The 139,393-nt window shown below is 41.5% G+C and overlaps 3 protein-coding genes, 1 long non-coding RNA gene and 1 pseudogene across 7 annotated transcripts; 3 read left to right on the top strand and 2 right to left on the bottom strand.

The window, feature by feature from the left end:
• The first annotated feature begins 40,990 nt into the window (after positions 1-40,990).
• On the top strand, positions 40,991-50,255 carry STAR (steroidogenic acute regulatory protein). Its single transcript, XM_020985263.2, has 7 exons — positions 40,991-41,150; positions 43,516-43,629; positions 44,178-44,305; positions 47,413-47,571; positions 48,256-48,440; positions 49,467-49,560; positions 50,055-50,255. Exons 1-7 carry the CDS (start codon positions 41,087-41,089, stop codon positions 50,166-50,168), a joined length of 858 nt encoding a protein of 285 aa, XP_020840922.1. The 5' UTR covers positions 40,991-41,086; the 3' UTR covers positions 50,169-50,255.
• Positions 50,256-53,920: 3,665 nt separating this feature from the next.
• ASH2L (ASH2 like, histone lysine methyltransferase complex subunit) lies at positions 53,921-76,135 on the bottom strand. 2 transcript variants are annotated; one of them, XM_078149572.1, is made up of 17 exons: positions 75,932-76,135; positions 74,590-74,656; positions 74,337-74,482; positions 71,810-71,898; positions 71,371-71,465; positions 68,392-68,487; positions 67,129-67,224; positions 66,670-66,745; positions 65,755-65,772; positions 63,936-64,029; positions 62,547-62,764; positions 61,576-61,743; positions 61,062-61,255; positions 59,216-59,308; positions 56,972-57,070; positions 54,794-54,853; positions 53,921-54,702 (listed from the first exon to the last, which is right to left on the bottom strand). In XM_078149572.1, exons 1-17 carry the CDS (start codon positions 76,132-76,134, stop codon positions 54,565-54,567), a joined length of 1,950 nt encoding a protein of 649 aa, XP_078005698.1. In that variant the 5' UTR covers position 76,135; the 3' UTR covers positions 53,921-54,564. The 2 variants fall into 2 exon arrangements, with proteins under 2 accessions (XP_078005698.1, XP_078005699.1); XM_078149573.1 differs by lacking the exon at positions 65,755-65,772 and having other exon boundaries at positions 75,932-76,134.
• An 8-nt stretch (positions 76,136-76,143) lies between these two features.
• Positions 76,144-94,427, top strand: LOC110207590 (uncharacterized). Of its 3 annotated transcripts, XR_002324229.2 has the most exons (5): positions 76,144-76,308; positions 79,591-79,669; positions 80,476-80,519; positions 87,967-88,097; positions 94,348-94,427. It is a non-coding gene; the product is annotated as an uncharacterized LOC110207590 (long non-coding RNA). The 3 variants fall into 3 exon arrangements; XR_002324228.2 differs by lacking the exon at positions 80,476-80,519 and having other exon boundaries at positions 76,147-76,308; positions 79,594-79,669; XR_002324225.2 differs by lacking the exon at positions 80,476-80,519 and having other exon boundaries at positions 76,147-76,308.
• Positions 90,849-121,436, bottom strand: EIF4EBP1 (eukaryotic translation initiation factor 4E binding protein 1). Its single transcript, XM_020985267.2, has 3 exons — positions 121,241-121,436; positions 95,013-95,192; positions 90,849-91,310 (listed from the first exon to the last, which is right to left on the bottom strand). The coding sequence occupies exons 1-3, from the start codon at positions 121,383-121,385 to the stop codon at positions 91,279-91,281; spliced, it is 357 nt and encodes a 118-aa protein (XP_020840926.1). The 5' UTR covers positions 121,386-121,436; the 3' UTR covers positions 90,849-91,278.
• On the top strand, positions 102,664-103,385 carry LOC110207588 (large ribosomal subunit protein uL16-like; annotated as a pseudogene).
• Positions 121,437-139,393: the final 17,957 nt, after the last annotated feature.

Genomic DNA, 139,393 nt, shown 5'->3' with positions numbered 1-139,393 from the left:
TTTTGTATTTTACCTTCTTTGGTTACATAAGCTTGTATGTCTGGGTCAAAAGATATCCAGCACAACTGTTTGAATCTGAATTTTAGTATATAACATTTTTCTATTCTCTTCTCCCCTCTCTTTCCCCACCTCCTACCCTCAAAAATACAGTAAGCAGTTTGCTGTAGTGAATGGGGAACCGGTCTAGAAGTCCAAGGAGAACTAGGTTCAACTATCATTTCTGATGCAAACACACTAGCTATATGACCCTAACAAAGTCAGTGCTCCATAAAATTTGAATATTATGTAAGTTACAGAGAAGGAACTGATGTCTGCATTGGTAGAGGAAATTAACAGGAGCTTCCTACCCTGATGAAAACACTCTCTGTGTGTGTGTGTGTGTGTGTTTATGTAATCAGGTTTTTACATGTCAACCTATGACTCATGGAGTCACGGGTATGGTCAAGAACAACAGCTGATAACCTGTGTGGATACTGCTTGTCAAGTTTCTATTTATTTAGCAGTCTATTCCACAACAGATTCTGAGTATTTGTGTAAGGGATTGTGGATACAATGCAATATCATACACTCCTTGTCCTTAAGGAGTTTTCAGTGGGAAATGGGGGGAGGCAGGGAGATATAGTGTGTACACAGGTATGATAGATAGGGACAAAGACCCAGGCAAAGTAAACTAAGATCTAAAGAGGTGCAAACTCTGATGATGTTCAGCAAGTCTCTTAAAACTTTCAAAATGAGATGTTTGTACTGGAACAAGTGTCAGCCCACAACACTCCAGAGTGCTGCTGAACCAGGCTAAAATCTAATTGGGAAATATTTAACAAAAATGTAGTAAAACATTATGTAAGGATCTTTATGTATGGAATTTGACACTGCTGAACTAGATGATTTCTAAGATCCCTTTCAGCAGCTCTATATTCCATGTTCGTATGACTTAACTGGAGGTGAGGGAAGGGAGGGTGATGTTGGAGAAGACACTATATATATGTATAATCAGGTAACATCATAATACAGTTGAACGAGTACTGAATTTGGAGTCAATTTGGAAGTTGGGACGTCGACAGCCATCTTGTCCCTACCATATACAAAAGGAATCCCCACCGTAAATATGCCTGACAAATGGTCCAGCCTGTGCTTGAAGATATGCCAGGAGGGAGAATCCACCACCATTTGAAGCATTTTGTTTCACTTTTAGATAGATGTTACTGTTCATATGAACAAATAGAGCTATGCCATTACCTGTGTGACCTTGGGCAAGCCTCAGCCTTTCTGCCTCAGTTTCCTCATCTGTTAAGTGAAGAGTTTGGACTAATTGGCCTTTGATCCCTTCCATATCTATGAAGACTTGAACCAGTTTCTTCAACAAGGAAAAAGATTTTGAGAATCCTAAATGGTGAAAATAGATTTTAGGAGTAGAAAAACAAATATATAAAAACGGCAGATACAGAACAAGCCCAAGGAATAACTAGTCTAGTTTTGTGGGAACATGGAGTATATAAGGTAAGTTAGGATGTCACATCCATGTTAATGTTCCCTTAAATACCCAAACTTCTCAGCTCTCATTACCTATTCCTTCATTCTACCTTAACTATCTATAGGAATGGTCAGGCTTCTGATCATCATACCTGTGTTCCACTTTCATAATCTGTCTCTTCCTATGCCTTATCTTCTTCTAAACCTATTCTTTGTCTTCCCCACTACCTCTAATTCCTGCACCACTTACTATTCTCCCAGGCTGTGGTGCCTGTTCTGTTTAACTTCCTAATCTCAACCTGCTGGTAAACCATTTCAACTTTATCATTCTCTTGTTTTCAGATTCCTTGTCTCCTTGTCCTATTGACACTCATACTTTACCAAACCTCAACCGTGCATTACTCCTACCTCCTCTGCACCTATTCCCTACGTGAACATAGCTAAGAAATTCGTGCAACTGAGTGATCCGGGATCCACAGCAAATTTATGTTATCTAATCATAACTTGGTCCTCACAGTAGCAAGACAGTCCTTATACTTCTAACTTATTCTCCGTTGTACTTCCCAAAGTATCTGTGCAATTATTAGTCACCAGGTAGTGTGCTAAACTCTAGGATCTTTTCTCCTCAAGCCTACCGTACCACCAGCCCTTGATGATGAGGTGTCCCTCCTCAACAAAGGCCAACCCCACTACATGTATCCTTGATCCCATAGTCTTGCCCCTACTATTGGCTTCTCTCCATCTATTGGTTCCTACACTGCTGCCTACAAATATGTCCAAGTCTCCCTATCTTTAAAAACCAATCCCTCACTAGATCCTATCGCTATTGCTAGCTATTGTCCTATATCTTTACCTCCTTTTTCCATTAAGTTTCTTGAGAAAGCCATCTGTCCCTACTTCACTGCCACCACTTCCTCTCCTCTTACTATACCCTTTACTATCTGCCTTCTAACCTCATTACCCAACTAAAACTGCTCTTTCCAAAAATACCAATAATCTCTTCATTGCCCAATCTAATAAGTTTCTTAATACTCATCTTTCTTGATCTCGGCAGCATTAGACACTAATAAACACCCTTTCCTCCTGACTACTCTCTCTTGGTTTTGTGAGTATTTGATCCTAGAGGCAACAGAGAGTCACTAGAATTTATTGATCAGAGGAGTGACATAGATGAGGAAAATCACTTTTACAGCTTCATGGTGGATGTCCTGGATTGGAGAAAGGAGCAAATGGAAGCTATTGCAATAGTCTAGGCCAGTAGTTCTCAAATTGTTGTCTAGGGACCCTTAAGGGTCCCCAAAACACTTTCAAGGGGTCCATGAGGTCAAAGTTTTTCATAATAATTTTAAGACAGTTTCAAATATATTAAATATCAATCACATAAAAGTTTTTGGAGTGTCCTTAATAATTTTTAAGAGTGTAAAGGGGTCCAGAGACCAAAAAGTTTGAGAAACAATGCTCTAGTCAAAAGGTGAAGAGGGCTTGAAGGGGCAGCTAGGTGGCACACTAGATGGAGTATCAGCCCTGGAATTAGGAGGACCTGAGTTCAAACGTGGCCTCAGACACTTACTAGCTGTGTGACCCTAAGCAAGTCGGTTAGCCCTGATTGTCTCCAAAAAAAGAAAAGAGAAAAGAGGACTTGAACTTAGGTAAGTAGAAAGATGGAGACCTCTTGCCAACAACTGGAGAGATTGACAAATGACAACATTTGAACCTACTGCCCTTCGCACACATCACTCCATCTCTCAACTCTACTTTTGCATTAATAAATTACACAATTGGTATGTGTTCCCTCTTAGAATACCTTGTTGCCTTCAAAACTCAGGGACATATCCTAAGTGGAGATTAAGAAGGATTTGCCGAATCAGTAGGAAGAGGATCAGGAGGGCAGCTCTACAATGGGGGGCTAATGAGCAATGTCACAGGCTAATGAAAACATGAAAGGTTACTGGATTTGGCAGTCAAGGCCATTTGTGAGTGAGGGACTTTCATAGAGTGGTGAGGAGAGAAGCCTAATTGCAGAGAGAAAAGGAGACAAGATACTGGGTGATAGGTTGAGAGGGTGATAGGATCAAAGGAAAGGTCTTTTTTTTTTTTCTTACAACAGGAGACTGGAGTATGTTTGTAGGCCACTAGGAAGGAGACAGTAGAAAGGGAGAAATTGAAGAACTATGAGAGTGGGGATTATTTTTTTGTTTGTTTGATTTTTACTTATAACTTATTGTTTAGTCTTTTTCAGTCATGTCCAATTCTTTGTAACTCCATTTGGGGTTTCCTTGGCAAGGATACTGAAGCAGTTTGCCATTTCCTTCCCCAGCTTATTTTACAGATGAAGAAACTGAGACAATTAAGTGACTTGCCCAGGGTCACACAGCTAGTAAGTGTCTGAGGCTGAATTTGAACTTAGGTCTTCCTGACTCAGGGCCCAGCAGTCTATCCACTGAGCCACCTAGCTGCCTATTCATAATTTAACAAACATTAAATAAAATTAGCATTTCCATAGATATTGTAGAATAGAAGATTGTGGATGAAATTGTGAATCCATTGCATGATGCTTTCTACTTTTCTGTAGTAACCTCAATCTCAACATGTAACTTTTTTTTTTCTTGGTAATTGCAAATACTGTTTAATTGTGAGCATATGCTTCTTATCTGTATATTCATTTAGAAAGCATAGATCAACGTTTTGTTGCTGGAATAATTCCTAGAGCCTTCTATTCAATTGTACCTGTAATAGCATGATATTATTTTAAACTACTACATTTGCAGAAGATAAATATTTTACACAATACACTATTTCTCTCAGGAATTAACCAACATATGTAAACATTCCAAAGGTAGAACTGAAAAGTCCCTTAGTTGCCCTTTTGATTTATTGCTTATTTGCTTAGCCTGATGGGAATAATCAACATGTAACTTTCACAGCTGTCTAGTTTTTCTGAGATTCTTTCTGACCTTTCTACTATTCTTATCTAGGTGGGGGGATGGGGGGGAGGCGCAGTTATGGGAGAGAGAGGGAGGAACCCACACCCCTAGCCCCTGCTCTTCCCCCCAGGAATTATCAATAGAGCAAGGTTCTGGAGGAGACAGGACCTTGAAACAAAGATGTTGTCCTTTTAGTAAGAGATTTATATATAGTACTTGTGTTTGAAGAGGGGGGAGGGAAGGAAATTTGATCCTCATGACAACCCTGCAAAATAGGTGCTGTTATTATCCTCATTTTACAGTTGAAGAAACCGAGGCATATAGAGGTTTAGGTGACTTAGCCAGCATCACACAGCTAGTAATCATTTGAGGCCAGATTTGAACTCAGATTTTCTTTGCATTCTTTCCACTGCACCATCTAGCTTCAACAAAATAGGTGAAATATGCTTCATATCTAGGATTACTTTCAAACTGTTTTCTGTTTTCTTTGGAAGAGTGTTTTCTGGCTTTTGGTACTGGTCAAGGCTATGAATACATAGGGTTAGGGTTAGTTCAGAGTGGAAAGAAATTACGCATGTAGTAGGTTATTTTATGTAGAGCTCAGATCTTGCAGGACTGAATATCAGTCCTGATTAATTACAATAGCTAATAGATATTTATAGCACTAAACCCCTTTACAAAGTGCTCCTCTCCCCAAGCCTTTAAGTTGTAAAAAAAAAAATTACTATTCTCCTTTCATGGATTTGTTTAGCCAGACAACGAATATTGGTTCAGGAGTACCAGGAATTGAGCTAAAGAGATAGAAATGAAGCAGTCCCTGCTTTCAAGGCCTTTACATTCTATCAGTGGCCCTGAAAGCAAATATAGAGTATATGAAATAATTGGGGGGGGAGGGAGAAGTTGGGGGAAGAGACTAGTGTAGGGATTAGGTAAATCCTTCAGGGATGAGAAGGGTTTTAACTTTGACTTTAGGATGCAGTATTAATTAGTTGTAAAATGAGAAGTTCTGGAGTTCTGACTTAAAGTCCTCCTATCACAGCATTAGCTGCCTTTACATCTTTGTTGTTGTTCAGTGGGGCCTTTGTGACCCCATTTGGGGTTTTCTTGGTAAGGACACTGGAGTGGTTTGCCATTTCCTTCTGTGGTTCATTTGACAGATGAGGAAACTGAGGCAAACTGGGTGAAGTGACTTACTTGCCCCAGGGTCACACGCCTTAGGAAGTGTCTGAGGCCAGGTTTGAATCCACAAAGATGAGTTTTCCAGACTGCTTCTCCTACCTTCCTGGCCTTTACATATCACCAGTTTAATTTAGTGTAGATAAGACAATTTGCAAAGCAATGTTTCACCTCAGAGTATCTATTGGACCTACCCACAGAGTCAGGATTTATACCACTCACCAGCAACCCCAAAAATGCTCTGTTCAAATATCAAAGCATCATGAATATAGTGTTCTTAATTGTTATAATAATAAATAATAGATTTGTAATAATATATGACACATAGTAATACAATAAATTTATAATAATAAATAACGAATAACTTAGAGGTCCTGTGTCATAATGAATAGAGAAAAAGGAAGACATGTTTTCAAGTCTTGCTTCTGACAAACTCTGTCTGTGTGACTCTGGACAACTGATTTAACCTCTTAGTGCTCTAGTCCAGGGCTTCTTAAACAGATGGGGAAACTGAGACTGAGAGAGGTTAGGTAATAACTTACCCTGAATAGTGGTATTCTAACCCATTTTTCTGCCTCCAAGTCTATAGCTCTATGCTCTACAATTGATGTCTTTTTATTTCACCTTCATTTCAAAATAGTTACCTCCTCCAGCCCTAGTAAACCGTCCCTTAAAACTAGAAAGCCAGCAAGAAAAGGCTGTTTGTGCCAGCAAAATAAACCAAAACACCAACCATATCTGACAATATATGAAATATTTCACACTCATTGTTCCTGACTAGTGCAAAGAAAGAAGAGGGGGCATTTTTTTCAATGCTTCAAGGCCAAGCTTAGTCATAATTATACAGCATTAAATAAAATGTTTTCTTTTTTGTTATTGCAGTAGTCATTGTGTGTATTATTTTCTTGGTTCTGGTTACTTTATGTCTGCATCAGTCTATACAAGCAGTCACAAGCATTTATTAAATAGGTACTATGTATTAAGTACTGAGGAAGCAGCTAGGTGGCTCAGTAGCCTTGAGTCAGGAAGATCTGAGTTCAAATACAACCCTTAGACACTAGCTATGTGGCCCTGAGCAAGTCATTTAACCTCTGTTTGCCTTGGAGGCAGCTAAGTGGTGCAGTGGATGGAGCCCTGGGCCTGGAGTCTGGAAGACATGAATTCAAATTTGGCCTCAGACACTTAGTAGCTGTATGACCATGGGCAAGCAATTTAACCTCTGTTTGACTTAATTCACTGAAGGAAATGGCAAACCACTCCAGTATCTTTGCCAAGAAAACTCCATGGACAGTATTGGTGTGCTATGGTCCACAGGACTCACAAAGACTCAGACATGACTGAACAACAGCCAAATACTGTGCAAAGGAAAACCAAAATCATTCCCTGCCCAAATGAATTTACAGATTAATGGGATTAATAATGCATATTAACATATGCATAAATTGGTATATTCAGATACATACAAAGTAGAGGGCAAGGGCCTTCAGAAAGAAGGCACTAGCACCCGAGGAGACATCAGGAAAGGCCTCAAGTGTTAAAGGAAACACAGAAGCATATTAAAAACTTCATTTTTAGTACAATTCAAAATATTAAGACAGAATATTTCCTTCAGGCCCAAACCTTCCTATACTCTCTACTCTTTTGGAAACTGGTTAGAAGGTCTAGAACAAAAGAAGGCCTTCCTTTGGAAAAAATGGATTGGAGGTGGTAACCAAATTTAACTCTAGGTCTACCTCCAGTAGAGTGAGCTGGGGTGACTGAGGTAACAAGAATGGGGCAGAAGCCAGGGACCTAGACCACGTGGCCAAGGGAGAATGGGGTCTAGATGGTATCAAGGGAAGGTAACAGACTATAAAGGATTGGGTAGATCTGAAGTAATAGAAATGGGAGATTGGGCATAGCCACAAAGGCCAGTTGAGTGGATTATAGCCTCAGGCAAACCAGAGGCAACCAACCTTGTGGGAAAGTCCAGGGCTTTTCCTTTTTAGGGTCCAGATCCCAAAGACCTGGTCTTTTCCTTTTAGGGGTTCAGATCCCATCCCCATCAGGGGCATTGCAGAAAGATTGATTGTTTTTGTTTTTGTTTTTTTAGCAAATAGTGTGTTTCAATCTATGTTCAAACTCCATAGTTCTTTCTTTGGATGTGGATAGCATTTTCCATCATCAAAGCCTTTGGAGATGTCTTAGATCCTTGTATTGCTGAGAAGGGTTAAGTCTATCCATATTAGTACCTAACTGATTATGTTATTCCCTTCTTGAGCCAAATCTGATGAGAGTAATGTTCAAACAATGCTCATCTCCCTCCCTTCTTTCCCTCTGCTGTAGTGTTTTTGTGTCTTTTCCTGTAATGTAATTTACCCTTGTCCACCTTCTCCCTTCCATTTCTCTCAGTACATTTTCTTAGTTAGATCAGATTGATCCACTTATTTGGATCCATTTAACCCACTTGATTAGATTTTTTTTGTCATTACATCAAAGTCAACTTATACCCATCCGCTTTATGTATAGGCTTGGTGTAATAACAATACAGTTCTCAAGGGTTACAAGTGTCATCTTCCCTTGTAGGTATGTAAACAGTTTGCCCTTATAAATAACATGTTGTTTCTTTCTTTCCCATTTACCTTTTTATGTCTCTCTTGAGTCTTGTATTTGAAGATCAAATTTTCTGTTGAGCTCTTTTTTATCAGGAAGGTTTGGAAGTCCCCGATTTCACTGAATATCCATCTCCTCCTCTGAAAGATCATGCTCATTTTCACTGGGTAGTTGATCCGTGGTTGTAATCCAAGCTCCTTTGCCTTACAGAATATCATATTCCATTGGTTGGTTTTTTTTAACTACATTAATTAAACCCATGTTTTATCATGTTATGACATGTTCCTTATTCAAGATTCCTATAAATGTTACCTTAAATTTTGGAGCAGAGAGATACTTAAGGACATGGGGGAAACAGGAATGAGAGAGGAGAGACTCTGTCAGTTTGGACATCTATGTCCAAACTGGAAATGCTTGGATTAAAAATAATGTTAAAAAATTTTTTAAAATAGATTCTGGCAGACTTGTACCCAAAATACAGAGTATAATTTTCTTTTCTTTTCTTTTTTGCCGAAGTCCAAGTGCTGAGGATGGGATCTAGACCTACATGGCCAAATCTCTGGCTATCATCTGAGGCTATAATTCCATCAACTGACCTTTCATTGTGGCTGTGCCCATTCTCCCAATTCTCTGTTACCCTTAACCTAGCCTACCCCTCCATTGTCTTACCTCCCTATGGCCCCCTGCCATTTCCCACTCTTAATCCTAGCTAGGTTCCATTCTCCCTTGGCTATGTGGTCCAGGTCCCAGGCTTTCTGTTCACCCCAGTTTACTGGCCACTCCCATTCAGATCTTCCTTAGACCCCTTCTCCAGTCACCCCAAACTACTTGGCCTCTCCTAGATCCCTCCCACAATCTTTCTTTATATAAGGTCCGTCTTGTCTCTATTAAGGGGCTCAGATTTTTACAATCTAGCCAATAGCTCACAGGTGCTCAGATTCCTTAAGAGTCTGGCTAATATGGCAGATCTTTAATAAACCTTGTCTTTGGCTGAAAGAAGGCTTGGGTCGAATTCTTTTGGGCGGGACCTGCATGTCCTGATCTAAACACTGTACTGGTTTCTGAAATATGGCTTCCCATTCTTCCTTTAATTCTTCATAATCATAATTTTTATGGAACAGTAATATTCTACTGCATTTGGAGCTATGAATCACCAATTCTGGAAAGCAGTTTGGAGTTATGCAAATAAAATGACTACAATATCCATATCCTTTGAGGCTGAGATTACCCTACTAGGCTTATACCCCACAAAAGTCACTGATAAAAAGAAAGTCCCCATATAGACCAAAATACTTCACTTCTTGTGGTAGCAAAGAATTGGAAACAAAGTAGGTGCTTAATGATTGGAGAATGGCTAAACAAATTGTGGTACATGAATATAATGGAATAATACTGTGCTGTAAGGAATGACAAATATGAAAAATTTGGGGAAGTGTGACAATTAAAAAATTTGAGAGACATAGTTTCTGGGTAATTTAATCATTTTATCAAAATGGCCAGCAGATTATTAACAAAAGAATGGTCGTTTGGCTGTTTCCCTTAGACCAAAGACCCTTAATGGTGTTGGGGGGGGGTCACAGTTTATATGCCTTTGGAAGAGGAGGTGGTCCTGAGGGGTGGCAATCAACTTGGATTGGTTAACGCAAAGACAAGTGTGGCCTACATTAAATTGAAGGTCTTGGGCTATGTGACTTAGGTCACTCAAATCTTGGTCAAAGAGACATCAATTTTCATATCATCTGTCTTGATAATAAGGAGAATCAACAATCCCCCAGACCTCTCTGTGTAAACACAATAAACAGGAATATACCCATTAACGCATACTTTTAGAACTTCAGATCTTAACCTTGGTAAATCTCTAAGAGAGAGTTCCCTTACTACTTGGTTTCTGGATAAGGAAGTAAAAAAGCGGGGGAAATGTTGGTCCTAATACAAGAATTAGTTATTAAATATAAGAGAGAAATAGTCATTCTCACAGAAGCATGAAAAAATTTAGATGAACTGATGCGGAATGAAGTAAGCAGGGCCAAGAAAACAATATGCAAATACTACAATAATGTAAATGGAAAGAACAACCACAAACCAAAAGTAAATGTTGCAAAATTATAAAGAATAAGTGTGGCTCCAAAGAAGAGGTGTGAGAAGACATCCCAACTCCACTCCTTTCCAAAGATGGGAGGTCCACAGATATTGTATGCTGAAAATATTTTCTGACTTTTTCAATGTATTGATCAGCTTTGCTGATTTTTTTCCCTCTTCTTTTTCTTTAAAAATATTATTTGTTATATAGAATGGCTCCCTGGGAGGAGTGAAGAAGAGGGATATTGACAGCAATTGTATTGATATAAATAAAACAAGAGATATCAATAGTAATTCATTTTCAAAATGTTCCATTATTCATGTACCACCGTTTTAAAACTTTTTATTCATTTAAACTTAAATACAAAATAAGAAAAGAAAAAAAATTTCCATGTGCACAGCAGAACATAAGAGAAGATTCAATATAAAACAATAAATTTCCATTTCAGGAAAACCTATGTAATAAATCCTCCACATTGTTTTCAAAGCAACTCAGCTTCTCTATGCTTCTTTCTAGGTTCTTTTGTTCTCTGCTGTGTACTTTTTTTTCCTCTTTCCCTCCCTCCTCCACACTCTTCCCACCCCAGCCCTAGAGAAGGCTACAATTAAACATGAATATACATATGTATACACACATATCTATAAACTTATACATATATCTACATATACATATATGTAAGACCATCCTATACATGTTTCTGTCCTCTCTTTCTCTGAAGGTTACTAGCATCTTCCTTCATAGGTCCAAGTCTCTCCATGTTTTTCTAAATCAATCAATTCATCATTTCTTATATCACAGCAGTATTCCATTACGATCATACCCTATCTGAAAGATTGTCTATCAAAATTTTTTCCCCCAATTTTCTGTTTTCCTTCTAATCTTGGCTACATTGACTTTATTTATACAAGAAATGTTTAATTTAAAATAATCAAAATTATCCAATTTAAACTTAAAATTTTAAACTTTAAACTTAAAAACAATACTCTCCTTCCTTATAACATAGTTTAAGGTCTGGTACTGCTGGATCTCCTTCTTTTATATTTTTTTCTCCTTAGTTTCTTTGAAATTCTTGACCTCTTGTTCTTCCAAATGAATTTTGTTATTACTTTTTCTAACTCAGTAAAACTATTTTTTAAATAACTTAATTGGGGTGTCACTGAACAAATAGATTAGTTTGGTAAAATTGTCATTTTCTTTTTTATTACATTGGCTTTACCTGCCATGGACAATGAATATTTCTCCAATTATTTAAATCCGACTTTATTTGTAAAAAAGTTTTATGATTATGTTCATGTAGTTCCTGTATCTGTTTTGGCAGGTATGCTGTCAAGTATTTTGTACTGTCTAGTTATTTTAAATGGTTTAAAACAATATTGAATAATATTGGTGACACATAGTGTAGTTTCCCAATTTTTCTTTTGATTAAATCTACTTTAGCTTTAACTTTGAGATCATTACTACTTCTGCTTTTTTTACATAATAAATTCTATTCCAGCCTTTTATTTTATCTCTGTATGTATGTCTCATTTTTATTGTTTCCTGAAAGCAACATATTGTTGAATTCAGATTTTTAATCCATTCTGCTATCCATTTCTGTTTTATGGGTAAATTCATCCAATTCACATTCTAAGTTATAATTGCTTGTTGTGTATTTCTCTCCAACCTATTTTTGCTCACTTTGCTTCTCACTTTATTTGCCTTTTCCCATCCTTATTTGTCTATTGACTTAGATCCTCTACCTAGCCCTCCAATTCCTTAATTTACCCACCCCTCGAAGAGGTCCTTCCTTAAATTCTCCCCCCACCTTATCTTTCTAAGAGTTTCTCCCTTATTTTCTCCCTACTCCTGATTCTTAGGACCCACCCTTCTAAAAGTCCCTCCCCTCTCCTATCCCCTCACCCTCTTATTTCTCCCTAAGTTTAGAAGACTTTTATATCCTCCTAGATGTGTATGTTGTTCCCTCTTTAACCAATTTCTTATGAGAGTAAAGTCCCAGCATTGCCAGCTCTCCCTTTTCCATTTGCTTCTTCTGTACTCTTCCTTTCATGCCTCATGTGTATGAGATAATTACTCCTTTTCCTCTCGTGCTACAAAGTCTTGTTTTTTTAGAATCACCCCATCATGCACGACTCAGCCCAAACCTTTCTTTCAAACTATCCAAAAAATGATGAGTCATAAGAGTACTGATAACATCTTCACATATAAGAAGTAAACAGTTTGACCTTGTTGAGTCTCTTATAATTGATCTTTAATGTTTACCTTATATTTCTCCTGGATCTTGTATGTTGAATTTTCCATTAAGTTCTGCTCTTTTTGTCACAAATACCTGGAAGTCTTCCAATTCATTAAACATCCATTTTTTTTTCATTCAGGATTATACTTAACTTTGCTGAGTAAATTACCCTTGGTTGTAATCACAGCTCTTTTGCTCTATGAAATATAGTGTTGATGGGGATGGGATCTGAACCCCTAAAAGGAAAAGATCATATCTCTAGACACCAAAAAGGAAAAGCCCTGGACTTTCCCACACGACCAAATCTTTAGTGTTCCCCTGAGGCTATAATCCTATCAACTGGCCTTTCATTATCACCTTGGCCCAATCTCCCAATTCTCCCTTACTCTTAACCTAGCCATCTATTGTCTTACCTCCCTATTGGCCCCCCCCCACTTCCCACCCTTAGTTCTATCTAGGCTCCATTCCCCCTTGGCCATGTGGTCCAGGTCCTGGTGTTCTGTTACCTCCCAATCACCCCAAACTACTTGGCCACTCCAAGATCCCTCCCACAGTCTTTCTGTATATAAGGACCATCAGGCCTCCATTAAGACGCTCAGATTTTTAAGATCTGGCCTGCTTGCCTTACTGATACAAATGCTTAGATTTTTCCTTATAAGAGTCTGGCCAATATGGCAGATTCTTTAAATCTCACCCACCCCCTATCGACAATCTAATAAATCTTGTCTTTGGCTGAAAGAAGGCTTGGGTCAAATTCATTTGGACAGGATCTGCATGTTGTGATTTTGGGGTCCCTAAACCTCTAAACCTCAACAAGTGTCTCAAGGCCTATGGTTCTAAAACGTAATAGCTGCTAGATCTTGTGTAATCCTCATTGTAGCTCCACAATATTTAAACTTTTTTTTTCTTGTTGCTTGCAGTATTTTCTCCTTAACCTGGGAGCTTTTAAACTTGGCTATGATATTCCTGCAAGTTTTCCTTCTGGGATTTCTTTCAGGTGATTGGTGGATTTTTTCTATTTCTGCTTTACCTTTTTGTTCTAGACTTCAGGGCAATTTTCCTTAATAATGTCTTAAGATTCTTTTTTTGGTCATAACTTTCAGATACTCTGACTTCTTATGTTGTCTCTCCTCGATCTGTTCTCCAGATCAGTTACTTTTCTGATAAGATGTTTCACCTTCTCTCCTATTTTTTTATTCTTTTGATTTTATTTCATTATTTCTTGGTGTCTTATAACATCATTAGCTTCCCGTTGCCCAATTCTAGCTTTCAAGGAATTATTTTCTTCCTCAAGTTTTTGATTCTCTGTTTCCAGTTGGTTGACTTTTTTTTGGGGGGGGGCCTAGACAAGGGGGTTAAGTGACTTGCCCAGGATCACACAGCTAGTGTGTCTGAGGTCAGATTTGAACTCAGGTCCTCCTGGCTCCAGGGCCAGTGTTGGTCAGTTGACTTTCTTTTCATAATTTTCTTGATTTTCTTGAATGGCTCTTATTTTTTTTTTCTAACATTTCCTCAATCTTGTTTAATTTTTTTTGAAGTCCTTTGTAAGTTCTTCTAAGAACTCTTTCTGGGCTTGTGACTATTTGATATTTCATATTGCTCATTGAAAAAGGAATGGCTCTTTTTTTGCTCCACTATATTCCTCTGAATACAGCTCTCTATGGTTGAGTTCTTTCTCCTTTGCTTAATCATTTTTATTATTATTTTTAGCAGCTTGTTATCATAATCAAGTTCTAGTACTGAGATGTGGGGAAGGATGCCCCAAGCCTCAAGTCCTTCTTACCGTGATTTTCTGAGCTCTGTCCCAGGCCCAACCTTGGATACTCCTTTCCAGCCCTAAATCATGTCTAGGGCATCCAGCCACATTCTCCGGCAAAAGCTCCTGATGCCCTGATCCCCTGCTCCCTGTGGTCCCTGCAAGTGCCCACAGCCAGCAGGGTCCCTGACCCTCTGCTACCACACTCACCAGGCATTTGCTAACTCCTCCCATCCCCCCAGCCCAGGACTATGTCTGGTGCTTGGGGAAGGTCCTTCGATCTTCTCCTACTCAGCCTTCCCAACAACCTCCCTCCCCCACCGTCTGGGCAGTGAAAGTTCCTCAGGCTGAGTCTGCCCCCAGGTGTTGGGGTGTGTTGATTCCATGGAGCTGGCCCAGGGGTGTTTGCATTTGTCCAGGCCAAACCTCCACCCCTGGAGATCAGTTCCTTCCTGGGGTCCTCCCAAGCTGTTTTAGGAGGACAACAGCTTTAACCCCTTTGCTGTTCTACATTCAATTTGAGTCAATGCTCTGGGTTTTTGTTTTGTTTTGTTTTGTTTTTGTTTGTGAAGAAACTTTGGAAAGCCTTAAGTTTTCTGACCTACTCCTCCATCTTCCCAGAATTCTCTCCCCATTCACCATTACTTAGTCATGACCTAATTAACACATCAATATAGTTTGATATAGAAGGCAGCTAGGTGGTTCAGTGGACAGAGCACAGGGCCCAGTTCAAATCCGAGCTGTGTGACCTTGGGCGAGTCACTTAACCTCTGCCTTAATACACTAGAGAAGGAAATGGCAAACCACTACAGTCTCTTTTCCAAGAAAACCTCATGGACATGGGGTCATGAAGAGTCAGACACAACTGAACCACAGCAACAGATTTTGACAAATTGCATTTCATTCCAATATCTTGCCACATTTAGACATGGTTACAGCAAAAGAACATAGCCATGTCATACCCCACTTCTTTGAAAAAAAGCAAAGCACGTTCTTATCCTTGATTTGTCACTCACACATAAAACCAGAACTAGATGTATACTATATTTAGATGAAATTTGTAAAACATGCACGTCTGCTATAGCAGTGATTTTCCACTGTAATGAGGTCTAGATGCAATTTAGCGATTCTGTGTCCTTATATTCCCCTTCCCAACATACTGTCACTGGTTTGTAGCACGGTGGTGTGATGAGTCTGTTCTCATAAACCAAGAGACAAGGGAGGGGGAAGGGATCTTGGTTCTCAGTCCAACTAGAGTGAGCAACCCTTGGATCTTCAAGCTCTTCTGAGGCCTGTGAGTTAGTCATCATGTGTGACTGTGAGGTGTTTTCAGGCCTTTAACTGTATAACTCACATGAATGATAGCTAAGGAGGGGATTGTGGAATAGAGATATTGAGAGCAGTTGACAATGCTCTTGCCACAGCCCTCTCTGATTCTAGGCCAGGGGTGGGAAACCTGCAGCCTTGAGACCACATGTGGCCCTCTAGGTCCTCAAGTGTGGCCCTTTGACTGAATCCAAACTTCACAAAACAAATCCCCTTAATAAAAGGATTTGTTCTGTAAAACTGAGACTCAGGCCGCAGGTTCCCCACTCCTGTTCTAGGCTTTAGTTAACGTAGGGGTGAGCCCCACTTTTGTCCTGAATTTGACCCGTATTCCTAAAGATACAGCTTCAGCAGTTTTCCTTGGCTATAACCATTCCTGGCAATGTCTCTTATTCCCTCATTTCAAACTGGGCCCAATTTCAAGCTGTTTTTTTTAATACTTTGGAAATGTATACATCAGCGGCTTAGGGCCAGAAGATGTAAGGGTATTTATTCCAGGTTGGTAGGTGCAGCCCAGCTGTCTATAGTCCAAATCAAAGTAGCAAAAGACACAGGCAGAGTTCCCCATCAATCCACATGATGCCTTGGAATTTTCTCTTGGTTTTTTTTTCTTTTTTTTGTTTTGTTTTGTTTTAAGTTCCCCTTGCAGCCAATGTCCTTGATTCTTCTCTCAAGGGAAAATAGGCACAGAAACTCTGGCTCTATTCTCTCTCTCCCTCACAAGCCTCAAGGTTAGCTGATTTCTGCGGCCACTTTTCATTGCTATTCCAGGAATCCTTTAATCTAGTATGAGCACCTGCAGGTAATTGCCCCAAGGATAGCTGTTCTTCCCCTTCTCTTCCTCATCTTCCCTATCCATAATTTTGGAGCATTTCTCTCTCTAACAGTCAATGGGATCCCCCCAACACACACACACATACACACACACACACACACACACACACACACACACACACACACACACATACACACACGTTAATCTTTTCCGAGGATCAGGTAAGATGAAAGCTTCATGCGGAATTCTCTGGCTGTAGACAGCAGAGCCTTAAGGAGGCTAACAGATGACCATATCAGGGAAGTTAGGAAGAGGATACATGCATCAGGTGTGAATTGGGTTAGATGATCCCCAGCTTTTTCCATGCACACCCTTAGAATGCCTGGCTGGAAGCATTTCCTAAGCCAACAATATCGGGGTGACAGCTCGAGGCATTACAAAGGGGGGACGAGGGATGGAAGGTGGCCTCTTCATTTTCTTCATAGAGCTGGCCGCTGGAAGGTCCAGAAGGGCTGCAGTGCTGACAGCAGAGAGTATATAGGAAGGCCAACAGGTAGAGCAGACATACCAGGCAAAAGATGGCTATTGCAGCCACTGCGGGGAGCTCCCATCCTCTGGCCTCTGGCTCACCAGTGAGATTCATGATAACTGTGCCCTCCCTGGTAGAGAGTTAGGACTCCTGATGCCTCAAAGATAGTGAAACCTGGTGCCTGGGAAGAGAAAATACTAATGGAAAAGACACATTTCATAGGATTTCCTCTCCTCCCCCCATTGAGCTGTCATGCTTAGAGTACCACTGTGGTCCTGGACTCCTGAACCCCTCCCTCATTGCCTTTATGGACTGGAGTTTCTATTTCAAGAAATGTTATGATGCCAACCCCATACACCGCCATCCTACTCCATCTATCTAATATGCCCTTTAAGACCCCTAACGACCTGGGCTTTTATACTCCTGAAATATTAGAGCTGGAAGGGCCCTCAGAGGAGGTCGCTGTGGTGCAGTGGGTGGAATGTCGGATTTGGAATGAGAGGCCCTGGATTTCAGTCATGGCTCTCCTACTTTATTAACTACATGAGTCTGGGCAAGTCCCTTAGTCGCACTGTGCCTCCATTTTATCTGTAAAAATGTGGATGATGCTAACAGTATGTACCTCCTGGGGTTGTTGTGAGAATCAAACGAGATAGCAGATACAAATTGCTCAGCAATCCAAAGAGTGCTCTATAAAGGTCAGCCCTTATCTAGTCCAGCACCCTCAACAAACGCTCAGGGAAATTGATTTCCCTAAAGTTTTCTAAAGGCCTAGAAGCAAAATCAAAGCCGTAACTCATGCCCTCTGATTTACCATCGGAGGCACTTTCAACCAAACTGTGGTGCCGATAGGCACGCTGGATCTAGATCCCATTAGAACTTCTAAAAGGCTTCAGGCTAGTGGCTAGACAGCTCGCTAATCTACCAGTTCCCTTTCAGCTTTGTGATTCTATACGTCTATGCACACCCTGAGAAGCATTTCCGAAGTCCAGAGCCAGCCTTGGCACAGGCAGAGAGATATTCTGATGGCAGTCAACCCTGCTCATGGCCTGGGAGACAGCATAGGAAGAGAAATGTGGCCTGGGCTCTTCCGAAAGGATAGAGCTGGAATGTCACCCTTGACCAAAATGTCAGCCCATACCAGTGTGTAGTGCCCCATCATGCAGCTAATATTTGTAAGGGGCAATCAGAATGATTCATTTTCATAGTATCTTAAGGTGTACCTGGCACTTCTGTACAACACCCTAAAGTAGCTCCCCCCATCAGACAGTCTGGGGATCAAACCCAAGTCCTCCCACCCTAAATCCAGTCTCTTTCAGCTATACCACACCGACTGCTGCCCTCTTTGCTGCGTAATAAACACTAAAAATCATAGTAGCTAGCATTTATTTATGTGGTGCTTTAAAGCACTTCGGAAATATCTCATTTGATCCTCACAACAACCTTAGGAGGTAGGTGCTATTATTATCCCCATTTTACAGATGAGGAAACTCAGTCTTTGAGAGGTCAAGGGACCTGCCCAGGGTCACACAGCTCATGTCTGAGGTAGGATTTGAACTCAGGTCTTCTTGACTCCAAATCCATGCCATATCTCCTGGCTGTCTTTCCAGATTTTCGCCGAAGTAATAAAAAGCACATACCTATCCTCCCATCCACCATCCCCAAATGGGTGCCCTGGTCCCCTTACATCAAGCAAAGACTAAAGCATGGGAAGCAAGGGAGAATGGGGATGCAGGGAGTGCAGGGTGACACTAACCTGCTCAAGGACACTGGAAAAGGACCATGGGGAGGATGGCAGGATGATCCAAGTCACGAGTTCCTTATGCAAGAGCAGCCAGGTGGTACTAACTGAAGAATGGAGCACTGGGCCTGGAGTCAGGATTATCTGAATTCAAATAGAGCTTCAGATACTTACTAGCTGTATGACCCTGGGCAGGTCTGCCTCCGGTTTCCTCCTATAATAATAATAACAATAGCACAGCAGTGTCCTGAGGATCAAAGGAGATAGAATTGTAAAGCATTTAGCATAGAACCTGGCACGTAGTAGATGCTTAATTAATGTTAGCTATTATTATTATTATTATTATTATTAGTTTCTCATACAACAGCACAACTAGGAAATGGACAGATTTCCTAGCCACACAATGGGAGATGGAGTGGGACTCTGTCCTCTGAATGACCACTCCCAAATCACTGGATATCCTCCAACCATGTCCTGGCTGCAGCCCCAACCTCATTCTCAGATACTTCTCTTCTCCATTCCCAAACCATCTTGCCCTCCAATGGCCACAGGAGAGTGGAACAAAGGACGTGGAGTTGTGTTTACTTACTAGGAGCAGAGAAGGGGCCTAGTCTTTTGTTCTCTTTTTAAAGCTCTGGGACCAAAAAAATAAATCCGCCAGCTGCCTGAAGAGTAAACCCGATGAAACACAACCTATCTGCTAGAGGAAGAAGCATGCTTAGGGCTTCCCTACCTGTTCAGCCCTCTTGGTCACAGTGGAATAGTCCAGATGCAAACAGGTGTCTTATCCAAGGTCATTCTCCTCAGAGTCCACCGGACTGCATCTCCTCTTGATTCTTCCTATCTGTTGACTTTTCCTTTGCCTTCTTCTCCTTTCTTTCCCTCTCTTTTCTGATATCATTCATTCAGCAGTAGTTCTTGCCAGCTAGGCTGGCGGCCCCATGGGACCGTAAGGGGACTTTGATTACTGTTGCTCTGGAAACCCTGTGAATTGAGGCTGGGTTCCCTGTGGCTAGCAGCTTGTGCTTTGGGGGAGGATCATAAGATCAGGAATTTAGAGATTTAAAGCTAGAAAGGAACTTGGGGGTCATCTAGACCAGTGGTGTCAAATTCAGAAATGACTGGTGCTGGCCGCATATTGATTTAGAAAACTACAAATTAACATTATCTATGTTATACTGTATTTATAAAAAATTTCCCGGTTACATTTTAAGCTGGTTTGTCTGCAAGGCCAAATCACAAATCTGACACTGTTGATGTACAGCAGTCTTAGAAAGACCTCAGTGTTGAACCTATGCAGGATCCAGGAACCCAGCATCCATTTCCAAATCCCAAATCCTTTTCCCTCAGAAGAAGCCTTGAGTACCAGCAGAGGCATCTTCAATAGATTTCATTTTATAGTGCTCACCTTTGATTTCCTTCATTCTAGTGCTGGCTTCTCCCTGACCCTTAGGACTTGTCACTCGCCCACTCTTCCAAGGTTGGACTATTCAACCTTGAACAATGTGTCAATGTACTAGTAGTATAGGAGGTAGAGAAAAGAATCGCCCAACTAATCTCAGTGTTGGGAAATGGAGCTCCAGAATAAGCATCAAGGGAAGGAGGATCATAATTGATAGATACGGAGCTGGAAAAGACATAAGATCATTTAGTTCAAGCCCTGTGTTGGATAGATGAGGAAATGGAGACCCTTTCGAAAAGGTTAAGTGAATAACTTGCAGTGGCCACTTCCTGACCACCTACTTGAGAGAAATGATTATTAAATAACTAATGATTAATACTGGGGAGACATAGGATTTATCCCTCCAGGATACCTCTACTAGGCCAGGCCAGTGTTGGAAAAACACTGCTGATAATGAGATTGGATTATCTTTCTTCTCAGATTTGCTCGACCCCATCCAGGTGGGGAAGCCTGTTGTGTTCTCCTGAGGCTGGGGTGGGGATAAAGTCTTTGATTAGATTGCCCTAGGCTGGGTGTGATTTGGAAGTAAATAACTTGATCAAAGTCACAGCCTCCAGCTCCTCATTGGAATAGGTCCGCCTTTCATTACAATATTATTCTTCTCATTAATTGCTAACCAATCAGAGTTGATTACTGCCTGCTGTAACAGCCACACTTCCAAGGCCATATAAGCATCAACAAGTGGCCACAATTCCTCTGATGTTTGAGAGGACAATGAGCCCTTTTTGTTAACCATTTGCTAGCTGTGGTTGATATAATTGATTATAATTTACCCAGAAACTCTGTCTCTCAGAAGGATTTTTTTTTTTTACTCACCACACTGTCACCATGTCAGCCTCCTGCAATCTGGCTTCTATTCTGACAACCCTACTGAAAGAGCCCTCTCCAAGGTCACTGAAATTCTACTAAATCCAACAACAGCCTTTTAAACTTCTTTTGTCTTATTGGTGACAGTGGATGCTACGTACCAACTGCCCCTCCTTGATCCTCTCTGCTTTCTGCATCTGGGACACTGCATTTTCATAGTTATCTTACCTCAATGATTGTTTCTTCTTTGTTTAACTGGCTTCTCATCCTCATCTGAGCCCCACCTATACTCCCTATTCAATAAGGTTGGATCCTGGACACTCTTCTCTTCTCTTTCTAAACTTTCTTTGGAGATTTCATCCCCTCCCACGATTTTAATTATCACTTATAGGCAGGCAACTCATATCTTTATCTCTACCCCAATTTTCTCTCCAGAGTTCCAGTACCAAATTTCAGAATATCCTGTGCTTCTGCAGCAACTCTATCAGTGCTCCGGATGTGATCATCATTTGGGCCAGAAATGTCCATCTTTTGGACATGACCTTTCTTTTCAGTAAACACATACTAACCATGTGCCCTTCCCCCAAGGCAGCTATTTCCAATTTCTGGAGGTAAGGGAATATGCACAGGCCCAACCTTCCCACCCCCAGTAGTAGGCTCTTCTGCATGCTAGTTTAGTCTTCTGAAAATAAAAAACAAAAAACAAAGAGAAGCTCAGAGTAGGCTATTATTCTTTTTTTATGGAACAGAGAAAAGGCTATATAAGAAGTCCCTCTCCCTGAATCCCAGTCAGCCAATTGGCTTGGGGGCAGCCCCAGCCATCAAAACCCAAACAAGAGCTCTCTATGTCCTCTTAGTAAGGCATGCCACTAACCTCCAAACTAAATTCTGTTGCTCATAGCCTCATGAGGTTGATCAGGGAGCTCATCAAATTGACTGGCAGGAACCCCCTGATCAATTTCCCTTGCATAAGAAATAGCTTAGAGCTGTGTGCAAAAGAAATGGGCTTCATGAATTGAAAATTGAGGGGACCCATTAATTGGGGAATGGCTGAACAAGTTGTGGTTATATAAATTTAATGGAGTATTACTGAGCTATAAGAAATGATGAGCGGGCAGACTTCAGAAAAACCTGGAAAGACGTATATGAACTGATGCTGAGTGAAATGAGCAGAACCAGGAGAACATTGTACACAGTAACAGTCACACTTTGTGATGACTGACTGATAGACTTGGCTCTTCTCAGCAATGCAAGGATCTAAGACAACTCCGAAAGATTCACAGTGGAAAATGCTATCCACATTCAGAGAAAGAACTATGGAATCTGAATGCAGATGGAAGCGTACTATTTGCTCTCCTTTTCCTTTGTTGTTTGGTTTTATTGCTTCATTCTTATGGTTCCTCCCATTAGCTCTAATTGTTCTTTACATCATGACTAATGGGGAAATATGCTTAATATGAATGTATAAGTAGAGCCCATATCAGATTGCATGCTGTCTTGGGGGGAGAGGAGGACAGAGAGGGGGAGAATGTTTAAAACTCAATCTTGTGGAAGTGAATGTTGATAACTAAAAATAAATAAATTAATTATTTTTTTAAAAAGTTTCTGCCAAAAAAAAAAAAAGAAATGAGCTTTATGAGGTCAGTAGCATCCTGTCACCTGAGATCTTCATGCAGAGGCTGAATGGGGTGACATCATAAAGGGAGATTCTTCTTCAAGTAGGAGGTCCTCTGAGGCATTTTCCAGCTTAAAGATTCTATGAAAAAACTCGGCATAATTTCCTAAGATTCCACCAGCTTCTCCCCAACTCCCCACTGACAAGCTTTACTCAGACCTCAAAGTATATCAAGTTGTAATCATCATCATTATTTGGTACAGATTTAAAAAAAAGAAAGAAAAATACATCAGTAGAATAGACACAAGTTAAAAAGAAATAAAATCAATTGAACTCAATCACAGTGTTTGATAAACCCAAGGATCTGAATTACTTAGGGGTGAGGAGAAGAATTTCCTACAGAAAAAGAACTGCTAGAAAAATAGGAAAGCAGCTTTGCTAAAAATAGTTTTAGACCAGCATTTGCACCGTATGCCATAATAAATTCAAAGTAGATACACAATTTTTGTTTTAAAAGTCACATAAAAATTTGTTGGAAAATGAATGGAGCTAACTTTCACAACCATGGCTAGGGGCAAAATTCTTAATCAAAACTAGGAGATATGAAGGGAAAACAGACAGTTTTGATTACATAAAACTGAAAGGCTTCTGCAGCTTCAGTAAGAAGAGAAACTGCTCAGGGGGAAAACATCATTATGTCAAATATTTCTGGTGAAGGTCTGATGTATAAAATATCTCGGGAATAAGCACAAATATAGTACAAAAAGAATCATTCTGCAGTTTAAAAAAATCAGAGGATATGAATAGGCGGATCTTAAAAGAATTATTATAAACTATTAAAAACCATATGAAAGATTCCTTCAAATCAATAGTAATAAGAGAAATGAAATTTAAAATCAATTCTTAGTTTTCTTCTCACACTTGGCAAATTGGCAAAGCTGACAAAATTGGGATTCTGATGATGATAGGAATAATCAGTGTTACAAGGCCTACGGGAAGACAGGCACACTAATAGACAATTGGAGGAGCTATGTGTTAGTCTAAATGTTCTAGAAAACAATGTGAAATTATGGAAAAAATGATTAAGAGGTAGGCCCAGAGATCCAACTTCTAAGCACCTACTCCACAGAGGTAAAGACGAGAAAGCTCCCACATATGCCACAAATTTCATAAATTCAACACTTTTTGTGGTAATAAAGAACTGGAAACAAAGCAAGTGAGCTTTGATTGGAGGATGGCTAAAAGTGTCCCTGTACTTGCTCTGAATAGAATAGTTGCTCTTTCTAATATATCACTCCTTTCTAAAAGAAACATCTGCAGATGATTCCATGTGGGCTGCTATACAATCTCTAAGGTTGAGGTTACCACTGACAAGGCTCTGATTATCATCCAGAGAAGAATAGCAACAAAGATGTCCAGTAATTTACAGAAGACAAGGTCCAAGAAAAAAGCAAGAAATTAAAAAATATGACCTTGACCTCTAAATTGTGGTAGTATTTTCTGAAAAAAAAAATTAGGGAATTTTTAACCTAAAAAAAAAACAATAAAAAACTAATCAATCAATCAATCAATCAATAAACATTTATTAAATGCCTACTATGTGCGAAGCACAAAGATGTCTATCCACAAATGCACAAAGCATCAGTGATAAATGAAGGTAAACCTAGATTTCACAGGTATAACTGAGACTTGATGATTTGGAACCCATGACTAAGATATGACTCTGGAAGGTTCTACCATTAAAAAAAAAATAGCAACAAACCAGAATAGATGGATATGGAAAAGAATAGAAAAGATGGATCTTCAATGTTATCTATGTTGATAGTTCCTCTGCTGGTTCCTCTACTCTCTTACAACCCATCCATGCCTTCTCCTTATGTTCAGTTCTTCTTCCTGTCCTTTATGGGTTAATCTTCCATAGAGGGTCCACCCAATAAGTCAGGGCCTTTCTCTAGGTCTTTGGAGTTCTGTGTTCTGATCTAAGCACCACCCTTTAAAAAGGAATGATATTGATAAGCTGGAGAATTTCAAGGAAAAGTAACCAAAATAGCAAAGGGCCTCGAGGCTATGCCGTATGATGTGTTGACAACTGTGGGCATAGTTTTATTGTGTTTTTTTTTGTTTTTTAAGCTAAAATTTCTTAATTCCTTGGCAATAGCAATGTTCCCATCCCCTATCCAAAAAAAAAACAAAAACAAAAAACAAACAACCCCCACAAAAAAAAACCCCCAAACCAACAACCCAATAACAAAATTAGATCTGCTTCCAGCTCAGTTCCCATAGCCATCACTGAGGGAAGAAATCAATGTGAAAAAGGGGACCCACCTTCCTTATCATCACCAGCAACAATTACTGACCAACTGCCGCCAATAGTCACATGGGTGTCGGAGCCCCGAGAATGGCCGAACTCCCCAGACCATCTGTCCTGCTTCCAGCCCAGCTCTCAAAGCCAGCATCTAAGCGAGAGGTGCCAAACATGTGGCCCATGGGCCAAACCAAATTAAAATGCAATTTCTATCTGATTTTAATGTGTTCATGTAATAATAATAAAAAAAGAAATATGTAAACATGGGATTTTCTAAGTCAATATGTGACCCACAGGGATCCTTATGTATGGTGTAATAGCCCTTGTTTCTATTTGAGTTTGACACCATTGATCTAGGGAATCAGCTCCTCTGGAGAAGGGGTCAACCATCCCCAAATGCCACCCAGGGCAAGCAAGACAGCCTAGCTGAAGCAACAAAGCCCCCAAGGGACAGGAGGCAATATGTGCCAGGCAAATCAAAGTCATACCACCTTGACTTCCATCTTTCCTCAGATCCTGATGGAGACAGCCCAAGACCCTGGACTCAAGAGCCTTGAGAATAGCAATGCTAGAAAAAATAATAACAAATTTCATATGGAAGAACAAAAGGTCAGGAACTTCAAAGAAACCAGGTAAAAAGATATAAAGGAAGCCGATTCAGCAGCATCAGACCTTAAACAGAGTGCTGGGTCTAGAGTCAGGAAATCCGAGTTCAAATCTAGCTTCATACACTCACAAGCTGAATGACCCTGAGCAAAGGGAGAGAATTGTTGAAGTGTAAAATGGATAATTTTGATTATTTTAAGTTAAATCTTTCTTGTATAAATAAGAATGATGCAGCCAAAAATAGAAGGAATGCAGAAAACTGGGGAAAAAAACTTTCATAGACAATCTCTTAAAATGTGATCAGATTGGAATAATGCCGTGGTATAGGAAATGATGAATTGGTTGATTTAGAAAAATGTAGAAAGATTTGGACTTATGAAGGAAGATGTTATCTATCTTTAGAGAAACAGATGACAAGTGGAAATAAGCAAAGTGCAGTCTTCCATATATGGGTATAAGTGTATATATATATATGTTTATATATATCTATGTATGTATATACATACATATGTATATGTGTGTGTGTACACACACACACACACACACACACACATGAATACACATACATGCTTAATTGTAGCCTTCTGGGGGGGAGGGGAAAAATAAAGTAAAAAGTTCACAGTAGAGAACAAAAGAAAACCTAAAAGGAAGCAAAGAAAAGCTGGGCAGCTTTGAAAACAATGTGTAGTATTTGTTATATAGGTTTTCTTGAAATGGAAATGTATTGTTATTTTTTATTGAATCCTCTCCTATGCTTTGCTGTGTACATGGCAATTTTTTCCCTTTCTCATTTTGTATTTAAGTTTAAAATGAATTTTAAAATTTACAAAAAAAAAAAAGAGAGAGAATAGCAATGTTTCCAGTCCAGTACCCTCAGCTACCATCCTAGGAAGCAACCAACCCTTGTGGAGATGCAGCCTGGAAACTGCTTCTGCAGGTGCTGCAGCCACAGCTACTAAAGACCCAGAAAAGAAAGTTCTTAGCACCAAAGTCCTCATCATTGTTAAATGGTTCATCATCTCGAAACTGATATTTCTTTATTGGTGGAAATGACAACAATGAAGAAACAATAATATCTGTTGTGCCTCTGTGCTCTAAGGACCAGGGAACACCTCCATCTAACTAGTAGCTGAAACCTTTTATATGTGTTGTCTATATATGAAACTTTATATAAACCTCCCATTAGAATGTGAGATCCTTGAGAGCTGGGACTGTCTGATTTTCTCCGGCTGTATGCTCAGCTCTCAGCACAGTTCTTTGCATACGGTAAGCACTTAATAAATGTCATCCATATGAGAATCAGTTGAAGGAATGGGATGGCTCAAGGATGTGATAGCTGTGAGGTTGTCATGTGGAAGAAGGGCAGCTACATGGCTCAGTGGACAGAGTCCTGGGTCTACAGTCAGGAAGATCTGAATTCAAATCAAGCCGCAGATGCTTACAATCTGTAAGTCCCTTAACCCCTGTCTGCCTTAGTTTCCTCATCTGTAAAATGAGCATAAAAATATTACCTATCTTCCAGAGTTGTTGTGAGGATTAAATGAGTTAATATTTATAAAGCACTTAGCAGAGTGAATGGCACATAGTAGGTGCTATAAATTAGCTAGTATTAAGGATTGCTCTTGTTATATTTGACTTGTTAGAGCACAACTAAGAGAAATGAGTGCAAGTTGCGAAAAGACAGATTTTGTCTTGATCTCAGGCAATTATATCACATTTACATTACAGTAATCCAAAAGTTGGCTGGTTGCTGTCCTTTGTTCTTGAAGAGGACCAAAATGACATCATTATGTTCGAGTCAAGTTTCAGTATATCCAAATGTGACTGATCAGACCAATATGAGCTTGGAGTACTCTACCACAGGTCAGGCACAAATAGTCCGTGAGCACATTTGGGGTAGATCTCTAAATTTGCGCATCTCGAGTTTCTTTTGAGCTACTTCAATTCTAAAGCACCTTCTATGATGAGGCTACACCATGATGAGTGGTCCTGTGCCAGTCTCTCCCATGTCACAAAATCAATTCCAAAGTTAAGAGGGACCTTGACAATGTCCTTGTATTGCTTCTTCTGACCAACATGTGAACGCTTGCCTTGTGTGAGTTCTACATAAAACACTCTTTTTGGCAAGTGGACATTTTGCATTGGGACAATGTGGCCAGTCCATTGGAGTTGTGCTTTCTGAAGTAGAGTTTGAATGCTTGGCAGGTTAGCTTGATAAAGGTCTTCAGTGTCTGGTATCTTATCCTACCTGGTGATCTTCAGAATCTTTCTAAGACAATTCAAACGGAAAATTCAAATTCAAATCCAAACGTAGAATCTCTTATAAAGCAGAGTTTACCTCTACTTGTCATTGATGGTTTGTGCATTTGAGGATAGGCATCTGTGTGCCTGGCACATAATAGGCACTTAATAAGTGCCTCACCAGAGGACTTCCAATAAAGGTTGGATGCCTGCTTAGGTGTATGGTAGAGGAGGTTCATTTTTGGATACGGGTTGGACTACATTATTGCTGATGTTACTTTCAACTCTAAAATGCTACGGTATTTATATTAGGTGGGAGTAGCTTAGAGCACAGATTGTCCATCTATTATGTCTTGCTCTCACTACACAGCCAGTCCATCTATTTTTCTGCACATCCATCTCTTTGATGAAATCTTTAATGCCACCTCTCACACACAAGTTGTCACTGGTGATATGATGCAGCCCATTTATGCCCATCATATATCTCTCTATTGCTGTCTGACTGACATGAAATTTGAATGACTTAGAACTTTGTAACAATTCATTATTTACAGCTGTGCTGCATTGCTAGAAAAATGTTAGCCTAAAAAAAAAAGATGGGATATTGTTTCAGTAAGGTTTGGATCAGTGAGACTGAGGCGCAATTGGCAAAGATGACAAAAGATGAGAACAGTCAACATTAGAGGGATTGTGGAAAGACGGGCAAACTAATACACTGTTGGTGGAGCTGTGAATTAGCCTGACCGTTCTGGAAAGCAATTTGGAATTACATTAAGCAAAGGTGACTGAAATGTCCATGCCCTTTGACTGAGAGATCTTACAACTAGGATGTCAAAAACAGAAAGGTTCTATACGAGCCAGAATATTTATAGCAGCACTTATAGCAGCACTTTTTATAGTAACAAAGACCTGAAAACAAAGTAAATGCCCACTGATTGGAGAATGGCTAAACAATATTGGGACATGATAGTAATAATAATATTTAAATAGCACTTTAAAGTTTGCAAAACACTTTATGTATACTGTCTCATATGATTCTCACAATAATCCTACAAGGTTTATGCTATTATTATCTCCACTTTACAGTTGAGAAGACTGAGTCAGAGAGGTTAAATGACTTGCCCAGGTCACAGGATCAGTAAATGTCTGAGGAAAGATTCAAACTCAGGTCTTTCTTACTTTAAATCTAGCACTCTAGCCACGACTTAAGAAACAAAGAAGAAATGATATCTATGCTGAATATGATTTTTGGGGGGGCATTCAGTCGAGTGGCTTCGGATTATTTCAAAGTGCAGCACATAATGCAGTACAGATTTTATAATTGTACGTACTTTTACATGGATGTCGAAATATTTAAGTTAAAATTAATCTCTTTACTGACATACTCAAAATTTAAATCCTAAGAAGAAAAAAAGAAAAATAAATCATGGCTGTGTGGGGGCCAGATCCCCTTCCCTCAATACTCCCCACATCACACATCATAGTCTACATGCTGGGAGTCTTCATCATGGAAATGAGATTTCCTTTTCCTTTCTGCTTGAAACATTAGGAAACACTTTCTAAAGCTTGATTATACTAGATAATAGCTATGTAAAAATGTGAAAGTGTGGTTTTAATTTTTACCTACAACTTCACTAATGTGAAAATATGTTTAATGGGTATGTAAATGTAAAGCCTATATCAGATTGTGCACCGTCTTGGGGAGGGTGGGGGGGGGAAAGGGGGAGAAAAATTTTCAACTCAAAAGCATATGGAAGTGACTGTTGATAAATCAAAATAAATTAATAAAATAATAAATAAATTAATTAATTTTTAAAATGTGGAAGTGTCCAGTGTCAGTAACCTGCATGAAGGAAATACTTCTGTCAAAGATTCAGGATCAGGTGCAACCCAGTGACATGAACAGGTTGAACACTTAGAAAAATAGATAAACACCTGCTTACTTTGCATTTAGTACTAACCTATATCATGTAGAGTTAACAAAAATAACAGTTGTGGCTTTGCTTTTAGTTTTTGTCAGAACTCAGCCTCAATCCCAAATATTACCCAAGGTGTGTGAATGACGTCCCTTTATCATGGCCACTTCTGTTACAGTGTGAAAGAGATGCAAATGCTGGCATGGGAGAATCATGAAACCCACAAATTCACTTTTTTTGCTTGACCTGTCCCCAACTCCCATCCAGGCTGAAATCAGGGGTCCTCATGTTTTGCCTTGTGTCCACACTGGACTCCAGCCAAACCTGCCAATCCCTGCACTGTCCAGCTGCCCGGAACTTTGAAACATACTGCAGTCTTGTGGACATTTTGCAAACAAGTCAGCAGTCAGTGGTAGGTATTTCCTGGAGATGCTACCACCTCAAACACAGACTGAAAGGCCCTTCCATCTAGCTCCTCATCTGTTTGATATCTGTAAAAGTTTATGGCCACCAGGTATTTTCAAGAATAGAAAAAAAAGACACTCCCTCAAATTATTTCTATGAGACAAAAATGTCCCAGATTTTGAAATTATGGAGGAATAAAGCAGAAAAAAAGTATAGGCCAATGTCATTAATTGGCATTGATGAAGTAAACTAAATAAAATAATAGGAAAGAGATGAGAATACTATATCCAAAAAGTGTTCATCATGAAATGCAAAGTTAGTTTAACATTTAGCATAATAAATCACATTACTAACAGAAACAACAAAAACATATGCTTATATAAGTAGATGTAGAAAAAGCCTTTGATAAGATACAGTACTCATTTGTGTTAAAAACATAGGGAATGAAAGTGCCTTTTTAAATATGAATAAAAGTATTTATATAAAACCAAGAACTATCATTATTTGAAATGGTAAGAAAAGAAAAAGAAATTAAGGGAATAATCAGTGGCAAACAAGCAGTAAAATTATCCTTATTGGCAAAGAGCATGAGTTTATTTAGGAAACCTTGGAGACAGTAAGATATTTAATTATCTACTTAATACAGTAGAGGTAGGGATGGAGCCTCTTAACTTTAACCTGAACTGTTACTGAAACAAAAAGTCTGCTTTTGGGGGAAAACAACAACAATAAAACAGCAGCTCTTAATGAATTGGACAATGATAACAGACAGTAAGGAAAAAGGTAATAGCATTGAGAGATTAAATGATATGCCCATAGTCACAAAGTAGTGTGTGTCAGAGGAATGACTTGAACCCAGGTCTTTTTGACTTCAGAGTTAGATGGTTTGTTGTTCAGTTGTTTCAGTCGTGTCCAACTCTTCATGACCCCCTTTGGGGTTTTCTTGGCAAAGACACTGGAGTAGTTTTCCATTTCCTTCTCCAGCTCATTTTACAAATGAGGAAACTCAGGCAAACAGGATTAAGCCACTTGCCCAAGGTCATGCAACTAGTAAGTGTGTGAGGCCCAGCTTTGAACTCAAGAAGAGGAATCTTCCTGACTCCAGGCCCAGCACTCTATCACTGTGCCACCTAGCTGCCAATAGAGAGACAGATAGACAGGCAGAAAGAGAGAGAAAAGGAAGGAAGGAAGGAAGGAAGGAAGGAAGGAAGGAAGGAAGGAAGGAAGGAAGGAAGGAAGGAAGGAAGGAAGGAAGGAAGGAAAAAAGGAAGGAAGGAAAGAAGGAAGGAAGAAAGAAAGAAAGAAAAAGAAGGAAGGAAGGAAGGGAAAAAAGAAAGAATATTTATTAAATGCTTACTATGTGGTAGGCACTGTATTAAGTGCTAAGAACACAGGTGAAAAAGACAGTGCCTGCCTTTAAGAAACTTATATGCTAATGGGGGAAGACACATAAAAGGGAGCTGGAAAGGGCAGGGCATGATTAAGGGGAAAGGGTACCCTATAAAGTGAGGCTAGCTCTCTAGTAGGACATGCTACCTTTCTATATCTACATGGACTATTCAATTATTCTCTTTGAGCCTCAGTTTCCTTATCTGTAAAATGGTGATAATATCTATAGTATTTACTTTGTATAGTGGTATGATGCTCAAAAGAAAAAATACATCTTAAACACTACAAATTTTAGCACATTGTCTTGGTCGGTCAGTCCACAAACATGTATCAATGTGCTAGCCACTGTGCTAAACCCTGAAGATACAAAGAAATGCAAAAGAAAGGTCCTGCCCTCAAGGAATTTACATTCTAATTGGGAAGACATGAAAATAACTATACATACAAGATACATACTGTGCAAATGGAAGGCACCAACTATGGGGGGACCAGGAAAGGCCTCCTCCTTGCAGGCTGGGCAAGATCTGAGCTGAATCTTAAAGGAATGAATCCAAAAGGCAGAGGTGAGTAAGGAGATCATTTCAGGCCAACGCACAAGAAAGAGCCCTGGATTTGGCATTGGAGGAGCTGAGTTTAATTCTTATTTAACTACCTGGGTAACCTTCAAATAGTGGCTTAAATTCTCAGAACTTCAGCTTCCTCATGTATGAAATGAAGGCTTGACCGTTTGATCCCTGCTAGCTCTGAATTCCATGATTACTCGTCTATGACTTGAGATGAGTCACTGAACCTCTAGTTAAGGCCAAATTTCTTCACTTGTAATATGGGGATGATAATATTTGCATTACATAACTTACAAGGTTGTGGTGAGGCAATCCTGTTGCTCTGAGGTAAACCATCAAGTGTTACAGACATGTAACCTATTCTAGGGCAGAGACAGTTGGTATCATTTCCTTTGTATCTACCTGAATATTATTGTGTGGGACAGAGACCACTTACTCAAAATTAAAAACAAAGACTTAGATACCTTGAAAGTAGAAAGGAGTTTATTGCTTTCTCATGAGAAAGGGTACCTTCCCAGTCACCATTGCAGGAGAGTACGAGTGTCTTACAGAAGTAAAGGCTTATTTATACCCAACTCGCGCTCCTCCTCCTTAACCCCCTTCCCCTTATCCCATTGGCTGGGCTTTCAGGGGGTACAATCTATTCATGGAGACACAAGTTTGCCCAGAGACAGAAAAGGTGAGAAGCTTTTCAAGGGCAAGCAGTTCAGGTTGGGGGCAGGACTATTCTTTCTGCTAAGTACTTAAAAATAGGGTCTGAATGGGGGAGGGTTTTGAAAGCAACAGTCAAGAACTATTAACTAGAACCACTGATCCCCTGAGGAGGTTTCACTTCTGAGAGATCATCTCTCACATTATATATACAAGTCTGGTTTCTACCTCCAGGTTCCATTAACATCTTTAAAACATCTCTAAAGTTCAACAAATACTAATTAAGCACCTACTACAAACAGGGCTTGGCAGAGGGAACCAATAAATGCCACAATCCCTGAATTCAAGTAGCCTATTGTTTAGCATGAGGATAAGGCACATAGATGGCAGCTAGGTGGTGAAGTGGGTAGAGCGTTGAGCCTGGAGTTAGAAAGACCTGAGTTCAAATGTGATCTCAGACATTTACTAGCTGTGTAATCCTGGGCAAGTCACTTCTCGCTGTTTGCCTCAATTTTGTCATCTGTGAAATGGGCTGGAGAAGGAAATGGCAAATTGCTCTAGTATCTTTGCCGAGAAAACCCCAAAAGGGTCACAAAGAGTCAAATACAATTGAAAAAAGAAAACCTGAATACAACACATAGACAAATAAAATATAAATCAAATTCTAATATAATTACATGGACCTCAAAGACAGGCAAGAGAAAGTGGAGGTGGAAAGGATCACTTCATCTTGGGTGATTAAGTGAAGGTTTCTTTTTCTTTAATTAATTAATTGATTTTTAGTTTTCAATATTCACTTCTATAAGATTTTGAGTTCTAAATTTTCTCTCCCTCCCTTTTTTCTCCCCTCCCCAAGACAGCATGCAATCTGATATAGGCTATACATGTTACAATCATATTAAACACATTTCCACATTAGTCATGTTGTAAAGAAGAATTAGAACCAAAGAGGAAAACCACAAGAAATAAGAAACAAAAAGAGAGAGAGAGAGAGAGAGAGAGAGAGAGAGAGAGAGAGAGAGAGAGAAAGAGAGAGAGAGAAAATAGTATGCTTCTTTCTGCATTCAGACTCCATAGCTCTTTCTCTGCACGTGAACAGCATTTTCCATCATGAGTCTTTTGGAGTTGTCTTAGATCCTTGCATTGCTGAGAAGAGCTAAGTCTGGGAAAGTTAGTCATTGTACAACGTGGCTGTTACTGTGTACAGTGTTCTCCTGGTTCTGCTCACCTCACTTATCATCAGTTCATGTAAGTATCTCCAGGTTTTTCTGAAGTCCGCCTGCTTATCATTTCTTTTTTTTTTTTATTAATTTCTTTTGATTTATCAACAATCACTTCCATAAGCTTTTGAGTTTAAAATTTTTCTCCCCCTCCCTCCTCTTCTCCCTTCCCAAGACGGCATACAATCTAATATAGGCTATACATATACATTCCTACTAAACATATTTTCATGTTAGTGGTGTTGTATGGAAGAATTAGAATCAATAGGAGGAACCACAAGAAAGAAAAAACAGAACAAAATGGAAGAAAAAAATAGCAAATAGTATGCTTTGATCTGCATTCAAACTCCATAGTTCTTTCTTTGGATGTGGATGGCATTTTCCATCATGCTGTTCATCATTTCTTTTTTGTTTTTGTTTTGTTTTTTTGGCTAGGCAATGGGGTGAAGTGACTTGCCCAGGGTCACACAGCAGTGTCTGAGTCTGGATTTGAACTCAGGCCCTCCCAGGGCCAGTGCTCTATCCACTGCGCCACCTAGCCGCCCCTGCTCACCATTTCTTATAGCACAATAGTATCCCATTACATTCATATACCACAATTTGTTCAGCCATTCCCCAATTGATGGGCATCCCCTAGATTTCCAATTCTTGGCCACCACAAAAAGAGCTGCTATAAATATTTTTGTATATATGAGTTCTTTTCCCATTTGTATGATCTCTGTGGGATACAGACCTAGAAGTGCTATTGCTGGGTCAAAAGGTAGGCACATTTTTATAGGCCTTTGGGCATAGTTCAAATTGCTCTTCAGAATGGTTGGATCAGTTCTAAGTGAAAGTTTCTTGATGGGGAGATCTGCACCTAGTCTGAGCCTTGAAGGATGGTCAGGAGGCAAAGATGAAGAAAAAGTGTGACCAATGAAAATTTCAAAAGACATAATTTCTGGGTAATAAATCATTTTATTAATGATGAGTAGTGAATAATTAATAAAAGGGTGGTCATTTGGCCTGTCTTGTAAGCCAAAGATGGATCATGGTGGCCTATGATGCTTGTACGCCCTTGGAAGAGTGGGTGCTCCTGACAGAAGCAATCAATTCTGATTGGTTAACAATTAATAAAAATAATGAATATTATGATAGTTAGACTTATTCTAATGAGGGACTGGGGCAGGGAACTGACTTTGATTATATCACTCTTAATCGCAGACCACCCCTAGCCCCAGGCAATCTAAACAAAGGATCTACCCCCCCCACACTCCTGTTACCCCTCCCCTTCCAAGCCTGAGTAGAACCCTATGGGCTTCCCCAGTTGGATGGGGTCTGAATAAGATTGAGGAGAATGTTAAATCTAATCTCATTATCAGCCCTATTCTTTAGGGGCTGATTTGGCCTAGTACAGAATGAGGAAACAGGAAGGGAAAAAATCCTGGATCTCCCCAATAGTAGTTGGTTATTAATAAAAGAGAGAAATAATCACTTCTCTTCAGGAGTCATTTCCATGTATGAAGGATGGTAGTCCACATGGAGACACAGAGAAGGGAGAGAACATGATGAAAATGAAGAACTGGTAATCATGGCTCCAGGTTTCACCACCATAACTCAGCTACCTTTATATACTAGAATTTCCCTCAGTGCCTGGGGTCTTCTCCTTTGGAAAGAGCCCTCCACCAGACCAGCTCCCTTCTCCCACTGATGATTTCCACAGGGGTAGGATGAGGAGTCTATTTTGGGGCCAGACCCAGACCAACCTGGCTTCAGTCCCCTCCAGAACTGGCCACCACACTCCCAGTGAGCACCTCCCCCCACCGTCCTTTTCAACCTCTTTGAGGGCAAAGACAACCTATTTTTTTTTGCTTGTATTTATTTGAATCCCCGGCTCTTCACACGGTACCTGGCACCTAAGAAGGGCTTAATATACGCTTGTTGACTGCCCACCTGTATTGCACGAAGTGAGCTGGGTCTAGGTTAGAGTAGATTGGTCTCCATTGCCAAGCTAAGGAGTTTGTGTGTTATTCAATATGCAATGGTGAGCTACTGATGTTCTTAGAGCAGCGGATATCATAATCGTCCTGAACATTACATGAGTGGCAATGAGCCTGAACAATGGCAGTGGCAGGGGAAAGGGAGGGGAGGCTTACAAGAGGTAGAAGAGAGGTAGAATGGACAGGACTTGGAAAGGGGTTGGGTCTAGGAGATACAGAAGAGCGCTGTACTGGGCACCACAGAGGCTAAAGTGAAATAGATAATTGTCCTTGCCCTCTGGGAACTTGAAGAAAAATCTCCTCACTCCTGTCACCATCTTCATTTTCTCCATCAGCTCTGACTCTTTCCTACTTCCTGGGGCCTCCAGCAGCTGAATGCCAAGCTTATCTGAGGCAAGCTTTTTGTGTAATCTATATCTCAGCATGGGGGCTTTGCCTCATCAAGAAATCTCCTCATCGACATCAATGTCCATCACCTTCTGTCTCCCCCTCTCCTTGCCAGTAGGGCAGATAACAATACTCCATCCCTCCATTCCCACTTTAGCTCTCCTGATTTCTCAGTGTGGCACACACACACACACACACACACACACACACAGAGAACACCCTTCTAGATGAGAGAAGAGGGCCTTGGCCCTGCAGGGGGTCACTTGGCAGCCCTCCTCCCCACCCCCTCGCTCTCTGAGTGAACTGCAGCCTTTTGACGTCAGCAGCAGCCAGCAGGATGTCTCAGTCCCTCAGTTTCCCCAGCCCCCACCCAGGACTGCCGTAATTCATGGAAGGATGGCAACACAGGGACCTTGAGCTTATCTGCACTGCCTTTTTCATAATAGTCTCCTCCTCCACCCCACCCATCCCTACCTCCCAGTGATACTGAACCCAGCTGGACACTATGTTAGACGCACGTGCACACATGCATGCAGACACACATACCCCACCACTTCCCACTGATCCAAAACATATTTACCAGCTTCATTAATATATTATAGGGGGGCAGAGGGTCTAGGAAGGTCCCTCTAGGGCATGGAATGGGACAAAGATATGGACTTTTTTCTCCTTAACTCCACAGTTTTTCTCCTTTTCTCTACAGCTTTCTGTCAATCAACAATCTATCAGCAAATATTAAGTGCATTGTATTAGGCATCAAGAGGACACAAAGATGAATAAGACTCAGTCCTTGCCTTCAAGACACTTACATTCTAGCAGCTAGGTGGTACAGTGGATAAAGCTCCAGCCTTGGAGTTAAGAGGACCTGAGTTCAAATCCAACCTCAGATGCCAGACACTTACTAGCTGTGTAACCCTGGGCAAGTCATTTAACCCTGATTGCCTCACCAAAAAGCATAAAAAGAAATACTCTTCCTTTGGGGCAGCTAGATGGTGCAGTGGGTAGAGCACCTGGCCCTGAAGTCAGGAGGACCTGAGTTCAAATCCAGCCTCAGACCAAACACTTGACACTTACTAGCTGTGTGGCCTTGGGCAAGTCACTTAACCCCAATTGCCTAAAAAAAAAAAGACACATTCTAGCAGGGTAGACAAAAGACTCACATGTAGAAATTAAGTAACAATATGAGGTGACCACTGATAAATGGCAAGTGAATGGGAGGGGCAGCTGCATAGTACAGTGGATAAAGTGCAAGACCTGAAGTCAGGAAGACTCATCTTGGAGAGTTCAAATCTGGCCTCAGACACTTTCTAGCTGTGTGACCCTGGGCAAGTCACTTAACCCTGTTTGCCTCAGTTTCCTTGCCCATCAAATGAGCTGGAGAAGGAAATGGCAAACCACTTCCTATACTTCATATCTCTGCCAAGAAAACCCTAAATGGGGTCATGAAAAGTGGAAAACCGACTGAAAAACAACTTGACAAAAAATGAATGGGAAAGGCACAACTGTAGCTTAGAGGTCTAGAGGAAGGCTTCATTAATGAATCAATGAATGAATAGAAAGGGGTTTTTTGTCTTGGGGTTAAGTGACTTGCCCAGGGTCACACAGCTAGCAAGTGTCAAGTGTTTGGTCTGAGGCTGGATTTGAACTCAGGTCCTTCTGACTTCAGGGCCGGTGCTCTATCCACTGTGCCACCTCGATGCCTTGTAGAAAGGTATGTGTTAAGCACTTACTTTATGCAAAGCACCCAAGAAACAAACAGAAAAGTAGGTATGTTATCTGCCCTCAAGGAGTTCACATTCTAGTGGTGGAGACCACACTAATGGAGGGTTTCAATTGCAAATCAGATGGGAAAGTCCCGTGGTCCTTAGGGTGCTACAGAAAAGCAAGTGGCAATGCATCTTCTTTAATGTTGTCTTTTTTCCAGGGATAAAAATCAGATCTGTTTCTGATGTTGATAATTCTGATGTTGATAATTCCAAGGACTTTGTTTTGTTTCTGGCTCTTTCCAGAGCTGTGATTGCTTGAGGGAGGGAGGACAGCAGAAAGACGGGTTCTTCAGCACACACAGGAGCAGTTGCTAGGTTGCATCTCCACAGGGTTGCTTTCTGGGACAGGGATGGGGGAGAGAGCAAGGGGTGGGCAGGGTTGGTCTGGAAGCAGCTGCTGGAGGACATTGTCATTCCCAGGGCTACTGGGCTTCCCCCCTGCCCATCAGAGGTAGTTGGTCAGGGGTTGATTTTGGTGAGGAAGGTGGGCCTCTTCACAGGAATTGCTCCTCTTAGAGATGGTTGGACACTTCCAACAAAGGGTGAACGAATCACTATGTACAAAAGCAATTGCCAGGCTGCCTCTCCACAGGGGCTGCTTCCTGGGATGAGGTGGGGGGCCGTCTAGAAGTAAGGCTGGTGATCTGGGGTAACTGCTATTCCCAGGGTTTGGAGGTACAGGGTCTTGGGCTGACTCTCTCCAGGCCTGAGGGGAACAGGAGGTGGAGGTGCTGCCTGTAGTTTGACTCATTCTAAGCATATAGTAGCTATTAACCTCCCAGTGTTGTTGGGAGACACAAAGGGGATAACTGGTCCAAAGGGCTTTACCAACTTTGAAGAGCACCCACTGTTATTATTGTGGTGGTTGGGAACAGCTACTTCTACTATCCCTGACGACATCTCTCGCCTTTTCAGGGATATTTATCCATGGGACTTTCACTCTGGACCTCCCAAACCCCTTGAAGAATGAATTCGCACCGAAAGAATTTTTGCAACCAGTCTCTCTGATAAGGGCCTCATTTCTAAAATACATAGAGAATTAAGTCAAATTTATAAAAATACAAGTCATTCCCCAATTGATAAATGGTCAAAGGATATGAACAGGCAGTTCTCAGATGAAGAAATTAAAGCCATCTATAGTCATATGAAAAAATGCTCTAAATCACTATTGATTAGAGAAATGAAAATCGAAACAACTCTGAGGTATCACATGACAAAAATAATAAAATGATAAATGTTGGAGAAGTTGTGGGAAAATTGAAACATTAATGCATTGTTGGTGGAGTTGTGAAATGATCCAACCATTTTGGAGAGCAATTTGGAACTATGCCCCAAAAGGCTATAAAAATGTGCATACCTTTTGACCCAGCAATAGCGCTTCTAAGGCTATATCCCAAAGAGATCATACAAATGGGAAAAAGACTCACATGTACAAAAATATTCATAGCAGCTCTTTTTGTGGTGGCAAAGAATCAGAAATTGAGAGGATGCCCATCAATTGGGGAATGGCTGAGCAAGTTGTGGTATATGAATGTAATGGAATGTTATTGTGCTATAAGAAATGATGAATAGGCTGACTTTCAGAAACACCTGGAAAGACTTGTACGGACTGACGCTGAGTGAAGACAGCAGAACCAGGAGAACATTGCACACAGTAACAGCCACATTGTGGGATGACTAATATTGATAAACTTAACCCTTCCCAGCAATACAAGGATCTAAGACATCTCCAAAGGCCTCGTGAAGGAAAATTCTATCCACGTCCAAAGAAAGAACTGTGGAGTTTGAATGCAGATTGAAGCATACTATTTGCTATTTTTTTTTCTTCTGTTGAGTTTTGTTTGCTCTTTCTGGTGGTTCCTCCTATTGATTCTAATTCTTACAACATCACTAATGTGAAAATATGTTTAATAGGAATGCATATGTATAGTCTATATCAGATTGTATGCCGTCTTGTGGAGGGTGGAGAGGAAGGGAGAGAAAAATTTTAAACTCAAAAGCATATGGAAGTGATTGTTGATAAATCAAAATAAATTAATTTTTAAAACCTAATAAAAAAAAAGAATGAATTCCCACCAAAGAGGAGGTCTAAAACAGGACCTTGGGATCACAGGGGCTATATAGACCTAGCACTGGGTGGGACCTTAGTGGCCAATCTAGTCCGACTTCCCAGCAATTAAGAAAGCTGAGGCTCAGGAAAGATAAATGTGCAGGCAGCTAGGTGGCACAGTGGATAGAGCACTGACCTTAGAGTCAGGAGGATCTGAGTTCAAATCCAGCTTCAAACATTTAAACATTTATTAGCTGTGCAACCCTGGGCAAGTCACTTAAACCTGATTGGGGCCCTTCCACCCCCTCCAAAAAAACAGATAAGTGTCTTTCCCAAAGTCATCCAAATATTTAGCAACATTTGAAGCCATGTCCTCTGGTTCCAGAGCCAATGTGCTTTCCACTGCCCCACACTGCCTTGTCTATAGCAGGAACTCAATAAGTGTGTGTTGATTAAGTGAATGAATGAAATCTCCAGAGGCAGCAGAGAATCTGGAATAGAAAGAGCACATGAGTGGCAGTTAGGAATAAGGCAAGAAAGCAGACGGTCCTGACTCTATAACTGACTAGCTTTGACCTTAGGCAAGTCACCTCCCTTCTCTGTGTCTCAGTTTTCCCATCTGTAAAATGAAGGGTTTGGAATACAGAGTCCGTGTGGGTCTCTTCCGGCTTTATCATTCTGTGTTCTGACGTTCTCTATTTGAAGGTTTCTTCCAGCTCTGGCAGCAGGCCACTAGCATTCGGGCTGGGAGACACGATCCGTTCTGGGGCGACTAACTCACACCTCCAGACTTGATCTGAGTTGCTTCTCCTGGTTCCCATCCTCTTAGTTTCCACTTCCCTGGCCACAGTCACAAGCTAAAGCTGCAGCTGCAGGGGTCCCTCCTCCCCTTTCCCTCCACCCTCCCCGCCTAAGCATCTCAGTGAAGCAATGCCTCTCTATCCTTGACCCCTTCCTTCCCTCCGTGAATGATGGTCCCTTTATCTCCTCCTGATGGTGCTGCAACCTTCAGCAGGCATTTAAGAAGGAGAACTCGGGGGCCCAAAGAGCAGCTGCTGGTCGGGGAGGCCAAACCTTGACAGGCCAAGAAAGCAGTGGCTGCCCCTGCTGCCCCAGGGAACAATGCTTCTGGCTACTTTTAAACTGTGCGCTGGGAGCTCCTACAGACATTTGCGGAATATGAAGGGTGAGGACTCTGGGCTGGGGCCTTTTTGAGGAGGGACCTGGGGTTCTTAGACATTAGGGTGAATTGGTCAGTGCACTTGACTGGGAGAGTCAGTGATCCAGGACTGCAACACTAACCAACTTGCAAATTCACTTCTTTTCCCCTAACTCCCCTTTCCTTCTTTATGAAGGGAGGAAGGGCGTTTCCCGAATATATGGATGTTTCTGGTGGTGGTCAAGGAGGATCTGAAGGGGGAGGCAAACTGTCAGTCCTAAAGTGTAGGCAAAGGAGGAAGAAAAAAGGAGGAAGAGAATGAGGAAGCAGATGGATCAGGAGAGCAGTAGGTAGGAAAAAAAACCCCCCAAAACAAAAAACGATGCCGATGGTGGAGAGTAGAAGTGTTAGCTTTAACTGCCCACCTTTGGTTCCATGCACGGGTTTCCATGCCGGAAGCAGCTGGCCTCTCTCTGGCTCAGACCTGACCCACGTGGGAGGTAATATGGGAGCCATGAATGGACCCAGATGATGCCCTCGGGTTATACCCAAGTAAGTCACCTGGTAGATTGTGGTAGCTCCATCAATGTGGTTTCTGAAATGAGGGAGACATCACTTTTCTCGAACCACTTCTAGCTCAACTTTCCCACCCCAGAAGAGATATGTTATAAAATCCATAAAGTCAGGGAGAGGTAGGAGAAAGGTATTAGCAAAGATCAAAGTCATTTGGGGAAGCAGGAAAGAAGGCTGGATGTGTTCAGATATTACATCTGGCACTTACTAGCTGTGTAACCATAGGCAAATCCTTTAATCTCTTGTTTCCTCATCTGCAAAACAGGAATGATGAGAGACATGTTGACTACTTCAGGGCTGCTGTGAACTGCTAATGACATAACCTATACAAAGTGTTTTGCAAGCTTTCAATGTCAGGGTTTGGGTGTGTGTGTGGTTGTATTTTTAAACTAATGAGCAACCTGAGTCATTTCCCCCTTGCTTTTAGACAGTTTTCCTCTCTGTCTCTGCCCTTATGTTCTTTTACCTCCCTCTAAAAGCACAAGCAGTAAGGATTGCCTGGTCATCCTAACAGAATATATAGCCTCTGTCTGCCTAATAGAATATATAGCCTCTGTGTGTGCTTCCTGAATGTCTCAGGATTGGGGCCAGGTTCTCTGACTGCAGGTTCTGGTTTCCAGGGGTGATTGGGTCCCAAAGCTTCAAGGACATTGTGGATGACCATTAAACAACAACTTCGGTCTGTAAAGATACCAAGGCCACTCTGGCTGCTTGTAATCTCGGGCAGATGGGGAGACAGGGATGAGGATGAGAGGTGAGGCAACAGGAATCACAGAGAAGCTTGGACAGGTAGTCAAGAGAGAGATCTTGTGGAAGAAGTGGCCACGGGCAGTTTGTGTAGCTTTTCTGTCACTGAAATAGAGCTGCTCTGGCTGGAAGGTACCTCAAGATCCGAGGAGTCAATCTCCCATTGAGTTCATTATCCAGATTCTGTTCCCGAAGAGTTGGAGGGAAGCTCTTGGCTTTCCAGGCCCTCGCTGATTAAATTTGTCTTGGTTTTCACTTGACCCTTGATCCCAACTATTGGGCTTCATGCCCAGAGAGATCTGAGGATTGAAATGGGAATCTCCAGAAAGCATCTGGCAGCTCTGCTGCCAAGTGTTAAGCTACTCAAGATTGTAGTCTGTTTCAAATCTGGCCTCAGACGCTTACTGGCTGTGACCCTGGGCAAGTCACTTAACCTCAATTGCCTCAAAAAAAAAGAAAAGAAAGTTGTAGTCTGTGCTGGTTCTTTCTTAGTCAGTGGGGTATAGTGGAGATTAGGAAAGGAGACCAGGTAGAAGCCTGAAGATGTGTCCCACCTCCCTAGGCCTCCTATTCCCCATTCATAAAAGAAAGGGAGGGGCAGCTGGGTGGCACAATGGATAGAGCATCAGCCCTGAAGTCAGGAGGACCTGAGTTCAAATTTGGCCTCAGACCAAACACTTCATGCTAGCTGTGTGACCCTGGGCAAGTCACTTAACCCCAAATGCCTAAAAATAAAAAAAAAAGGAGAAATAAAAAAATAAAAGAAAGGGATTGAACCAGGTGAAGAGAGAACACTGGAGGAGGAGTCAGGAAGACCAAAGGATGAATCCATATACCAACCAGCTATGTATGATCCTAAGCAAGTCACTTAAACTCTCTGAGCCTCAGTCTCCTTATCTGTCAAACAGGGATAATATAACACCTAGCTAAGAGAGTTGTTCTGAGGGGTAGATGAGACAATGAAATAAAGCACTTTGTAAACCTTTAAAGTCCTGTGTAAATATCAGCTACCTTGATGTCTGAGATCTGTCTCAGCCTTAATATTCTTACTTCTCTCTCCTCTTCTCTGAAGGTCTAAGGCAGCAGACCATCATGGCCATCAGCCAGGAACTGAGCAAGAGGGCGCTAGGAGGCCCAACACCCAGTGCATGGATCAGCCAGGTTCGCCGCGGCAGTTCCTTGCTTAGTAAGTGCTGGGGCTTCAGCTGTAGGGAAAAGACCCCCCAGACTTAATCTAGTACTCCAGGTGGCTTCCACTCCTTTCTTGTGCTTGTGGGATTTCTGACCAGGGAAGATGACAAGCTGGTTTCCTAGAACTAGTCAGCCCTCCCCTCGCCCCAGCATCCTTCACATTTTGTTGTTGTTTGTCTATCCTTACTTGAAAGTTGGAATCTGGGGGCAGCTAGGTGGCGCAGTGGATAGAGCACCAGCCCTGAAGTCAGGAGAACCCGAGTTCAAATCCGGCCTCAGACACATAACATTACTAGCTGTGTGACCCTGGGCAAATCATTTAATCCCAATTGCCTAACCCCTCCTGGGCAAGTCATTTAATCCCTATTGCCTAAACCACCACCCCTCCCCCCCAAAAAAAAAAGTTGGAACCTGCCTCTTTGGAGGAGGTTGAAACTTCAGAGAATGAACAATTAAAGCTAATGGGAACTGGAGGCGGGGCACCTGGGGGAGATCATTGGGGTTCTACCTTCTTCAAGGGACCACTTTGCCTACAATCCCCAGGCTCTCGGCTGGAAGAAAGCCTCTACAGCGACCAGGACATGACTTATCTACGACAGGGGGAGGAGGCCATGCAGAAAGCCCTTGGCATCCTCAGCAATGAGGATGGTTGGAAGAGTGAGATTGAGCGGGTAAGAACGTGCACAAGAAAGCCTTTGGTCGTTTTTTCCAATGGGCAATCTTCAAAGCCTGGTTGAAACCTCACCTACCTCTTCCCTGATTAAAGATGACCTCCTCCCCTGTGCTCCTAGAGCACCGACTAACCGTATCATCCATGTCAGTCAACAAGCATCATTATTCACCTGCTAAGGGTCAGTCGTGATAAGCCCTAGAGATACAAAAAAAAAAAAAGCAAAAATGTAGTTCCTGACCTCAAGAAGCTTGTAGCTCTGTGATCCTTAGATATACAGAGGCAGCTTGGTGTAGAAAGAGCACTGCATTTAGATTCAGAGAACCTGGGTTAGATTCCCAACTCTGGTATTTACTAGCCGTGTGACACGTGACTAGTAACTAAGCTTCCCTGGGTCTCAGTTTTCTCATCTATAAAATGAGCGTTTAGACTAAGTCACTTTTAGGGAAGTAACTGGAAAGTCCCAGTGGTAGACCTGAGATTTGGAATGCAGGTCTCATAGTGGGCCCCAGGATCTAGAGTTGGAAGGGACCTTATAGATCATTTAGACCAGAGCTCCTTAACCTGGGGTCCCTGGATCCCTTTTTAATATCCCTTTAGGGGAGTTCTTGGTGAGATTTCAGGGGGTCCATAAACTTGAACGGGAAAAAAATGATATATTTTCACAAGATCTCACTCAAATTTACATTTTCTTTAATTATGAATTTTTAAAAAGCATTCTGAGGAGCCCATGACACAAAAAAATATTAAGAACTCCTGATCTAATGTCATTTTACAGATAAGGAAACTGACATCTAGAGAGGTCAAGTCATGTAACTAATTAGTAGCAGAGTTGGGACTTTTTTTTTTGGTCTTTGGATCTCTAGTACCTTAGTGTCAGCACATGGCTTAATAAATGCTTTGTTCCTGAATGAATAAATCCTTGGTTTACAGATGAGGAAAGTGAGGTCCAGAGAGGTCAAAACAACTTTGCCTGAGATCATACAGTAAATTACTGAGCGGGAACTTGAACCCAGGTCTTCTGACCACAAATAGCATTGTTGTTGTTGTTTTTACTGTAACGTCATGCTGTTTATGTGCTCCTGCCAATTCTACCGATGGAGAACACTTGGTTTCCCTTGATGAGTAGAGCCAGAATTAGTAACGAGAGCTCTAGGGCCCTGTAAATCTGGTTAGGATCGGCCTTCTCTGGGCCCAAAGGCTATTCCTACTTCCCATAACCCTGAAAATTACTCAACTTTTTGATTACCAGTGGAAGCATTATTTGGGGATAGGAGGATAATAATAGGTCACATTCCTAGAGCACTTTAAGGTTCACAAAGTCCTTTCGTTATATCAATCTGGATGTGCATGTGATACTTCAGTTTTCCAAATGAAGACTTGACGTTCAGTGGCTGAGTCCAGTTGCACAGCTCAGAAGTCCCAAGCTAAGACTAAAATTTTGTGAGGGCAATATGGTGTGGTGGCAACAGTGCTGAGCTTGGAGTTGGGAGAGGCCTGAGTTTGAACCCCATCTCTACTGCTTCCTAGCAGAGTGACCAGGCTATAAGCAAGTCAGTTAACCCCAATAAACTTCCATTTTCTTAGCAGCCAACTAGGAAATAACACCAATAGCCCCTGCCTCACAGGGCTATTACCAGGATCAAAGATAATCTATGCAAGGTGCTTGGCAAACCTTGACTCAATTATTTTAATTCCCCTTGTAATTGCCATTTCTATTATGCCAGAATGCCTTTGCAAATTTTGGTCAAGTTTTTAACTTCATCAATTACTTTCCCAGACTCTGGTTAATTATGCAATATAAAATCAGACTCCTCACCACTAGTTGCTTGGGGGAAGATAACTTTGGAAAGCAGAAATCACCATCTCCTCTAGTGATGCAGAGCTTCTCTCTCAAAGAACTCTGTGATCAAGCTTCCAAGGTCAAACTCTGGCCTTCTCAGAGGCCTGTACTTGCTGATAACAATCCCATTAGCATCATCTTGTGGAGGCCATTGATGTTATCACCATTTGCATGCTTCCTGGTTATCTCATTCTTCTTTGCTACCCTAGGAGAAGGGGGAAGGCAGTTTCCTACCTCCTCTCTGGAAGACTAGGAAGATCACCCGGGAAGTCAGAATTAGGAATGCACCTCAATGTCACACAATCTCAGCTGGAAGGAGTTTGTAAGGCTTTCTAGCCCAGCCCCTGCCTACCATCCCCTTTACAACTCCCCACCCTCATCCTAAGTGGTCATTCAGCCTTTGAAGAGGGAAAGCCTCATACACCCCATCTGCCTCTAACTTCTTATACGTTACCATTTGTTCTGTTCTCTGGGGCCAAGCAGAACAAATTTAATCCTTCTTCCATAGGACAGCCCTTCAGAAAATCTTTAGGATCAGAGCTTTAATAATCTTAGAGGTCATGATACTAACTCCCTCATTTTAGAGTTAAAGAAATTGAGGGCTGGAGAAATCAAATGACTTTCCCAGGGTCACATAGCTAGTATCTGAGGCAGCATTTGAACCCAGGTCTTCCTGACTCTAAACTCTATACACCACGCCATGTTGTTTTCTTCATGTCCTACCCTAAGTCTTTGATTGGGAACAGGCTGAACTTCAGCTAATCATGGGGCATGGTCTCCAGGCCCTGCACCATATTAGATACTTATATTGCTTATCATTATCAATAATTATCATTATTCTTTCTAAAATGTGCTGTCTAGAACTGAATATAATACCCTCAATGTGGTCTAATTAAGGTAGAGTAGAGTAAGACTTTTAGGATACTACATCACTGCTTTCTTCATCTTTGTCTTCCTGTTTTATCTTGGCTCCATGTAAGGAAAATTCTGACAATTAAAAATTGTCCAAAATTGGAATGACTGCTTTGTAAAGGAGATCTTCAAGTGGATGACAACTTATCTCTAGATAACAAAGTATTTTCTGTTGAGATGAGGATTTGGGCAGAAGGATCTTTTGAAGCCTCTTCCAACTCTTTGATAGTCTTTGATTCTCTTGATTCTCTATCCCTTTTCTCTACACTGCTTGTCTGGCACTGCTACGAACCCATGGGTGGAAGGTGTTTCTTCCCAAATGTTACTCCAGCTCTCCTGTCTTTCTCCAACAGTCAAATGGAGACAAAGTGTTGAGTAAGGTTGTCTCAGATGTGGGCAAGGTGTTTCGGCTGGAAGTGGTGGTGGACCAGCCCATGGAGAGGCTTTATGAGGAATTAGTGGAACGAATGGAAGACATGGGTGACTGGAACCCTAACGTCAAGGAGATTAAGGTGAGGTGATCTTCCTGTCTATCGTTTAAAGCCCAGCAAAGATGCTAACTCCTTCCCTAAACTCTCGTGTCTAAGAACCTTCCCCTTTAACTCATAGTTCACTTTTTGAACCTTTGTAAGGTACTTATGTGATATTTTGCATTATCATTTTGTATCCTTCATTAAAACTCTCCAATGCCTCATCTTGGCATGGAAATAAACTTGGCTACTTGGAGGCTATACACCAGTAGGAGCTGGGGTAGGTCCTACTTAGTAGGTCTTTGGGTGTGGGCCAGGGGAAGCACCGTGTGTCTGTGGTTTGAGCACCAACCTAATTAAGCATGGAGTGGTTCGCCACCAAAGTGAATATTTCAGCCACAGCAGTTCTTGAAGACCATATAACGAGGCATAGAAAGTTTATAATCTTTATTAGCAGAGGGAATATTAATGCATCCTTGAAGTACTCATTATTTGTACATGTGTCATCTTCTAATAGACAGCCAGCTCCTCGGGGTTGGGACTGTATCTCCTCTATACTTTCTATCTCTCTCAGCACGAGGCTTATACACAATAGGAAGCCAAATTTGGGGAATGTTGGAGATGATGAAGAGATCTGTAACAACTGTCTCTGAAGTTTAAGCCAATGAGCCCTTCCTCTTTTCCCTCCTTCGAACTAGTGACTAATTTTCTTTTGTGTCTGAGAAGGTTCTGCAGAAGATTGGGAAGGACACAATTATCACCCACGAGATTGCCGCCGAGACACCAGGAAACATTGTAGGGCCTCGAGATTTTGTGAGTGTTCGATGTGCCAAGCGTCGCGGTTCTACTTGTGTGCTGGCTGGCATGGCTACCCACTTCGAGGATATGCCTGAGCAGAAGGGTATCATCAGGTAAGTGCCCTCAGGCTTAAAGACCCATCTCACTACTCCTCGCTTCTAAGATCTCTTCCCAAGAGCCATTTCTTCTATAAATATTCTTGGACATACTTTGGCCTGGAGACATGCAATAACTGTTGAGTAAATATTGCTAAGAAGTTCTGATGCCATGTTAGTTCCCTTGCCTTTCAACACCTCTTTTGCAAAAAAAAATCCCACAAAGATTCTTTCCATTGTTTTCCAAAGAGGGAAACCAAGGCAGAAAGAGACCAGGACAAGACCTACAGGTTCATAAATTTAGAGCTGGAAAAGCCCTTAGAGGAAATGTAGTACAAGTCCTTCATTTTACATGTGAGGAAACTGAGAACCAGAGGGGTTAAGTGATTTGCCCAAGTTGACATGGGTATAGCAAGTCCCAGAGCCAGAATTCAAACCCAGATCCTCCAACCCCAAGTCCAGTGCTTTTATAGGTATCCCATGTGGTAGCCAAAACTTGTTCTGCCCCATTTTAGAAGTACAACAGCCTCATTTACCTATTTATAGCTAAGTGAGGACCACCATAAGAAAAACAAAGAGCTGGGAGGTGGTAGAGTTGCAGGTGCTGATGTAACCTGCATAAACTGCTAAAAACAACTTCTGAGAGTCAGGAAGACTGAGTTCAAATCCCACCTCAGACACTTAATAGTTGTGTGACCCTGGGCAAATCACTTCACCCACTTTGCCTTAGTTTCACCATCTATAAAATGAGTTGGAAAAGGAAATGACAAACCACAGCAGTATACGTGCCAAGAAAACCCCAAATGGGGTCATGAAGAGGTGGACATGATTGAAACGATGGAATCCAACAACAGAATTGTGAGGCTCAGATGAGATATTTGTAAAGCACTTAACACAATGCCTGGCATTATAGGCACTACTATAAATAGTAGCTATTGTTATTAGGATTCCAATGATCTATCATAGTAATGGTACTGAGCACTATTTAAGAGACTAGAACTGTGAGTTCTCATCTTATGACTTTGATTCTGTTCATCCCCTCAGAGCTGAGCATGGCCCCACCTGCATGGTCCTCCATCCTGTGATTGGAAACCCCTCTCAGACTAAGCTGACCTGGCTGCTCAGCATTGACCTCAAGGTAAGTGACTTCAAGTTGGGCCTGACATGCTGTGTGACCCTGGCCAAATCACTAACCTATGTCTGCCTCAGTTTCTACAACCATAAAATAGGATAATAGCCCTGCCTCCCAGGGTTGTTGTAAGGATCAAATCAGATATTTCTGAAGTGCTTGGCACACAGTAGGCACTCAATAAATGCTTGTTCCCTTCCTCCCTCCTCCCTCTTAGGCAGTTGTAGCTTTAGGCTGGTTCCTTTCGGTTTTAGCTATCTCCTTACAAATTTTTCCACTTCAGGTTCATGGTTAGTGGGAGAACAGCCATGAGGTCTATAGAAGCAGCATTACAAACTGCCCTGATGTCTTGGGTAGCGTTCACAGATGGAGCTGAAGGATGGCTATCTGTAATTCCAACATGCCACATACTGATTATGAGGCTTATGCTCAGTGGGCTGTGGGGCTGTCCTTGTTAAGATCATTTTGCTCAAAGGAACCTTTCTACTTGTCTCATGATTCAGGGCTGGCTACCAAAGGCCATCATCAACCAAGTTATGTCCCAGACGCAGGTGGACTTTGCCAACCACCTTCGCAAGCGCCTGGTCTCTGGCTACACTTCTGCCGTCAGTTGTTGAAGACCTCCAGACATCTCCTAATGGTCCCTCACAAGCATTGTTGCCTGTGCACCGATTAGCAAAAACCCAGCTGGGAAAAGCCTACGGGTCTGTGTAAAATCTCCTTTCTAGACCAGTGGATAGGAGTAGTGGTGAGAGGGGAATTAGGGGGTGGGGGGTGGAGAGAATTGTTTATAATATAGCAAATAAGGGCAAAGGCTAAGGCCATAGATAGCACCAAGAAACAAGAGCCTTCTCTGCTCCAAGTTCACTGTCAGGGTTGTGCTGGAATAGGTCAGGCAGGGATGAGGCTAGTCCAAGGCCTTCTAAGTCTTCAACTGCTGAAAACATGTAAAAATACTTCGGGCCCCTTGGGTGAAAATGTGAGGAAAGAGTCCTGCCTTTGGAGTTAGGTGGCCTTGGGCTTGACTCTCAAGTCTGCTGTTTACTACATGTGTAACCTTAGGTAAGTCACTGAATGTCTGTGGGCCTAAATTTTCTCCTCTGTTTAAATGAGTCTTGGACTAGATGACTTCTTCAGCTAGCCAAATTCACAGGATAAGAGGGTAGGGAGACTAAACAATCATTTTTTTTGGCAAACTAAATTATAAGCCTGAATCACTTACAAAAACTGTTTCAAGTGAAAGATGAACAATGAACATCAAAGAGTATATAGTTCACGACTGCCTATTTTATTCACTTAAAAGAAAGGGAGAATGTCAAATAGGAATAGAAAAATAAGAATGCTAAGGAAAGAAAGAAAAAGAAGCAGGTTAAGGTTGACCAAAACTATCAACATAGCTGTTTCCCAGTGGCTTTACATTAAAGAGGAGATATGATTCCTGGTGTAATGGCAAGAATACTGGAGTTGCACCCAGAAGACCTGTTTTCAAAGTCCTGGGTCCGTCACTTCAGTGTTCTGTGATCTTGGGCAAATTACCTTCCCTCTCTGGACCTCAATTTCCTGATTTGTGATAGGAAGGGGTTGGACTAAATGCCCCTTTTTAAAGCTAATCTCCCCATGTTTCTGTTTTGGATATTCAAGGCTAGTAAACTTTGTGTTCTGCCTTATAGGTCATGACTTCAGGGGACTTTAGGAGAGTAGATCTGTGTCAACATATGCCCATCTTTAAAATGCTGTTTAGGCCTAAAAGATATACAGCTACCAATTTTTCAGCTAAAATTTCTATATTAATAAATCAATACTTGACTTTTAGGTGAGTGTAGCAAGGTCTTTTTCCAAGTTTTAGGCACTTCTCGATTAGGGTAGGCTTTTTGTTGTTGTTAAAAAGATTTGCAAGCAACAAAGAGAATAAATCTGCTCTCAAATACTTTCCCCTCTACTTCACAAAAAGGAATAGTTAATACAATGGAAGGTTTGCACAATGTGGAAACAAAGCTTTTATTTATTCAAAATACTAGTGGGAATGTTGCTATTTATTGCTTTAAGTGTAACCACACAAGATGGTATTTATTACTATTTATTCTGATTATTCCAAGGAGCATGAGCCAAACAGCCATTCTAGCGTTGGCTGAAATGTCACATTGACTTGTCTGCCCAGAGTCCAAAGATCACAGAGGGAGGTGAATGTAATGGCTCACATTTATCTAGTACATTATGGTATGAATGTAACCAATACTGACTTTCAGAGTAGAAAAGATAGCTCAGTTTAAAAAAAATCTACAAAGGAACCTTAAATGAGAAAAGACAGCAATATGATTGCTGGTTTCAAGAGAAAGGAGAGCAGGCTCCTAAAGAGATGAGCCCAAGTTTTTTCAGTATAACATAATGTGGCATTTCAACAATCATGGGAATTCAAGAAGGGTTTCCTTCAGCTGTCTCCCAAACTGACTATAACTATGCTTGAAATCTTCTGAGATGGTTTTAAGACTTTTAATTTTGGTTTGGAATAAAACAACCTGTTTGATCCTAATATATTAACTGTCATCCTTAGAAGAATGTGAACTATAGGAGTTTTCAGTCCTCATTCAAATAACCTTCCCAAAGTACAAACACATTTTCAATGCTATACATACATAACCAAAATCTCTCTACATGTGAACTCTGGGATGTAAGAAAGTCCAATATATAAACTTGCAAACTTGAAAAATACTACAAAGGAATTCACTTCACCTTTAGATACCGTCATCCCAATTCTCAGTCCTTCAGGCTAGGGGGCTGGTGATCTAGGACCAGACTAGCACAAATCCCTCCTTCTCCCTTCTCGTTCCCCAACACTATCACTTTACCCCTCAATGGACTTATCCCTTCCTATCCATGACCAGCCCAGAACTGAAGCAGTACATACTGTGAGTGTCATAGTAAAAGTGACTCATGTTACAATAACCACTGACTTTAAATTTGTATAATGCAATACCTATTACTTATAAATAGGTTTGGTTCCTCAGTGAACCCATAGGTACGGTATACTGTTATGCAATGGGAAAACTTTACCCCTACATCTTTACGGAGCCCCGGGTTGAAGGCTACCGTCAGCAACTTTGGAACAATACCATGAGAATCATATACTGTCCAAGTTAGTCAATTCATGGTCACAAAACCAAGGCCCAAGCGCTCCTCAGATGTACTGTTTTGCTCCAAAAAAGTGTCAAGGAGACCATTTGGGAAGTTGATTTAACCTTGGGGGAAGGGGACAGAGAGAAGAGGAAATCACATTTGCCTCTTGGTTTAGTTTTATTCAAGTACACTGGCAAACTGCCATTTAATCATCAACTCTCAAAAAGGAAGGCAAACTTAGTATAGGACAACAGATAAATGTAACAAAGCCCATATGCAAAGGAAATAAAGGGTAACGTACCATAGCATTACGCCCATCCCTTCCTAAACTCCACAATCACTTCCTGTTCCAGTCTCCATAGCTCTGTTCCCTTCCTACTCTAATCTAGCCTATGCCACCTTACTAGCCTTTTTTTTTTTCTTTTTGGTGAGGGCAGTCGGGGTTAAGGGACTTGCCCAGGGTCACACTGCTAGTATGTGTTATGTGTCTGAAGCTGGATTTGAACTCAGGTCCTCCTGAATCCAGGGCCGGTGCTCTATCCATCACACCACCTAGCTGCCCCCTACTAGCTTTATTTTACAAGTGCATAGGTCTGATCATGTTACCTTACTAATCAAAAATCTTGATGATTCTTTGCTGCCTACAGAATATAATTCAGATTCAATAGTCTGGTTTTCAAGGCCTTTCATAATCCAATTCTTATATACCTTCCCACCCCCACACCCCTGCTCACACGGCATCCTATTTCCTCTTATCTCCATTAAAAATCTTCGGTCTATCCTTCAAAGCCTTCCTCAAATTTCACCTCCTCTATCTAGCTTATCTGAGCTCTCTCAATGACTTCTTCCTCGTGTAATAGCATGGCACGATTTCTCCTTCGCATTTGCCACACTCTAATTTGTATTTCAGTTATTTGTGTACTTCGTCATTCCTACCCATTTTATATTGTTTGAAAGCAGGGACCAGGTCTTTAACTTACCCCCCAAGCACAGCACACTGTATTGTACAAAGTAGGCTATTGACAAATGCTGAATAAAGGAAATGGAAATCTTTTTGTTCTGAGATTACAGGAAGCCAGGTTGGCTAAAAAGTAGTACTACAGCAAAAGACTGAAGTCAAAACCTCTCATTTCCCTCCCAATGGCACCTCTCTTACCCCAGACTGCTTGAGCCTCCGTGACCTGCTGGAAGGAGGTCAAAGGCACTGTGTTCCACAGATCTAGTCTAAGAGACAGACACAAAGTGCCAAACAAACTCATTTTCAAGTTTTATTTCAGACTGGTTATTATTCCTTAAAAGTCACAAGCAAGAGTGTCTTTCACAATTACAGTTTCATGCACCTGGCTGTTTTGGCATTTCAGAGATCCCTGTATAAGAAAGCTATTTACAAATTAAAAAACACACAAAAAATGAAGTTTTAGAGCTGTTGGAGCACAAGGCTCCTCAGCAGAGACCACTAATTCAGTTGCTCCTGGAAATGGAACGGCTGCCCCTTGCAGAAATCTGAAGAATAGGACAGAGTTGATATTCACATATGGATTTAAACAAGAAAGCAGCTTGGAAGAGACAACTCCCTCAGTGTTAGAAATATGGCTGGAAGAGCAGCCTGAGATCTAATGACATGTGGCACAGCACCGATTTCACAGGAAGCTCATTGGATTTTGAAGAGTCAGGAGTTTTCAGAGCATGGTACACTGATGAAGAGTACTCATCCATAAACAAGGGACAACAGCAGAGGACAGAGGTCGCCTGTCCTCGCCCTCCACTGCTAACCTAATCATGTAACTTGAGAAAGGAGATGCTGTGCTCTGCACGGTTCCTTTCAAGGTGAGGACATCTGAAACTGTTAAAAAAAAATGAAATTATATAACACCCACCCAGTTTTGTTCCACAGAAAAGTTATGACCAACAAGACCAGGGAAACCTGGCTATGGCTCCCATGGGGGGACTCCGTCTCCCATCTACTTCTGTTTCAACATGGTATAAGACATCAGCTAGCGTGTGCTCCACCACGGCACCCCAGCCCATGTCACTCATCTGCAAGTTGAAGAACAAACAGGAAGAAGATCATTAGAACACGGCATAAGACATGGATGAAACAATGCTGACATTTTAAATCAATACTCACAGGACGGTAAGTGAGATCTCTTGGAGGATACTTGAAGCAGGGTCCAAAGTTGATAGAAACCTGAAAGAAATTCCATGTACATGATACATACACATTAGATGATTCTTTCTCATTAAATGTAACCTTGATGTTCAGGGGGCTGTCCAATTATAGAACTCTTAAGATGTTAACAATTGAAAGAACTTTAGAGATTACAGAATCTAATCCTCTGGCTTTACAGATAAGGAAAATACAGTCCAGAAAAGTGATGTGACTTGCCCCAAATCATACTACTAGTCAAAGCGACAGAGCAAGGACAAATATCTCTTGACTTCCACTTCAGGTTTTCCACTAAATTCGGAGATTATACTTACACTGTCTTCTAATTTTACCTAATTATCTGTTTAATTTGCCACAGTAGTAGTTAGTATACGCCAAAATAATATTGAAAGCTCAGTTATTAGCCTAAGAACAAAAGTAGCCATCAAGTCATTCAACAAATAATTGACTACTACTATAACAACAATTTATATTTATAGACTTACAGTTTATGCTTGACACACAATACTTCATCAGACCCCTAAATATGATACTGATAATTATAGGAGGAAGGTAGAAGTATTTATTTTACAGATGCTCATTTTAGAGTTGAGGAAACTGGGGCTCAAAGGGGTGACTTGCCCAGCTTATAAGTGGCAAATTTTAATACCTGAGCTTTACAGTAGCTCTACATGGTAGAAACTTAATATTTTTAATTAAATTTATTGAATTCTGACCCCATATCCAAGGTTTAGTTCTAAGTATTATTCTTCACTCTGCTAAGTTTAACCATCTGATGGTATAATAGTCCTCAGTGAAGCCAGCAGCTTTTATAACTATTAAATTGAGAACATAGGTATTAAGACAAGAATCACCTATTATTCAATCCAATTCAATAAACACTTATTAAGTACTACTCTATAGAGAGCAGAGTGGGGAAAATACACTGGGGAAGATACAAAGATTGTGCTCTCAAGGAACGTCTAAATCAAGAAGGAAAGAGAGATATATATGCAAATAAATGACACAAGGCAAAAGAGGATGGGATCATAAGATCACAGATTTGGAGCTCGAAGGAACCTCAAAGTTCATATAATTTTGCAGATGAGGAAATGAGCTATACTGTTATTAAGTGGCAGAACCAGAATTTAAACCTAGGTTTGGGGATTCTAAATCCAGCCCACTTTCCATTGTACCTTTGCAAAAGAAACACGAAGACAGAGTGCTGTGAGAATTCTGAGCAGGGAAAGACCACTTTTAACTGGGGTAGATGAAGAGGAAGGAAGCCTACAAAGGCTTCCTGCACGAGCTGGCTTGAATAGAGGGAAGAGACTTCACTATGCAGGAATGGAGAACAGGAGTATATTATAGGTGTATGTGGAGATGGCATGAACAAACACATGGAGGTGGAGAATACATGTAAACACAGACATGAGAGTTTGGTTGGAATGTAGAGGAAGTAGGATGGGGTGAAGGTTATGAGACCAGGCTGGAAAGGTAAGCTGAAACCTGTTCATGGAGGGTCTTGAATGTTAAGAGGTAGGAATTTATATTTTATTCAGTAGCCAATGGGCAGCCACTGGAGGCTTTTTAGTAGAAAAATGACAATCAGAGTGACATGCTAGGAAGATTATTCAGGCAGCATGAAATGGAGAGGGAGAGACTGAGAGCAAGAAGATGGTTAGGGGGCTAAGACAATAGCCTGGGTGAAAATGAGGACCTTAAGTAGGGTGGTTGCAGAGGAAGCAGAAAGGGAGGGACAGATGAAAGAGACAGATTCAAAAGGGCTTAGCAAAAAAAAAAAAAGGGCTTAGCAACTGACTAGAAGTAGGACGAAAAGTGAAAGGTTACTAACGAAAAAAATTAATATGATACTATGTCACAAAAGATCAAAATGATGTCTATGTAGCTGGGTCATCCTTTTCATTCTATGCACATAAGTGAGAAACTGGCAATGACAAGGACCACAAACTTTATCCTTGCCATAAAATCCCCAGGATTCAGGACCGATTCTAAAGCATTTAATACTGCCATCTTCTTAACTAAAAACAAACTCTCATCCTACCACCAGACCTATTCTGATTTCTCTTGCAGATTCTAACAACTGCTCTCTCCCCCACCATCCCTAGATTTGTTTCATGAGATGACACTTAGACCTACCGTGCAGCTTTTATACAATGAGATAGCAGGAAAGTAGACCCCTTCAAAAATTTCTTTGTAGGCCACTCCTTGGCTGACACCATTTTTGTAGAATATTATCTGCAAGATCAAAATCCAATGACTAGCTTAGAAGGATGCCCAAGAATTATCAAACTGTACATGCCCTAGCTCCTTGGCCTGTCCCCCAACAGAGAACAAAGAGAGAGGAGAGGGACCCATGGGTGCAAAAGTATTTATAGCAGCCCTTTGGGTAACAGCAAAGACCTGAAAAACTGAGTGGTGTACACGGACTGGGGAACAGCCAGGCACATTACCGGAGTTCTGCTGCACCATAAAAAGGGTGAAAAGATATGGTTTCAGCGAAACCTTGAAAGATTTGTACAAGCTGGTGCAGAACAATGGGAACAGCATTTAACAATAACAATGTAAGAACAAATGAACTGGAAAGACTTAAAAGAATTCCAATCAAAGCAATAACCAACTATGACTCCAGAGTTATGCTACTCTTCCAGATGATGAAGTATGTTACCTACTTCTTGACAGAGATGTGACAGACTCTTAGGGATAGAATGCACAATTTTTTTTGGGATATGGCCAATGTAGGAATTTGTATTACTTGACTATGATATTTGCTACAAAGGTTTTTCCCTCCTCAATTGGGGGTGGAAGGAGAGTAAGGGCAAGAAAACTGATTTTTGCTCACTGAAAAAAAATAAAATTCAATTAAAAAAACAATGGCTTTGGGAAAACTCTTAGAAGTACTTAATGTCTCTCAAGAACATACTGGGTTGAAGGCACTCTAAGAATGGGCAATAAGGTACAAGGAATACATTCTGGCTTAGATAAAGTTCATTCATATAACAGTAATTAAGCTTTATGTCTGTATGTCACTTCCTAAGTTTCAAAGCATTTTCACACCTATTATTCTCATCTACTCATATTCTTTTTATCAGGAAAGGTATATGTACATGCTAAACATATTTGCAATTTTTCTGAAATCCACCACCAAAAGACAAAAATTTCTCACAAATCCAATAAATTCTTGTTCCCTTTGGCTCAGGGAATTCTTCCTTCAGAGCCCTAGTGGCTAAGTCTCCAGCATACTGTGCTTAAGCTCTTTGGATTACATATTTCTACTTTCTGTTGTGCTTTATAACATGTCTGTAAGACTATTTACTCTTTTGAGGTCATGTTCCAATTACCTCTTTTCATTCCTTTTCTGCCCTCATCTCCACCTCCTGTATGAATGTGAGCTCTCTGCAAGTAGAATTGCTTCATTCTTGTACCTGGATCCCCACTGCCTAGCCCAGTGCTTGGCACATAGCAGGTGCTTAACAGATCCTTCACTGAGCTTTGAAGTCTTCTCTACCAGGTCTGTTCTCTCACAAGCTATCTCTTGATTAATTTCTCTAGGTTCTCTATCCACCCCTCAGCATCTTTGTCCTCAGAAAAGGTGGGTTCTTCTGAAGCAGGTTCAGCCAGCTTCATCGAATGTAGGAACTTCTTCCTTTCTCTTTGTTTTCTTGCTTATGTCCATATACTTCATTTTCTTCTATTTTTTTTTAATAAGATGCTCTGGAATCCATCTTATTTATTTCCCCACATTTCTTACTAAAGTACTCCACTTTTTTTTTATCCTCTCTTTTTCTTAAAACTCCAGATGACTTCTGCATATTCATTTGGCCAGATACTACCGGCTCAGTTGTTTCATGCCCCCATCTGACCCTTAGACATTGGCTCAGCTACACATACCTCCTTTTTAGTCTCCCATGATTTTGAATAGTTTTATATTTACAATGGCCTTGTGAGCTACATGGGAGCAGGTACTTTTATCCTCATCATACAGATGAGAAAAGGGAGTCACCCTAGATGTTGAGTGACCTGTCCAAGGTCAAGGTCTCTTGCTTTCTAGTCTTAAGAGCTTTCCACTGTAACATGTCTGGGTATAAGTCACTCTCATTTAAGGCAAAGTAGCATAACTCTTCATGCTGAATCTCACACAGATGCTCACTTTATTGTGTTTTCTATGCTGTCTTCTCTAGACTCTTTTTCTCTGGATTGCTCCCAAAGGAACTTTTGGGCAAACTATGGTCCACAAGTTTTTAAATACATCTTCATTAAAAAATGTAAAAACTATTTTTAAAGTGTGGGCCATGCAAAAATGGTCAATGGGTCACATTTGACCCAAGGGCCATAATTTGCCAACTTTTGTTTTAGTTTATTCAAGTAAAAAGTTTAACTCACTTGACTATGGGGAGTCTGCTTGAGGCTCTTCTCAGCTTTATCCACAAAATCCTTTTCCTCAAAATATAAGTAACTCTTGAACTTTATCAAAGCCTTGAAAAGCAAAAGAGAGAGAAAGCAAGTCATGAAACATTACCTCTAGTATGAAATAACAAAACAACACATAGTTGGTGCCCAGTCTTGGCACTCTGGGATAGTGATTCAAAACTCTTCAGGCACCAAGACACTCACCACGGATTGATTTCACAACTGTCTTCCTCACTTCCCAAGAAGTAATATAGTACATATTCTGTATGAAAAATTGCCATAAAGACATCTGCTGACCTTTTATAAGTTTAGTATGGACTCTTGCTTATTCAATCTTGAATTATTGAATCTTGAATCTTGTGTGTCTACACTTCATAAAAACCAAAAATAAAACTGGGATTTATGTTATATCTAAGCTTGTGTATGTGAGAGCTTGTAGAATTTATCTGTGGATATAGCAGAAGTTCTTGACCTTTTCTGTGTCATGGACCTCTCTGGCAGTCAGTATGATGAAGCTTATGGACAGACCCCATCTCAGAATCATGTTTTTCAATGTTTAAAATAAAATACATGGGGTTAAAAAGGAAACCAACAATATTGGTTTGAAAGACTTAAGAATTCTGATCAATTATGATTACAGAGAAGATGAAGTATGTCAAAATATTTTTTAAAAAACAACGTTATGGACCCCCCAGGTCCAATACCTCTGGATAATGACAAAAAGAGTGTTGTCTAAAGCACCTCTTTCTTCTATTCCTTTAGACTGTCTGAAGCAGCAATTAGGGGCACAATGTTTCAACTGCGTTTCCTAAGCCACAGCAGTTACAACAGAGCTAGAAAACATGCTGTTGAATCACACTAACTCTTGAATTTCTTTTTCTTTTATTTTTTTTTTAATTTTTTTTGGCAGTTGGGGTTAAGTGACTTCCCCAGGGTCACACAGGTAGTAAGAGTCAAGTGTTTGGTCTGAGGCCGGATTTGAACTCAGGTCCTCCTGACTCCAGAGCCAGTGCTCTATCCACTGCGCCACCTAGCTGCCCCTAACACTTGATTTTCTGAACCATGTTCTACTGCTCTCAACTTTCCACCTCAAATGACAGTATTTCATGAGACCTGATGAAATGATGAGAGGCCCAGACTTACTTGACCAAAATTAAATAGGTAACTTTCCATTGTACAATCCTCATATACTACCACCTCAGAGTCCCCTTTCTTTTCTAAGGCATAGTCTACTCCATTTGTACTCACTATTAATAGTGGGAATTTGTGATTAGTCTAAAGTGCCTTCTAGAAGTCAATTTATCAGGACTCTAGAACATAACAACTAAGATTTAGATTCTAATTCAGTTTCCCCACTCAGTGTAGCACCCTGCTGGACTTTGACTATTATAATAATAATGAAGAGGAAGATAGTAACAATAACAACTATTCATATCAGAGATTCATAGTGCAAGTATTATCCCCATTTTACAGATGAAGAAACTAAGGCTCAGAGATTGAATGATTTTCCCATAGATAGTAAGTTTCAGAACTACTGCTATCTCTCTCTAAGCTTGGAAATTTAAACCACAAGCAATTATAATGAAACACATCTTCTTCCTCTTGGTAGAAAGGCAGGATACTATTCCTGTGTTGGTTTTACTTATTTTTCTTTGTTAGAAGGGGAAAGGGTTTATTAGGATATAAAAATCAAAAGGCATCAACAAAACACTAGAAAATAAAAAACAAAAAAAATTGAAAAACGACAATGGGTCTGCTTGATACCTCCATCATGACAGTAAAATAAGAACTGGGAATCTGTGAGAAGGGGAACACTGACCTTATCTTTATAGGTGTCAGGCAAAGACTTGGCGGTTTCTGTCTCCTCAGGAAGATTGATATAAAACCCCAGTATGTCACCTTGACCATAGCCAGAGGAGTAGCGCTTGCCAATGGATTGATGAAACTTGGTCCCCTTCTTGCTCCGCCATGAATAACTGAATTTGTCATAGCCCAGAGGAGCTTGGAGGTTACCTGTCCCAACAAAATACATGGGAGTCAGAGAGTCAGGTCAACTAGGGCTTCCTACAGTATTGGTTCTCTTTAAATATCTGTCTGATTTGCTTCAGTTTCTTAAAACGGCCCCTCTCAATGTTTCTGAGACAATAATTACATAGGGCAAATGCTCAGTAATCAAAGCATTCACAGGAGTATCAAATCAAAGTGTACAAGATGCTCATCAGAATTCTGGCTGGTGGCCATGCACAAAATTCCCTCTGAATTAGCTCCACTGGTCTAGACCAGCCCTGGGACACAAGGAGCCTTTATTGCCACCTGCTGGAACAGAAGCTTACCGAGAGGCTGGGACCAGCCCAGCCTGGCAGCCGTATCTGGGGGCATCTCATCCACTGAGATCTCAAAGTACCAGGCACCTTTCCGAACTCCATGTGAGGCTCGAACCATTGAATAACCCTTCTCTCCAATCACAGTCAGTCGGTCATCTGAGATCTTTAGCTGAGGAGCTGTAGCGATGGAGATCAGAAAAAGACTGCTTAAAGAGCTAACTGTTCTTATTACTAATGAGGATAATGACTCATATTTATACACAGTTTTCTTTGAGTGTTTTCCTCATGACAAGTCTGTGAGGTGAGGAGCACAAATATTTTTCCTATTCTCCAGAGAAGGAAACTGAAAAGGTAAATTAATTTGGCTGGGCAGGCCACAAGCCTAGAAAGCAGCAGAGCTAGCGTTCAGATTGAAGTCCTTTGACTCCAATCACTTCCTTACTGAGAAAGGGTACAGGGAGGCACACAAACCACACACACAGGCAAAGTCCTTGGATTTCAATGGAACCCATTCGGACACAAGAAAGTCTGGCAGTTTAAACATACAACTACACACTGAAATTAGAGATACTTAAGTACTGAATGAAGTAGAAGTCTCCACTCAGGTCCTCTGATGCCTCACTGTGAAGTGGAGATGATCTGTGGTTCTCAAAAGGCTATGCAACACAGCACAATCTCTGGTTGGCCCTCCCAAGCTAGACAGGTTGATGGATAATGTATATTTCATCTCAAGGCAAACCCAGCTAAATATGGAAAGGTTCATTAAAGGTTTAACTACTCATGAAGACTGCCTAGCAAAGTCAGGAAGAGCCAGTGACCTTCACTGGCTGAGGGAGTTCACCAAGACATGACATCGTGGATCTTTTAAATACTGAAGGAACAGAGTTTGATATGGAGTGAACTTCTTAAGGGACAAAGTTAATGATATCCATTCTAAATGACACCTGACTGTGTTTTGGTATGATAGGCATATTGCACACCTCGGTCATGAAGCGCTAACAAAACTCGTTCATAGAGGCAGGCTCTGTAGAGGTCTCCTGGAATAGGCTTCCCAGCCCAACAGTCCAGTTCCAGTTTCTCAGGATCTGGGGCATGAGGGTCTGGTTCTGCGAGAATGTACCGATAACCATCTTTGTTAAATGGGTGTTCCAATGGATAGCCATGAGGGGGAAGGCGTTGAGCAGAAAACAAGGGGTCACTGGAGAAAGGAAAAAAAAATACAAGAAGCTAGTGTCCTCTTTAGTTCAGAGCTCAATAATATATAAAGATTTTCTTGCATGATCAGATTTCTTCTAAAAACACATTCACAATTCCCACATGGTTTTTATTCTTTGAATGTATCATTCTGTTTCCTACAGGCAAACAAAAGAATGGTTATCTATTTAGGACACTGGTTCTCAAACAACCTCTCAACAACTGATGGTCATCTTCTAGGTGGTTTATAGGCTAGCTTGAAATAAAAGGCATATGACTGGTATTTGTGGGAGTCTCTGAGATGCTATAAAAGCTTTTTTTTTTAAAGAGAGTTATTGTGTAGTCTGACTCTGATGCCTCACTGTGGTTCTTGAAAACCATACTGAAAGAAGGCAGATTCTATCAAGCTGTAAAGGTTCTGAGTATGGTCCCAGCAGTGGACTATATTTTCAGGCCTAGCCTTGTTAAGTTTGGAAAAGACTGCACTAAAGGAAAGACTACCAGATGATGAATTTTGGGGCCATAGCAGGACATTTAATTACTTACTCAATTGCAGAAGGATGGCAATATGCACAAGTGGAAGCATTATCCTTATAAAGGATGGATCACAGAGCCTTTTAGTATGAAATTGTGTGTGTCAAAGGGCAATGGAAAAATAAGGGGAAAAGGTGAGATGTTTGTGTTACTGAGTAACTGTTCTGCCATCAACTATGGCTATAGCTGTCAGCCTGGTTAAGGAGTGACACAGTTGGTATCAGCTTTCACATCTGGACCAAAGACAAGGAAGAAGTGAAGGGACATGAGGGAAAGCACAGAATACACTACCCAAGAACATCACAACGAATATTGGTTTCACTCCTTCTTCCCTATTCCCCGTTTTTACCCTTTGTCAAGATCCTATAGTTCTCACTTCTTGTGATTCTCATCCCAACACACCCAAAAAGGACACAGAACAAACAGCAGGGAATGGATATGGCAAGTAGCATTGCCCTAGGGAGAGTCTGCTTTGCAATGACCAGTCAGAGCAGACAGGATAGCTTGTTTCTAAGTCTTTCCTGGTTTAGGAGGTTAAATGATGAAGAGATTCTTTTTCCCATTTAACCATTACAGAACATGCCTCTTTTGCTAACAAGGCTAGTGCCAGGGCCAACTGGTATACTGGTGTTTCTCTTTACCTTCGAGCCTTCTTAGTTGTTCCTGTGGTCCCTCCATCCTGCTGTTTGCGCTTGGCTCCTCTTCCTTTTCCACTACTTCCTGCTGCAATTCCGCCTTAGAAAGAGAGGGAAGTTCACTATCAATTGGCTGTGACAGAAGGGAGACATGAGCTGAGGGCAGAACCTCCCAGGGGGACTAAAAGGCTGGAGTGCATTTGTGCTGCACCAAACCAGCCTTTCTAAAAGGACAACACATGTGATTTCACCCTGACTCTGAATGACTCTGCTAGACGGCAAATTCCATGAGGGCAGGGACCCTGTCTCCACTAAACTTTGGCTCCCTTCAAGGTATAGCAAAATACTTTGTGGTTCTGTGCACAGAATAATAGATGCATGCTGAATTGAGTCTTTTAAGTGCTCCTCTTAGACCAAAAGGATTCAAGCCACTAAACACTCTAAATATGCACACACAAAAACAAGCTTTTCTTTCTCAATAAAACACAACTAGTAGTTCCCTTTCTGAGGACACTGACAAGTGCAATTTCATTCATGGAGTTTCCAAATACCCAGTGCTAAAAAGAATGAAAACAATTAAAGACTTTTTTCCCATCAAAATCAGAACAAACATTTACATAAAGAGACTAGCCTCACTGTAAGCAGATTTCCACTTGCTTTAACAGCACATGGTACACATCCCATAAGCATAATAAAAACACAGTACCTGCTAAAGCAGTTAAGCACTTAATTTCAATGTTCAACCAAATACACCAAACAAGGAAAAACAAAAACGAAAGCACTAAAAAGGTGTTTCTCTCCAGTGCTGCCTAGTCAATTTCCATTGTGACCACTTTAGGTACATGAAGAATATCAATTTTACACAATTAAAAACAGGCTTTAAAATTTAGCAAGATTTTTTTTGGATATACTTCACAGTAATGTACTGAGTTGTCAAAATATTAGATTCAAGATAGACTAAACCTGGGCTGTGGTATTAAATTAAAGTATTGGTGGGAGTATGTGTGTGTATACGTCTGTCTGTCTGTCTGTCTGTCTGTATGTATGTGTGTGTGTGTATATATATATATATATATATATATATATATATATATATATACATATGCATACACACACACACATACATTTTCTAGACAAAGAAATATACACACACTAGACTAGTAGCTTGGGTAGTTCTGAAATAACGAATCAGTATAGTTCTGCCCATTTCTCTCAAATGAAGTTAGTTAAAATTTTTTTTTTATGGAACTGTAGGCAAACACCTTTATATAAACAACAACTGCATAGAGTACAGTATCTAAAAGTGTAGCAAGCTTGTAAAATATCAGCATACCCCTGTTGCAGTAAAAAAGGAACAAGGTCAAAGAACAAGATCATATTCTGCACAAGCAGGTGAAGGGGTATTAAAGAATTAAATTCTTAAATTATAACAAGAGTTCATCTGGTTCCTCACAAAGGTTTTTGATTATTAAAAAAGGACCCGAATGCTTCTAGTTTAATTTGGGTTACCCTAACACATTTGGCATTTTGGGGGGTATATTTTACATTTTAACTTTTAGTGATGTTTTGAATCCAATTATTTCGAACAGAGCAAAAGGCATTAAGGAGAAGACTGGCCATGCTAGGCAGAATATGACAGTGTAAAAGCTTCTAATTACTAACATTAAAACTGAAATTACAGTCTCATATTAAGTTCTAGGGTCACCATTTTAAGAATGCTTTAGATTTTCTAAAATTGGTTTTAGCTTCTAGGACAACTGAGCAAAAAAGCACTTTCCAAACCACACAATACTTAAGGTTGAGAGGCTGAGAGGTAAATATTCACCTCCAAAAGAGGCTCCACCTGTAAGAACAGAAGTGGCACCATGTATTTGTCAAATATTAACAAGTCTAAAGGAGAAAAAAAAAGTCAGTGTTTGAAAGGAAACAAACAACATCCTCACTAATTTTTGTCTTAAGAAAATCTTTAAAGCAGTGGGAAAACCTTAGAAATTCAAGAAGACATGAGTATTCTAAGAGGCAAGTGATGGTTCCACAATGAAAACCTGCCCATTTTCTAGCCACCCCCTTCACTTGAGGTCACCTGAACATAAATTCCTTTCAAGTATGGAGACTGGTCACAAAAAGGAAAAATAACTGTCAGAAAGTAATCAATACACAAAGGCTGAATTTGAATAAAACTCTCGAACAACTTAAAATCTCAGAATGAGAAAAAGAGGAAAATGGGACCTACAGAACAGGAAGGTAATTAACTTACAAACGAAAGTAAAGGCTGAGGGTAAATGTTATGAAGCTCTTTAAAGCAGATGAAGCTTTAAATGAAGCAATGAAGCTCTTTAAAATGAAGTGCTGGAGTTATTTCCAAGGATCTGGACTTTCCCTGGCATGGGGACTTCTTTGCCCTAGGTGGATCCCAACCCTGACTGGCCTGTTTTCATAATTTGTCAAGGAAAAACCAAAAGCTGTCACCTGGTGGTCATCCATTAATTATGGCTTCAAAATAATAAAAATAACTAAATTTGACTCCAAATGAAAAACATTAGTCCACCTGTGGTTTACAGTGTAACAAAAAGTCCTACTAAATTACCCAACTGCCTAGCTACAAAATATAAAGTGACTATTTAAAAAAGGAATCATTTTGAATAGCTATCAATTGATCTTTCCAACCCTAAGACTTCCGTAGGCATTCCTATTTAATATCTTAAAAATATTTTAACAAAAAAAACAACTGAACACTTGCCATTTAAATTTCCACTAGTAGATACTGTGCTGCTTTGCTTCTGGTTGTCATAAGCTGGGCCAATATTACCAAGATCCTAGAAGAAAACATGGAATTTTAAAAACAAATCTCTTAAAACATCTCCATCAAATCAAGTCCACGGAGGCAGATGCTCCAGAGAAGATAGAGAAGGAATTAAAATAGCACAGAGGAACTGGAAGTGACATTCCTGAAAAGGCCTGAGATTTGTAGAATACCAGAGCCAAGTCGTTACCCCTTAGCTGGAGAGCTCTGACAAGATCTTTCTCAAAAACCAAAGAATGCTTTTTAAGTACACAGAAACACAGAATACTCACTCTGAAAGCATTCTTAGAGATTAGCTACAAACAAGAAACTTGAAGTAGAACCCTGATTAGAGCTTAGATCTGCCATCTCCCAGCCTAGTGCTCTTTCCTCATGATACAATATAAACCAGTGCACCTGATCCAAGAGCCCAAATTTGGGGTAATCTTCTTCCGGGTCTTTACTTCCAGGGTCTGGATGTTCCTTCACCAAAAATACGTCCCTTTCTCTACTCTGGAAAGAAGGAAGAGTTGAGCATTAAAAGCAGGCAGTTTCTGAATAGATCACCAACCACAAAAATGTCAGTGTCTCCTAACCAACTTTACTATTAAGTTATTAAGCCCTCACTACACACCGGAGATCATGCCAGATGTCAGGGCTTGTAAGAAATAATTAAATAGGCTGAGCCCTGGGGGGGAACACACATCCTCATATAGCATATGATGTGCCCTTGCCCAGGTACATATGACGTGGGTGGATGGTAACTGATGGGGAAAGCCCCAGGCATGGGCTGGCATTCGACCTGAGTCTTGAGGGAAACCCAGGATTCCCAGAGGAGCTGGAGAAGGTGGACTGTCCAGAGGTGGGGGCACAAAGGTAAAACAACAGGTGACAGACTGCTGTGTGTGTAACATGCACAAGGAGTTTATGGAGGGAGGGAGTGGTCCTGAAGATGCTGGGGAGCCAATGGAACCTATGGAATGGGAGGGTGGAACAGTCAGATTTTCACTCCAGGAAAATCACTTCAGCACTGGAGTGAGGAGAGATTGATGAGTAATGTGCCCAGGCAGGTGACAAGGACATGAATTAATGGTGAACAGTGCTTAAAAGAGCCTATTCATCTGAAGAAAAAGCAACCCAGGGCCCTCTATATTCCGGGTTATGGTTTGGTTTGGGTCTGTGTATGTTTATGCAAAATTATATACGTTTGTATAAATTTCTAACATATTGCCTAAGACTTCCAGAAGCTGAAGGTGTATTATATACACCTATACAAATCCTACTCTATGAACGGTGTGAGAAACCCTGTCTCACCTCCATCTGAACAAGATCCACTTACAAACTAATTAAATTCACATTTGCAGCCTATTCTTGCTCATTCTCAATAACTGGCTACACAGCTGTTCTTTTTTTTTGTTTTTGTTTTTTGGTGAGGCAACTGGGGTTAAGTGACTTGCCCAGAGTCACACTAGGAAGCACTATGTGTCTGAGGCCAGATTTGAACTCAGGTCCTCCTGACTCCAGGGCTGGTGCTCTATCCACTGCACCATCTAGGTGCCCCTGTCCAGCTGTTCTCGCTTCCTTTATGCTAGCACATAGAGAAAAACTAGGAAGAATAAAACTCCTCTAAAGGAAACTAGCTTTTCAAATATCTAATTTCCTCAATTTTCTTTTACTTACCATTGTTTTAACAATGTTGTTGGGCCAAGTCATTTTCCCAGGTCTCTGTCTGGTGGTCATGCATTCCCAGTATTTATCAATGAATGGTATAATATCCTAATTTTAAAAACAAAGATGAGTTAATATCTTTATAACTGTTTTAAACATCACTGGTACTGAAGAAAAAGAAAAACAATTACATTAAAAAATGTTTTAAATCTTCCAAACGAAAGGGAGAAGCTAAGCATGGACTGTTCACTATTTTAGTTATTATGTACTGAGTACACACTATATTCAAGACACTGTGCTAGGAACAGAGGGACCCCAAGAAGTATTAGATCACATTTGCCATCAAGGAGCTGACGATTTATCTGGGGAAGACCACAGGGAGACTAATCAAGTTCATTTTATTAAGTGACTTTAACCCTAAACGCTCCTTCTAAATTTTTTTTTTCACTAAGCCTACATGAGCACTGTCACATAAATCCTCCAAAGACCTTTAGAGTATTTTGGCAACACCAAACCTATATGTGCACTGTCACATAAATTCTCCAAAGACCTTTAAAGTATGTTGGCAGGCTATTTGGGGCTACACTTCAAGGCTTCCAGTTATCTGTACTTCAAGGTCTGGCCTCTTAACTCTTTAGGTTCAGAATTGTGATGTCCCATTAAGGTTGAATCAGACTGGGAAAATTAACTCACACAGCCTCCAAGTCTAGGATTCTTTTCCATATGATATAAGGGAAACCAGAACACCTGTTCCAAAAGCCCACATTTTTTTTACACAGATTAAAAAAAAACCACCCTCTCTTTTGCAAACAATTTTTCTTTGTTTAAAAAAGACAACTCATTTATAGCACTGTAATTTGATGAAAAAAGAATGTTAAAACACAAAGGAAACAAGCCAATTTAGCTAACAGATAATATAACTGATTTAAGTGTAAATAACATGCAAAATTATGACTTGTCATCCATCATTTCTGGCTAGTATTTCATACAAGTTAACAAAGTCATCTTTCATATACTCTGGACTGGTCACATGGTCTACATGGCTAAAAAAGTATTTCCGTTACACTGTCAATAACAGAAAATATACTGCAAAGATTTAAACACAAAATAAGTAAGCATTATATTCCTCAAGTAATTTTATTTCCCACTAACTTTTTTTGTGCATTTTGTTGTTTTACAACAAATCATTTTGGCTTTGTGGTAATTATAGAAGCATAATCTGGTTTTCCTAATTGAATTTAGTATCAAATATATCTAAAGTAACTTTCCGTCTATGGACATTAATGAAATTGACTTGCACAATTATCAAATTAAGGACATAGTTACTATGGCCATATAAAATAAAAGAGCAAGAGGGGGCAAGGAAACATGTCCATGGAATAAAAACCTAGGGGGTAGATCAAAGGAAAAACTGCTGTCACACAATTGAAGTTTCACTCTCCTTGGATGTCAGCTTCTTGATTGACTTCTAAAAGTCTATTAAAGGGACATGCAGAAGGCTGAAAAGCTGGTCTCAAACACCGCTTCAGTGCCAGAGCCGATTCAAAGCTGCCAGACCCCGACGTACGTGGAGGATGACATCCCAGAAGAGCAGGTACTAAGCTCTTCAGGAGTATGTTTTCCTTTTTGGGTTGGTTTTGCTGAGTCAACAATTCATAGCACAATGAAAAGACTCTGGCCAATGGGTCTAAATAAAGGAAATGCCATCGAAAACTGGCAGATGAACATTTTTCAGGCTGACAGACAAACCCAAACTTCTTCCAAAACAGGTAAATCCCAATTCTTTAAAGGTAATGCCTTTGTAGACACTAATTTTGTCTTAGTGTGCTATTAGACCAAAAATCCAGTGAGAAAAATAACTTGTTAGGCAAAGCTTCTTAACCTTTTTTGTTCATGGGCTTCCCTATGGACTCCTCAGAAGTATAATGTTTTTAACTGCTCATCATATACCATGCACAGAGGTAAGGAAAACAATGATAAACGTGATATATGCAGTGTACAGGGAGAAGATCAACAGGCCTATGTTGGAAAGTTCATGCTGTTCAGACTAGAATCACTAAAATGGTGTGTCCACACACCATCGAAATCTTTCCCTATCCAATCATTCAAACAACAAAGACCTGTTAAGCACCAGACAAGTGCCTTGTATTGGTTTAGGTGCTGAGAGTACAAAGACAAAAATGAAACAGTTCCTATCCTTGAAAAACTTACATTCAAACTCATCAAACTCAAAAGGCCCACTATGAACCCTGAACAGTTTTCTTTGAATTTCCACTTTTTCCTCAGATTTCCACCTTTCTTTTTTTTAGCTCCTATAAAATTCATCATGCAATTTAGCACTTACTGATGCAATTACAGAATTATCTAATTGCTGATTATGCAAAAGACTTGGCTCTGCACCCATATTATAAACTGCTTGAGGGCAGGGATCATATCGTACAGTGGCTCATCTGCCACAGGGCACAGCTAAGTATGCCAGGCACATATTATGCCCTCAAAAAAAACCTTATTGATTGATTCAGCATTTAAGTGGAGGTAAAGAACTTTGTGTTTTTCAAGCTGTTGTTGTTGCTGCTAATAATGATGATGATGACGATGACAGAATAACAGATTTTGAGCTGGAAGCAACCTTAGAAGCCATGAAGATCAATTTCCTCATTTTATAGACACAGAAATTGAGGGCAAGAGGTTAGGCAATTTGCTCAAAGTCACACAGCTGTCTGTCTAGAGGCAGAATTTGAATTAAGGTCTTTCTGACTCACAAGTTGGCTCTCTATCCACCATACCACACTGCTTCTCTACAAGTCATGTAACATCATAACACAGAAAAAAAATTAAACAGAACAAGTGAAAAACATGGAACTTGAATCTAAGGTCAGACTTTATTCTGAAATTCAGCAAGTATTCTTAAAGCTCATATCCAGAAAGTTCTACCTGATTTTTTTTGGAGCTACCATATTACTGATGCGAGAAGGAATGGGACAACTCTACCTTGTCTTTGGAGAACATGGTTTTAGGATGTTCATCCTGTGTTCGGGACTGCCACGTCAGGTTGGCCAAAGCACTAAGGCACATTTCTTTTAAGTCTTTGAAGGGAAAAGAAGAAAAAGATTTAATCTGTTATAACAGATATGTCCCCAAAGTCAAATAGATATTCAACTCAAAATTCTTATGTGAAGTACTCCATAAAAAAAGACATCTACCAGCAAGAGCATGGCCATCAGTTGAACTGAAGATGGTGAAGGGACAACTCATTGCCAGTGGACAGGCTGCATAAACCTCAGCCTCTGAACCTCAGGGAGCAAGCAGCAAAGCGGTAGGTGGTCTCCTGGTTTAACTATGCCCCATCTTTTCTCCTCCTTCTCAACCTCTCATTTGTAGCAGACCAAAACATTCCCCATTTCCACACTGTTATAGGATTTGTACTTACTTGCTTGCTTTCGGAGGAAGTAGGTGTTCCCACTGTGATGACACACATTGCAATGAAAACTATAGTTTGTCATAAAAGGAAGGCAGGACCTGCAAAGAATAAAATTCAAATATTTTACTTTGAGTATGTGTATATTATCTTTTTTTCCTCACTGAAAACCCTGCACAATATTAGTCTCAATAGAGTCCTCAAACTTGAAAAAATAATCACCCAAACTTGTGGATTCTGACAAATAAAAAACACCCATAAGAGGATTTTTTTTCTTATTCAAAATCCTCTAGAGCCTTGCTCTATCTGATAATTGTATTTGACAAATAGAGATAAGTCTGTTTTTGCCCTTCTCCAGGTGATTTATTGTAAACACAGATATAAATCCCCATCATCAAGCACCTAGCATAAGCAGAGGCTGTGCTAGTTGTATGGGAAGATACAAAGAAGTATGAGAGGTCTATGTCCTCAAGGAGCTTATCTCATTGGAAAGACAAGATATTAATATGTGAAAAGTTAAACAATAAAGGATGATTGTCAAATCAACCCCATAGTCAGTACTTGGAGAGTTCAAGGACTAAGCAATCACTTCAGCAGGGGTGCTCAGGGAAGACTGGGCAGGATTTAAGAAGACACTGAGAAGGGATAGGGCATTTCAGATGTGGAAGCATATGTCATAGAAGGGTAGAAAAGGCAAAGCATATGAAAACCAAAAAGGCATACAGAGGTTCAATGACTTGCCCAGGGTCATACAGCTAGTGAGTATCTGAGGTCAAGTTTCAACTCAAGGCTTTCTAACTCCAGTCCAGCACTCTACCCATTGTCCTACCTAGCACCTAATTTGGGATGAGGCTGGGGAAGTTTCAAATATCAAAATAAATCTGGACTTTATCCTCTAGGCAATGGATAACCACTGAGCAATGAAGGAACGTGATTAAAATAAAGTTGTTAGAACATTAGTTTCATTATAATGTGTGGGATGGATTGGAAGGGAAAAAAATCTGGAGGCACAGAATATGGAGTATACAGTAGTTATACAATTACTGAAGTAGAATAAAAACCAGTGAATTAAGGCTCAAGCTAGGGTATTACAGAATAGGGATTATTAGTAAGGGATATAAGAAATTCACTAATCCAGATCACCACCTAATGAATGACCTTTCCATAATATTCCCAATAAGCGGTCAGTCAGCATCTTCTTGAATATCTCCAATGATGGAGAATTCATTACCTTAAGATGCAGTTTACTTCATTGGCAGAAAATTCTAAATATTAATAAGTTCTTTCTTATATTGAGCTAAAATCTGCCACTCTGCAAATTCCACCACTGGTTCAAGTCCCTTTGGGGCTATGCTAAATGAATCGAATCTTTCTTTCACAAGACAGTCTTTCAAATATTTAAATAATATTGTCACATTCCCTGGGACTTCTTCAGGTTAAACATACTCAATTCCTACCCCAACCATCACAACTCTTGGTTTTAAGTGTCATCACCATCCTAATCATTTCCTCTGTATGCACTCTCACTGATTAACAACCCTTTTAACATGTGATACCCAAGAACATAACACTGCAAATGGGCGTTGACCAGAACAGCATGAGTAGGACAACTTATTCCATAAATGTAGCCTTAGGACACATTGGCTTTTTTGGAAACCACACTACCCTACTGAATACTGCAGTCAAATAAAGCCCCTAGTTCTTTTTCAAATGAAATGTTCTCCAATCAAGTCTTCTCTATGCTGTATTTGTGATAGGAAGAATGGAAAAAAACAACTGGAAAATAATAGCAGAACTTAGCGACTAAGTGGATTACAGCTATCCAAGTAAGAATAACCATTGGGCCCTCTGAACCATGGAACTGAAGCCCAGGAGTTGTAGGTATAGGTCAGGTACAGAGTAGAAGAATTTGCCAAAAAAGAGAATGAAGACAGAGTGTGAAGTATGAACTTTGGGAATGAACACCCACATTTAAAGGGTAAGAGAAGGAAGAATTGTTAGCAAGAGACATATTATTGTGCAGCAGAACCTTAGGTCCCTAATTAAAGATTACTGAATATCTCCCAAATATATGTGCCTATATCATAGGCACCTACATAAAATGATTAATACACCAAACTTTTACTACAAAAATTCCTTGCTTGTAAAGACCTATAAATTTAAACTGATTTCATCTCTTTACAGCTGGCTCCTATATTTTTGTTCTTTTACCTGAGATGCTGAGCCCAGAGAGTGAAGTAGTTCACAGTGCAGTTTGGATACTGTATCAGTTTGCATTGTAGTCTGGTTTGAAAAAAACTTCCCCAGAGCATCAAGTCTTAGACGCACAGTAAGTACTCTATAATAAATGCTCACTAAATGATGCTTCTTTATTCAACATCTTTATCCCATCAACTGAAGGATAAGGGCCAAATAAAATACGGTATCTTTGAAATGTCTACATATTAGCACTTATATTTATAAAGATTCTAAAAATTGCTACTTAATGTGTCCATTTTAAACATTGAGATCTTTACAAAAGTGGAAAAAAAACACCTACGTGGTATCAATGCCAAAGGTGTCTGCCGTGAACCACTTTGTACATATCCCGCACTGCAGTTCCACCTCTCCCAGTTGCCGACTATTCTCTTCATCCACAGAACCAGTCTGAGTGTCCATGACTTCTGAACTGTCCCCAGCTCCTTCCTAGTTTCATGAAATTGTAGAGGAAAATTAGAAGATCAAATCCACAGACTAGTTGTGTTCAGACAATGTCTATGCAAAAATTCAAAACAAAAGTAAGAAATACTTACTAATGTATCTTTTCCATTTGAGGATTCAGTCTCCAAACCAGCAGTTACATCAACCAAGGCAGAATCCCTAGGAGAATGCATTTATATAAATAACATAATGTTCAGGAGAAACACTCTATCCAATAAAGAGAATTTTAAAATCCTAGTCTCTTGTTTAGAAAAGGATACCCTTAGACTAGAGTTCCTGGACTACATATTTGGGTAGTAAAAATCAGGTCACAAAAACCCACGGGAGAAGAAGAGGCTTTGGGGTGCAGACACAGGTAATGACACCAAGAAAAGGAAATGCTGCATGGACAAGTTTGCCCTTGTAGGTGGTAACCATGTTTACAATGATGGTGGCTCACTGTTCTCAATTTAAGGTGTAAAACAAAATTGTAGATATTGTCTTATGGAAGCCTTTATTTTTTTTGGCAAGGCATGCTTTGAAATAGTGGACAGCTCATAAATGCATCTTTAAATTGAATTGGCATGATAAGCCTCAGCCAGAGCTGAGGTCTTGGCTACCCTGCCCTAAGTATGCACATCAGGTCTTGTGTGGAGTAGCTTTTTCTTGGAAGAAGTGGGGCTCTGCTCTCAGTGAGGTCAGGAGACTGTGGTAAAGAGGGGTTCTGGGCATTAGGATAGCAGGGGTTTGCCCTTGAGAACCTCCTTTATGAGGCAGTCTAGTGCAGCGTGAAGAGCTTCATAGAACAGGACTTTAAGGAAGGGGGAGAGAACACTGCCCTTGCAACTGGCCCAAGGTTGGGGAAAGGCGGCCAGGCTCCTAAAAGGATCCGAGACCTGGAAGGGTCGTAAAACACCCAAAGTTTGAGGAGGGGCGGGGCCAAGCGTGAGCAAGAGAAGGTCTAAAAAGGGAGCGACCTCGGGGTCAAGAATAACTTGGTGTGAGGTACCCTTGGCAGGCGGTGAGTACAAGAGTTGGAGGGGGCGGGACTAGGATAAGGAGGTGGGGAAACAAGGAGGGGTTCTCAGCTCCAGGTCCCGACGGGGCGGGGCCCAGGGCTGGGGCAGGGAGGAGCCCCAGGCTCTTAATGGGCTCCAGCTTAGGAGCGGCAGGGTGGGGCCCAGGGTTGGAAAGGGGAAGAGCCTCTGGCACGTGGTGGGCTCCAGATTGGGAAAGGTTGAGGCTAGGCCTGGGGCTGCAAGGGGCGGGGCCCAAGGCTAGATGGGGGCGGGACCCAGGGCTGGAGGGGGCGGGGCAGGAAAGGGGCGGGGACCGGGGCTGGGAGGGGGCGGTACTTTTGGAGAGAACAGTCAAGAAAGCAGACAGAAAGCTCGGGCCTGGGGAGTGGGGGGGGGGCGGGAAGAGGGAGATACTGGGGATCTCAGGTTGTCTCACCCGCTTTCGGCCTCCCCGGAGTTGGGATCCGCGGCAGGTGCTGCCGACGTGCCCTCTCCAGCCGGGGCGGCGACAATCGCTGCTGCCGGTGGTGCCTCTCCTTCTTCGGCTCCCGCCGCTGAGCTCGGCTGCCCCGCGCCAGCCCCGGCTCCGGCTCCCGCCGCCGCCATCGCTGCCCGCTGTGCTACTTCTCGCGAGATCATTGGCCGAGTCTCGCGAGAGTTGAGGGCCAGGCCCGCTGCCTTCAAATTGCAGAGACGGTTGGAAGGAGACCGCGATCCCGCCCAACGGCCGCTTTTACCCCGAGAGCACAGAGGGCATGGCCGCCGTACTTTTTACCCTTTGTCTTTTGAGCTTCGTCACAGCGCTGCCACCTAGTTAATACAAATTAATACAAATACAATACCCACCAATCAGGAAGAACTGAGTTTAAATCTTGCCTCTTGACACTGATCAGCGGTGTGACCTGGGCAGGCCGAAAATTGGGATAATCATAGCACCAACCTCACAGGGTTGTGGGCGAAAGTACTTTGTAAACCATAAAACTTTAGTGATACTTGTTGAACATATACATATTCTTATTGTTATTGCCCTCCTTTGTTGTTCAGTCGTGTCCGACTCTTTCGTGACCCCATTTGGGTTTTTCTTGGTAAAGGGAGGCGTTTTGCCTTTTCCTTCTCCAGCTTATTTTTTACAGATGAGGAAACTGAGGCAAACAAGGTTAAGTGACTTGCCCAAGGTCATATAGCTAGTAAGTGTCTGAGGCTGGATTTGAGCTCAGGAGGATGGATGAGTCTTGCAGACACCAGACCCAGCACCCTGTGCACTGTGGCGCCACCTTAGCTGCCTTAGTGCTCAAGGACCCTTCATAGATTGAGAAACCCCTAACACTCATCCTTCCCCTCCAACCTGCAACCTCGCATTTCTTTTACATGGGGCAGTGAGGGGTTGGCAAGAGGTACACAGGAAACCTCAGCCCATTCCTCCTGGCAGGCTCACCCGTACCACCTCCTTCTGGGGGCCTTTCCCATGACTTACAGTCTAGCAAAGAGAATACGATAAATTACAGATAACCACAGAAACAATGTTCTGTGATAGATGGATTAGAGATTTGCAGAAGAAAGTGCTGGGTGGGATCTGAGGTGAAGAGTAGCCATCTAACAAGAAACCTGCACAGAGACATGGTATTTGAATTGGATTTTAAGGAGTGATTAGGAATTTAAAGGGTGAGGTTGAAGACTTTCAAGGCATAAGTTACCAATGAGCTCTTAATTGCCAAATCAAGTGGTCTTTTCTCAAGAGTTCCGGGCCTGGAGTTAGGAAGACCTGAGTTCAAATGTGGTCTCATACATTTACTAGCTGTGTAACCCTGGGCAAGTCATTTAACCTCTGTTTGCTTCAGTTTTCCCACCTGTAAGATGGGGATAATAATGACACCTACCTCCCAACGCTGTTGTGATGATCAAATGAGATAATATTTGTAGAGCACTTAGCACAGTGCCTAGCACATGGTAAGTACTGTATAAATGTTAGCTATTATTATCATCCTTTTTTTACCTCACTGAAGCCTTTGACACTGTTAACCACCGTTAACCACCCTCTTCTTGATAATCTCTTCTCTCCAGCTTTTTGGCACATTGCTCTCTCTTGATCCCCTTATCTGACAGCTCTTTCTGTATCCTTTGTTGCAACTTTATCCTCTTCAAGCTTACTAACAGTGGGTATCCCCCAAGGTTCTATCTTGGATCCTCTTCCCTTCTCCCACTTATTATTTCTCTTGGTCATCTCATAAGCTATCGCGATTTTAATTATGTCTATGTAGATGACTCTCAGATCTACTTGTCCAGCCCAACCTCTTTCCTGATCTCTAATCTCACATCTCCAACTGCCTTTTAGACATCTTGAACTGGATATTTCATAGGCATCTCAAACCCAACTTGTCCAAAAGTGAACTCATTATTTGACCTTCTAACACCTCTCCTCTTCCTAACTTCCCTATTACTGTCAAGGGCACCATCTTCTTCCCAGTCACCCAAGCTAGCAACCGAGGTGTCATCCTCAACTTTTCACTCTCTCTCATTCCCTATATCCAACTAATGGTCACATCTCACCATTTCCACTTTCATAACATCTCTTTTATATGACCTCTTCTGACTCCGCCACTAACCTGCTGCAAACCCTTATCATCTCACACCTGGTCTATTGTAATAGCCTGCTGGCGGGTCTGCCTGCATCAATTCTCTCCCCACTCCATTCTTTTTTTTTTTTAATTAAAAAATTTTTTTTGGCTAGGCAATGGGGTTAAGTGACTTGCCCAGGATCACACAGCTAGTAAGTGTTATGTGTCTGAGGCCGGCTTCAAACTCAGGTCGTCCTGAATCCAGGGCCAGTGCTCTATCCACTGTGCCACCTAGCTGCCCCTCCAATCCATTCTTAACTATCAACATTGATCTTCCTAAAACACAGATCCGATTATATCATCCCCTTTTTCAGTAAACTCATCTGGCTCCCTATTAACTTTCAGGATTAAATATGAAAACTTCTGTTTGGCTTTCAAAGCCCTTTATACACCTTTCTTCTCTTACGTACCCTGCAATCCACACACCATCCTCCTTGCTTTTCCTCTGATAAGATACTCCATCTCCAGACTCCAAGCATTTTCACTGACTGTATTCTCCCTCCTCATTTCCACCCCTGAGCTTCCCAGGCTTCCTTCAAGGCTCAGCTAAAGGCCTCCTTGGCCATAGTGCCTCTCGTATAAGATTATCCAGTACATAGTTTATTTGCACATAATTGTTTACATATTGTCTCCCCCCCCCCCGGTCCTTGAGGGCAAGGACTAATTTTTAAAATAGTGTCTGGCACATAGAAACATAAGTACTAGCAGACTGACGTCATTGGCCGTCATTGGGAATAATCTGAGCAAAGATTCAAAGAGACACAAAGGTGTATAGCCTGTAGGAGAGTGATGAGATAAAGCTGGAAAGGTGGGGTAGCTCCAGATTTTGGGTGGCCTCGAACTCTGGGCAAAGGAACTTGAACACCAATATTAATAATTATAAGAGACTAGCCTCAGGTCATACATGTGGTATCTAGTTCTTTCTAGTTCTAGTTCTAGTTCCCTACCTAGTATTCTTTTCACTATATCCCATCATCTCCCATAACAAAGTTTGTACCTGGATCTTCCTCATCCTCCTATGCTAAAAAGCCTGCCTCAGGAAAGATTGTAAAATAGATGACATTAGATCAAATAGGGTGACCCCAAACCCCACTTGACCCATTTCTGCAGGACTTTGTTCTCACCTAGGTGGTATTAGCCCCTCTCAGGGGTTTTTACATTTTTAATATAGCATCTAATATACTTTTTCAACAAACCAAAAGCCTTCAGGACACCCCCTTAAAAATGACTAGTGGAATTAAGGTAGATATTTTGGGATGAGTGGACCGACTCAAGGAACACATATCATTAACTGCCTCCTCACATGGCCAACCCTGATACTTCAGAACAACTATTTTCTGTGTAACTGGGCAAGTCACTTAACCCCGATTGCCTCACCGAAAAAAAAAAAGTAAAGAACTGAAAAAGGGGCTTTTCACTTTGGGAGGAGATAATCTTTTAATTTTTAATTTCTTATTTTCTCTTTCCTTTGGGTTGCCAGCAGATGGGACCTTGCTGGATGGTTGCTTTTGATGTTGTCTCTTCTTGGAGCATTTATGTACTAAAGCTTCAAAGTACAGGTAACAGTAGACAAACCAGCCACTCACCTCACACTGGATTTATAGGACTCCTGAGAAGGCACAGCCTGGCTCTACCCACTAATCTCATTCTCCAAACTGGGCCGCTATGGGTTTCTGGATGTTATTTGCATTTTGAATTGCAGCTGTGGGATGTGTTCTTGGTAAAGAAGGTGTGGGAGAATGGCCAGTTATCAGTTGTATGGCTGAGCAGGAGAAGCAACACTTCTCCGTGTTACTGATTTGTTCCCCTTTGGGGCAACCTTTCCTTTTGTCTGTGAAAAACTCAGATGAAGTTTCCGATACTTGGAGGATTCAGATTCAGGCAGCTGGAGTTTCTAAAAACCATCCCATAAATGAAGATTACATGCCCTGTCTAGCAGATGGACAAATCTGTTAAACTTACGGCAGTGATAAGAGGCATGTTAAATATAGTATATGATGAATTAAATGTATACCGTTGCAGGGGGGTACTGTCCAGAGTCAAGCAATTTTCTGAGTAATTTCTCCATTTATATGTTGATCAGGGCAAGTAGTTATAGGCCACCTTCTTGTTCTATGATTCCTAATGGGTGAGAGTCAGAAATCTATAATAGGGTGGATATAATTAAAGTCTTTGTTGTTGCCCACCCCCATCTCCTCAGTAAGAATGTAAGTTCTGCGAAGGCAAGGACTATTTAGTTGTTGTTTTTGGTCTTTTGTCTACCAAGTATGGTTCCTCACATACTGTAGTAATTTAGTAAAACCCGTTGAATTGAATTGTAGCACATATCATCTCAATGTAATGAAACTAAATATCTTTGTACCAGGTGGGTGTGGAGACTAATCAGGCACATTGCCATCTTTGGAAAAGGTAAGGGATGATGTTGGGAGTTATTCTCACCAGATCAGAACCTCTAGAACAACATAACATTTTGAATCTGGAAATAACCTTACATTATCTAGTCCAAACCCTTGGGTTTACTATGTAAAAAGTAGAGGGCCAAGGTCACATAGCTAACTGCAAGAGTCAGGACTAGAACCCAGGTTTCCTTACTCTTAATGTCTCCTCTTTTCACCAAATCAGACAGTCTTGTGACTGTTTACAAGCTAAATAGCCATTCAAATAATGACTCTCTAATAAGACACTCAATTCTGCAGTTATTTATATGTAAATTCTGATTTTTAGAGCTCTAGTCTCTAAGCTGTAAATCTCTTGTCTTTATTAAATCATAAGAATTCTCATTAAGTGTGGGGTGGCAGGAGGAAGGCCCTAGGCTCATGTTATAGTTCAGAAGCTAAAAATCCCATAGACATTGCTCATATGGTAGTTATCTCTATTTACAGGATAATCCAAGTCTGGGTTTGCAACTACCCAAGTTGGAAAGAAACAGATCATTTAAAAATTTATTACAAATAGTTTTAGTGACCAATACAATAAATGAGTTTTTATAACCATTTGCATTTAAATATGTTTTAATATATAGTGTTTGTAACTAAATTCAATTAGCTCTCTTTGTTGGCTTTTTCTTCTAGGTAATCAGTAAGTTTGTGCTATGATCTAGGTCTCTTTTTGTTTGTTTTGCATCACTTTCATTTTTTTATTCCTCATATGTCAATGAAGGTAGGTAATATAATGCCATAAAATACTACAATTTAACCATTTCCTATTGTCAAGTATCTAGGTTGTTTTCAGTTTTTTGTAAATACAAATGATACAGATGTAAGTCTTTTTTGAACAGGATAGTTCTCAGGATATGTTTTAATAGTTCTCAGGATATATTAACAGTAAAGGAATTGACTCAAAAGGTATGATTATTTTTTAAGCTTTAGTAAAGTACTGCCAGATGACTTAAAAAAAAATTCTACTAGCAATGAATGAAATAAGAATATACCTCCTTCTCTTCTCCTTGGTTAAACATTAGAAATGATGTGACATTAATTTAAATAGAAGCTTTGCCATCTGCTTTGCTACTGTACCCTCCTGACTATGGGACTTTTCCATCTGACTTGGGACTGAAACTCTCCCCAATTAGAATGGGAGCTCCCTGAAGGCAGGGGCTGTTTTACTTTTCTCTTTGTATCTCCTGTGTTTAGCACATTCATTTCTTTGACACTTCCAAAGTTGTTTTAATTTGGACCTCTTTAAGTGAGGTTATGTGCTTTTCAAAAACTTATCAATCACTTGAGTTTCCTCTAGTATAAATGATCTGTTCATATTTTCTGACCTCATTATTGTTGGGTGGTCTACCTTTGGGCATTTTTAACATTTCATAAGACTTTAGATGGCATACTTTTATCTATCATTTGCAACAGATATACCAATCTTTATTTTTCTTGATATAATTTTTAATATTAACAAACATATCTATCTTGTAGCCAATTTTTCTTCATGTCAAGGGAATTTTATTTTCCTGCCATCTTTGAAAGATACTATCTTTGTTAGTTGTAAGTCTTTGTGGTATATAGCGGGAAAAGAGGCCTAAATATTTCCTGTCACTTTACTAACCAGTTTTATCAAGTATATTTGGGGTTTTCTGGAAAGACAGTTGGTTCTCTAAGTACAATATCATGTCACTTAGAAATGATTGTTTGGCATTTTCATTTCCGATGTTAATCTTACTAATCTCTTTCCTAATTTATTGCAATTCTAGCATTTAAAAAATACTTTTGTAGTATACAAAGGGTGAAAGCAGGCACTTGCTATACATTGGTTCCTGATTGCAGAGTGACACTGTAGTATTCATGAAGTCCCCTATCCCCCACCCTCCCATTCCTTTTTTTTCTTTAGTATTTATCATGAATGAATATTGGATTTTTCCCCTGAAGGACTTGTCTTTACCTATTGAGAAAATAATTGTCTACTTCCCTTTGTTGTTTCTAAAGTTGGCAAAGTCTTGGATATCTGGCATAAATTCTACTTGTACATGATGCACAAATGTTTCAATGTATTGCTGTATTGTTGATTCATCTCTTTAGTATTTTTGCATCTGTATTCATGAGGAAAGCTAGGTTCTAATTTATTTTATTTTTTAAAAATAGTATTTTATATTTTCCCAATTTTATATCAAGACAATTTTAGCGTTCATTTTTAATATATTTTTATTAATTTATTTTTAGTTTTCAACAATCACTTCCATATGCTTTTGAGTTTAAAATTTTTTTCCTCCTCCCTTCCCCTCTCCTTCCCCAAGATGGTGTGCAGTTTGAAGGCTATATATATATACATTCCTATTAAACATATTTTCACATTAGTCATGTTGTAAGGAAGAATTAGAACCAATAGGAGGAATCACAAGAAAGAGGAAACAAAACAAAACAGAAGGAAAAAAGAGCCAATAGTATGCTTTGATCTGCATTCAAACTCTATAATTCTTTCTCTGGATGTGGATAGCATTTTCCCTCATAGCATTCATTTTTACCAAGATTTTAATTTCCAAATTCTTCTCCCTCCCTTCCTCTCCTCCCCTTTTCCTAAGATGGTAGGCAATTTGATGTAGGTTATATATGTACAGTTAAATAAAACATTTCCTTCTTAGTCATAGTTGTAAAAGAAGAAACAGATCAAAACAAAAAAACACACACAAAAAAATAAAGTAAGTGAAAAATGTATGCTTTGATTTGTATTCAGAGTCCATCAGCTCTTTATTTGGGGGTGGATAGCATTTTCCATCATGAGTCCTTTGTACTTGTCTTGGATCATTGTGTTGCTGAAGAAGAGCGAAGTCATTCATAATTGATCATCACACAATGTTGCTGATACTATGTACAGTGTTTTCCTGGTTCTGCTCATTTCACTTTGCATCAGTTTGTACAAATTTTTCTAGGTTTTCCTAAAATCTGCCTGCTCATCATTTCTTATTGCACAATAGTATTCCATTACATTTATAAATCACAATTTGTTCAGCCATTCCCCAACTGATGGGTATCCCTTCAATTTCTAGTATTTTGCCATGACAAAAAAGAGTTGCTATAAATATTTTGCACATGTAGGTCTTTTCTCTTTTTTATGATCTCTTTGGGATACAGACCTACTAGTGGTATTGCTGGATCAAAGGGCATGTACAGTTTGGTTGCCCTTCAGGCATAGTTCTAAATTGTTCTCCAGAATGGTTGGATTAGCTCACAACAATGCATTAGTGTCCCAATTTTCCCACATCCTCTCCAACATTTATCATTTTTCTTTTCTGTCATATTAGCCAATCTGATAGGTGTGAATTGGTACCTCAGAGTTGTTTTAATTTGCTTTTCTCTAGTCAAAAGTGATTTAGAGCATATAGATAGCTTTGATTTCTTCATCTGAAGAAATGACCATTTAAATATTTATTTAAATAAATAAATTGACCATTTGTCAGTTGGGAATGGCTTGCATCCTTACACATTTGACTCAGTTCTCTATATATTTGAAAAATGAGGCCTTTATCAGAGACACTTGCTGTAAAGATTGTTTCTCAGCTTTCTGCTTTCCTTCTAATTTTGATTACATTGGTTTTGTTTGTGCAAAAGCTTTTTAATTTAATATAATCATTACTATTTATGTGGTTTTTTGGCTAGGCAATGGAGTTAAGTGGCTTGCCCAGGATCACACAGCTAGTAAGTGTTATGTGTCTGAGGCTGAATTTGAACTCAGGTCCTCTTGACTCCAAGGCTGGTGCTCTATCCACTGTGCCACCTAGCTCCACCGTAAAGAGCCTTTCAAACCTTGAAGTACAATGTGAGTGCTAGTCCAAGGGTGGGGAACCTGCAACCTCAAGGCTACATGTGGCCCACTAGGTCCTCAAGTATGGTCCTTGGATTGGGGCAGCTAGGTGGCGCAGTGGGTAGAGCACCAGCCCTGAAGTCAGGAGTGCCTGAGTTCAAATCCCGCCTGAGACCAAACATTTGACCATTACTAGCTGTGTGACCCTGGGCAAGTCACTTAACTGAAATTGCCTTTAAAAAAAAAAAGTGTGGTCCTTGGAATCCAAACTTCACAAGTTGAGTCACTGGTACTATTCTGAAACTTGCCAATTATTTGTCTGAGAATCATGGTTTAGCTTTTCTCTGTGTCGGGAGAACATGGGTATTCCTTTCACTTCTGGAATAGTACATATTTGTAACTATTTCAGAACACCCCTCCCACCCATTAGATCCTGGAAAAGTTAGGTTCTTTTTCTCCCCTTTCTTTCTGGAGTTGCAGTTCATCTAACGTGTGAACTTTTTGCTCTATCTTTGTCTTGCATATTCATTTACTTCTCTTCCCACTTTTAAAATTTGCCTTTAAAAGTTATGTTGTTTTCCATTCATATTTATTTACCTTTGCTTAATTTTATTTATTTTTTGCTACTTCATTGATATTTAAAATTATGATATTACTTTGCACATTCCCTAATTGTTTCTTTGGTTTTCATTCTTCAGCCTGCCCCACCCCCCATGGGGGGCTGAGGGGAAGAATGGGTGAATTGGTCTTATTTTTAATAAATTATTGAATATATTCAATTTTTAAACTTTTGCTATTTCTTCCATTACATTCAGGAATGTATATTTGTGAAGATACTTCTTTCTCTTAGTTCTAAAATGATAGAATTTATTGATCATGTTTTTTTTCTTTGACTTCTACTCAGGGCAATAATCAACGGGGGAGTTGAAGCTAAAAAGGCCTCAGAAATACAGGCGTATTAAGCTAAAAGCTAGAGCTGTACATGGGAATAATCAGCCTAACTACCTATTAGCTTCTAGGGGCCAAAGTTGTGAAAGTGGGCAATTGATCTTGTGTAAGAAATATGGAGCTATGGTAGGATTGCTGGAAATTAAAGTTATAAATGTGGGTAATTGGGTGGTGGGTTGGATTCTAGAGCTATGGTGGTGGGTTATTAGCCTCATTGCTATTATGTGTTTAAATTATGGTGGTAGGTCTCTACAGGCTTGATAGCAGCTGGATGTAGAAGTAGGTGTGGGCCAGGCAGAACTCTAGAAGCTCAAGGAAGGCTAATTGGCCTAGTTATAGGCTGTCAGGTGGGAAGGTCTTGCTTTGCAGGGGTTAGAAGGAAGTAACCCAATGGTTCTTGGCAGGGCAAAGGGGTGGGGGTGAAGCAGGAGATCCCTTGTCTTCCTTCAAAACAGCTCAAATCCTACTTTCTGCAAGAGGTTACTTCTAGTCTTCACCTTTGGCCAGCTGAAGTACCTTTTCCTTGAGATGACCACCCAATTATACTGTTGTAAAAGACGAACCTCCTTTCTTACAATACTACCAACCTCCTCCTACAATAACTAAGCTAGTAGATGAGGGGAATAATGTGGATATAATTTACCTAGATTTTAGAAAAATTTTTGATAAAACCTCTTATACTATTCTCATGATGAAGATGTAGAGTATACAGTAATATATAATCAGATGGATTCAGAACTGGGTGGATGGCTGGCCTTGAGTAGTTATTGATGGTTCACTGTCAACATGAGACAAGATCTCCAGAGGGATACTCCAGGGATCAGTGCTTGGCCCTGTATTGTTTAAGATTTTTATCAGTGACTTGGATAAAGGCATGGATAGTATGCTCATCAAATCTGCAGATGATACAAAGCTGGGAAGGACTGCTAACATTGTGGATGACCCAGACAAGATCCAAGATCTTGAGAGACTAGAGCATTAGGTGTAATCCAATAGGATGACATTCAATACAGACAAATGTAAAGACTTCATTGCCAAAACAATCAACTTCCCAAATATAAAGTGGGTAGGTCTGAAAAATACCTGGAAACTAGCAGTGTGATGTGGCAACCCCAAAAGGTAATGTGATTGTAGGCTGCCTTGAGAGGAACAGCTTTCACTAATACCTTGCAACCTGGTGAAGACTCTTACTATCTCACACCCGGACTACTGTGAAAGCTTACAGGGTCGTCTTTCCCCACTCCAATTTATCCTCCACTTGGCTATCAAATTGATCTTCCTACAACACAAGTCTGAGGACATTCCTCTCATATTCAATAAGCTCAAGTGACTTCCTATTACCTTTAGGATCATATATAAAATCCTGCATTTGGCTTTTACAAGCCTTCATCACCTAGTTCCCTCTATATATCTTACACTTTATGTTCCTCCACCTACTCTCCAATCCAGGGACACTGGCCTCCTTGCTGTTTCTCTTACCAGAAACTTCCATCACCTGACTGCATTTTCCAATGGCTAACCCCATTACTGGAATTCTCCCACTCATATCTGCTTCTTGGCCTCCCCGAAGTCTCTGCAAAGTTTCACCTTTATCAAAAAGCCTTTCTCTAACCTTAACCTTAGTCCATAACCTTAGTATGTCTCTAATCTATCCTTAGTTCTTTGTATATAGTTGTTTCTTGTTGTCTCCTCCATTAGACTGAGCTTCTTGGGAGCAGAGGCTGTTTTTCAAAAATTTTGTTTCTGCCTTTGTATCCCTAGCACTTGGCACAGTGACCTAGCATTTAGCATAGTGGGTTATCAATGCTTGTTGACAGCTTTCAGAAAGGAGGTGATGGTTTCACTGTACTCATTCCTGTCAGACCTCAGAGTTCTGGGTATCCTTGCTTAGGAAGGGCATGGATAGAATATCCAGAAGGGGACTAGAATAGTGTTGTCATTTTTCAAGCATATCTGACTTGTCATGACCCCACTTAGGGTTTTCTTGGCAGATACTGGAATGGTTGCTATTTCCTTCTCCAGCTCATTTTAAAAATGAGAAAACTGAGGCAAACAGGGTTAAGTGACTTACCCAGGGTCACACAGCTAGCGAGGCTGGATTTGAACTCAGGAAGATGAGTTTTTCTGAGTCTGGGCGGGGCACTATATCCACTGTGCCACCTAGCTGCCCTGACTAGAATAGTAAAGGACTGTAAGTCCATGTCTTAAGTCTTCAAGTATTTGAAAGGCTGCCATATTGAAGAATTAGATTTATTTTGTTCAGCCCCAGAAGGCAGAAGCGAGGGCAACAGGTAGACATTGCATAGAGGTAAATTTAGACTTGATGTCAGTAAAAGCTTCTAAATGATTTCCATCCAAAAAGTGGTATGGGTTTCCTTTACAGGTAGTAGGACTTTCCTCCTTGGAGGCGTCAGCAAAGGCTAGATGAACATTTGTTGGGCACATGATAGTGGGGATTCCTTTTCTGTATAAGCTATATAGCTATTGATATCTCAATCAATTCTCAAATCCTGTGTTCTGTGGCACTCTTTGGGAATATGGAATGAGATGGATGAGATTGGAGATATTCCTGCCTTCCCTTAAGCTGAGCCCTTAGATACAGAGAAATTGCTTCTAAACACAATGTCCCAAATGGAGGTTATTCTAACCCACCTTTTACTTTGTTTCACTACAGGATACAATGTCCAATTTAGAACTCTCCTGGCCATTTGTTTTTCTACCCTGCACTGCCACCAAGAAGAGGTTCCTAACTCTGGGCATCTACAGTCATAAACATAGGATTACATTGTTCCACTTGAACAACTGGTGAGTAGATCATGGATGTGTTTCCTTTTGTCGACCTGGCTCATGGTTGTAGGACCTGGTTGTAGGGCTACTCTCATCCTCCTTTCTCCAGTGAAGCATACTTGCCTCAGCAGAGAGCGCAAAATCTCTTCCTTCTTTAGAACTTGTAACAGTAGAGAAAGAACTTTAAGGCTGTCTGCCTCCATGACCCGCCTTTAAAGGTGATTGAGTTTGTCCTCTAGTAGATCTGGCTGCTTGTGAGAAGTAGGGATTTGGCCCTCCTGGGTAGCTATTTTTCCCCCTTCCTTCTCAACTATCCCCTTTATAAAATAATTTCTGTGCTAGAGCCCACAATGCTAATTTTATATCAATTAAGAAAGACTTAAGTTTTATTTGCTGTGGATTCCTTGGGCTTCAGTAAGGACCTGAAGATGTGCTCAGTAAAGTCAGAGAACCATTTCCCTACTGTCCTGCAGTGGATGAGAATTTGAGGTACCCTTTATCTCTGGGTGCCAGTCTTTTCTCCTATCCTTTCATAGAACCCCAGAGATTAAACTACCATTGTGGGGTACATGTGTCCATGTGTGGTAGAAACTTCAGTATGGGAAGTCAGTATTTGGATATGAATGAAATGGCAAAGGTATCTTTTAATCCAGGAAACATCACCTCTCTAGTTCTCATTTATATAATAGGTGGATTTGAATAAGCCTCGCTTCCTAATAGAGTTCCTCAAGAATAAGAGAATTTCACTATTGCACAAGCAGAGTGTCAAACATGTGGCTACCTCTTTGTACCCCCCTCCCCCAGTAATATAAATACAGGAAAAACTTATTCCTTGCAGTCTCACTGTTCTTCTTGCCCCCACCCAACTATATCCCTACAACAGCTATCCTCCTAAAGCTTAGCTCTGAGTGCCACCCCTCTTCCATGGCCCTTCTCTAGCACTGGCCAGTCATTCCACATGCCAGAAGCTGGCCCATTCCTCTCCTGACTTATGCTTCCTGACCCTCCCTTGGCCATCATTCTTTTGTGGTTGGCTTTATTATCCCCTCATCTAGATCTTAGAAGTTGTTGTCATCTCCTGATTGACACCCAGGTTGCTCTCCTTCTTCAAAAGTTCAGCACTGATTTCACATCTTCCCTGATGCTCAGGGACTTCAGTGTCACAAGGATCTTCCTTAGGACACCTTGACCTAGGTTTCTCCACCTCAGACAGTATGGACCCTGGAGATAATTAGACTAATAAGGCATTGTCCTCCCCCTCGAATGCCTTCCTGCCCCCCACTCATCTTGTCATTCATAGCCTGCTAGTATTTAATCCCGAGTCCCCCTTCCCACCCCCAGTGGTTATCATGTATCTCCTTTTCCTTTCACTACCAAACTTCTAGAAAAGACTATACTTGCTGCTTCCACTGCCTCATTATCCACTCTTCAACACCTTGCAATCTGGCTTCTGACCCTACCATTTCACTGAAAGTCTCTTGAAGGTTCCCAGTGATCTCTCATCACATGTCCTCAGTGGTCCTCCTTCCATGCCAAATTCTGACAGCAGCCCTCCCTGCCCCCACTGCATCTCACCTCCCTTGGGTTCTCGTGACTGCTATTTCCTGGACTGCTTGCTAATAAGATTTTTATAAAGCATATTAAGGTTTTCAAGTGCATTATTATTTCAAATGAGCCTTATGACAACTAGATCAGGTACCATTCTCATTTTACAGGTTAGGACATCAAGAGAGAGAGATTAAGTCACTTGTCCATAGTTGCACAGCTCGTGTCAGATGGCCACTTAGGGCTTCCTCCCTCCCAGTCCAGGATGCCATCCTTTCCTACTTGTCTTACTGACTTTCAAGGCTCAGCTCCCATATACTTTTAGGAAAGCTTTCCCCCACCCCCATTAATAATCTCTCCCTCCTCAAACAGATCTCGGGCACTTTGATCTCTCCTTTTGACTAAATCTTGTATTTTATTTTTGGGGTCATGTCTCTTGAGGAGAATGGGAATTCCTTAAGGACACGATATTCCTAGCTGTGCATTGTTCACTGTTTTGATCCCACTGTTCCTAGATTTTTCTGGAACACAACCATTCCTTTTCAAGGACCAGTTCAGCTTTCTCTAATTCCTTCCTCATTTGAAAGTGAACTCTCTTAAGTTTTCTTAGAATGCTTTCCCTAGATCTCTCCTTTGTTACGCTCTACCCAAAATACCATTTATTTGTGTACATGCCATTATCTACATTAGAGTAGAACCTGTTGTGGGCAGGTGTTATGTTGAAATGAAATACTCTGATTTGCCTGACTGGTCTTTTCACTGTTCATCAAACAGCCTGGCCTTTACTACCTTTGAATTCATGTTGACAATGCCCTCTCTTCCATTCCGTTTGCTAAAATACTAACCTTCTCTTCAAGGCCTAGCTCAAATGCTACCTCCTGCCTAGTGATCTCTCTTATCACACAAGTAAACATGTAGCACCTTACAGCATCTCATGTCATCTTAGGCACTGTTACCTTAGTTGGTTGTGTACCTGCCCTGATTCCCAGCACGTACCTTATATTTCTCATAAGTCCTGCCACATAGTAGGTATTCAATAAAATATTTAATTGGTTTTGATTAAACCAAGCCCATCTCAAGAATATGGGCGAATCCCTTGATGTCAAAGCCCAGTTTGCCCCTCCCACATGCCAGCCTAAGTCCTACTTATGGGGTTGAGCAAAAGGAATGGGGGACTCATCGGTTGAAGGCAGCCAAAGACGAGAAGAGATGCTCAGACAGGTCTCCGCTCTCGGCCCGAGGTCTAGAATTGGCCGACCAGCATTTATTTCCTCTCTAGAGGGGACATTCCTGTGACCTTGTGTGTGGGCCACAGGGCACAAACTTGAAAGGGGTGGACACATCCATTCAGGACGAGACCTGAAGAACTAGGCAAGTTCACAAGGGCTCCTCCTGCCCCTGACTTTATCCCTCTGCAGCAGGGGTCGCAATTCCCCTGGCAAGGGCAGTTCCTGGCATTACTGGAAGGATCTGCTGATGCTGGCTCTGGGAAGGGGGGAGCTGCCCCACTTGGGGAGGAGGGAGTGGGACAGCTAGCCCCATCCCTGGCATCTGCTCTGGAAAAAACTCCTATAAGGCTTGACCGGTGTGTCTCCTTCCCTGAACGGGATCCGTGGGTCTTGGGGGCCACTGCTCAATTCTGGTGGCTGGCCCTTTAAATGTCCATCTCAAACTGTGATTCCTCATCTGGGGAGAGAAAAGATAAAGACTGATGAACCCAAAAGATAGTTAGTAGACACAATTGGTATCTTAGGAGTTGTTATAGGGTATTTAAATAGAGGTCATTTTTTTTTTCATTTTTCTGTTGGCTCATCTTGACATTCCTCTCCCCTCCTCATCCAAATTCATTAGAGAGTAGAGGAAGAAGGGAAAATTTCCCTCATGTTGAGCCACAAGGCATAGTTTCCAGAGATTGCTTAGCTACTGTTGTTCCTTCCTTTAACCCCAAAGGAAATGCAGCAAGTCTAGGCTTCCAAAGTCACATTCTACTTGGCCTCTGGATTACAAAAGGGCTTCAGCATTTACAGTTAAGAGACACTAAAAATCACCCAGTCCAGCTTTTCAGTTCACAGAAAAAGGAAAAGAAACTAAGATTAAGCAACTTGCCCAAGGTCAGAGAGCTATTAAATGTCAGAAGCAGGATTCAAACCCAGGTCTTCTGATTCCATATCTGGTAATTTTACTACCCCATTAGGTTGTTTCTCTGACTTGGGGGGTAGATTTGGATAATTTGGTCACTCCCAACTATACCCTAAGCAAACATCTACCCTCTTCTCATTTTTCTAGGAAGTTCATGATAAAGCAGAACGGGGGGGAGGAGGGTTGGAATTACCTGTTCTTATCTAAGTTATGGGCAATACCCTCAGCTAAGAAGTCCTAAAAGGAGATTAAAAGATGCACCTTGTTCACACTGCAGTGCTTAGGGGCCTCTCAGGATAAATATTGCATATACCATTAGACTAGTTTTGCTGACCTGTTTTTTTTTCCCTTTTCAGAAGCCGGCCCCTCCCCCTACTTTTCCTTACCCTCATCCACTTGTTTACTCTTCAATCCGTAAACACCTGCCTCCTTGCTATTCCTGGCATCCAGTACTCCATGTCCTGACTCCTGGCGTTGTCACTAGCAGTCTCCATGTCTGGAATGCTCTCCCTCCTGGCTTCTTTCAAGGCTCACCTAGAAAGCTCCCCTTCAAGAAGCCTTCCCCAGGCCCCTTCAATGCTAGTGCCTTCCCTCTGTTGATTATCTCCAATTTATTCTGTATTTATCGTTTGTACATAACAGTTCTCTCCCCTGTTAGATTGTGAGCTCCTGTCAGTGAACCTCAGGGCCTTTACTTGGATCCTCAGCACTTAGCATAGTGCCCAGGATATAGGAGGTGCCTAATAAATGTTTACCAACTGATTTGACTTAAAACAGTTTTTTTCTAAACAAAAGTGATCTAGATAGAGAGGGGGAGGAGGGACATATTCAGAAATGAAAGTGATATAAAAACAAATGAAATCGATAAAACAAAAAAAGTTGGGATTGAGACAAGAGACAAGGTTGACCCCATTTTAGGTGTGCATCCTTTCAGGAAGAGGACAAACAAGGGTCCTGTCCTTCCCTCCTACCATCCCTGACAGCCCCCCCCCCCAAACATTAAGGCAGCGCAGTAGATACAATGCTAGACTTGGAGTTTTATAGTTTTGAAAATCCAATGACAAAACATGACCCTTTAAAAACCTTAAGGTGGTATATAAATGTCATTATCATTGTTCTTATCATCATCATCATCATCATCATCATTATTAATCCCTTTCTCTTCCCACTGTTCTCAGATCCCAAGACACCAACTTCAGTCTCTGTCACCCTTCCAGAAGCTGGTTCTATTCATCCATTTCTCTTGCCTGCAATGTGGCACTTTGAGTATCCTGCTGCCCTGCAGTTTATGCTGTGGGATTCCCAGCCTTCTATGTGCTTCCTGAGTCTCAAGTCCAAGCTGCTGGGGCAGATATAACCTTTCAACTTCAGTCAGCATGCAGCAGCACAAACTAGACAAGTCCCCCCTTCCCCACAAAAGCGCAAGCTGCTTCCCTTCTAGGCCCTGAGGTTCACTGACAGTAGCAGACCAGGCTACGGGAGGGAGAGGAACCTGAGAGTGATAAGGCTAGGCAAGAGAAAAAGAGAAATTGGGGGGGGTTTACTTCTTTCCAGCCCCACCCCTGGAAAGCGCTTAAGAATTTTCCAACAAGCTGGCTTCTGGTGTGCAATAAGAACAAGACCACCCAAACCCACCTCCTGCTGCCCTCTGTTACCCTCTGGGAGAGGGGGAAGGGAGGATACACTGGGAGCATGTAAAAATGAAAAGATAGCAAGAGAAAACAGCTTGATGGTGAGGCTTTTCTGGTGACCAGAGAGGCAGAACCAGAGGAGGAACCTACTGAAAACAAAACCTACAGGAACAAATTGACAACTTGTTTCCACCATGCTAACAGGAATGATAACGGAAATATAGAGAGAACAGTAGATAAATAGACTCAAGAATGACTAGAGGCTAACTAGCCCTTCCCAGACACTGAAAAAAAGTCAGGGAGGCTGGGAAGCAATGAGATGGCAGAAGGTCTCATTTAGAGACGAGGACGTGGATTAAAATCCTGCTTCTGCCCCTCACTTGTGTGACGCCACTCTAGGCCAGTTTTCACATCTGCAGAATGACCTCTAACCTACTTTCCAGCACAAAATCTACACTTCCTTTGGTCATGTACTCACAGGATCAGATTCAGAACTGGAAGAGACCTTAGCAGTCACTTGAGTCCAGCCCCATTTTTCTATACAGGAGGAAACTGAGGCCCACAGAGGTGAAGCCATTTGTCTGGGGTCACCGGCCTGCAGTATTGGAAACAACGTTTTCTGGTCCCAAGTCCAGCAATTTCTACCATGCTGCCTCCTCCCTAACTCTTTAATGCATGAATCTATTCTAAAAGGCTGCTGGGTGGCCTCAGTGAATAGGGAGCACACTGGGCCTGAAGTTAGGAAGACTCAAGTTCAAATCCAGTCTCAGACACTTACTATGTGACCCTGGACAAGTCACTTAACCTCTGTCTGACCCAGTTTCCTCAACTATAAAATGGGGATAACACCTGCCTCTCAGGCAGGTTGTGAGGGTCAAATGAGATTTGTACTGCATCTGGCACACTGTAAGCGCTTATTAAATGCCTGTTTATTTCCTTCTTCCCTCTACCAGATGCACATCTGAGCCTATCAGCACACTGTCATCCCAAGGCAGGCACGCTATGTCTTCTGGGGTGCCAGACCCTGAGGAAGCTTACCAAGTTCGAAATAAATAGCAGCAATACTGAAGACTGTCATTTATTACCCAATGCTGAACTGAGTGGTGACAATGATACAGGGGCCCATTTTTATCTACTTCAGTTTTAAAAGGGGTGCCCTACAGAACTTCCTGATACCCTGGACTTACAATTATTACACCACTCTCTACTCCCAGGCTTCTGGAGTTTCCCATCTTTTTATGCAAAGGAAGAAATGGGAAGCTACTGTGACTTTTCTATTACATCTTTTGGGGTAGACCCACCCTCAGACACTTATTCTTGCAGGGATGGGGCTATTATGGTGGGCATGAAGGGTGTGGGAAATGGGGAAAAGGCCAACTTGCTGATTTCTTCCATCCCTAATCTTGGAAAGCACTTTAGTTGAAGGTTAGTTCCTGGAGGTGGTCAGCCCTATGCTTGGACATCTAGGGTTCTAGCTCATGCTGTGTGACTCTGTGCAAGCTACTTTTTCATCTGGGCCTCAGCTTTGCGATGTACCAATGGGGGGGGGTAGATGATCTCTAGAAGCCCTTATAGCTCTGATATCCTGTGTTTCCCTGGCTGTCTCCTCTCTACTTACGGCTTCCTGGCTTGTCCTCATGGCTGTTAGGTAGGTGGTTTGGGTTCATTTCAGTAGCAGGTTCATCACCGGGAGGGCTAGTGACCCCAGGAATGGTGGGCAGATCCCGGGGAGGTGTTTTGGCCACAGGAGAATTCCGACATTCCATTAAAAATTTTCGGTCATAGATGATCCTGGTACCTGTAAGAGCACAAGTATGGTTGGGTCAAATATCTAAATGGATGCTCTGACTAAATGGATGCTCTGATTCCAACCAAAGGTTTAGGTGGCAACAGCAGGGTTGAGAGTGAAAAATCACAGGATCAGGAACAACCTAGTGCTGAAACCCAGTTTCCAGTGGGTGCTGAGTAAAGAACAACAGGTTTAGAGTTTGGGGTCTGTGTTCAGATCCTGAGTCTGCTAATTACTGAGCTTGGACAAGTGACTCTCTCAGGCAAATATTCCCCAACATCTTATCCTCATAATCCCCCAACTCAGGGTTGGAGGTTGTTAATTAACAACCAACTGCACTTAAATCATGAAATCTCACAGAGGTGGAAGGGAGCCCCTGTCCCTTTCATGACATTCCCAATGAGCTGTAGTTGGATCTACACCTTCACGCGAGGGGGAACCCACGGCATCTTGGGGCAGCATATCCCATTTTGGCCTAAATTTGTTAGGGCATTCTTCTTAAACTTATCTGAAATCTGCTGCGTTGAACCTTGCTTTGGTCAGGATTCCTTCTGCTCCCAAGCAGAATCTCAGCCTACTTCCTGTTTCACACGACCGACTCTTTAGGTATTTAAAGACTGTGACTATAGCCTTTTTAAGTGGAATACTTGCCTGTACTACTCAGATGAGACTCTGTCCCTTGAACACCCATATCTACCCCTGACTTTGTTCTGCAATTTCAGACTGAGAAAACATGACACAGTAAAGAGCAGAAGATCTGGGTTCAAATCCTGACTCTGCCACTCACTTGATATATGACCTTAGGTAAGTCACTTCATATCTGGGTCTTGCTTTCCTCCTTTGTAAAATGAAGGGACTTGATCCCCAAGACTCTGATTAGTCCCTACCTTCTCAGTGAAACCTGCTCTGACCATTCCAGTCCAAGTAGCTGAGCTTTACCAGCCCAGAGATAAAGCAGTTTAGCACCCATAATATCATATTTTGTGTTGTCTGAGCCAGTTTCACATGCGGGTCTCATATCTTCACCTAGAACACCAGCTCACTAAAGGCAAAGAAGTGTCTGATGATTCTTTGAGTTCCACAAAGGGCAGGGCACAAGAGACATATTTAACAAACCCCCGCTGACAGACTGACCAGAAAAAACTGATCATCTACCCCAAATGACAGACCTGTCCTCTTAGTAGGTGGTCTCTTATACTATGTTACTGCAGAGGCACTGGGGAGGCACCTCTCTGTGCAAATTTGTTATTTATTATAAGTTTTATTTTTCTTTGAAACTGAGGGGTAGATAGGTGAGGGGGATAGAAAATAAATGCTTATTAACTGAAAAATATAATGGAGTAGGGAGGTGTTCCCCTGCCTTCAGCTTGAAATCCCACCATCCATTTGGGCTAAGCACTGCCTTCTTTGTGAAGTCCTCCTTTATACCACAAATACCAGCCAGAAGAGGTACACACAATTACTAAGACCCTTGTTAGAGTAAATTTGGCAAACTGCTTTTTCAAAGGCTCACTGAGGGCAGCATGAAGTTCCAAGGCACTTGGGTGGGGTGTAAGGAAGGGGTACTGAAAGGAGGGAAAGGTACTAGGTAGGGCCCCTCAACAAAGACAAACACTACTTATTTTCTTCTTTTAGGCAACTGGGGTTAAGTGACTTGCGCAGTGTCACACAGCTAGTAAGTGTCAAATGTGTGGTCTGAGGCCGGATTTGAACTCTGGTCCTCCTGACTTCAGGGCCAGTCTCTATCCACTGTGCCACCTAGCTGCCCCCAAATACTACTTATTTTAACATCTTGTTCAAGTCTGACTTGTTTAGAAGTCTAAACTGGCCTTTTCATCTGAGACAGAGATGCTTAAGTAAAGGTAAGTTAGGAGACTTTCTCATCCTCACACGGGAGTCAGTGGGAGAATCCAGATTAGAATTCAAAGTGTTTTTATTAGACTTTCGGTATTTTTAGGAGAGATGAAATGGTCTAGTGGAAGAATACGGGACTAGAAAGCTGGAGACCTGTGATCTTTCCTTAGGAAAGTCACTCTGCCTAGGGGTGCGTAGTGGGCTAGAGGGTTCAACTAGATAACTATAAGGTCCAGCTCTGACAGTCTATATTTTAAAGTCTCTTCCTGCTCTGACAATTCATACCCTAAGGAACCTCTGAGCCTTGATAGTCTAGTAGGTTCCAAAATACTTTAATTCGAGGGAGCTTTTCTCATATAACTCCAACACTTCCTCTCAGCTGGACTTCACTTTCTACAGTAGCATGCACTCACTTTTCCAAGATTTGCTGGTGTGAATTCTGCTAACTATCCTTTAAATTTAGGTCACCTGTTCTTTACCAAGTGGACAGCTGCCTGGCCCTCCAACAGAAAGTAAGAAAACTTGTAGTCTACATTCTTGAAAAAAACAATGCAGGTTCAGCTAACCTCTGGGAGTGCCCTCTTGGTCCTGGCCCCCTGAGCTTTATAAATATTTACTTATTTATCTGATGTTAAAAAAAATTCAAATACTTTTTTTCCCATAGGATCATAAATCTTTATTTACTTGATGTGAAAAGAACAAATACTTTTCTCATAGCACCACAGAATTTCATAGGATCATAAATATTTAGCTGATGTAAAAAGAACACATACTTTTTTCATAGGATCATAGATTTAAAACCCCTAGAAGGGTCGAGGTCTAAACCCCTTAGTTCAGGGGTGGGGAACCTGCAGCCTCAAGGCCACATATGGCCCTCTAGGTCCTCAAGTGTGGCCCTCTGACTGACTCTGAACTTCAAAGAACAAACCCCCTTAATAAAAGGATTTGTTCTGTAGAACCTGGACTCAGTCAAAAGGCTGTATCCAAGGACTTAGAAGGTCACATGTGGCCTCGAGGCTGCAGCATCCCACTCCTGTCCTAGTTCAACTCCCTCATTTTACAGATGAAGAAACTGAAGCCAAGAAGGTAAGTAATCTGAGCCCAAAGTCAATGCACCAAGTGGAAGGGGGAGGAGCCCAGGTCCTACCCCTTTGCCCTAAAGCAAAGCCTGTACTTTAAAAATGTCAAAGAACCTCATTTAGCAAGACAAAATTCATACCATAAAATGCCAGGAGAGGTGATATCACAGAAATCCAATTTCAGGATATACCAGCAAGGGAGAAAGTGAGATTTATTAAACATCTTAAAAGTCAACTGACCATGGCAGAGGATGCAAAGGGAGGGAGACGGGCACAAAGCTACCTTTGAGTAAGCATTTCCTTCATGGGGCAAAGTGAAAGCAGGATGGAGGAGGGAAGGAAGGGGGAGGCAGGGCCACATGGGGTGAGTTTAAAGCAGGAGTTGCTTTTAATTCTCTAATGCTGGCTAGGATCTAGAGTACATTTTGCTGAAGCTAAAATGGGCCTTTGGACATAGAAATGCGATGCAGCAAGATGAGCACAGAATCTGGAGTCAGAGGCTGGGAGTTTAAAGTCCAGCCCTGGTACATGTGTGACCCGGAGCAGAAAATTCACTTCTGAGCCTCAGATCCTCCATCCTTACAATGAGGGGGCTGGATTAGATATCATCTAGGGTCCCGCCCAGCTTTAAATCTATGAGTCTAAGAACAAAGAAAAGCAGAGCCAGGGGAGGCTTTAGAGACGTGTCATCTCCATTTTGCACATGATGAATCTGAACTCTGGTGATAAAGGACGTGTGTCCCAAGTCACCTGGCTCCCTCCTGTTAAATTGATGATTGCATATTTTTCTAAGGGCAGGTAGGTAGCACAGTGGATGAAGTGTGGAGCCTGAAGTCAGGAAGACTCATCAAATCTGGCCTCAGATACTTATTAGCTGTGTGACCTGGACAAGTCACTTAACTCTGACTGCCTCTAAAATATATGTGTACATATGAAATGAATTGTCTTCTTTGGCTTAGAACTTTCCTGGCTTGAGCCCAGTTCTGACCTGTGAGATCCAACAGTCTCACTAAGAGGAAAAGATCCATAGTCTTTCTGACCCCAAAACTCAACTTGCTGGAGGAAATGCCAGTAATAATTTTAAAATCCAAAGCACGCTTGCTGTGGAGACTGGACTTTTAAAGGGTGTCTCTTCATTGGGCTTCTCCTGTCTCTAATCTGTCCTCCATAGGGCCTTGAAAGGAATCTTTCTATGCCACATGTTCTTCCATGACACCTCTTGCTTGTGCATCTTCCCTACTGTTTCTAGAACAAAATGACAAAATCCTTACTATGCTAAGCAGCCCCCTCCACATTCTGGCACCAATCTACTTTTTAATTTGATTCGACAAGCATTTCTCAAGTACCTACCATAGTGCCAGGTACTAGGTATGGCCTGGGGATACAAAGACAAAAACCAAATAATCTTTGTCCTCAAGTTGCTTATCACTTTCAGGCACAAAATTTAGCCAAACAAAACTACTGGTATTTTTCCCCGATGGTTCACTTTCAAACAATTAACATTATCTAAAAATCAAACAGGCTAACCTTAAGTAGTAGTGAGTTCCCCATCACAGGAGATCTGCAAGAAGCACCATGACTACTTTTTAGGGGGTGCTTTAGGAATTTCTGATTGGCTACAAGTGGAACTACATGTCCTCTGACATTTATCCAATTCCATATTTTATAATATTTTTTAACTTCAGATTGAGCAAAGGGATTAATTGATTTTATCAAAAGGTTCAAAAAAGAGAGCTGATTACATCTCAGAGAACTTGTTCTGTCACACAGGGCAACTGCGAAAAACTCAAAAAAGAAAAGTGCCCTGCAGGTTGCATACTGACTTAGAAAACCACAAGTTAACATTATTTATGTTGCATTATATCTTCATTTTTTTTGTCAAACACCCCCCAACTTCTGACCAGGAGTTTGACATCTCTGATACAGGGCACTGGAAACATCCGTGACTCATGTGTCCCAATCCTCCTATCTTTGGGGAAGGCAGAAGTGAAGGAGATGTGCCAACACGCCTCCCCTCCCCTTGCTCAGGGTGTTTCCTGTGTCTGAAAGTCTTCTCTTCCCCTTCTTCAACTCTCCAAATTCCTATCCAGCCTTTAAAAGCCACCTAAGCTGTTACATCCTCCAGGGAGCATTTCCTAATGCTTCTCCATCGCTGCCCATCTCAGCCCTCACTTAGCACTTTTATTTGCCCTTGTCTGATATACTAAACCAGTTGCACTGGACTGATCAACAGCAGCTGAGAGGTTTGAGGAGCCTCAGGGAGTCTGCATACTAAACCCGGAGTCAATGTGGTACTTCAGACTCCTTTCAGGGCTGAATGCTCACAGACAGGAAGAAGGAAGCCAAGAAAACCCTTTGTTACAATAAAACTGTTTGGCTTCCATGGTGACGGGATGCCCCCAGTGTGGTCTCTTAGCCTCTGATTCTGTGCTTCGTTTTGGGGTGGAATTTACAAAAGCAGCCAGCTCAGAATAAAAACTGGTTTGCTTCTATAGCTTCAGGCCAGGTACAACATGCAAAGCCTCATCTTCGTCCACCTCAAATAGACCTGCTTTATTCTACGGAGCAGTCTTCGAGGGTCGAACTATACTCCCTTCCTCCCAACCCCCACACTGGGGGACTCTTATCAATTTTATTTCCCCTCTTTTGGCCTTAGTTTCTAGCTCCAGAAATGAGGCATGCATGACTTTGATCTCAGCAAACAACTGCACGGGCTCTGCCTTCTAATTCTGTTATATCCCTCCCCAGTGCCTAGTATGATGCTCTTGCCTCTGGTGCAGAGGGAGTGTTAACATTGCCAGCGAATGCTCGCCTCTACAAGGGCAGAACTTCCCTGCTTCTCTCCAGTTCTACTCCGCTATCCTCCCCTCCCAAAATACAATTCCACTGGAGCAAGGCCAAGTGACGCCTTGGAAGGAGTACAAGGGAGGAATTCCTAGAACTGTGGCTCCCATTCCAGGGAGTGAGAGAACATTGCAGAACGAGGTCAGCAGAGGTTCACATTTGTGGGCTCAAACTCATGAGCCCGTGAGCTCTCACTCAAACCAGCCACTCTCAACAAAGTGCAAGCCGTGAACTTCTGACGTGTTCCGGTCAACAGTCATCAGCCCAGGACGCACATATAAACGTGAGCACGAGGTGTGTCGAGGGTGTCCTTCATGCACATAGAATAAGGGATCAGTCTGTTGATCATTCCACTGGCAATGTCGCAGCACCACTTGTGGAGCTGGGAAGCCTTTTTTAAAAATAGCTTAATTTTCTATGCTAAGAGACTGGAACTCGGACTCAGACCAAATATTTTAGCTTTCAAGGAAAGAAATTTTTAAAAAAGGGTGGGTGGTGGTGGGGTTGTGATGCGAACCTAGAGAAGGCAGTTTGGTGATAGAAGTAAAATGTTCTAATTCTTTCCTCTGTAAAATGAAGTGGGGTTAGATTAGGGATCTCCTAACGTCCTTTCCACAGCTCTTCATCTATGACTCTATTTCCCTTTGGGGACAACCAAAATCTGGATGTTTCGACTTTCATTATGTCTGAACATCTCCAACGTGGAGGAGCTGGACATCTGGCTCAGCTCTGGGTAAAGGATAGATAGAGCTGGCCGATGTCTTCCCCATGTTATCAAGTCTATTTATTGAGCACTCACCGTGTGTTTACTACTGTGTAGTGCAGGGAGGAGCTAAAGATAAGAGACTATTTTGATGTAGTAGAAAAAAGCAAACACACACTAGATTTGGAGTTAGAAACAGCGGGTTAGAAAACTGGTTCTGCCCATTATGAGACATTCGACTTTGGGCAAATTACTTAAGCCTCAATTTCATTCTCTGTAAAATGGGGATAGATAGCATTTCCTTCACCGGTTGTTATCCAAGGATCAAATGAATATGTAGCCATACCTACATATTAGCCATATATATATGTGTGTGTGGTTTTGCAAACCTTGATAACACTATAAAAAGGTTCAGGTCTAGGCCCTCTTTTCCTCTCTGATGTGGCAATTATATTCATCCCCCCCCTTTTTGTTTTTTTTTTTTTGGTGAGGCAATCGAGGTTAAGTGACTTGCCCAGGGTCACACAGCTAGTAAGTGTCGAGTGTTTGAGGCCAGATTTGAACTCAGATCCTCCTGACTCCAAGACCCAAGCTCTATCCACTGTGCCACCTAGCTGGCCACTCTCTTTTTAACAAAAAATATATTTTTAATTTATGGAATAAAATAAGCATTTCTATAACATAGTACAATAAAAAAGGTGACTGTACGTGAAACTGCAAATCTACTATGCACAACTTGCTATTCCTTTAAAATCTACAACAAAATCATGTAAATTTCTTCCCCTCTCCCCAAGATGGCTACCATTACAAATATATGACATTGATTCATTGTTGGTGGAATTGTGAAATGATCCAACCATTTTGGAGAGCAATCTAGAATTATGCCCAGAGAATTATTAAGCTACCTATACCCTTTGACCCAGCAATACCACTACTAGGTCTATTTCTCATTCCTACTTTTTTAATGACCACCTCTATTGGAAAGACTCCCAGCTTTTTTTTGTCTGCTTTGACTATGGGTCGTCGCCCGGCACGTTGTTACAGATATTGTAAGAACAAACCATATCCAAAATCATGTTTCTGCCGAGGCGTTCCTGATGCAAAGATACGGATTTTTGACCTAGGTCGAAAAAAAGGCAAAAGTGGATGAATTTCCACTCTGTGGTCATATGGTGTCTGATGAATATGAACAACTGTCTTCTGAAGCCTTGGAGGCTGCAAGGATCTGTGCCAACAAATACATGGTGAAGAGTGGTGGCAAAGATGGTTTCTACATCCGTGTACGACTGCACCCTTTCCATGTTGTCTTGTGCCGGTGCTGATAGGCTTCAAACAGGCATGCGGGGTGCCTTCGGGAAACCTCAGGGGACTGTTGCTCGTGTTCATATAGGACAGGTGATCATGTCAGTTCACACCAAAATCCAGAGCAAGGAGCATGTGATTGAGGCTTTGCGCAGGGCTAAATTTAAGTTCCCTGGTCGCCAGAAGATCCACATCTCAAAGAAGTGGGGCTTCACAAAATTTAATGCAGATGAATTTGAGGACATGATAGCTGAGAAACGTCTTATTCCTGATGGCTGTGGGGTCAAATACATCCCCAGCTGTGGTCCACTGGACAAGTGGTGTGTATTCTACTCATAAAGGGGAAGGATCTTCTGTATTGTTTAAGCTGATATCCTTGCTTATCAATCCCATATACTAAGCCACAAATAAATCTGACTTACTGCTTTAAAAAAAAAAAAGACTCCCAAATCTCTATCTTTGGCACTGACTCTCCTCTCTTCTGAGTCCCATACCCCCATCACCAGCTGCCTACACTTGGATGTCCCACCAACACTTCAAACTCATCACACTAAAAACCAATCTTTTTTTTTGGTAACAAAGAAGATGAAAACATACAACCAGAAGAAGACAACAAAGTCAAAGCTCCTACATCCAAGGCCTCCAAGAAAAATATGAATCAGTCCCAGGCCTTGGAAGAGCTCAAAAGGGACTTTGAGAAGCAAGTGAGGGAAGTAGAGGAAAAACTGGGAAGAGAAATGAGAGAGAGGCAAGAAAATCATGAAAAACAAGTCAACAGCTTGCTAAAGGATACCCCCCCCAAAAAAAATACTGAAGAAAATAACACCTTAAAAAACAGCCTCACCCAAATGGCAAAAGAGGTCCAAAAAGCCAATGAGGAGAATGCCCTTAACAGCAAAATTGGCCAAATGAAAAAGGAAGTCCAAAAGCTTACTGAAGAAAATACTTCCTTAAAAATTAGAATAGAGCCATTGGAAGCTAGTGACTTTATGGGAACTCAAGACACTGTAAAACAAATCCAAAACAACGAAAAATTAGAAAACAATGTGAAATATCTCACTGGAAGTTGGGTGTGTTATTGGCCAAGTCATCACACCTTTAACAGGTAACCCTGTAAGTAGTCTGCAGAGAAGCAGCTGATCAGCACAGGTAGAGAAAGTGCCCCTTAACTTAAGGAGGTCCTTACGATGAATCAGAGTCTGACTGAAAAAAGAAAATCCCCCCAGCCCAGCACACAGCAGGCATGTGGGTTTGCCAAACCCATTTTTCTTATGCATGAAGACAGTCACAGAACCACTGAATCTTGCTTCAACAAGTACGGAGAGCAGGATGAACTCTAAAATTGCCAGAATAGACAGGCTCAAGGGTTTTCTTCCTGCAAAGGCTACATAATCATTGCCTATATTTAAAGTGTACTACACAGTTGATGAATTCGTTGGAATTTTTTATTTTCTTAAGAAAACAAACAAAAAACAACTTTGATGCAACAAGGCATTCTGGTTGAGATGGAAGAGAGGATATATTTGGAAATACTTATGATGTAAAAATGAAAAGTATTAATTTAAACAGAGAAGTAAAGTGTAGCCTCCTCCTTCCTAAAAGAGAGGGGGGGCAGGGAAAGGCCTTGAAGAAAACCCTCTCATCCTCCAGGTTATCAGGGAACAGGAAATATTCCTTAACTAAGCAGAAGATGGGACTTGGGTGAAAGCAAAAAATTTGAAAAAGCATCTGAAGACGAGAAGGGGAAATCCTCAACTATGAGTGGCTTGTTATCTGTCCAGGGTGTATTTTCAGGATGTCACGGAAAACCTTCCAAAATGATAATCTAGGGAGCTGCTACCCACTGTGCTAGTTTATGTGGGCAGAAATGACTCTGTCACAAGGAACCCTGGAAGCGCTGCTAAAGACTGAAGTCTTGGGCAAGAAAATCAAGACCTTAGGAAGGGAGGGGCAGTTTTCATTGCTGCTGTTGCCTAAAAGCAAGAGCTTGAAGGAAGAAAGGCAGAAAAGCAGCTTAAGAAGATGGTGTCTGACAATGGGGTTTGCATTTCTGGTCTTTAAACATAGGAATGACCTGTTCTGGCCAGAAATGGAGCACATCTAAGATGGGTTGGTAAAAACACATCTGCCTAGAGTCTTGTAAAAAAAGGGCTTTAAACTGAAATGGGAGAAGGGAGAAACCTAAGTGCATCCATCACCCTAGAAACCACTGATATAGATACACACCCATGGGCTCAACTGCCTATATACAAAAGGACAAATGACAAGCAAGATGCGTCACAGATCGAAATGGAAGGAGGCAAAACTGACTTTCGGGGATAAGATGCATGCCTAAAAGAACGGCTTTGGAAGGTTCTTACTTTACTCCAAAGGGGAAGGATAAATAAAAAATGGGAGGGGTTGTGAAGAATAGCAATTTACACTATTTTAGATATATTTACGTGAGAAGATCCCGGAAGAAATGCGAGGAAAACATGGCAGAGAACATATGGATGAAAACAGGGGAGGCAGAAACATGTTCAACACTGCAAAAGGATTATGCTACTGATTACCTTGGAAATGCGTAACAGTCATGATGGGAAACTTCAATTATTTAAACAACTGCTGGAGCTCTGTCTGCCCTAAGAAAGCACCTGATAATTTTCTTTTTTAACCTCAGTGATAGTTTCACCCTTCAAAGGGTGGAGAAACAATCAGGGGAACTTCTCTTTTAGATCTGGTTCTTACCAAAGAGTAAATGTTTGCTGGGGTGGGTATAAAGGATGGGAACCTTGTGTACTTGTGAACTGACTAGGAAGCCAGGCAGAGTATAATCCATCCCTTATATTTAGGGAGTCTAAATTTCAAAGGATTCAGAGAAAGGGATAGCTTGGTTCCCATGGACTAAAATCCTACAGGGTTGTCAGCACAGGAGGAATGGGAAAGTCAAGCATGAAATTCTATCGACATAAAGAGAAATAATTCCTCTAAGAAGGAAAAGGGGGAACCATCTAAAGAGACTGATGTGGACATACAGGAATTCACTGGCCAACTTTGACTTTTTCTTTTTTAAACACAGGCACAAAAGATAGGAAGAAAAAGGCAAGTAATGGGAGATGATTATGACATCATGACATGGTTCTATAAGAATAAGACTCCTATTAGGAACTGAGCACACTGCCTGGCACATGGTAGGCACTTAAGAAATGTTTATTGATTCATTAAAGTTCCAAGTAAGTTTAAAAGTAAGGAAAGCTAAGAATAACAAAAACCATTTTTTTTAAGGCATGTTAGGGAAAAGGGGAAGGCCAAAGAAGAGATATGTCTGCTGCTGGGAAGGGACAGTGATAACAAACAGATGGAAAACAGAAGAGCCCAACTTTTATTTTTCATGTGTTAATTACAAGGAGACTGGAAAAGACAGAACAAAAATGATTAGTAGGGAGCTAATATCCATGGTACACACAGACATGATCATAGAAAACTTACCTGTTCCTGAGAAATTCAAATCAGGTCCAGAGAGAGAACATTAGGGTGATGAAAGAACTGGAAGATATGATGGCAGTAATCTCTGAAATACTGTGGGAAACCCCAGCAAAATGGAAACGAGGCGGATGCTACTGCTTGGGGAATGATCAACAAACTGTGGTACATGGATGTAACGGGCAATTACTGCACTGGAAGAAACGACAAAGAATTCAGAGAAACACAGGAAGACGTGTATGAACTGATAAAGAATAAAGGCAGAACCAAAAGAATATACACAATTACTATAATAACCACCATGCTATATAGTACACTATATAAACTATAATAAACACTAAAGTGTTAGGATTCACATGACATGTGATGACCAATGCTAGTTCCAGGATCGATGGTGAACTATTTATTTTCCTCCTCCTGTAGAGGGGTGGTGGGACTAAAGGAGGTATGGAATGTTGAATACACTCTGAGATGTAGTAGCTGTGAAAGTGTGTTTTGATGAACTGTTTCTTTGACTTCTCATTCTTTGAAGTTCTTGACAGATGGAAAAGGATGAGATGGATAGATAATGCCAAGGGAGCAATGAACATAAGCTTGGACAGACTTTGGGAGATAGTAGAGGACAGAAGAGCCTAGTGTGCTATGGTCCATGAGGTCATGAAGATCTGGACAGAACTGAACGAACGACAAATTCTGCCTTGGTCGGACCACATCTGAGTACTGTGTTCAGTTCTGGGTGTTACATTTTAGGAAGGATATTGAGAAGCTGGGAAGCAACCAGGAGGACAGCCTGGATGGTGAGGAATCCTTCACCACATGATAAGCAATATTAGGATCAATTCAAGGAAGTAGTGATATTCAGCCTGGAGAAGGGAAGACTGGGAGAAAGGGGTAGGGAGAGAATGATAATTATTTTTAATTATTCAAAGAGTTATCATGTACAACAATGGATTTGTTGCTTAGCTCCCAAACAGAAGAACTAAGAATGATGGGAAGATGTTACAAAAAAAGGTAAATTTAAGCTTGACTTAACTCACTTCTCCAATGAATAACAACCTTTTCATTCCTGACCTTACTTAGCACTTTGCTTACATCTCTCATGCACAATTTGGTCCTAGCTTTTAATCCCTTTACTAGAGCATGAAGCATAGTATTTGTCATATAGTATGCACTTAATAAATGCTTACTGATTGACTTACTATAGTCCAGCACTGTGAGGGCCAAAACAGTAGTTTTGTAATAGCTATTTGTTAAATTGAGTCATACAGAATCATACATGTTCAGTGCATGACAAGGGCACACTTTTTTAAGGTCTGTAAAAAGCGAAGCTCATTACTTAGTGGAATGGAGGAAACCTGGAGGAGAATTCATGGAAAAAGTAGGATCTGGATTTGATGTGGGTCTTTTTTTTTTTTTGGGGGGCTAGGCAATGGGGTTAAGTGACTTGCCCAGGGTCACACAGGGGTAAGTGTTATGTGTCTGAGGCTGGATTTGAACTCAGGTCCTCCTGAATCCAGGGCCAGTGCTCTATCCACTGCGCCACCTAGCTGCCTCTGATTTGGGTCTTAAAGGATGGATCTGAACAGGCACTGAGGGTGGTGGTAGTGGTGGGAAGCATTTCAGGCCCAAGTTGGAACAGCAGAAGTAAAGGCAAAGAGCTATTCATCGATACCATGAGTTATGGGGAGAGATGAAGGGCCTTACAAAAGCCATGCACCAGATTTTGAGCAGAGTGCTCACCCATTTAGCATGTCCCAGAGACAGCTCCATGGTCCCACAAATACAAGGATTTTTCTAAAGAGAACCTGAGAATGAGACCCATCTATACCACAACCCACACCCAGAAGTGGGTCTTCTGCCTGCCACTTGCATCTATGTTCACTAATGATAAAATGAAGACACCCCAGGAAAAGGGGTTCCAGCAGGCTCTGCTGCAACTAGAAGGAAAGAAAGGACTCAGGGCAGCTAGGTGGCACAGTGGATAGAACTCTGGCTTTGGAGTCAGGAGGACCTGAGTTCAAATCAGACCTCAGATACTTGACACTTACTAGCAGTGTGACCCTGGGCAAGTCACTTAACCCTGATTGCCTCACCAAAAGCAAACAAAAAAAGGACACAGATTTTTTTCTATTTTCCTCAGAAAAGCAGAAAAGAGCACTTGTCTTCTAAGCACTGGCTAATTAAATTCAACATATACAACAGAACTGCATGACCCAATTTTGATATTCTGAACTATGCAGTGCAATAGAAAATAAGGAGGTTTGGAGGCTGCTCACCCTGACAGTGGCACTGCCTTGACCTTCCTGTTGGTACCTGCCCTTCACTACTTCTAGAACTTCAAAGATCCTTGATTTTATTGGCGTAGCTGCCTTTTCCCTGGAGACAGGGCCCATTCCCTCCATATACAGTTGCTATGTACAAAAACTGTTAACTCCTGGTGGCCAACCTTCTGGAAATGAGCCTCACTCTATCAATTTGGCCATAGAGGCTGGGAGCTAAGTGACACACAGACCATCCCTGGGAAGGCAGTCAAGGCCCACGGGGCTTGGTATGGCCTGCTAGAGTTTACATTCCACAGGCACAGTGCTTGTTGAAATAATTATATATCTATGTACACACACAAATAAATGATTTACACATAGACTTGTTGAAAGTAAAAAAGGAATGGTATAGCCTTTGAGATCCCAGGGTTACCTTCCCAACCTAGGAAGACATCAGAGTACAGTTTCCCCGCCCATAAATAAATTCCCACTGCCCAAGGGAACAAATTCAAATGCAGGACACATAACAAAATGAAACTTCCTTGTTCAAATCCTGCTTCTAGGGGGCAACTAGGTGGCGCAGTGGATAGAGCACTGGCCCTGGATTCAGGAGGACCTGAGTTCAAATCCGACCTCAGACACATAATACTTACTAGCTGTGTGACCCTGAGCATGTCACTTAACCCCATTGCCTAGCCAAAATAAAAAAAAAAAAGAATGAAAGACAAATCCAGTTTCTGATGTTTCCCAGCTGTGTGACTCAGGGCAAGTCACTTCATCTCTGTTTGCCTCAGTTTCCTCCACTGAAAATGGGGCTAATAATGGCACCTATCTCCCAGAGGTTTCAGATGATCAAATGAGACAATAATCATAAAGCAGTTAACATAGTGGCTGACACACAGTAAACATCACATAAATGTTAGTTATTCTTGAGCCATACTGTCAGACCACTGGAATGGAATGCAGCTGACAATATGTTGTTCCCAAATAAGGCTGCACATCTTCATTCAGATGAGGGATTATTTACCTGAGAGCTACAGATTTCTTAGTTTTCAACTGTTCCATGAATTTGGAAGGGGGAAAAATGACATCTTTATTTTCCACTAACCTCTAATTGACACTTAGTATTTCCTCCATAACGGGATCCATGACAAAAAAAAAGATTGAGAACCCCTGGTCCAGGGTAAGAGAAGAGTAAGGATTGAAAGGCTGGTCCACTGGGATACCTTGGGCTTTCAATAGACAGTTTTAACTGGAGTAGAAAAGGCCTTTTGTCCCTAGAGGATAGTGGATAAGAGTGCTGGACTGGAGCCTGAAAACTTGGATTCGAATCCTGTTTCCAACAATGAACTACCTATGTGACCATAGACAAGTCTCTTCTTTAAGCCTCAGTTTCCCCATCAGTAAAAATGGAGAAAAGATCTGTAGTACCTATTAAAGAGTTCAAGAGAGTACAAATAGTATTAGTGTAGTTCGAATAGCTTAAAATATTACGTACTATGGAAAGTGCTGTGCAAACCTTCAAGGGCTATATTAATGCCATTTAAAAAAAACTATCATTTGCATGCAAATGTCACAGGTAAAGACTCTTAACAAATATACCCAGACAGCTTCAGCTGCAGGAATGCCCTGAGACCAAAAAGTTTTGTTAAATGTTGTGCCTACTCAATAGCTATCTTCTCAGTATCAAACCTACCACCCTCTAGAGGACCAAATGAATCAACCAGGCCATTATCCTTAGAAGGGTGTCTTAACTTCCACTCACCTGCCCCATAACTCCCAGCGAGGAAATTCCCTCTATCAATGCAGATTAGCAACTGCTCAGATATATAACCTGAAGAGTTTCTTGGGAAAATGAAAGATGAATTGATTTGCCCAGGGCCACATCTATAACTTTCACTGTGTTTTGTTCCTTAGAATATAAGCTCCAGGAGGGCTCGAACTTTCTTTTATATTTGCATACCCAGCACTGAGCATAGTGCTTGGCACAAACTAAGCACTTAAATGTTATCTAAGTATGTTAAATGAGTTATTTATGTTTTCATTCAGTATGACTAGGAATAAATCAAAAGTAGGACTGATCTGGCTCCTCCCCATTGGCCTGACTCACCTCCACATCTGTAGCCTTCCCACACAGAGGCCTGTTCCCAACTGGGGAGACCCTCCCTGGAACTGCCACGGAAACACCATCCACACGGCTTTCTTCACTTCAGGTTTCTCCAGTCTAGTCTATTCCAATGCCAGCTGTCTTGCCCATGCTGGCACCTTCTTTCCCTCCCTGACTCCCCTTCCCCTCATTATGTATTGTTTTCCCCAGTATAAGACCATAGAGCAAGAGCTTAGGGCTCATCTATAGCTGTTCTGCCTCTTCATTTCATAGGCTAGGAAAGAGACCCAGAGAACTGAAGTAGCTTCTTGCTCAAGGTCACACAGGGAGAAATTTGAAGTCCTGAGATTCCAAGTGTGGCCCTCTTATCCATGTGTCACTCACTGCCTTCCCCAGACTTTTCAACAAAAGCACCAGAACTCCCCCATCTAAATAAGTATTCTTCAGAGTCAGCAGAATGGGAGGCCCTACAACTAGAGAAATGCAAGCTCGAATTCCCAGTAGAATGCAAATTCCTTTAGGGCAGGGACTGGTCTGCTTTTGTCCTTAGCCCAGTGCCTGGCACACAGTAGCAGCTTAATAAATACTGTCTTCTTCTGGTTGCCTGAAACCACTCTTGTTCAAAATGTTCTTGGAACTCTTCTTTGGGAATTAACTTTCAAAAAGAGTTCAGGATTAAGAAATGTTTGCTGAACTGACTATGAGCCATGCCATAAACAAAAACCAAACCTAATATGTACTATTACCTAGTTCAATGATGATAATAATTGGCATTTATAAAAGCCCTTCTCACACATAATCTCATTTGAACCTCACAACTTAAAACATACTATAATGATTGTTCTGTCCAGACCCTCAGAGAGGGTGAAGTGATTTGCCAGAGTCAGACTGTGTTTCAGAAGCCAATTCTTCTGGACTCCCAAGTTGCTTTGCTAGGCCACCTCTTAATCACCTCATTTATTCATTGGGTTTGGAATGTCTTTTGAAAATTAAATTCCACTTACCAAAAGGACAAAGATTGGCCACCACTGTGGCCAAAAGAACATGCCCCAGCCTCTGGGAGAAGTTGCACAAAGAGAGTTTTCTTGTGTGATATATAAAAAGTTCAAGAAACATAGTTTCTGGGTAATTAATCATTTTATTAATTATGCTAGTGAGTAATTAATAAAAGGATGGCATGTGGCTATCTCTCATAAACCACAGACCCTTCACGGAACCAACTCAACCCTTACATGTCCTGAGGGTAGAAATCAACTCTGAGGGCTTAACAAGTAATGAGAGAACCAATACTATAATGAGAGGTAGGCTTATTCTAATGAGGGTCTGGGGCACAGGACTCAGATCATTCAGTCTTGGACAAAGAGATTCCTCTACATCCAGACCACCCCAGTTTAGGGCAGTCTAGACAAAAGAGGGAATCCATTTCCATCCAGACCTGTCTGACTAAAACAATGGGCTGGAATCCACCAATTCACCTACCCTAGAATTTCTCTGCCTTTTGATCAGAGTGAGTTTTCCCTCTCATCTACTCTGCACTTCGAAGGCTGCCTGAACGACCAACGGGGGAGGATTTCTAAATGAGGGAATAGAAAAGGGGAAAAACCTCAGGCTTAATTCAGTAATTGGTTAGTAATATGAGAGCAATATAACAGAGAAACAATCACATCTCTCACCTGTCTATGTTTGGTCACCCCAAGTGTTGAAGAGGAACATATTAATTTGAATATCTTTGATGAAGCACAATGAACACTGGATTAGGAATTACAAGATCTGGGTTTGAACCCTGGTTTGGCTAGTCCCTACATGTGTGAATTTGGGCAAATTGCTTAATGTCTATGTATGCCTCAATTTCCTCATCTGTAAAATGTATCACAGATTGAGAGTTGGAAGGGATCTTAGAAATCACCTTGTACTGATGAGGAAATGGAAGACCAAGAGAAAACATGAGATTTACCCAAAGGCATTCAGGTAAAGAGTGACATAATCAGGATGTCCTCTTACCAGATGACTAAAGTTCCTTTCAGTTCTAAATCTCATTCATAAAGTATCTGGTATGCTGCTTTAAAAATCAGCCATTATTTGACAGTCACATCTTTATCTATTGCTTTTAAAATGCGTAGCTATTATAGAAGATAGGGGCACATTGTATATGGAGCACTGGACTTGGGAGTCAGTGAGAGATGAGTTCAAATCCTGCCTCACATGCTTAATTGTGGCCTTATCCCCAAGCAAGTCACTTAACCTCTGTGGTATTTACCTCACAGGACTGTTAAGAAGCTTAAGAGAAATTATAGGCTGCCCCAAAAATATTAGTGTAGTCTGAAAGCTTAAAATATTATACACTATGTAATAGTATGTATACGTACTATTTCATCATCTGTAAAGTGGGGATAATAACAGCACCTATCTCTCATGGTTGTTGTGAGGATGGAATCATATTTAAGCACTTTGTAAAACTTAAAGTGCTATATAAATGCTAGCTATTGTTGCTGTTGTTATTCAGTCCTGTCTGACTCTTTGTGACCCCATTTGGGGTTTTCTTTTTCTTCTTTTTTTTTTTTGGTGAGGTGATCGGGGTTGAGTGACTTGCCCAAGGTCACACAGCTAGTAAGTGTTAAGTGTCTGAGGCTGGATTTGAACTCGGGTCCTTCTGACTCCAAGGCCAGAGCTCTATTCACTGCGCCACCTAGCTGCCCCATTTGGGGTTTTCTTGGCAAAGATCCTGGAGTGGTTTTGCCATTTCCTTCTCTAGTTTATTTGACAGATGAGGAAACTGAGGTAAACAGGGTTAAGTGACTTACCCAGGGTCACCCAGCTAGTAAGTGTCTGAGGCCAGATTTGAACTCAGGTAGATGAGTCTTCCTGATTCCCCAGGGCTGGTGTTCTATCCACTGTTCCACCTAGCTGTCTATTATTAGGTACTTTTAAAAGGAAAAAAAATTTGGGGCAGCTAGGTGGTGCAGTGTGGATAGAGCACCAGCCATGGAGTCAGGAGGACCCAAGTTCAAATCAAGCCTCAGACACTTGACACTTACTAGCTGTGTGACCCTGGGCAAGTCACTTAACTCTTATCGCCTCACCCCAAATTGATGTATTGCCTCTTACTCACTAGACACTGAGCTCAGTGAGATGAGGGAATAAATCCTCTTGCTTAAAAAGTTTCTGTGTAAGGCACATAGGGAGTTCTCAATAAATACTACCCCCCACTTTAAATGCCTAACAGGACCCCCAGTGAATTAAGCTTATATTCATGGTGTCACGGACCCCTTAGCCAGTCTGGTAAAGCCTATGGGCTCCTTCTCTGAATCAGGTCCTTCAAAGAATCAAATATATGGAAATACAAAAGAAACCAATTATATTGAAATACAGTTTTTAAATAGCTTCTGAAGTCCCTTCTATCTGCAAAGTACTGCATGGCTGGCCAGTGTTATTATGACTAGGGAGGCAGACATCCACCCTGTGGTAAGAGAGGCCTTTCGTTTCCCTTTGCACTGGGTTACTGGAAGAAGAGCTTACGAGAATTTTCCTTCCTAACTTGCATGCTGCAATAGGACACAGCATACTGTGAGGGACAGCTTGGAACACTGTCTTATGTTCTTGGTAAGGACAATCCCACAACTGTCTTCAAAGCAACATCTTGTTGTGCAGCCACTTATTAAGAGACCTCCCCAAGGCAAGCCTCACGGGCACAGACTGAAGTTTGTTTAACTCAAGAGATTTTACCCATGCCAAAGCTGGCCAGTTCCACAAGAACGACTGCCCTTGAATAGCCCCCAAAGAGTTATGACTTCATCCAGGTTTGAACTGAGTGCACCAACAAAAATTAGAATCTCTACATGCCTCGGTGCATGGTTATGACTTTTTGTGGTAAAAAAAAAAAATTACCCGCTGTCCAACCTTTTGCTGATGAGCCCCACCGAGGCAAAGATTGTACTCCAACTATTTCCATTCTGTTACAATCTCCCAGAGCTTATGTGCCCCTGGCTTGCTGTTCTAGAACCCAGCATTTCTTACATGGGAGATGAGAGAGGAGGGCTTTAGTGAACCATTAACGATGATGAACACCGTTGGGTGTAGAAGTTAGAAATGCTTATGACCCACAATCCCTACCTAAAAACCTTACATTTATGATGATTCTTTCCTATGAGAACTTTAGGGGCGTGTGTGTGTGTTTTGAACTGGACCTTTGATTTTATTGGTGAAGAAAACTCCCACACCAATGCAGATGAAGAGCTGTTCTGCAAAGTATAAAGTGACTGGTCAGGGGTCACAGAGCCAGCATGTGTCAAAGGTAGGACGTGAACCCCTGGTTTTCCTGACTCCAATCCAACTCTCTATCCACTTTGCCAGACTGCAGAAGTATTATCATTCCTATTTAAAGATGTAATCAATAAACGTGTCAAGTGCCTGAGGAGGCAAAAGACAGTCCCTGCCCTCAAGGAGCTCACAATCTAATGAAACTGAAGCCTTGGAGACGTTAAGTCACTCTCCAGATTCCAAGCTGACACTGCATCTGTAAGGCCTAAGAGACTAACCTGGGAAAGGGACCTGTGGAAAAGCATAGTTCCTGCCGTGTTCAAAGGCTGTCAGCTGAACAAGGGGTGTTGGTATGAGAATAGCTAGTATTTTTAGAGCACTTAACAAATATCATCTCATTTGATCCTCACAACAACCCTGGGAGGTGGGTGCTATGACCACGTCTACTTTACAGATGAGGAAACTAAGGCAGATTTATATTAAATGACTCATCCAGGGTCATACAACTGGTGTCGGAAGCCAGATTTGAATACATCTTCCTGATTCTGGGTCTAGTGCTCTATCCAATGTGACCTTTATCTGCAGTTACATTTATCAGAGCCAAGGCTTTAAAAATAAATGAATATTTAATACAAAATCCACCCTCATGAAAACGTCTAAACTTCCCTGGAACGTCACTGAAAGAAATCAGGTGACTCAGTTTGTTGTGGGCTAATGATCAAAGAGGCTCCAGTCCAACCATGGCCACCGCTAGGGAGACAGCTCCCAACAGCTGCTTCTCTCCTCCATAGAGATAAAATACGTATGCCTTCCCACACAGTTCCAGTGGTACGGGAGGAGCTAGCCATCTTCATTTTACAATCCGTTTACAAATGAAAAAACTAGTCATTTCCTCTTGAAATATTTGACTAGAGAATCCCTAACTTTTAGCTATACCCCTGAGAATCATCTTCCTTTGCCTCGTTTTCTGATGTTCCCCAGACAGAGATCATAAATCCTTCAGCTGGAAAGGAAGGACCTTAAGTCATCCGATTCCTTCGAGGCAGTTAGGGAGTGGTAAGCCTGGAGTCAGGAAGATCTGAGTTCAAATCCAGACTCAGGCACTTACTAGCTGTGTAACCCTGGGCAAGGCATTTAAATTCTGGTGGCCTCAGCTTCCTAATTTATAGGAGATAATAACTTCTAAGGGTCCTTGTGAGGATCAAATGAGGTGATCTGTAAAGTGCTTTGCAAACCTTAAAGTGTTATATAAATGTTCAGATGTTATTGTTATTATCATTCAACCACCTCTCCTAATACAGGAAATAATAAAAACTTCCTAATACAGAAAATTCAAGGTTCAACAATTCGGTCCTTGTCACACAGATGGTCAATTTGAGCCTAGGTCCTGACTCCAAAGCTCTCTTTGCTTGGTACCACACCACCTCTCCTGCAAGGACACCTCACTCCCGTGGTTCTCCACTAGGCCCTCTGAAGAAGCACACATCCTTCCCCACCCAGTGGGGCTCCCAACACCTGTCCCTGCAGAAAATCCGGCCCTAGAGAGAAGGCACTCAAATCCAAGGTATCACGTGTAGAGCCCGCTTATCTGGACAGATCCGTTTCCTGCCCCTAATGCACTGCTCCCAGTTATCTTCAGTTAATCAAGTCTGTGGCCTGGATTGAGTGGAGACCCCAGGGGGAGGGTGGACTTTGGTTTTCTCAACTGCAAAAAATGAGGGGGTTGGGCTAGATGTTCAGTCCAGGCCAAATCTTTCTATAGTGTCCCCCCCCCCAAAAAAAAAGGTGAAAGAAATGAAAGTCTCCCTGGGCAGAAACACTGTCCAGATGTAACTTACTCTTTTTTTTTTGGCAACTGGAGTTAAGTGACTTGCCCAGGGTCACACAGCTAGTAAGTGTCAAATGTTTGGTCTGAGGCCACAGTTGAACTCAGGTCCTCCTGACTTCAGGGCCTGTGCTCTATCCACTGTGCCACCTAGCGGTCCCCTTGTAACTTACTCTTAATTCCATCAAGCTTTCTTAAAGCTAAAAAAGGGCCCTGGGGACAAGAGGTGAACATTTTGGGGCAGAGGAAATTGGGTGGGGATGAGGGGAGTAAGGCAACTAGTGGATAGATGTCTTTGCTACTCATATCAGATCTACTGACTTTGGCAGGTGAAAACCCAGTCTGACTTGGCCTGGGGTTGGGGGCTCTGCCTATAGGAGGGCACTGAGCAAACGGACCCCCAAGAGAAGCTTGCCTTCTGGGGGTCCTCGTTTTCTTTTCCTCTCTCAGTTGCTCTGGGGGGAGAACTCACAATCTAATAAAGCAGCCCTTTCCAACTACTCCAACTGCAGATTTTCAGGACAGAATATAAAGTCCTCTGGTAACTAGCATTTATAAAGTGCTTTACGATTTGCAACACACTGTACATATGCTAACTCATTCGATCCTCACAAAAACCCTTATAAAGTAAGAGCTGTTATCACCCTCATTTTGGTTGTTCAGTCGTGTCCAACTCTTCATGACAACTTCTGGGGTTTTCTTGTCAAAGACACTGGATTTCCTTCTCCAGCTCATTTGATGGATAAGGAAATTGAGGCAGATGAGGTTAAATGACTTGCATATACTTAGTTACACAGCTAGTAAGTGCCTAAGGCCAGATCTGAACCTGGGAAAATGAGTCTTCCTGACTTCAGGACCTAGCTAGCAACTCTGCCACCTAGCTTGCCCTACCCATTTTACAGGAGAGAAAACTGAGGCTGAGAGAGGTTATGTGACTGGCCCTGGGTCACACACAGTAAGTGCTGGGTCTGATTTGAATTCAGGGCTTCCTGACTGGAGGCCTGCCCCAGGAGGCCTTTGGCATTTGCATTTAAAGAGCTTCATAATGTGGCCCCTTCCTACCTTTCCAGTCTTCACTCTTTTCCTAGAACTCTATGAGCCAGCAGCAGGGGCTGATACGCTGCTCTCCCATCAAGACCCTTCACCCCCAAGCCTTTGTATTGGTTGTCCCCCATGCCTGAAGTACTCCCCACCTCAGTCTCCTAGGCTTCCTTCAAGACTCAGCTCAGGTCTCACTTTCTCACTTCTCTCTGGAGCTGTTGGTACATTAACCCCCCCTCCCCCCAATTACTTTTCAATTTCTAGGTATCTATCTTATATAATTTAGATGTAGTGTACTCTACCTGAATCTAAGTTCCCTGAGGGCAAGGCAGTTTCAGCCTTTCTCCTTCTCCCCAGCTGTCTGGCACAGAGTAAGCCCTAAATAAATGTTTGTCAACTTAAGGAAGCAAGAACTTGGGGCCCCCGTGATGAACTTCTTCACTGCTCAAAGGAACACAGGAAGAGGAAGTAACCCTCTTTTTCAGGGGCTGGATCTCCCATTCTCTCTTGGGGTGGGGGTGGGGAGAGAGGGAAAGAGAAGCAACTCAGCCCCTCCACTCACAGAGGCTCACCATATTGGCACCTGACAGTCTGGGACATATTATTGGCTTTGTTGTTGTTTAGTTGATCAGTCATGTCTGACTCTTCGAGAACCCATTTGGGGTTTTCTTGGCGAAGATACTGGGGTGGTTTGCCATCTTCTTCTCTAGCTCCTCTTACAGATGATGAAATTGAAGCAAACAGGGTTAAATGACTTGCCCAGAGTCACATAGCTAATGAGTGTCTGGTGCCACATTTGAACTCAGATCTTCCTGACTCCAGTGCCAGGCACTCTATGCACCCTTATCACCCAGCTAACCTAAAACAGTAAAGGACCTTAAGTCCATGTCCTATAAGTACCAACTAAAAGATGGGGATGTTTTGCACAAAGAGTGAGGTGGCAGGGACAAGATAGCTTAACCCACTAGAGCTCAGAATTCCTGACCTCAAACAATCCACCAAGAGCAGGGATTACAGGTATGTGCTATACGATCTGGCCTAAAGTCCCTCTTAACAGGCTGATGTTTCTCATTAAGTCTCGGGGCAGCTGGTTTCACCCAAACAAAGGCTATAGGCTGGTCACTATAGGTGGCTACTTAACTTATAATTGTGTCCAAAGGGGACACGGGGGCTGAATTCAAAAGTCTCAAGCACATCCCTACAGTCAGTCACACAGAGTCACAGATTTAGAGAAGGCAAGAAACAAGCATTTAAGTGCTTACTACATGGCAGGCACTGTGCTGAGTTCTGAGATACAAATACAAGCAAAAACAAAGACAGGTAGGTGCCTGCCTCAAGGTGCTTGGATTCTAATAATTGAAGACGACACACAGAAAGGGAATGGACAGGCTGGAAAGAGCAGCTAATCCAACACTGTCACTTTAGAAATGGGGAAACAAAACAGAAGTTCTTCAAAAAGGAGGGTAAATACAAGTCACTGAGATGTGTGGAAGAGAGGATTTGTCTAGTGCATCTTCCCAATCGCCTGGTAGAGCGGAATGAGCACTGGTCCTAGAGCTGGAATGCAGGGGTTTGGAGTCTAGCTGCGTGACCCTCTTGAATTTCACAGTTGGAAGTGACTAAAGGCCAGTATGGTCTGGGGCTCTGAGCTTCAGGTTTCTTATCTGTAAAATGGAGACAATAGTCTACCGACCTTACAATTCCATAGTAAGAGAAGTACTCTGTAACTGCTAAAAGGCTATATAATGGCCATTCTCTCCATGAAATCTAGTTAGAACAAAGGGATTTTTCATCTGACCATAAGAACTCACTTTTAACCCTGGGCCTCAGTTTTCTCACTTGTAAAAATAAAGAGGCTGAATTACATCATCTCTAAGATTTCTTCCCTGTTCTAATATTTCAGGATTCCGTATTCAGGATCAGGCCTACTGGGTGCCCAACTTGGGCTAAATGCTAACGTGGAAGGGACTGGCAGCTGCAAGTCTCTGCCTTCGAAAACAAACATGTGGCAGGCTAGCAGATAATACCCCAGCATTGGAAGCCCTTCCCACCCCCACCCCCAATCCCTGCCCCATCTCAGTCCTGCTTTCCCCTAGTCTAGGGCAGGTTTTCTGAATTCAGACCTTTTGCCCCACCTTTAAGCAGAGGGATTGCAGGCATTCTGGTGTTTTTGGTTTTGTTTCGTTTTTTTTTTTTCTTCCCGGATATTGATTGGAAAGTGAGGAGAGGTAAAAACATGGTAAGGGGAAAAGGAGTTGGGAGAAAGAGATTAGATTAGATGGGAGGGGAGGGGAGGGGAAGTGGTGAGCCACGGGGAGAAGTTTCATCATGCAAACCCGAATGCAGGTTTCATCAGCTCCTCCAGGCAGAACTTCCTGGGGCTTCACGGGAATGCTGTGTACCAGAGAAAAACCCTGAGCTGGCCCCCACCTCTCCTTCCCTACCATGTGCCAAGCTCAACTTCCTTCTAGGCCACTCAGGATTTTTACTGGCAAGTCAAACAAACGCTCCTCTTCGGCCAACTCCCCAGACCTTCCTCTTTCCTCACCTCCCATCTTACCGAACCTACTAGTTTTTAAACCTGGCTGGGCCGCATGGGGGGAGCTGGATAAATACCAAATACCAAATACCACCAGGTGTCCTCAGGAGGCGGTTCGGTGTGCCCTATTAAGCAACTGCATGGGCAGCCCCTCCCATACAGACAGAGCAGGAAAATGGGCACCTTTCACCCACCCCCTAAAATCCCAAGGGTGAGCGATTTCGGGATGGTGTGGGTAGGTGAAAGAAGTCAGAAATACTGGTGCCCTGCTGTGGCCTCAACCTTCCCTAGGGTTGTCAGTGCAAAGGGTCACTGGGCACCGTGTCTATAAGATCACACCAACTGCACCATTCACGAGCATGGCAATGCCCAGTGATGGGTGAGGGGCGAGAATGGTGCTAGGATTCGGGTTGGGGAAGAGTTCTTTGTCTCTACAGTCCGTCGGGAGCTGGGAAGCGGTGATGGTGGTGGCGGTGGAAGGAGGCGGGACGTGTTGTTTATAAACCACGGGCAAAGGTTTCGAGGCAGGCACCTGGTGCTGACCCCCTCCCCAGACTCCCCCCTAAGGCGCGCGCTCCAGCTGCCTCCGCGAGGATCCCGGGGTCTCCACGTGCCATCAGTCTGGGCTTCCACTTGTCCCTTTCTCTGGGCCAGCCCCCCCCCCCCGTCCTAGCTTGCCTCCGTTCCCCTCGGGAGGGTGCCCTTCCTCTTGCGTGGTCTCCCCCGCCCCTTCCCAGGGTCTGCACTCCGCGGACCCCCAGCCCCCGGTGTCCCCCACGATACCTCCGGGGGTGGTGCTGAAGAGCGTGCCTCCCGGAGTGGTGCTGTAATCCCCAGGCGGCAGCTGCGCACCGTCGCTGAGCACCACCCGACGGGTGGCCGGGATGGCCCGGCTCGGCGTCTGGCCGCAGCTCCCGCCCGCAGACATGGTCTCGGCCTCGCTGCAGCCGCCGACCCCGGGTGCAGCGGTCCCCGCTTCGCGCCCACGCCCCGTTCCGCCCCCAGACCGCCCCTTCCGCCACCGCGGCTCGGCAGCCCCTCGGGACTTGTAGTCCTCACCCCCCGCCCCCATTCCCGAACCCCTAAATGCCCAGGCTGTCCAGGGAGGTGGCGACACTAGAGACCCTCGCGCCGCGCCTTCGGACCGCGCCGGAAGGGAGGGAGACTTCCAGCACGAAGTTGTCCCCGACGTGGGCTCCGCGCACCTCTGCAGCTTTGTGCAACCCTGGCGTGGTTCCCCAGGGGATCGAGCTCTGGGTGGGAGCCCGCAGCGCGGCAACTACTGGCACAGGTTCTCCCCCGGACTCTGGAGTGGGTCCCACGTGGGGGAAGAAATAGCTTCTCTCCACTTCAATTTCCTCCTTTTGAAAGCGCGTATTAATACCCTCCAGTGCGGAGCTCCCAAGCGCAGACGGGACTCCCAGAGCAAACGCTTTGGAGCAGCACTCTAAGGACTGCATTTCCCACCATGCTTTCGGCCAGGAGACCCTAGCTCATCTGTGTGGGGCTGGAAATCTCCGTGGACTACATCTCCCAGAAGGCTGTGGGCGAGTAAAACAATGCTCCTGCTCTCTGATTGGTTGGGCTGGCTTACAGCCTGCACAGTTTAAAAAAAAAAAAGTGGGTGAAGTGGGTGCTTCGTTGTATGTGTGGTCAATGTCATTCTTGAGAGTTTCGGTAACAGGGAATGTACAGACAGGTGGAAGCTTGTCTGGGTATGGGTTGAAGAGATGGTCTCTGAGATCCCTTCAAAGTCCAGATTCAGTGATTCTGAATATAGAGACTAGTTACTGAATCTCAAAGGACACACTCAGCAATACTAAGTCTGTATGCCTTAGTTTCCTCATCTGTAAAATGGGGATGATAATAGTTCCTACCTCTCAGGGTTGCTGTAAGTATTAAATGAAATATTCGTAAAACCCTTTTAAAGGGTTTGACAAACTTTAAAATGCAATATAAATGCTACTTATTTCTATCACCCTCTCCTCCCCATTTTTCACAGATGAGGAAACTGAGGCTAAGAAGTTAAGTGATTTACTTAGAAGGTCACACATCTAGTATCTTGGGCAAGATTTGAACTCAGGTCTTCCTGACTCTAAGTCTTTCCTTCTCTTGACTGCAACACCTAGGACACGATACTACTGGGGGTGGGGGTGGGGAGGAGAAGGGCTCAAACCCTGGCTTGTCTTATGAGAAGGCAGGAACCTTGAAGAAATTGTTTGAATCTCTGAGCTGAGGAGAAATGTAAAAATGCCCATTTATCAGTCCCACCAAATACTTTATGTTTTGATAGTTTTAACTCAGCCTTCTAGGTAGAGAACCTAACAGGAGGTATGTTCCTAGATTGTGTTTTTGAATCTCTGTCAGTGGGTGCTAGTGAGAATTTTTTTGTGTTTAGCACTTTTTGGGTGTGTGTATGTAAGAAATGAAAAGCTATTCACTTCCTGATTGATTCATTTGTTTCTGTACACATTGAATATTTGTCTGTTCCCCACTTTGGGGATATCCTAGACATGAGTCAAACCGGAACCTCCTAATGTGCCAAGGTGAGAGTGTAAGGAACCAAAAGGAATGAGAATGAACACTGACCTTTCTTTTAAATGTCAGGCTCCACCAGGACTGAGCCTGGCCAGTGTGTGGATGCAGAGAAGAGGGTGCAATTCCCCAGGCCCTTGGGCCCAGCTATGGTTTTAACTGTTAGGTGGATATCACACCTCAATCTTCCTCTCTCATTGTACAAATTTAACCCCTCTTCCAAATGACAGCCCTACAAATACTCGATAACAGCTACCCTGTCTACCCTTTGTCTTTTCCTTCCTAGGCTAAATATCCCTAGTACCTTTGAAGGGATCCTCTTACTGGTATGATGTGGATCTTTGTCGATGTTAATATCCTTTCTCAAATGTAGGTATCAGAACTGAACACAACACTCAGATTTCATCTGACCAAGGCAGAGTATTAGAAAGGCAACATAGCCTTGAAGTTAGGAAAACCTGGTTTCAAGTACCACTCCCAGTCTGTGCCAGAGTTATGTAAATAATGAACGGACCTTACATCTATGACATTTTATGCTTGGTAAAGTGTCTTACTCGTATAAGGATGGCAATCTATTGACTCAATCAATCTGCCCACTCCACTTCAAGTAACTAACATGATGTGCTCTGCTTTGATATTTATCTGGTGAGAATACATCTGTTGAAGCCAAGACAGTCTATTGGGTGAGAAAAGTCCTTAATTAATTTGCAAGAAACAAAATGCTCCTAGCTGTTGGATGAAATGAAGTGGTACTACATGGGAAGTATATTGGGATTGATTGAGGAGACTGTCACATCCTATGAGCTAGATAGTAATAGGGAGCAAGTTTGGAAGAGGGCATTCCAGTGGTAGGTCAGCTTTGTGTGGGAAGCAGCCCAGCCAAGCTCTATCTCTAAAAGCTAATTAAGTCTGGCTGGCTAATTTATATCAATTGATGATCAGAAGGAGGAGCACACTGGTAGGGGTCTGTGAGCAAAAGTATTAGAAAGCTCCCAACTCCCAAGGGTTATACCTAAGAAACCTAAGGAGAAATAGCTATTTGACTTTTACGACCCCAACCTCCCAGTACAAATGGAAGATTGGGGTAGTGAATGCAGAGCCTGTGCTACACATGCATATGACTCATTTGATTCTTTACAACAGTCCTATGACATAGAAAGGGCAGGTGGTTTTATTCCAATTTACTGGTAAGGTAAACTAAGGACGTAGAGAGGTTAAGTAGTAAGGTCACATAGCTACTACTGATTGTATGACCTTAATTAAGCAAGTCAGTTTACCTCTTTGAATCTCAGTTTCACCATTTGCAAAATGAGAGAGTTGTATGAAATGATCTCTGTGGTCCCTTCCAGTTCTGAAAGTCTAGGATTCTATGAAGTAGCAGATGATTCACTTCTGTGCCCCCTCCCCACCCCTACCTCCCTCCACCTGTCCTACTTAGTCTAGGTAGGATTGGATCCCTGAGGAACAGTTCAACTGAAAATGCATTTTTAATTTACTGAGGGTAGTGGGGTGGAATTTAATGAAGATTTTAAAATATTTATTGTGCATTAAGCACAAGGGATACAAAATTTAAAATAAATCACTCAACATTTATTAAGTGCCGACTGTGTGCCAGTCACTTAAAATGACATAGTCCCCTCCAATCAAGGAATCTCCATTCTACGACATAAGGTTTCCTGTCTCACAGTCAGAGGGATAACTCCAAGAGATTAGGAAGGAAGGAGGTTATCTGAATTAGGACCTGAAGAGTTGATTAGGGATATACATGCCAGATTGATTTGGTTGATATCTGTTCTCAAAAATTAAGCAATACCTTAGCCAGGGAGGAGAATAGATAGCTGGTAGAACTGAGTGTCAGTCTCCTTTCCTACCAAGGGTGCCCCTTTCCACAAAACGGGAAGTCCCTTAGTTCCTTGCCTGACGGCCTTCTGGGTCATCTTAAGACATAGGTGCTGAATGAGACATATATCAGGGCTAAAGGAAATAGACCATGTAGTTTTAAGAGCTATAGAAAAGACAAAGAGAGGAACACACTGACTTATTTTTACACCAAAGCATTTATTAATTGCCCAACATGAGTATTTCAACACAAATTTGTTTTGCTTTGATGATATATTTTTGTTACAAGGAAAGGTTTTATTTGGTGGTAGAGGGAGAAGTTAGTGATTAAAAAAAAAGGTAAGAGAGAAAAGAACACCAGGAAAATATCTAAAAATGCATAGAAGAAACCAAAGAGAGATTTTGAGGGGAACATGGATAAACAAGGCAATTCCTTTACTACCAAGGGGTCTCAAACCCTTCAGTGAGGTGGGGGGATGTCTGCCCCAAGCATTTGAAGACTTCCTCATCAGAATGGGCAGATGAGAACAATTTGTTCCAATGGCCATGAAGGCGGCTGAAGAAAGCGAAGTGGAGGGCTTTGGGCTTGGTTAGCGAAGTCCTATGGCCACAGGCACGTGATGAAGCTGAAGGTGCAGATACACTGGGAGCTGTAGTCACAACCCTGAAGACAGGTGGCCCAGGCCATAGGGCTGTCTTCTTACTGGACTGACACAACCGTGGGATTTGGCAGCCCCCTCGGTGTCTGAGCAGCCTTTTTGAAGGACCTCACTTGTTCACCTCCTAGCATGAGGAATGTGCTAGAAAAGGTGCCTTAAAAATTGTCTGCTTCCAACACGACTAATGTGGAAATATGTTTAACATGATTGTACATATATAACCTATATCATATTGCTTGCTGTCTTGAGGAGGGGGTGGAAGGAAGGGAGAAAAAGTTGGAACTCAAAATCTTATAAAAATGAATTTTGAAAACTACATGTAAGTGGAAAAAATAAAATACTATTTATTAAAAAAAGTCCCAAAAATTGTCTGCTTCACTCAACCCTGGCCTGCTATCGTGGCAAGTGAGGATCCCAACCTGTGGTTGAAACACAAAATAATGTACAAAAACTTCTGCAAAGATGATTCCACTCAACTGTTGGTACATGGAATGTGCACATTCTTTTGGACAACTTGAAAATACAGTAGACCTGAAAGATGAGCAGCTCTTGTTGTGAGAGAATCAGCAGGGATGGCTTCCAAATAGCAGCCCTCAATGAAACAAGGCTGGCTAATGAAGGCTAACTTACCAAAGTTGGAGTTGGATACATGTTTTTCTGGAGTGGCCACAGTAAAGAGGAGCTCTGTGAGGCTGGATCAGGTTTTACAATCAAAATTAATCTAGTCAACATTCTTGTATGCCAACCAAAAGGAGTAAAAGACAGATTCATGACAATGTAGTTGCTACTTTCAGGAAAGTGCCATGTCACCATCATCAGTGTATGGGTTCCTACCATGACAAACCCTGATGAGGTCAAAGAAAAATTTTATAAAAAACCTGGAGACTCTCATCATCAGTGTACTGAAAGAGGACAAGCTGGTAGTTTACTGGTGACTTTAATGCTTGAGTAGGCACTGATTATCAGACATGGCAGAGAGCAACAGCAACAGTCACTTATCATGAACACTCTCTTCCATTTACCTAAACACAATAAAACTTTGTGGATGCACCCTTGAAGAAAACATTGACATTTAATAGATTATGTCATTGAAGGAAAAGAGACAGGATGTGAGAGTGCTGGGCTGATAATAGACATCCTCCCCAAACTAAGTATTCGCATTCAACAAAAGCAGTAGCCCTAAGGCAAGAAGACTACCTGAAGACTTAAAGTAAATAGATTAGAGCACTTTTCTAAGTAGGAAGGGTTTGTTGCAAACTTTGAGGAAAAGCTGAGTTAACTAACACTTGGTTGGCAATAGTGGAGCAGAAAAGGAGTGGGCAGTGTGTGTGTGTGGCACAGAGTGAGTTGAAGATGAAGGGGTGATATCTGGAGAATAAAATTAAGGGGTGAGAGAGGATTATACTGGGAGAAGAAAGGGAGAGGTAGAATGGGGTAAATTATCACACATGAAACAGACAAGAAAAGGCTTTTACAGTGGAGGGGAGGTGGGGGAAGGTGAGAGGGAATGAGTGAATCTTATTCTCACAGGATTTGGCTTAAGGAAGGAATAACATACACAACTGGGTATGGAAATCTACCTTACCCTACAGGGAAATAAGGGGGGGAAGGGGACAAGAGAGCAGGGGGATGATAGAGAGGAGGGCAGATTAGGGGAGTGAGTAATCAGAAGCAAACACTTCTGAGGAGGGACAGGGTCAAAAGAGAGAATAGAATAAATGGGGAGGGGCAGGATAGAATGAAGAGAAATAGTTTTAAGGATAGGATTAAGGAAAATATACTTAGTTTTTCACAACATGACCTCTATGGATGTGTTTTCCATGATATACATGTATAACCTGTATTGAATTGCTTGCCCTCTCAATGAAGGTAGGTGGGGAGGGAGAAAGGGAGAAAATTTGGAACCCAAAGTTTTAAAAACAAATATTTAAAAAAATTATTTTCACATGCAACTGGGAAATAAGATATACAGGCAGTGGGGTATAGAAATCTATTCAGCCCTACAGGAAAATAGAGGGGGAAGGGGATAAGAAAGGGGGGGGGCAGAGATAGAAGGGAGGGCAGATTAGGAGAAGGGGTATTCAGAATGCATGCCATTTTGGGGCGGAGGGAGGGATGAGATGGGGAGAAAATTTGGAACTCAAAATCTTATGGAAGTGAATGTTGAAAACTAAAAATAAATAAATTAATTTAAAAAAAAAAGAAAAGGGGTGGGCAGCTTTCAGAGATTTGGTGTACAGCACTGCATTTACTCATCTGGGCCAGAACACTGGCAAACATCAAGACTGGTTTGACAAAATGATGGGGAAATTTAGAAGCTGCTAAATGAAAAAAAAATGAGAACTCCAAGGGAATTCTATCCAGTTGGACAGTTCATTCATCTCTAGGAAGGCAGCATTTAACTCCATCAAAAGTAAAGTGCAAGCGGAGCTTAGAGATGCAGGATTCTTGGCTCAGTAAGAAGGCAGATGAAATTCAGTTTTGTGCTTATAGTAACAATCCAAGTGCTTTTATGATGCCCTGAAGGCTATTTATGGGCCAAAGACATATGGTACATCTTGATTATTCAGTCTTGATGGAGCCACATTGATTAGTGATAAGGACACGATTCTGGAGGGATGGGCTGAACACTTCCACAGTGTTCTCGTAGACCATCATGAATCAATGCTGAAGCCATTGACCAGTATACCTCAAGTTAAAGTCAATCTAGCCAAATTTCCAACTGAACAAGAGGTTTGGAATGCCATTGAGCTCCTCTCTGTGGCAAAGCACCTAGTGGTGATTCTATTCTGACTGAGATTTACAAGACAGGAGGTCGACTTCTCAGACAAAAGCTGACTGAAATTTTCTGGGTTATATGGCAAGAAGAGGTTATCCTTCAGGAGTTCAAGGATGCCTCTGTTGTCTGTCTCTATAAAGGTAAAGGAAATAGATTGTCCTATGACAATCACAGGAGGGCCTCTGTCCTAGTCATTTGGCAGGGATCTTGCCAGAGTCCCCCTTAATAGGCTGATCTTTCACCTGGGAGATGGTCATCTACCTGAGAGCCAGTGTGGCTTCAGAAAGGGCCAAAGAATGGTAGATGGGGTGTTTGCTGCTCAACAACTCCAGGAGAAATGCTAGGAGCAGAACAGAGATCTGTATACAACATTCATCCACCTGACCAAGGCCTTTGATACTGTCAGTTGTGAGGGTTTGTGGAAAATTATGACAAAATTTGGTTGCCCAGAGAAGTTTATCAATATTGTACTTCAGTTTCATGATGACATGCTTGCCTGGGTTCTGGATAGTGGACAATGCTCTCGCACTTTCCCAGTAACCAACGCAGTGAAGCAGGGCTGTGTGCTTGCTCCCACGCGGTTTAGCATTGTGTTTTATTTATTGTTGTCAGATGCCTTCAAGAAGATGAAAATGGCATCAAGAGCAGCTACCCCACTTGAAAAGGCTACAAGCCAGGTCTACAGTGGGGGTGCGGCCAAGGGGGTGTTGGTGCATGACTTTTTGTTCACAGATAACTATGCAGTCAATGCAGCCTCTGAGGTGCCACAAAGTATGGGTCAGTTCTCTGCTGCTTATGCCAATTTTGGCCTAACAATTAACACAAAAAAAACCCAGAGGTTCTCCACCAGCCAGCACTACACCATCCTGTGTGCTATTGGGCAAGTGACTTTACCTTTCTGGGTCTCATGTCCCTTGCCTGAAAAATGGAAGCAATAGGCTAGATGACTACTAAAGGTCCATTTGGTTCTGATCATCCATGATTCTATGAAAACCTTCACAGCATCTGCAGAAAGAGATATTTAATTAATGTTTTGGGGTGAAAAATAAGTGTTCCTTTCCTTTTCTATGGGTCTTAAAGCTGTACAGCCTACTCCTTTAGCCTTAGAATGGCCCTTTAAAAGGTCATAAAACCACAGGATTTATATGTCAAAGGGACCTGAGAGGTCATCTGGTCCTTCACCTGTAAGATGAGGAAACTAAGCCTCAGAGAGGTTAAGTTGGTTTGCTGAAGTTCACACAGCCAGAAAGTGGCAGAGCCAGGCCTTAGGACTCAGGTTCTCCAGTTCTGAAGTCCAGCTTTCCACAATACGATGCTACTCCAAAAGAAAGGCAGCAGCATCTTTGTCATGAAAGGACATGTTTTCTAGGACTTTCTTCTAGTTTCAACTGAAAACAAAAAAGGAGTCCAGATTAGATTTTATCTGGTCCTGCCCAATTGAAGCCCAGGAGGCTCTGACTATTTTAGAGTAGCCAAACTGGTTCACCAGCCCAGGCTGACTAACGGATGGTATCCAACCTTTTGAGAGATTAACAGTATTAATGAGAATTGAGAATCATCACCATCAAGGCCCTGGAGGGCAGCCAGTCTTTTTAGCTTTGGAGTAGTGCTCGTCTCAAGACAGCTTAGACAGGGTGGACCAGTGTAGAGTCTGGATGACAACAGGATTTCCAAGCAGTGCCTCTGTGAAGACCTGGGCAACTGGAAGATGTCACAGAAAGAAGCACTTTCTTTCTTTATTTCTTTTTAAAGATTCATCTATTTATTTATTTTTCATTTTCAACATTCACTTCCATAAGATTTTGAGTTCCAGATTTTCTCCCCATCTTGTCCCTCCCCCAACCCCAAGACAGCAAGTATTCTGAATACCCTTTCCCCTAATCTACCCTCCTTTCTATCTCCTCCATCCCCTTCCTCTTCTATTTTCCTGTCAGGAAGGATAGATTTCTATACTCTATTGCCTGTATATCTTATTTCCCAGTTGCGTGTGAAAACAATTTTTTAACATTTGTTTTTAAAACTTTGGGTTCCAAATTTTATCTCTTCCTCCCTCCTCACCCACCCTCAATGAGAAGGCAAGCAATTTGATACAGGTTATACTTGTGTAGTCATGCAAAACGCTTCCATAGTAGTCATGCTGTGGAAAACTGACTGTATTTCCCTTCATCCTAGCCTGCCCCTGTTTATTCTATTCTCTCTTTTGACTCTGTCCCTCCTCAGAAGTGTTTGAGAAAGAAGCACTTTGAAGACACACTCCATCACCATTCAAGAGCTACAGTCTAGCTCTGAATGGCTAGGAGACAATAGCACTGGGGCAATATAGTAGGACTGGCAGTTTAGACATCATAGAAAGTAGAAATAAATTAGAAAAAAAATTAGTTGAATGTAACCTGAGTCCCAAAGCACATTGGTATGGGATTCTTTCCTCATTGGTGGGAATCAGCACCCTGTATCTGCATGAGGGGCAGGGAGGAATTGGAGAGAAGAGATATCACCATGAACAAAAAAAATCACTTCAAATGTTTTTCTTCATGTAAAGAGTCACCTTCTCTTCTTCCTACTCCCACCCCAATTGAGGAAGTAAGAAAAACAAAATCTCTTTCACAAATATGTTTTATCATTGGTGGAAGGAGCTCCATAGGATGATGAAATCACAGGTCCTTGAGTACTTTTGCAAAGTTTGCAAAGAAATTTATATGCCTCATCTCATTTGAGTCTTGCAACAATCTTGAAAGCAAAATACTATAAGCAGAAACATCTCTGTTTTGCAGATCAGCAAATCAAGACTCAGAAAGGTTAAATGGTCCCATGATCATATAGTTAGTCAGAGGGAAGGGCAGGATTCAAGCCCTGGTTTCTCCAGTCCTTCAGTTTAGCCCTCTTTCCACCACGCAATGTTAGAAGAAAGAATGTAAGATTTTAGGAATGGAGAGACTGGGAGTGGGGAGAACAATTAGAAGGTTATGCCACTGCCCAGGTTGAGGTGATAAGGTCCTGAATTAGGATGATATTATTCTGAATAGACAGAAAGGGAGAGATGTAGGTTATGCTGGAGAGATTGACTCCAGCATATAGAATGGGTGGGGAGAGGAAGGACGGGGGTGGGGTGGGGTAGAAGATGAGAACACATTGGACCTGGGCAGCCTTCTCTGGGGTGGAAAAAGGTGCTGGTGCTCAGTCCAAATCCTGGTCCAAAATAAGAATATGGGTGAGGAATTGTATTGAATGTTAGCAATATTTGCTATGTTCTTTGGACTTAAAAAGGCAATTTCTTCCATTCCTTGGGATAAGGTAGCTGAGTCTCAGAGAATGGAAATTATTTGCCCACTATTTCTAGAACCCACACTTTCTGTCTTGAAGTTCAATGCTCTTTTCATTAAACAATCTTATCTCTCAATATGAAAAAGCCTAAATGACTTGTTTAAGAATATAGGGTGTGCCAGTAACCAAAACCTGATCAGTGGGTGATGTGATATAACAGAGGGACTGTTGAAACCAGAGTCATGAGGCCCGGCTCTTAAAAGCTTTGTCAGTCAGTCAATTGACAAGCACTTATTAAATGTTCTCCATGTGCCAGATGCTTTGCCAAAAATCTGTGGATACAAAGAAAGGCAAAACAACAACAACAACAACAACAACAAAAACCCCTTTGAACCTCAGTGTTTTCATCTCTAAAATGGTAGTCTAAGACATGTACTACCAGTCTCATCAGGTTGTAAGGATATAAACCCTACTTCTCTACAGAAACATGGACTTTTAGTGTTAGAGTCTAGTCTTTGATTGCCAGGCCAGTGATTCAGAACCTGAAACTCCACTTCTATTTCAGGAGATAAATCTGACATTTACGAAGTCCTGGCACTGCCCTGGACCCGGTCTACAGGGAGCTGTCATTTCTAATTGCTTCCCATCAAGTTTATACAAGAAAAAGAGGTTAGGCAAGTCAAAAAGGAAGGAAGGAGATGGAGGGTGGTGATGAGAACCTGAGAACTGCTTAGTGGTTGGAGTTCATTTCTAGGAAGGTGCCAGAGTGTGGAAAGTGCTAGGGGAACCCAATTCCCTCTCTTCCCTTTGGGAGCAATTTTTCCCAATGTAGTTCCGTGAGCTTGTCTATGGAGCAGGGGTTCCCCCTACAGGCAGTCCCTACAGCCTGCCTCCCCTCCTTTTTTACCTTTTCCTGTTATTCTCTAGACAAAGTCGGCCCTCCATTTTTAGTCCTGACTTCATTTGTTTGACTGTTTACTTATGTAAGTTAAATGAACAGTTCATTAGCAAGCGTAATGCCAGGGGTGCTTGTTAAAACTAATGCATATTGTCTTGGTTGAGCTGGTTCTAGTTCATTTTTAAGGTTATGTGCAGTCATGCCCTGGTCATTTATCTTCCTTGCCAGATGCTTTGAAAAATTGTTTACGAGGCTGATGGCAGATGATACGTGTTGGTGATTTTTTCTTTTTCTTTTTAGTTTAGTTAGTTAAGGAATTTTCTTTTTTATTCCCAGTGTCTCGGTCCCGTCCTTACCTGGCCTGGATCCAGCTCTCGTAATGCTCCTTTTCTGATTCTTAGCCTGGGGACCAGGCTGTGGCAATGACTAGTCAGAGTGTGCATGGAGCAGGGAAAGGGGAAGGGATAGAGGGGTGGGTGAGTTCTGCTGTCCGCCTGGATCTTCCCGTTCCGTCTGCCTGTAGCTTGGTGCTATGGACTTGGACTGAGAAAGGCCTGGGTTTAAATTCCACTGCACACCCTGCAAACAAGAATAATGATAGCACCTAATTCCCAGGATTGTTGTAAGAATTAAATGAGATGATATTTGTAAAGAGCTTAGCAAGGTCCCTGGCAAATAGTAGACAAAGTAATAATTAAAAAAACTATGTATTTTATTCTGAACTGAAGAAATAAAACAAGCATTTCCATAACAGTAGAATAGAAAAAAAGGTGATTATACATGAAACTGCAAATCTATTATGTACAACTTGCTATTCCATTTACATATATGATAAAATTATCATGAAACTTTCCCCCCCTTTTTTCTCACCTCCCCACCTGCCCTAGAGATGGCAAGCATTCTATAATGTATATATGTACATAATCATTCTATACACACTTCTGTTTATCAGTTTTTTCTCTGGATGCAGATAACTTATTCCTTCATATGTCCTTTGTAGTTACTTTGGGTATTTATAATAGTCAAAATGACTTTTTTGCTCAAAGTCATTTTTAAAACAATATTGCTGTTGCTGTATAAAACTTTCTCTTGGTTCTACTCATTTCACTCTTCATTATTTTGTGCAAGTCTATCCATGTTTTTCTAAGATCATCGAGCTCATTGTTCTTATAGCACAGTAGTATTCCATCATAATCATATGCCACAACTTGTTCAGCAATTATTCCCCAATTGATGGGAGTCCCTGCAATTTCCAGTTCTTTGCTACCACAAAGAGAACTGCTAGAAATGTTTTAGAACATATACGTTCTTTTTCTTTTCCCCTGATCATCTTGGGAAACAGACCTAATAGTGGTATTGCTGGGTCAAAGGGTATGGGCAGTTTACTAATTCTTTGGGCGTGATTCAAGATTGTTCTGCAAAATGTTTGGATGAGTTCACACAGTTCTACCAACAGTGAATTAGTGTCCCAGTTTTTCCTCATCCCCTCCAACATTTGTTGGTTCCCCCTTCAATCATTTTCTCCCCCTCTCAGAACTAAACAAATCTAAACAAAAATAAATAAGAAAGAAGTCAAGGGGGTAGAAAGAATTTTAGACATGATAGATATCAGGAAAGAAACTGAATGGGAATTTAAAGGAATATACCTTTTTCTCAGCGATTCATGGTACCTTTACAAAGATTGACTATATATTAGGACATAAAAGTTTTATAGTTAAAAGGAGAAAAGCCGAAATGTTAAAAGTATCTTTTTCAGATCACAATGCAATAAAAATTATATTTAATAAGGGACCACTGCAGCATAGATTATAAAACTGACTGGAGATTAAACACCCTAATCTTAAAGAATGAGTGGGTTAAAGAACAAATCATAGAAACAATCAATAATTTCGTCAAAGAGCATGACAATGATGAGACAACATATGAAAACCTATGGGATACAGCAAAAGCAGCAATCAGAGGAAGATTTGTATCTCCAAATGCTTACATCAACAAAATAGAGAAATAGACTGATGCAATTTAAAAAAGTAGAAATAGAACAAACTAAAAATCCCCAGTTAAACACTAAATTGGAAATCCTAAAAATTAAAGATGATATTAATAAAATTGAGTATTAAAAAGCCCATTGAATTAATAAATAAAACTAGGAGTTGGTTTTATGAAAAAAAAACCCAATAAAATAGACAAATCATTGGTTAATTTGATTTGAAAAAGAGAGAAGAAGACCAAATCACTAATATTAAAAATAAAGAGTGAATAAGGGTGAAATTAAAGCAATTATAAGGAGTCATTTTGCCCAATTATATGCCAATAAATTTAACAATTTAAATGAAATGGAAGAATATTTACAAAAATATAAATTACCATATGTATATATGTATATATATACATATATATATATACACACACACAGAGGGCACAGAGTGAGTTGAAGATGAAGGGATGATATCTAAAAAAATAAAATTAAAGGTGAGAGGATTATACTGGGAGAAGCAGAAAGGGAGAGGTAGAATGGGGTAAATTATTGCACATAAAGCAGACAAGAAAAAGCTTTTACAGTGGAGGAGAAGTGGGGGGAAGGTGAGAGGGAATGAATGAATCTTACTCTCATTGGATTTGGCTTAAGGAGGGAATAACATACACACTCAATTGAGTATGGAAATGTATCTTACCCTACAGGAAAATGGGGGGAAGGGGATGAGAGTCAGGAGGGGGATGATAAAAGGGAGGGCAGATTGGGGGAGGTTGTCATCAGAAGGAAACACTTTTGAGGAGGGATAGAGTCAAAGGAGAGAATAGAATAAATGGGGGATGAAATAGGATGAAGAGAAATATAATTAGTTTTTCACAACATGCCTATTATGGAAGTGATTTGCATGACTACACATGTATAACCTGTATTGAGTTGCTTGCCTTCTCAGTGAGGGTGGGTGGGAAGGGAAAAAGGGAGAAAATTTGGAATCCAAAGTTTTAAAAACAAATGTTAAAAATTGTTTTCACAGGCAACTGGGAAATAACATATAAAGGCAATGGGGTTTGGAAATCTATCCTGCCCTACAGGAAAATAGAAGGGGAAGGGGATTAGAGAAGGGGGGGTGGTGATAGAAGGGAGGGCAGATTAAGGGAAAGGGTATTCATAATGCATTTGGTCTTGGAGTGGGGGGGAAGGGAGAGATGGGGAGAAAATTTGGAACTCAAAATCTTGTGGAAGTGAATGTTGAAAACTAAAAATAAATAAATTAATTAAAAATAAAAAAATTTAAATTGCCTAGATTAGCAGAAAAGGAAATAGAATATCCACATAGATCTATTTTAGAAAAAAGAAATTGAACAATCCATAAATGAGCTTCCCAAGAAAAAAGTATCAGGACCAGACAGATTTTCAAATGAATTTTATCAAACATTTAAAGATCAACTAATTTCAACATTAAATAAATTATTTGGAATAATAGGCAAAGATCCTACAAAACTTCTTTTATGAAACAAATATGATACTGATACCTAAACCAGGAAGAATAAAAACAGAGAAAGAAAAATTATAGACCAATTTCATTAATGAATATGGATACAAAAATCTTAAATAAAAATTAGTTAAAAGGCAACAATGTATTACAAAGATTATACATTATGACCAAGTGAGATTTATACCAGGAATGCAGGGATGGTTTAATGTAAGGAAAACTATTAACATGATTGATTACATTAATAAAAAAGTTTAAAAATCATATGATTATATCAATAGAGCAGAAAAAACCCTTTTGATAAAGGCAAATTAATAATTGCTTCTTTCCTTCTCTTCTCCATGGGAGCTGATGAGGTTGCCACACCTACCAACCATATGGCCAGTGTCCCCAGGCAATCTTCTGAGACTATAAATTTCAGGACAGTTGTGATCTTCATTGAAAGAGGAAATTTTTTCACCAGGAATCCCCTATGCCAATGAAATCACTTAAGCAATCAATAAACATTTATTAAAGTAGCACTATATGTCAGACACTGTGCTACGTGTTGGAAATTCAAGGACAAAACTGAAACTTTTGCATTCTATTACAAGAGACAACACATACACATGAAAGTAAATTTTTTTTTTCAGAGAAAAAGAAAACAAAAACAAAACTTGATTTTTTTTGCCCTTCTTTTTTATTTTTTATTGTAAGGGATGGCTCTCTGGGAGGTGGAGGAAGGAAGGATTCCTTGGGAAATGTAAAACCAAAAGAGACCAATTAAAATTTATTTAAAGTATAGGGGAAAAAATGCAGGGTAATTTTTTATTGGGAAGGGCATTAATAGTTAGGACTTTCAGGAGAACCCTCAGGTAGGAAGTGGCATTTGAGCTGAGTTTTGAAGAAAACCAGGGATTCTAAGAGGCAAAGGTGAAGAGGAGATGTGCTGAGTTCAGTGGAGAGGTGATGAGAATTTGACTGCAAGTGGTGGTCATGTGAGTGGAGGAAAGGGCAGATTCAAGAGATGTGGATGTAAAATATGAAGGCAAGATTTAGCAACTGTTTGGGTGGGATAAGGGAGGGTAAATAGTTAAGGATGACTTCCAAGTTGGATGACTGGACTTGACAGAAATGGGAAAGTTCAGAAGGGAAAGATAATTAGTTATTTAGAACACGATGAGTTTGACAAGTCTATGGGATATACAATTCAAAATTTCCAATAAACAGTTACTGATGTGGGACTGGAACTCAAGAGAGAGACTAAGGCTAGACATATAGATCTGGGAGTCACAGGTACAATCACTGACAGCATTTGAGTATTGTGAAAGAAGAGAGAACCCAGGACAAAGACAGGAGGGGGGTATACCTACAGTTAGTGGGCATGATATGAATGATGAGAACGGGAAATGATTAGACATGTAGGAGGAGAAACAAGATAGAGCAGTGTAATGGAAACACAAGAGAGGAGAGATTATACAGGAAGAAAGAGGATGGTCAACAACGTTAAATGCTTCTGGGAGATCAAGGAGGGTGAAGACTGAGAAAAAAACTTTGGATTTGACAATTATAATACCACTTTGCAGAATAGTTTCAGTTGAGTATTATGGCTAGAAACCATATTGTTTGAGGGTTGAGGATTGAGTGAGAGTAGGCTAGGCTACAAGAAGTAGATGGCTTTTTCTAGGAGGTTGCTTGTAAAAGGAAGGAGAAATATAGCACAAATGCTTGAGATTATGGCGAGACCGGGGGGCAGAGCCAAGATGGCGAAGTGAAAGCAGTGACTTGCTTGAGCTCTCCCCCAAACCCCTCCAAATACTCATAAAAAATGGCTCTAAACAAATTCTGAAGCAGCAGAACCCACAAAAAGACAGAGTGAAACAGATTTCCAGCCCAAGACAACCTGGATGATTGATCAGAAAGGTGTATCACGCCGGGCTGGGAGCAAACCTGGAGCAGGCCTCAGAGGACTGAATCTCGGGCAGCTGTGGAGGTTTCCAGACTCCTCAATCCACAATGCCAAAGACAACTTAGAAGGTCAGTGGGAAAAGTCTGTTTCTGTGGTGCTGAGAAGGAAGGCGGGTTTCAGCTCCATTCCCCAAGAGCTTGGCCCTGGGGGGGCAGCTGCTTCCCAAGCTTCCGGCCCACAGACTGAGGGGGAATCCAGGGGCTGATCAGAGAGGGATTGCAGTGATCTCTTTGCCAGTGTGGAGGCAGGAATCTCTTGCTTTGCCCTTGTTTGGATCTGGGTCATAGTTCTGGGTGGCAGTGCTGGGGTGAGGAGGAACGCTGGTGTGGTAAAGCCTGTAGTGGCTGTGGAGAGGAACCCCTCCTCACAGTTACAGGACAGAAAGGAATACTTGTGGTCACAGGCCAGGAAAGGAGTAAACACCTCGCCCCTTATCATACCACCTTGGAAGAACTGAAAATTTACAGGTCCCTACAAGTATCTCTGAAAACAGCTATACAAACCCCCGAAGCTTGGGACAGTACTCTCCACATTGGAAGCAGACTCTTACCTTAACAAAGAGTTTAAAACTCAAGTAATTGGCTGGGATCATGAGCAAGCAGCGCAAAAAGAGTCAGACTATATTATCTTACTTTGGTGAAAAAGAAGATCAAAATATACAACCAGAAGAAGACAACAAAGTCAAAGCTCCTACATCCAAAGCCTCCAAGAAAATATGAATCAGTCCCAGGCCTTGGAAGAGCTCAAAAGGGATTTTGAGAAGCAAGTAAGGGAAGTAGAGGAAAAACTGGGAAGAGAAATGAGAGTGATGCAAGAAAATCATGAAAAACAAGTCAACAGCTTGCTAAAGGAGACCCAAAAAAATACTGAAGAAATAACACCTTAAAAAATAGCCTAACCCAAATGGCAAAAGAGGTCCAAAAAGCCAATGAGGAGAAAAATGCCCTAAAAAGAAAAATTGGCCAAATGGAAAAGGAAGTCCAAAAAATTACTGAAGAAAATACTTCCTTAAAAATTAGAATAGAGCAATTGGAAGCTAGTGACTTTATGAGAAATCAAGACACTGTAAAACAAATCCAAAAGAATGAAAAATTAGAAAACAATGTGAAATATCTCATTGGAAAAACAACTGACCTGGAAAATAGATCCAGGAGAGAGAATTTAAAAATTATTGGACTATCTGAAAGCCATGATCAAAAAAAGAGCCTAGACATCATCTTTCAAGAAATTATCAAGGAAAACTGCCCTGATATAGTAGAACCAGAGGGCAAAATAGAAATTGAAAGAATCCACAGATCTCCTCCTGAAAGAGATCCCCAAAGGAAAACTCCTAGGAATATTGTAGCCAAATTCCAGAGTTCCCAGGTCAAGGAGAAAATATTACAAGCTGCCAGAAGGAAACAATTCAAGTACTGTGGAAACACAATCAGGATAACACAAGATTTAGCAGCTTCTACATTAAAGGACCGCAGGGCATGGAATATAATATTCTGGAGGGCAAAGGAGATAGGATTACAACCAAGAATCACCTACCCAGCAAAACTGAGTATAATCCT

The sequence above is a fragment of the Phascolarctos cinereus genome, unplaced genomic scaffold (genome assembly GCF_003287225.1).
Source record: "Phascolarctos cinereus isolate Bilbo 61053 unplaced genomic scaffold, phaCin_HiC Scaffold_2;HRSCAF=192, whole genome shotgun sequence".
NCBI classification, from domain to species: Eukaryota; Metazoa; Chordata; class Mammalia; order Diprotodontia; family Phascolarctidae; genus Phascolarctos; species Phascolarctos cinereus.
Note: the sequence above shows the minus strand (reverse complement) of the source record. Positions and strands in the feature narration are given on the sequence as shown.

Coding starts and splice junctions, on each gene's coding strand:
- ASH2L (XM_078149572.1), bottom strand. CDS start 76,134: ATGATCTCGCGAGAAGTAGCACAGCGGGCAGCGATGGCGGCGGCGGGA. Junction 54,854..56,971: donor CATTGTATAAAAGCTGCACG/GTAGGTCTAAGT, acceptor AATTTCTTTCAG/GTTTCTATCAACTTTGGACC. Junction 54,703..54,793: donor GAGATCTCACTTACCGTCCT/GTGAGTATTGAT, acceptor TTCAACTTGCAG/ATGAGTGACATGGGCTGGGG.
- STAR (XM_020985263.2), top strand. CDS start 41,087: ATGCTTCTGGCTACTTTTAAACTGTGCGCTGGGAGCTCCTACAGACAT. Junction 43,630..44,177: donor CCGCGGCAGTTCCTTGCTTA/GTAAGTGCTGGG, acceptor TACAATCCCCAG/GCTCTCGGCTGGAAGAAAGC. Junction 47,572..48,255: donor CTAACGTCAAGGAGATTAAG/GTGAGGTGATCT, acceptor GTGTCTGAGAAG/GTTCTGCAGAAGATTGGGAA.
- EIF4EBP1 (XM_020985267.2), bottom strand. CDS start 121,385: ATGTCTGCGGGCGGGAGCTGCGGCCAGACGCCGAGCCGGGCCATCCCG. Junction 95,193..121,240: donor CTTCAGCACCACCCCCGGAG/GTATCGTGGGGG, acceptor GTGCTCTTACAG/GTACCAGGATCATCTATGAC. Junction 91,311..95,012: donor TGAGGACAAGCCAGGAAGCC/GTAAGTAGAGAG, acceptor TTCTCTCCCCAG/ATGAGGAATCACAGTTTGAG.